Source organism: Pinus tabuliformis, chromosome 9 (genome assembly GCF_031772625.1).
Source record: "Pinus tabuliformis cultivar Carrire ecotype Pingquan chromosome 9, CPIR1, whole genome shotgun sequence".
NCBI classification, from domain to species: Eukaryota; Viridiplantae; Streptophyta; class Pinopsida; order Pinales; family Pinaceae; genus Pinus; species Pinus tabuliformis.
The window spans coordinates 1,836,059,284-1,836,186,435 of record NC_142307.1 but is presented as its reverse complement, the minus strand read 5'-3'; the positions used below and the strand labels follow the sequence as shown (position 1 = coordinate 1,836,186,435).

The following is a 127,152-nucleotide window of genomic DNA, read 5'->3' as shown; positions in this document are numbered from 1 at the left end:
TAGGCATACCATTCATCCAAATGCACAAGTTCTTACCCAATGATGAACTATTTTCTTAGTACTTGTAGCCAACTGCACCAACCAAAACTCTGCATGCACTTATTTTCTTAAACCACACATATCCAATAGGTCAGGATTAACATAACTATAATTAGATCCAAGATTAATCAAAATGGAAACAACTTGATCACAAAGCTTACCTTCCATCTCAATAATGGAGGCCTGGTGATCTGTATGCTTATTATCAAATGTTGCATAGATCTGTGAAATGCTCTGGCCAACATCCCCATCTATTTGCACCTCATGAGCACTGTAAATTTATGGTAACCCACCCTGATACAATAGAAAATTCTTTTTGCGATGATCCTTTCCACAAATCCAACACTGCAAAGGCTCTCTGCCACTACCTCTATTTTGTTGCTCTCCAGGCTGAGGTCCATGTCCCTTCCCAAATGCATTAAACTTCTTGTATGCAACCACATCCTCTTTCTCACCTGCATCATGAGGTCTTTCCTGCTTCGGTTGCCAATTTCCTTTGGTCTTTTCATTCCCTTTCCAATCACTCTTAAGCTTAGTCTTGCGATTCGATTTCTCATAACAACGCTTCAATTTCCCAATGACTTCCTCCAATGACCGATGCTCATTATACTCAATCCGATCCTTGAATGTTAATGGAAGTCCACTAATAAATCTCCGAACCTTCGTCTTCTAACCCTTGAGGTAAGGGACATACCTCAACAATTCTAGAAACTTAGTCATGTACTCCTTGTCTATCATAGATCCCATCTTTAACTCATATAACTCCTTAGCCTTACCGTCATAGTACTTCTTCTTGAAGAGTCCCTTGAATTCATGCCAACTCAACTCCTCTGTCCTGATGCTTATGATGCGCTTCACATCTTCCCACCAAATGTCTGCCATTCCCTTGAGATTGAAAATAACTATTTGGGCCTTCATGTTCTTTGCATAATCATGCAGCTTGAAGAACTTCTTCATCCCAAGCAACCATGCTTCTGCATCCTCTGGTTTCTTCAACTCTCCATCGAATGTAGGAGGCTTGGATTTCTTGAACTCAACTGGAAAGTGTCCCATGTCACTCCTCTTGTAAGGATGATAGCGATGATAACCATGATACCTGTCTAAACCAGAACTGGAATAAAACCCATAACTATTGGCTCTCCTGCCCGGTGTATCTAAGAACCTACCATTTATGACTGTGTCATCCCTGTTCGAACTATGCCCACCATGAGACTTGCTACCATATGCCCCATTAACCATTTCCTCTTGTTCGTAACTGATTTGTGGTTGTCCCTGTCTTTGCAAATCTGACAAACTCCGAAGGATCACTGCATTGACCTCTCCTTGTTTTTCCTGTGCCTTGATAAGTATTTCATTTGACTGAATGATCATGACATTATCTGCATTCTGCCTTTAAACTTCTCAAGGTGTATACCATGTTAGGAGAGTACTCATCTTTGTGCACCTCATCTAATCTATAAGGAGAGTCACGAAAACTGTAATCCACCATTCTGCTAGTCATCTTTGATCTTATTCTTCTTGCAAACATACCATGCCTGATAACCAAATATAAAAATAATCAACATACCTCAGTGAAGTTTAGGGGAGGCTATTTAATTTGCAAAATCAATCCATATTAACATGATACATATATATACATATTCATATCAACATATCAACATCATGCATGATAACACTAACTACATACAATGGCCTCGTGCACAACACCCATAACCATAACAATGCATGCATAACGACATGCATCTATCCCATCCAATCCAAGTATTTGAACCAGGCTTTGATACCAATCTATAATGCCCCCTCCCACATTTACCCGCTTTTACAATCCCTTCGGGTAAATGTGAAACAAAGTGCCACTATGACATGACCCGACCTCCTAGCTTCAGTTAAGGAAGTGGAGCCTACATCTGAGACTTACTTACCTCAAAATGACATCCTACAGGGACTATTGATCACCCAAGAGATTAAGAAACACCCTAGGTGGTCAATCCCTGAGTTGGAACTTTGTTTCAGTGACCTAGACTCTTAATTGCACCCTTGACATTGTTTCCATGCGGTTGAAGACCTCCAACCGCACTCACAAGCCTTGCTCCATGTGGTTGTGACCTAAATTGCTTAGTTCAGTGCCTGTGGTCTAGAGATATGAGCCAAAATTCCAGGCTAGCCTCCAGACCCCTACTCAGAACTGCTTGAGGCTTCTCAAAATGATAAATGACATAATGACAATCATTTCATCAAACATATAATGTGCATATAAGTTGCAGGTCATGAATGCATATCTGATCATAGGAGTCCAAAACTTATCTAAGAATCACCAAGATGGTCTGATGCCTTCTCATAATAGTTGCAATAACACTTGTTAGCCCATGCATTCATTAACCATCAAGTACTTATCAAATCCTGAACAAAGCCATAACTAGAGCACATTACAGATCCATGCTTATAACCAACACATAACTAGATTATTAACCATGGCATAACAACCATCAAATCATCATAATATCAAGTATAAGTGCTCATAGAATACAATAGGAAAATAACTCTTATTAACTGATGCAAAAGCCAACCAAGTCAGGGATTTCCACGTACCACCCGACCATAGATTGGTCTTAACCAAATCTTTCTTTAAGCCAATCACCCCCATGCCATATTCCAAGCATGAATGTGGGATCTCAAGACATAAACAACCAGGGCTTCCTAGAGATTAAACCACCTCCACCCTCAGACTACCCCGATCTCGCCAAAAACGATTAAGAGATCATGAAGCCCAAACAAGCTTGGATGCCTCGAATTTCTTCACCATTACCTTGAGGAATTTGCCTGTATCGAGCCACCTATTGAGGGCTTCCTAGAGATTAAACAACCTCCACCCCCACCCTTGGGGAATTTTCCTAAGACCACGTCACATGGTTCCAAAACCTTCCAGCAATCTAAAGCTCAACCAAATAAATGAATCCCATCACACCATGACTATCCAAAAAATGACAAGGCAAGGCCGAAACCACTGTCAAACTAGGCAAAACCCATGTCAATGAAAACAAATGAACCAAAAGAACAAATGCATGTACTATGCATTCACACCTTACCTAGGAAATCACACATGCAACCTGTTACCTGCAAAATCTTTCCTGTTGAAGTTGTTGATCTAACCTTCCTTGCTTGTCCTTTGCTTTCCTTGTCCTTCGTTTGCCTTCCTTTCTCTAATGCTAGAGTGCTCCAAGAATTCTCTATATGTGTAAGTGTATGAGAGAATATAGAGAGCTCCAAAACTAAACTGACAAAAGGCTATGAGCTGATCCTCAAAAGCCTTTTTATCATTGAGGCCTCTATTTTCTTCATTTTCCTCTATTTTCCTTCAATTTTCCTCTCGTGCAACTATGTGACCCTTCATTTCTCTTTTCTTCTGTTTTCCTTCATTTTCATAAATAAATGCCAATTATTGTCTTTTCCAATGCTTTTGCCAATTTCCTTTAGCCATAAATAAACCGAAAATGACACCCACTAGGATGTTTTGCCAAACATTCAACTTGGAATACGTGTCCCATGACCTTGGTCTTATTTTGCCTTTATTAACCAATATTACATGAACTTTTAACATGAGGCTATTACAAATGGCACATGGTTTAAACAACCATATAACAAATGTTTATATATGGTGCATGTATAATATAAGGCTTAGTTTAATATGTGGATGGCATATGGTTTAAACAAATATATAACAAATGTTTATATATGAGGTTTGGTTTATATGGTAATAACCACACACACACACATATTTTAATTCGTTGGTTTTGAAATTTGTTTTTATATAGTTATTTTTATTTTTAAGGTTGTAACCATATGTTAACCCTTCATAACTATTTTTTAATGTTTAGTTCAGTTTGGAATGTGTGCCTATGGATGGTTGGCTATCATATGCCACATTTAATTGGTCAATGAGGTGCTGCCATGTCAGTTGTGGGTCCCACTTACCCTACTGACTAGGATGCCATGTGGCAGTCTATGGGCTCCCCTTTTTTAAATGTTTTATTAAACTTCAAACTGTGATAATTTAGTCATACAAAGTTGGATCGAGACGCCGTTTGTGTCGTTGGATCCCTTGTGACGAGATCTTCAATTTGGTCCTGATTTCGCCGAGATTCAAGGACTTTGATTTTTGAGCCATTAGGGATCCTTCTGGATCAAAGGATCATGATATATGCTACCTGTATGGACCCCCTCATTAATAATGTACACCCAATTTCTATGGACAACCCATTGGGATAAGCATCATGGTGTATGCTAGCCTTATGGACACTTTAATTTGCAAACATTATGTTAGTAGGAGGATGAATATTTATGTGGACACCTAATCGACATATAAATATTATATATTGGGGCTTATATGTCATTGTAAGAACATTACTTCTAAATAATGTGGGATGATAAGGAAAATGGGCCACCCCATTGACATGTAGATCATGGTGATTATATACCACTATAAACAAATCCTCACAATGAGTGCAGGATAGCAAGATAAGGGCCATTGATTAAAGAGGAGAGGGGAAAACCAAACAAACCAACCAATACAAAAAAAATGATTTTCACAATTCCTTGTAATTATGTAAGTGTTTTGAATGTAACTTGTATTTAAATTTTAAAACATTCTTGGTTAGGCTATGTTGGTTGAAGCAGTTGTTGAGTGCATGGTCAAAGCAGCGAGCAACATGGTCGAAGCAAGGAGCAACGTGGTGCCACTGGTGTGAGCAACGAGCAACGCGAACAACAGTGTGATCAATGTGGTCAACAGTGAGAGTAGCGAGCAGTGAACAGTGAGCAGTGTGAGAGCAGGGAGCTTTTATGCAGCAGAAGTATCGAGCAGTGAGCAGGGAGCAACCTATAGTCTGAGCGGGGAGCAACGATAACCTGAATAGCGAGGAGCAATGCGAAGTAATCTTGGCATTTTATAGACCTAAATCTTTCTCGGAATAGGTTGGATGAAAAATGCATTTAAACATGACAATGGGACAAGAAATTTCAGAACATGTGGAGACAAATGATTTAGGACAAGTGAAAATTGCCTCATCCACTAAAGCTGGGAAGTGGGTTTGGGTCAATGCCAAATAATATCGGGGCATTTTAAAATGAAGACTAGCCCGTCTAAAATGGGAGCAGACAAGGAAAAAACGGTCTCAAAGGGAAAGTACTCGAGCCCTTCGCAATAAGCACTCAAACAAGTCCCCTCTACAAGCATGTGGCAACAAGAAGTCCAGAGGAAAAGTCATTGATGATTTTGCCTTCTATAGTCCCACATCCACACCTCTCACCTGGTCATCTGATCTTTATGTGAAAGAATTGTTAAATGCAAAACAAAGGTTGGAGGTTTTAGAAGCTAAAGAGTAGGAAAGAGATCATAAAATTCATATAATAACAACTGAGAACAAGGCTTTAACAGAAAGCAATAAAGTTTTGAAAGAATAAGTGGCATTGCTACAAGAAGCTCTCCTAATAGGGAAGACAAAATGCCAACGCATGACGGCGGATGTGCAAAACATAAAAAAATATGTAGTGGAAAGTACAGAGGTGGTGAATGCGAAATCATCCCAGGATAAAGGGAAAATGATTGCCCAAATAGACAACCATGAAGAGAAAGCAAGAGAAGAATGGAAAGGAGATTCCACCAAAGTTTCCAAAACTTGGGCTCAAGTTGTTAGAAATTATACTAATAAGGAGGGAGAAACAAACATTCGGGTTGACAACATGCAAGAGAGAGAAAGCAAGGAAAGACAAAATAGAGCAGCAAACATAATTATTAAAGGGGTGAAATACTATGGGAAAAATGAATGTACTCTTGACCTTGCAAGAGACTTCTTGAAATACAAGTTGTTATGACAAGGACAAATATGCCAAATATGGAGGGTGGGTAAGTTTAATGGTGAGAGAGCAAGGCCCATAAAAGTCATCATGCCTAGCTTGCGTGATAAATATATCATTCTAAGTAAGAAGCATTTCTTGAGGGGTTCTCATTTTTTCCTAGAAGAAGATTTATCTGTAAGACAATAGGAGGAAAGGAGGGAGGAAATGTTAAAGGTTAGGGAAGCAAGAGATGAAGGCAAAAGATCATGTATTTATAAAGGTAAAGTTGTGATAACGCGATTTGGACCTCCTTCCAAAACATAGCAACAAGATGGTAATAAATAAGAGGCAACAAACTCTTCAACAAGAAACAGGAAGCAAGGCCAGTAAGGAAAATTAGGGACAAAGACTCAAATGTGAGTCTTGCATGTCAAAATAAATAGCAATCAAGTCATACCCAGGTTTCTTTAAGATTAGTTTGTTGGAACTGTAAGGTTACCCATGGAGATGAGGACCTGGGTTAGGACCTATTGCGGAAGATAGAGACATAATTTGCCTCATAGAAACACATGAGCATGAAGGGTGCAAGAACCTCTGTTTGAAGGATACTGGAAGATGGCAGTGTTGAACAAGGCAGCTGGGAATGGCAAAGGGCACGGGGATCATGGTTTTAGTGAGGGAGAAAGAAGGTCGTCTCATTCAGTTAGAAAAAGAAGACTCAAATAAGCAATTCATTTGGTTTAAAACATCAGAAAATGGAAACCACACCAGAATTGCAACATGCTATTTTGTGCCGCAAGTTTCAAAAATATACAAAGGTAGAGGGCTTGACCATAAAGATCCATTTGCAGCCTTAAAAGCAGATATTGCAACATATTCTTAGCTAGGTGAAGTCCTTATAGTGGGTGATTTCAATGTTGGGACTGCAAGTGAGCAAGCTAGCATTCTTTGCTGTAAATAAGATTGCGACCCCATTTGGCTTACAAAAGAGAGTAATCATCAGCGGGAAAGAATTTCAGGGGACAAGGGCTGCAATCTCTTTGGTGAACAATTGCTTACTCTATGTGGGGCCTTTGATTTAGTCATTTACAATAGCTTGACTAGATGGGCAAAGTCCGGTAATTTCACTTGCAATACTTACAATGGAGCAAGTATAGTAGATTATGTAATTTGCTCGCATGGTTTGTGTGAGAAAATGGAGGAAGTTTTGATTGGAGATCAGCCTCTGGACTTAAAATCATATTACAAGCCAATTTATTTAAGTTTCTCTTGGACTGGAAAGAAACAATTAGAGTAAAAAATTCAGCATGTCTAACAAAATCTACCAAAGGGCAAAATTCTTTTGACTCTAGAAAATTGTAATACCTTCAAAATGATGCCAGAGAGGCTCTTCGAGAAGGAGAAAATCACAATTCACGACCTTCATAGTCATGAATTAACACATTTAATTCAATGCGCACTTGCATAATGCAAAAGAGAAAAAATTAAGAAGTCTGGAACAAATTGCTTTCCAGTTAATGCTTGGTTTGACGAGGAATGCAAAAAGGCAAGGAGAATGTGGAAATAATCAAACAAGGATAACATAAAGCTGAAAGCTTACAAGTAGCTATTAAGCAAGAAAAAGACCGATTTCATGGTTTCAAGGAGGAATAAATAATCTTCCTTGGGAAAAATAATCCCAAATTATTTTGGAAGGAGATCCAACTGAGAAAGATACAAACTAGAAATAATATTACAACTTCTAAATGGTTTGACTATGCAAGACAACTCTATGAGCATGATCCCAAGGTTGACCCTCCCCCCTTGGTCAACACTGATACTAAACTCTTCACGATGCCAAAGGTAGAGATGGGTATCAAGAAGATGGGTGTTGGAAAAAAAAAGACTTAGTTGAACTCCAAGCAGAATATCTAAAGCGAGGCTCAAAGACCCTTGCACCTCACATGACAAAAATTTTCAACAACATCATACAACAGGGGCTCCCCATAGATTGGACAACTAGTTTGGCAATACCTCTTTTCAAGAGCAGTGACGTCAATAATCCCTCCAATGGTAGGACCATCATGATAAACCCTTTGTTTGCAAAGTTATTTGGAAGCATGCTAGAAAATAAAATTAGCAAGTGGGCAGAAGAAAGAGATAAGTGTGCTAAAGGGAAAGTACTTTTTAGACCTAAACATTCCACAGTTGATCATTGTATAACTTTAAGGCACTTCATCGAAAAAGTTTGGGAGAAAAAGGAAGACATCTTTTGTTGCTTTATTGATTTTAGAAAAGCGTTTCACATGGTTATGAGGGATAAGATTTGGCACAGAATGGAGGAACTTGGGGTTCCTAAACATTTAAGAGCAGCTGTGCATATGTTGTATGAAGAGGTGAAAGTCAAAATTAGAACTTCAACAGGCATTTCTGAAAGTTTTAGAAGCGATATCGGGGTCAAGCAAGGTTGCCCACTGTCTCCTACCCTTTTTGCTTTATATATCGACAAGCTTGAGGAGTGGTTAAATTCGCAAGGGGGTGATGGTATCTATTTGGGCAAGTTTGTTATATGGCTTCTTTTGCATGAAGATGACCTTATTCTAATTGCTAAATCGTCAAGAGCACTTATTATCCCTTAAGCATTTTTGTAGAAGTGTGGGGATGCAAGTCAATATCAACAAAACGAAACTAGTGGTTTTCTCTAAAAAAAAGAAAACATAACCAGCATAAGTTCTACTTTGAAGGCAACATTCTGGAAGAAGTTGTAGATTACAAATACCTCGGAATTAACTTCAAAAAAAATCTAAGCTGGGATGGTTGTAGAAAAAAAAAAAAAACTTTGGGGGGTTGGAAATCATTTTATGATTTTCAAAATAAGTGTAGAGAGGCAGAGTTATGGGACTGGAAAACCACTCAAACTCTTTTTGGGCTTCAGTGATTCTGATGATTCTCTATGGTTGTGAACTATGGGCCTGCAATTATCTGACATGCAATGGAAACAAATTGAGAAAATTCAGAAGCGTTTGATTACAAACAAATTCAAGATTAAAAGTGCAGTGTCTTATGCTATCTTGTTAAGTGAAACATGGGCTGCTCCTATTGAAGCAAAAGCTATGGTGCGAGTCATAAGGTATTTAAAAAAATTGAGCAAATGGAAGAGGGTAGATGGCATAAGGTTGTCTCTAATGACAGATTGTGCAACATAAAAAAGAGTTGGATGCAACAAAATAACAAAAGGTTTAGTAAATGGGGTATTTACTTGAACATGTGTCCCATAACAACAAAGAGATAAAAGCTTTTGTTATGGATAAGTTCCACAAGCATACTTGGGATAAGGAGATAAGAAGAAAGAAAAAGTACTATATTGAAGTGTTTAATCCCACTCATAGTCATCAACCAAAAGCACACATAGAGGCCAGTATCTCTTGGAGAGCCAGAATTCTTATTGCTCAGTTAAAGACTAATTCTCATCAACTTCGTTGTGAAACAAGGCATTGGAAAAGGACAAAAGAAGTGTGGGAGGAAATAGTATGCATTTTTTGTTCTTCCGGAAAAGTGGAAACAAAAAAGCATTTCATTTTAGAATGTGAGGCCATCAAAGACAACAGGGAAAGTTATGCAGATATGCTGGCAGCTAGCTTTTGGCATAATCTATTTAGTGAGGGGTTTATCGAGAAGCTGGAAGCATTTATTTCGAGGCTTTACAAAAAATGGCCGAATACATCAAGTTGATGAAGAAGCAATCTGACTATTTTTAGCCTCGTGGACGTTAAAATCATATTTTTCTTTCTTTCTTTCTTTCTAATGTTTTGGTGAATACTCTCCTCACCATCATAAACTTAAAATAAAATAAACTTAAATTTCTTGTGATTTAGGTCGAAAAATCTCTCATAAATTTAATAGGGATCACAAAAGCCTCAACTCAACAATTAAAATAACTCTCTCAAAAATTAATCATAAACTTAAAAAAACTCTCATAAAAAAAGGACTTATAAACTTAAAATAACTCTCTCAAAAATTAATCATAAACTTAAAAAAACTTTCTCAAAAATTAATCATAAACTTAAAATAAATCTCAACAAAAAAAAATGACTTATATGTGATTCAATAAGAAAAAATAACTCTCATAAACTTATAACTAACCCTAATGAAGATAGTTATAGTTCTAAACTTAGGACTAATTCCTTAATGATGTCCATTGAAATGTAAACGTGGAAAGCTTATCAAAATTTAAACGTAGTCTACATCCCTAAAATTTCCATAAACCAATCCATTATTACATTGATAAGAAAATTGTTGCGTCATTTGAACTGGATCATATTTACATAGGAATAATAGGCTTTTTAGTAGAGAAGCATTTTCCAATAGTAGAAACACCAGGTATATAGAAATCAAGAGGTATTGAGTCGTGGAATGGGGTTTATAAGATTTTTCAGACGAGAATAGAGTTTAGTATAGTTTAGGTTTAACAACCAAAATGGACACAAACCCTATTATGCCGTAAACTCTGGCCCTGAACTGTCACTGATGCGAAACTTATTCATCACGGTTTGTCTTTTTATCATTTCATTTTTCTACAGTATAGAACATATTGCACTCTTCATTCCACAGATCTGCAGGGGCATTCATTGCGTTTAAGCATGGAGTCTCCTGGTCAGAGCAGCAAGAAGAGAAAGAGGAAGAGAACCCTAGTCCAGACAGAATACATTCCACCGCAGAGCGGCTTTGGATGTCCCTTCGTCGGCTACTTTCCTTCAGGATACGATCCCGTCAAAAATGGCGACGCCTCCTCCAGTTTAGAGGTAGGAGTCTACCAGAACACCAGGAAAATTAAGTCCAAGCAACTGCAACTAGTCGCAAGGCCGAAAGAGGCAAGCGTAGACTTCGTGGGCACCAATTATTCGGGAGAAAATTCACTGTGGCAGCCTTGCAACTATCTCATGGGCGTCTTCGACAAAGAAACTAGTACTCTCAAGCTCGTACCCATTTCCGGCGGAAGGGTAAATGAATACTCAAAAAAAATAAAATAAAAAAATTCAAACCCATCCCTTTCCTTCTTGAATGCTGGGAATGATTGTGTTCTGAAGTTTTTGATATAATTGAACAGATTTTCAGAATGGAAGCAAGAGTGCAAGGAATGGAATACAGCAGAGCAGATGCCGTGGAAGAAAATGCTGAAGAACTTACAGCCGAGAACAGACAGAGGAAACACCAACTCCTTACGGCTACTTTCGGAACACACAAGAGCATCTTACAGGTATGCAGCGTCACTCTTCTTTCCCTTTCCAAAAAATCAAGAGATGCCGATATATGAATATAACTTAAAACCCTGAACCCTAAGCACATAGGCCCAAGCCATGGTAAGGAATCTTGATCAAGGAGTTTATGAAACATAGGCATATCACTCATTGAAATTAAGCTTGGCACTGTTCTTCAATTTGATATGCTATGCACCATCCGAGCAAGCTTTACGATCTGTAGTCACATTCCATTTTAGATGAGAAAGTTTAATTAGTGTCCAACAAATATCCCAAAGAAAAGTCAGTGGACTAGAAAATACAATCAGCGATGCCAATCTGTACCTCGAAAGCACAAAGCAAAATGCAACAAGATCAAACAAGAAAATCAAACAAGGGAAAGAGGTGAGGGTGATGCCAATCTGTACCTCGAAAGCATACAGCAAAATACAACGAGATCAAACAAGAAAATCAAAGAAAGGGAAAGAGGAGAGAGTGCAAGAGATCAATTCGGGAGGCAACCTACTTATTTCAGAAATCTCTATTTTAAATCAGAAGGAAATGATCCTTGTGCTTTTGCAGCCAGCCTTTTTGCTAAAAAATACTGTTTGACATTTTATGAAATACTAATGGAAGCTTGAAGCATTTTCCACAAAAGAAAAGGTCATAAGGAAATGGAAGAAATCAGATATACTCTACTTTTGTCTGAACAATATGCCACATATTGTCAAATGCCTTTACTATTTTCTATCTCCACATAGTTTTGACGGCTTACCTTTGTTGCTAAGCTTCATGTTTTTGTTTATGCTAACCAAAAAGAGTGTTATGAAGCCAAGTTTTACTTTTATTGAGATGTGGTGTTGCTCAATTACGGTGCATAATTTGTGATTTATGTTGTTTTGGAGTTGCATTTTTGAATAGTGCCCTTTTCTAGCCAGGGTTTTATAACTTTAATCTCAGTCATGATCAATACTTCTGATGTAATTGTGGCATTATAAAACTAATTCCGGTACTTCATCACTTATAATTTATGGAACATTAACTTACACCTGATAATCTCAATATATGTAGCCTCTTTGAACTTAAATATATAGTAAGGGATGCTAAGTGGCTGTACTCATATTTTGGAAACACTGACACAGAGCCATACTTTTTTAATTTTCATTATATATTTGCTTGAGAGGATTTGCCGCCAGTTAATAGATAGCTGCTGCTAAAGCTGCAGTAAGAAGGCACAGTCACGTGCCTTGGTACTGTAAACTACTAGGCATACATGCTATATATAACAGTCTACTAAATATTTTTTTAACTTGTTCAAATCCCAGGCAAAACGTCGCGACAAGTCAAGATTAAAGGAAGAAGCCCTAGGAGATCAAAGTGGCATTGGAAAACTGTTCGAAGAAGTAGCAAAGAAGACAACAGTATTAACAAGTGCAGAGGCACTTGCTCTAGCCAATGCTAATATAGTTAGAAATATTCCTCCCTATGATGCATCAGCCACCAAACCAGAAAAGGTTTATCTGCTAGAGAGTATTATACTCAAAGAGGAATGGGATCAACAGCCTAATGTTGGTGAACTGATTGCAGCTGGAACAAATGCTCGAGCAACTGCAGAATTTCAGCGAAGTGATTATCCTCTTTTTGTTCGCACTCGTATACATAAATTGGGATCCGAGGTAAGTGTCCTAAATAATTTTTTGATTTTTAGAGCACACATATATCAAGATGAGATAATGCTCGCACTCAAATCACTTCATTTTGTATTACACAGAGACACAGATTTGTAGTGCAATATTTGTTTCAAATATGGTTGTTGAGCATAAATATAGAATGTTCAGCCAAAAAATCTCTCTGAATTGTTTCACTCTCACAATGCCCGAACAATCATTTTAGTTTTCTTCTACACCAGGCATTTCCCCTAACTTTTGAAACTTCTCCTTGCTCCACCTTTTTGTTAAAATGTCTACAAGCTGAAGTCTGATCTTTAGTTCTGCTGCATATGATCTTGACCGCATTCCACACCTGCTGTCTGTTGAAGGGATGGTGGATCTCAATATGCTTGTTTGTTGTATGAAACACAAGATACTTTGTGACTTAACTCTAACTATCGTAATAGAGAGAGAGAGAGAGAGAGAGAGAGAGAGAGTCATGGCTTGTCTCCATGAAGGTTCTTGTCACCTGGAACCATTCTTATTTTGCGCTGATTGCTGCTTTGTACTCTGGTTCTTCAGAGGATAATCCAGCAATTGGTCGTGTCACACTAATCCATGGAACTGTTGATCCTGCAATAAATAATAAGATTGTGGTGGATTTTATACCATTTAACTGGCCTACCCAATCAGAATCTTTGTATTCAACCTATTTGAAGTTATTTTCTTTGTTTCTTTGGGAAGAAAAAACGTAACTTTATTTCATATTAAAATCAAACTAGATACATCAGATGCTTACAGCATTTCAGAAAAAAAGAGACCTTTTTCAGATCCTACATTTTGACATAGTAAGGTCCCTTCATGCTGATCAGGAGCATATCATCCAATAACATCAACAACAAGGTATATCATCAGAGATCAGTATCTGGTGACTATTGGTCATTGTCTCTCAAAAGCAAAAGCAACGGTGTGTTGAAATTCTAAGACAACTACAATAGAATACAATTTTCTACCAGATAATTACTTCCTAATGATTTTTCACACAGTATTTTATGCCACTGCTATCATTGAATAATTATACTCAGAAAATCTCAACAGTAAATGCAGCGGAAACAGTAAAGATCATAGAAAGACAACCATGCAGAATAGAAACAATAATTTTATTCTGGGAAACCCAACCTTGGGAAATCCCAACAACTTTTCATAGGAGAAATTATTCTTTAGCAAGGTTTACAAATCAACAATTTGTCTAGAAACCTGTGCCAATAATCCAAGTCAAATATCGGTCAAACCTGGTCAAACAACAGCAAGATAACACTGGTCAAACAGTCAAACTAGCTTGGTCAACTCTGGTCAAACAGTCAAACTCTGGTCAACCTGGCCTTGCGGTCAATGGTCAACATACCTGCAATCGTATCCCTGCTGTCAAGCAGCACATGCGGCCTTCCTGTGGCCAAACTTTCGGTCAACTGTTCACACGTGCATCCTCCAAAAAGAATAGTAGATGATAAAGAGAGAGAAAGACTTGCTCGTGGTTGGTTGTCAAATGGGACATCACGTCATCTTATTTATGCATGTCAAAGGGGTGTGACAACCCAAGGAACACGTCCTTCACTGGTTGGCCGACTTGACTTAGTAAAATAAAAATTTACATAATGCATCTAGGGCCGACTTGAAGACCCTTTAGTCATGTAGGAATACCTCCCGATGCTACAAAAAATCAACACTCCCTCTTAGCGAGGGAGGTATTTTCCTTTGCTGAAAAACATATTTCTCCTTAGCTGAAATTTTTCCTCCACTAGAAAAGTTTGTGAACTTGCTATGTTAATGTAGTGTCTCTTCACACACACACACATATATATATCACTCCATCCCGGAGCAGGCAATGTGAGTATCTTGGGCGATTTACCCTTAGCCAAATCAGGATGACCCCATGGTTAAATCTATCAATCTCCCCTAGTCAAATCAACGTGACCCCATGGGAGATGTTTGCCCCTGGGCCACTCACCCCTGGCCAAATTAGCATGGCCTAACCAAATCAACATGGCTTTTTTGGATGAATGTATCATTCTTCCCTACTAGTCAAATCAGCATGACCCCGTGGGAGAATGTTTGCCCAATCCTGCAGAAACATCAATAGTCCATCTCTGATAGGGAGACATTCTACATCACGCCAAGCTTGTCTCCGAACTATACAGACTTCGCTCTAGACAAAGGTTTGGTGAGAATGTCCACAATTTGTTCGTCTGTGGATATGTATTAGAGCTTCACTGCTCCCTTCAAGATCATGTCTTGGATGAAATGATATTTGATCTCAATGTGCTTCAAGCTATTATGAAATATTGGATTCTCTGAAAGCTTAACACAACTTTGATTATCACAATGTATCAAGGTCGTCTCTAGCTCTTGATCAAATAGCCCTGCAAGTAGCTTCTAAAGCCACACTGCTTCCTGACTTGTGGCACTGGTTGCGATATACTCTGCCCTTGTTGTATTGAGTGCGATAGAAGTCTGCATCATGCTAATCAGGATATCATTGCTGATTCCAAGTTGAAGTAGCACCCCGAGGTGCTCTTTTTGTCCTCGACATTCCCAACCCAATCCGAATTAGTATATCCCTATAGCCTCTCTTCACCACCTGAGAGATATCTCAAAACATATCCAATTGTACCACGCAGGTACCTCAACACATGTTTTGCTATAACCCAATGTACATGCCTCGACTCAACCATCTATTGACTCGAGGTGTTCACTGCAAAGCAAATATCTAGCATGGTGTTTAACCAAGTACATCAAGGATCCAATCAATTGCCTATACATTGTGGGATACAACAAATCTGAATTTGAAGCGGAATCACATAGCTTCTTCAGATTTGTCATCATAGGTGTAACCATGGACTTGCGATCAATCATGTCAAATCTCCTCAAAATCTAAATATTGCACTTCCCTTGTCCGAGAAAGATCTCATTAGGTCTTTTCCACCTCCAATCCCAAGAAATAATGCATCAAGCCAAGATCTTTCATCTCGAACTCCAAGGCCAACTCCCTCTTGCACCCAACGATGAGCTTCTCTGCCTGAGTAAAGAACAAACCATCAACATACAACACTGTGTTGAAATTCTAAAACAAGTACAATAGACTACAATTTCTGCCAAATAATTACTTCCTAATGATTTTTCACACAGTATTTTATTCCACTGCTATCATTGAATAATTATACTTAGAAAATCTCAATAGTAAATGCACCGGAAATAGTAAAGATCATAGAAAAACAACCATACACAATAGAGAATAATTTTATCCTGGGAATCCAACCTTGAGAGAAAACCCAACAATTTTTTTAGGAGAAATTTTTCTTCAACAAGGTTTACAAATCAAGTCTAAAAATCTGTGCCAATTTTCCAAGTTAAATACCAGTCAAACCTTGTCAATGAATAAGAAGATAACATTGGTCAAAACTAGTCAAACCACCATGGTCAACTTTTGTCAAACTTTGCGGTCAGCTCAGCTTGGTCAACTTCGGCCCTGTGGTCAACTTAGCCCTGTGGTCAATGATCAACAAACTCGTGGTCAAATCCTTGCAGTCAACCCGCATGTGCAACCTTCATGTGGTCGAACATTCGGTCAATTGTTCACACATATGATTGGTTAGGTTGTTGGTCAAACTCGACTTTCCTTCACACATGTAGCCTCCAAAAAGAATAGTAAATGATGAAGAGAGCGAAAGACTTGTTCTTGGTTGATTGTCAAGTGAGACATCACATCATCTTATCTATACATGTCAAAGGGGTGCGACAACCCAAGGGGCACGTCCCTTCACTGGTTGGCTGACTGGACATTTCCCTGGGCTAGCTTGCCTTAGTAAAATAAAAATTTACAAAATGCATCCAGGGCCAACTTGAAGACCCTTTAGTCATGCGGGAATACCTCCCGATGCTACAAAAAGTGGACCCAGTGTCCTCCTTATACATCTAAAAGTCAAAATATGACAGTAGTTCCACGATATGAGAATAAAAAAAAAGCTTTTAAGAAAAATGCATGGGAGTAAATAGAGCTATGGCCATCCTGTTCCTCCATTATAATCCATTCTCCTCTTGCAAGCTCCAGTCCATCCTCTAATAGGCTATCAACTGTCAAAATTCACTTCCTTTAAACATGCTCAAATGTGATAAATGAAAAACTCTCTTTTAATACCCAAGCCTCATTAGATAGGGGTTAGAAAGTGAAGTTTCCTATTGCATGCTCCTTCCTCATCCATTTTATAAATAATAATAATACTAATAATCTAATTTTGAGGTCACGACCAAGCCAAACACCAAATTGGTGTATGAGATCCCATCGCTTGTGGGATAAGGAACCCCCCTCTGTGCAACGATTTGACTGCTAAAATATATGGAAGTGTACATACTCTATCCTCTTTATGGATTTGAACTCGTGACCTCTTTGGAGGAAACACATGTTCTTAACCATTAGGTCCACTCAAGCAATTAGGAGGGAATTACCAAAGACCTGTAAATGTGTAGATCCTTGTTCTAATGCTAATGTTAGAATATTTTTTGTCATATTAAGTTTTAGGGCCATAAGTTCAGAGAAGTTGTTGGAGCTAGTTCCTAGCATTGACTTAAACCTTAAACCTTATACAGTGAGTTTTTGATACGTGAAGAACCTTTCCAACACCTCTCTTAGGAGGGTCCCCTTGGAAGGCCCCATCAAAGTAGGCCCATGGTTTTTTTCAATTAGCAACTTCTTTCACAACTTGTCTAGGAGCCTTATTAGCCTTCTTCAATACATAATGGTTGTTACAACTCAAATTTTGCTTAATGATAAAAGTTGTAATTCTCAAGGTACAACTCAAGGGGCAATTGCTAGGATGGTCAGCACTGTCACATATCGTCTTCACTTTAGGTTGACTCTCCTTTGGCTCAAGGAGGGTGTCCCTTGTAGGATTACTAAAACCAAATAATGAGGCACAAGGTGGAGTTGGGAGTAGCCTTAGTAAATAGAGTTTTGGGGGTTTAGGGTTTTGAAATAGGTGATGGAAGGAAGCAGAGATGAGTGCCAAATCCAAAATATCTAATAGCTATCGCTTTTGTGTGCTTGAAGGCCATCTTTAATTCTAGGCCTTTTAGCCTTGCTTTTAAATTACATGTTTCTTGCCTTGTTTTTTCCCTCCTTTGTTTTGGTTCTATTCCCTCTCTTCTAATCAATGCAAATCACTTATTGTGTATTTCTTCTTTATGTTGAATCAAGTGTTAATTAAACTAAATAAAAAATTAAGTAATACAAACTAAGGAGCATAGCCATTTCTGTTGGTTGTAATAGCTCCAACTGCACACATGATTTGGATATGGCAAGATGTATGGTGATTACAAATATATGTTTTATGAACTTGGGCTGCATAATTGTTTAAAAAATGTAGTCCAGGTTGGTGACATTGTTTAATGAATTATTCAATGCACAAATTACACAGGGTCCAAAAGATATGTTGAAAATAGCTGCACCATGATTCCTGCAAATGACAACAATTTGTTACATTTGTTGTTAAATTTCCAAATACCAGCCCAAATTTATTTTCTCATGATAATTAATTTTATTCCCAACAATTTATTTATTTAGCAAAATAAATTTTGATTACCGAAAAAATAAAATCATTGGTATTTTTAACATCTAGAATTAGATATGTAACAAAATTTAAATCCAAGAGATCAATCACACATTGCGAAAATAATTCACCCACAACAATTTTACATCATCTATTAATTTGGAAAATCTGGGTTTTCGACCCACAAAGATACGAGGAAAAAATACAATAACTGGAATCTGTAGTGCGACCCCCACAGGATGAATTCGATCACCTGGAAATTAGCCTCCAAAGGAAATCGACCTAGAGAAATTCGGCCCAATCAATTCGCTAGCAAATCGACCCCGCGCCTTCCCTCGAGTTGCTACTGTGCCTTAGAAACTTGACCTCCAACAAATCGACTACTCCAATAAAATTGACCTCCCTCTCTTTAGCAACTCAGCCTTGCAATATTACAATCGGCCTCCTAGATTTGCCCTCAAATTATCTCGTACTTCTCCTCCTTTGTGCTTCAGTCTACTGAGCCACTCACACTATAGAAAATCGCTCTCTTGAGTTCTTGCGTGCCTTCACCTCTTTGCTAGGATTCTTTTATAATATTTATTAAGCCTAAATCCCTAACCCTAATAAAAGAATTAATGGTTGCGATTATTTCTAAGTCACTTAAATAATTAAATTATTTATCCTTAGAAAATGACTTAATAGTCACACAATAATTAATTGACTTTAATAATTGTAATTTTCCTAAGTTAGACTTAGAAAGAAGACATAAATCACTTACTCCACCAAGAAAGCACCTAAAGAGGCAATAAATCATCTTCCACATTCTAAGACACCAAGCTTATGTATAAGACTTTTCGAAGCTACCACAAGCTTCAACACTTGCTCCTAGCATGGAAGGGATTCTCCACCATCCCCAACTTATCTCTATACTTCACAAAGTTCCCTTTCACTAGAGTCTTAGTGAGAATATCCGCCACCTGCTCCTCTGTAGAAATGTAATGTAGTCTCACAACACCTCTCTGGACCTTATTTGATCTCGATGTGCTTGAACCGATCATGAAACACGAGATTCTTATAGAGCTTGATGTTACTCTGATTATCACAGTGAATCACCATTGGCCCCATCTACAGAACAAATAGTCCTGCATGCATCTTGTGAAGCCATACTGCATCACAACTTTCCATACTTGCTGCCATGTACTCTGCCTCTACTGAACTAAATGCCATTGATTGTTGCTTCCTGCTGTACCACGAGATCATAGCTGATCCCAAGCTAAAGCAACATCCAAACGCAGATTTTTTGTCCACAACACTTCCCGCCCCATCAGACACTGTGTACCCCTACAGCTCCACTCCTTTAACACTGACATATTTCAATCCAAAGTCTACCGTACCTCACAGGTACCTTAACTCCACCATGAATTGTCTCAGTGTGTTCATAGCAAAACATATATTTGGTCTAGTGTTGACCAGATACATCAAGGAACCTATCAACAACCTGTACAATGTGGGATCCACCAACCTGCCTTCAGAAGCACTTAACTTCTTCAAGTTAGTGATCATTGGCGTAGGCACAAGCCTGTAATCCTCCATCCTAAACCTCCTAAAGATCTCGACTGCATACTTGCCATGTCCAAGAAAAATCTCTCTTGGCTACTTCCGCACCTCCAATCCCAAAAAGCAGTGCATCAAGCCAATGTCCTTCATATTGAACTCCGAAGTAAGATATTCCTTACACATCTCTATGAGCTTCTTCGATCTTGTGAAGAAGAGATCATCCACATAAAGTACCAAGAGAAGCGATTCACTCTCAACAAGTACATAGTACAAGATGGAGTCCACCTCACTCTTGGCAAAGCCCAAACCAAGAAGATATCCATCATTCTTGGCGTACCATGCACGTGGAGCCTGCTTCAACCCGTAAAGGGCCTTCTTCAACCTCCATACATGAGACTCTCTCCCATGCCCCTTAAAGCCCTGAAGCTGCTCAATATACACCTCCTCAATCAACCCATTGAGGAAAGTGGTCTTCACATCCATCTGATGTATCCTCCACCCCATCTTTGAAGTGATGGACATAACTGCTCTAATGGATGCATATATGGTGACAGGTGTGAATGTCTCCTTGTAATCCACTCCCTCATTTTAGGAGAACCCTCTCGCCACAAACCTCGCTTTGTACTTCTCGACACTGCCATCAACTGCATGTTTGATCTTATAGATCCATCGAGAAGTGACGATAGACTTTCCCTCCGACCTTGGCACTATGTCCCATACATCATTGCTCATGATGGAGCTATACTCCACCATGGCATCCCTCGACCTGCGCATCTATAGCCTCCTCAAAAGTGGAAGGCTCAGACTCACTGACGCTGCTCAACAATGCCAAATAATTGGAAAATCTTGTCAATGGTTTGCTCTGCCTGAAGGTGCTGCTAGGAGTCTCCACATGCTCGTCAGCATCCCTCAAGGTCTACTCGACCCATTGACCCATCTCGACCTCCTCCTGGTAGAACTTGAAGGAATATCTAGCTCACCCACCAGATCCACAAACTGTGTCCTTGCTGCTGGTCCCTGTTTAGCCTTAGGAGCTTCTCACTCCCAATGCTCTACCACTATTGGCTCTTTCTCATGAGATCTCCTAAGGGTCCTGCCCTCATCAAATTTGACATCTTGACTCAAGATCACTTTCCTCTGTCCTGTAATGTAGACTTAGTAGGCCTTTGAGACCTCACTATAGTCCACAAATATGCCCCTTTCTAACAAGGGCTCCATTTTAGTCCTCTTCTTCGCGGGAATGTGGACATAAACTAGACTAGCGAAGATGCGCAAATGGTTCACGCTTGGTTTCACTCTTGTATACAACTCCTCAGGACATCAAGAGTCATCCTCCAATATCTTGTGAAGTCTCCTATTCTTCACATACACAACTGTATTGCAAGTCTTCGCCCACAAAAACATAGACAATTCTTGATCATAGATCACTGCCCTCGCTGCCTTCATTATGGTCCTGTTCTTCCTCTTGGCAGCCCCATTCTATGAGGGTTGTAACATACCGTGAGCTCCTTAATCCTTGCTTCCCTGCAAAAATCCCAGAACTCGTTGGAGGTATACTCGCCCCCATTATTTGATCTCAACACTTCAATCTTCTTTCTTGTCTGGTTCTCCACAAGAGCTTTAAACTCTTGAAATTGATTGAAGATCTCATCCTTGGTCTTTAGGAAGTAGATCCAAGTTTTCTGAGAAGAATCATCTGTTGAGAAAATTGGTACCAAGGAAGTGTTTCCTAGGCATTTATCCTTTTGGCCTAGGAAGACACTTTAGTAATCCTTTTGTTTATTGACATTATGTATTTTATTCATGTCAAGGAGCTAAAGTACCTTTTATGAGTTGTATACCTTGTATTTTAATTTATTAAAGTCACATGGGTTATTAAAGTGACTTTATGTGTCAAGTACAAAGTTTGCTTTATGTTATTAAAGTGACTTTTATATTTTAAAAGTCACTTTATGAGAGAAAAATTGACCATGGTACTAAAATATTAAAAGGTACTAGGAAGTGTTTTAAGTAAAAGGGGACCACATGAGGAGGGGGGTCAGGTAGGGGAATGATCTCCACCCTTGATCCAAATAGTGTTTTAAGTAAAAGGGGACCACATGAGGAGGGCGGTCAGGTAGGGCAATGATCTCCACCCTTGATCCAAATGGTTTGAGATTGAATCTCAACCATTATTTCTTAGGGATAGGGTTCCCATCTTTTCCAAAGAGACAAAAGGGAAAAATGAAGGATCATTTTATTATTCTAATCATTCTTTTCAAAGGAAAGAGGGGAACAAGAGAGGGCAACAAGAGGAGCTTGATTTGGAAGGAGTCCAAAGGAGAGGAGCTTGATACTGCTTGCAGAGAGAGGCTTACAACCTAAAGGAACGAAGGGAGGAGAAATTGTTGAGTTAAGGAAGGAGAGTTTGAATACTTAAGAGGCTACTAGTTCGAACTTCAGGCAGAGACTGCTAGCAAAAATTTCCAGGAATTTCGCACCAGCATTTAGGTCGAGTTCGCTATTGTGTTTAGGCTGTATTCTTAGCCAAAATTCTTGCCGTGCTTCATACATAATTTGGGCTGAGTTTTGTGTCAGGGTTTAGGTCGAGTTTTGGCCTAAGCTACAGGAGAAAACGAGGTTGTGTATTTCGGGCGAGCAAACCCTCAATCCTTCAGATTTGCAATGAATGAAGAGAGGGTATGTCAACGCAGAAGTTGGAAGCATCTGATCAAAGTTTAAGCTCAAATTTCCAGAGGAAATTCTGGTAATGTTAGGCAAATATTCGAGATAGTGGCTCAGTGGATACAACACACAAATTTGGAGCTAGTATCAGTCTAAGTAGAGGACTGTGCGGTGACTCCGTTATAGTTGTATTCTCTCTTTGCCTACAACAAATAAAATAAGGGAGATAATTTACTCTTTCTCTGCTGTATTAATTCCTTAAGAGGCAAAAATAAAGCTTCCTTTCAGAACTGGTTTTCCCCAACAGTGGGGTTTTTTCCATGATCAAGTTGACCAAGATATTTGTGTCAAAAGTTGTGTTTGCTTGCTCACTTGTTTTTCTCTTATCAGCTGAAAGTTAAATGTATAGGGAGCTAAAATGTGTTTCATGTGAATTGCTTATATCAGTTAACTGCTATTGGGGCTGTGGGTTAAACATTCATGCAAAGAATTTGAAACTTGTGAAGGCTAGCAACAGACTCTTATTTTTCTACATGGTATCAGAGCCTGAGGGAGTCGGAGCTGAAGTTGTTATTAGCTGATAGAAAGAGCAGCAAGCAACCTTCTGCCAAAACAGTGAGAAGACAACCTAAAACCATCTTCAGAAACCCTAAGGACTGTTGGTTGAGAGGGAGGAAGGCTCCCTAGTGACAAATTTGTGAGATCTGAAATTTTCTTGTTGGTTGGAGGGTCATGGCGACTAGTGTAAGGGGTGGAGGTCAGACTGGTAGGGGCATAAAATTTTGACCTCTGGTAGGAGAGGATGATGCTTTTGTTTGACAAGTTGGAGGTATGGAACATTGTGGAGAGTCTTGGGCAACCTCCTACAAATCTTGTTCAGTTGAGTGGGTTCAACAAGAAGAATATAAAAGCAAAGAGAATCATTCTTGATGCCATCAGAGACCACCTATTCCCTCATGTGATTGGGATGAGATTTGCCTACGAGATGTGGGAGTCTCTTGTCACATTACACCATAGTTCCAGTGAGAACAAGAAAATGGTGTTGAGGCAGAAGCTAAGAAGCACCAAGATGACCAAGACTGACAGTGTGACCTCATACCTCACCAAGATCTCACAGTTGAAGGATGAGTTGGTTGCCGTGGGAGAGGCTATTCTCGAGGATCAGTTAGTCAGGATTGCACTAGATGGTTTCTCATAGAAGTGGGATGAATTCATACATGGCATTGTGGCCAGAGAACATTTTCCAGATTGGAGGAGGCTATGGGATGATTTCATCCAGGAGGAAACTAGGAGGAGTGCCAAGGCGAGTAGGTAGAGTGGTTGGGGAGGTAAGGAGGAGAATGTCGCCCTTGCGACTGAGGGCAAGAAGAAGCAGCAGGGGTCCACCAGTAGGGCCAAGCAGTAGAAGGAGGAAGAGAAGTCCGAGAAGGACATGAGCAAAGTGAGATGGTTTGCTTGCGGGGAGATGGGTCACTATGCTTTCAAGTGTCCCAAGAAGTGGAAGAAGAAGAAGGATGTGGCAGCATCAGCCGAGGTGGAGGAGTTCGCCTTTAGGTTTGAGTTAAAGTTTGCACTAGTGGTGATCTTAGCCACTAGTCCTATATCCACAAGTGTCTGGCTTATGGGTAGTGGAGTATCTAGCCATACGACTGAAGTCAGGGAGCACTTTACAAGTCTTATAGAGGGTCTATACTTGGAGGTGGTGCTTGGAGATGATACTAGGGTCAAAGCGATAGGAGTGGGGACTGTATCCTTTCAAAGGGAGTCATTGCCACCTCTAAATGTGACGTAGGTCCGTTATGTATTGGGGCTGAGGAGGACCCTGATATCGGTTTCATGTATTGAGGACCAGGGATATGTTGTGGTGTTCCAGGGTGGACAATTGTTGATGTACCTTGTAGGATCTAGGATAACATCTGCTAGAGTGATTGGTGTTCGTGAGGGGAGACTTTACAAGTTAATGTTTCAACCTATCAGGACCGTGAGGAGGTCACATGAGTGTGATCGTGTAGAGCAGCATGCTCCTGAGAAAGGGAGCACACTACAGGGTTCAGGGTCCACTGGTATAGGTTTACAGAGTTTAGGAGGATCACTGGCTTTTGGGGTTTTGGTCCACAAAGTGCAGGATCTCAGAGTGTAGGAACTCTGAGTGCATAATCACTATAGACCACAAGGGCATCTTCATTAGGACCACAGGTGTCAGGGGATGGAGATGATGCTCCCAGACTTGTGTAGGTGACCTCTTCAGGGACGAGGAAGCCAGGAAGGCTTTATGGTTCCTTGAAGGAAGTACATGAGTCAGTGAGGGGGAGTAGACCACCAATGAGGTGGGGTGGTGATGTGGTGAGAGTAGTTGGTGACAAGATGGTACCAAGGGGTGAGCATATCCACTTCAGAGATAAAGATGGAGTGGCGGGAAACAACTTCCTTTGTAAGAGGGAGTGTTGAGAAAATTGGTACCAAGGAAGTGTTTCCTAGGCATTTATCCTTTTGACCTTGGAAGACACTTTAATAATCCTTTTGTTTATTGACATTATGTGTTTTATTAATGTCAAGGAGCTAAAGTACCTTCTATGAGTTGTGTACCTTGTATTTTAATTTATTAAAGTCACATGGGTTATTAAAGTGACTTTATGTTTAAAGTACTAAGTTTACTTTATGTTTACAAGTCTTACAGAAGGTCTATACTTGGAGGTGGTGCTTGGAGATGATACCAGGGTCAAGGCGATAGGAGTGGGGACTATATCCTTTTAGAGGGATTCATTGCCACCTCTAAATGTGACAGAGGTCCGTTATGTATCAGGGTTGAGGAGGAACTTGGTATTGGTTTCATGTATTGAGGACTGGGGATATGTTGTGGTGTTTCAAGATGGACAGTTGTTGATGTATCTTGTGGGATCTAGGATAACATCTGCTAGAGTGATTGGTGTCTGTGAGGGGAGACTTTACAAGTTAAAGTTTCAACCTACCAGGACCGTGAGGTCGCAAGAGTGTGATAGTGTAGAGCAACATGCTCCTGGGAAGGGGAGCACACTACAGGGTTCAGGGTCCACTGTTATAGGTTTATAGAGTTCAGGAGGATTACTGGATTTTGGGGTGCCAGGTCCACAGAGAGCAGGATCTCATAGTGTAGGAACTTTGAGTACATAATCACCACAGACCATAGGGGCATCGTCATTAGGACCACGGGTGTCAGGGGATGGAGATGATGCTCCTAGACTTGTGCCGGAGACCTCTTTAGGGATGAGGAAACCAAGAAGGCTTTATGGTTCCTGGAAGGAAGTACATGAGTTAGTGAGGGGGAGTACACCACCAATGAGGTGGTGTGGTGGTGTGGTGAGAGTAGTGGGTGACAAGATGGTACCAAGGGGTGAGCATATCCACTTCAGAGATAAAGATGGAGTGGTGGGAAACACCTTCCTTTGTAAGAGGGAGTGTTGAGAAAATTGGTACTAAGGAAGTGTTTCCTAGGCATCTATCCTTTTGGCCTAGGAAGACAGTTTAATAATCCTTTTGTTTATTGACATTATGTGTTTTATTAATGTCAAGGAGCTAAAGTACCTTCTATGAGTTATGTACCTTGTATTTTAATTTATTAAAGTCACATGGGTTATTAAGGTGACTTTATGTTTAAAGTATCAAGTTCACTTTATGTCATCAAAGTGACTTTTATATTTAAAAGTTACTTGATGAGAGAAAAAGTGACCATGGTAATAAAACATTAAAAGGTACTAGGAAGTGTTTTAAGTAAAAGGGGACCACATGAGGAGGGTTCAAGTAGGGGACTAATCTTCACTCTTGATTTAAATGGTTTGAGATTGAATCTCAACCATTAGATCTTAGGGATAGGGTTCCCATCTTTTCTAAAGAGACAAAAGGGAAAAGGGAAGGATTATTTTATTATTCTAATCATTCTTCTCAAAGGAAAGAGGAGAATGAGTGAGGGCAACAAGAGGAGCTTGATTTGGAAGGAGTCTAAAGGAGAGGAGCTCGAGATTGCTTGCAGAGAGAGGCTAGTAGCCTAAAGGAACGAAGGGAGGAGAAATTGCTGAGTTAAGGAAGGAGAGTTTGAATTCTTAAAAGGCTACTAGTTTGAACTTCAGGCAGATACTGCTAGCACGAATTTCTAATATTTTCGCACCAATATTTAGGTCGAGTTTGTTGTTGTGTTTAGACTGTATTCTCAACCAAAATTCTTTCAGTGTTTCAGACTTAATTTGGGCCGATTTTTGTGTCAGGGTTTAGGCAGAGTTCTAGCGTAAGCTATAGGAGAAAACGAGGCTGTTTATTTTGGGTGAGCAGACCCTCATTCCTTTAGATTTGTTGAAAAATCTATAGGGCAATAGTTAGGATGATTTCTCTTATACTTGATAACTCTTTGTGATGTCTTTTTACTTTTTCTTACTTATTATCTTCTTCTCTTATTAGTATGTTATTCTTATCATCAAACAACTACCAAAGCAAGAAGATCAACAGTACACAGGAACACAGTATATACGCTGTAAGGCAGGGCCAAAACCTCTCCAGTTGAGAGGAAAACCCGCAAATCTCTTCTCTTGTTATGGATTCTTCAATTGATGAATTCCAAGACCTCTAGACCAAGACCAAAACCCTTCCAAGACCAAGTCCAATGTTCTTGATGATGTGCTTCCTTTGTCCAAGTCAAACCCAGTCAAATCTCTTTCAGCGACACAACTTTGATTCCCAGCTACAAAATTTTGGCTTCTATTGCAGGTTTGAAATTTTCAGCCTCTCCAACATCTATTGCCTTCGCACGTGTGAGCTGATTTAGGGCTTCCAGGGCTTCTCTTGACCTTCGCTTGAGTTTCTCCTTCTTCTAGGGCTTAAGGATGACCTAGTGAACCTTCCTTCAACCTTCTTTGTGCACTTCCTTCAAATTCGATCTTGTAGCAGAAAAACCCTAGCCTTCTTTCCTTCGCACGAGTGAAAAGAGAAAGAGAAATAACCCAACCATTTGTCTTTGTCCTTATTCCTTCTTTGCTGGCCTTCTTCTTCTTCTCCTTCGCTTGAATGATGAGAGTATGAATGTTAAAATTGGAAACTAGGGCCAAACTCCATGTGGGTCATCTTAGATATGACAACTGATATTTTTCTTGGATCCCTCTCATCAAGAGGTGTAGGATTGATCTAAAGATCATCCGATTCCGATAAGTATTCATGGAGTTATCAATTTATTTGTGTTATAAGACAATTCGTCAAGGTCGGCCAACAACCAAATAAACCCCACAAGTGCTCAACGTATTAGTATAATTGGAGATGAATTGAGAGTCATTTCTTACACACTCATCTCTCTTGATCTCTCCTCTCCACTCGTTTGGGTTGTCCTCTCTCAAGGAGGACATAGTGGAAAGGTTCTTCTAAGAGAGCCCTAGACGCAGTCAAGTAAAGAGCCCTTGCCGCAGTCTTATGAGGAGATCTATTCACAGGTAAGAGGAGACCTATACGCAACTCAAAGAAACCCCTATATGCTGTCAAGAGGGAGTCATATTTGTAGCTCAATGAGGAAGCCTAGCCGTTGCCCAAATAGGGAGATCTAGCCACAGTGAAGGAGGCCTATACACAGCTGAAGGAGAAGCCCTAATGCGCTGTCCTAAAGTGCCCTAGCCGCAGGTCAAAGGTGCCTTATTCTACACTTAAAGGGAGGCTCTACTCCGCTGTAAAGAGAGCTCCAAAACACAACTAAAGGGAGTCCCTAATCCATAGTCATAAAGGAGACTAGGACGCTATCAAGGGTGGTCCTACTTGTTGTCAAGAAAACTCGGTCCTACTTGTTGTCAAGAAAGCTCCAATATGCAATAAACAGGGAGCCCTAATTCACTGTCCCAAGAGGCCCTAAATCCGCTGTCCTAAGAAGCTCTATATTCACAGTCAAAGAAGCCTAAAGCCACTGTCAATGGAGCCCTAATACTCAAATATGTAAAGACCCTAAGATGCAACACAGGTAGCCCTAGAATGCAACAAGAAAGTGTCTTAACACAACACTCTAAGATACATGAATGGACAGTGTGCTTGCTGTAGGTGACTGTATGATAAAGGAAGACTGAAGGGCTGAAGAGGAGGCCGTGTATCTTGCTAGAAGGTAGAGGATAGAGGGAGCTGTTTGAGAGCTCATAAAGGATGGAACAGTCCTCCAAAAAGGCTGCCTCATACCTATTCTAAGGGTTGTATAATGCTACTGTAATAAGAGATGGGCATAGCCGTTGTCAAGGGTTAGAAATATTGCATTGAGGATCAGTGAGCTAGCAAGGAGCAGAGTGGTGGTGTAATCACCTTGGAGAACTAGTTGAAGAATGAACACTGAGGAGCTACATATGTAGATGCAGCATGACATGAGAAGCAGCAGGATGATGAGGTATTGCAACATGCATTTGGATGCAGCATAGTGCAATGAAGAGATCAGCATGGTGCAACATGAGGTGATGGGTACAGTCATGATTAATGAAGCATGATGAAATGCAGCATAGTGATGATGGGTGCAACATGGTACAACACGGTGAAGTGCAACATGATGACGAGATGCAACACAATGATAGGTGAAAGAGTCACCTTGGAGAAGCAGTTGAAGCAACATGTCTTCAACTGATCTCATGTATCATCTTCTTAGAGATGATCTATGCTCTTATCTAGATAAGTCAAAGTGTTGACTTCTGTTGTAAATGTACTATCTCTCTCTCTCTTTCTCTGCTGAACTATTGAAGAACATATAACAAGAATTGATCAAGGGTTTCCCCACATTGGGGTTTGTCCCTGGCTAGCGCCACATCTTGTGTCCCCTTGTCTTGGCTTTTCTTCTGTGATTTATATTTACGTTCTATTTGCAGTTTACTTTAATGCTGATGTGATTGCTAATCTGGAATAGATATTGAGCTAATTGTGAAAATTGAAATAAATTGCTCTAGCGTAGAACATACCTAAAATTAACATGGTATCAGAGCTGAGGTGAAGACAATCCAAGCAAGAGTGAAAGAGCAATCACCGAAGACAGTTGGGAAAGGATCAATGGATTCCTCATCCCTCTTCAAATTCACCAAGTGTGAAATCGAAGCAGAGAATATTATCAGAATGGCACAGCGGAAGTTTCTGATGGCCTAAAGATCACTTCAATGGGAAGTCTGGATCTAAGGGTGAAAAGAAAGACAGATGCCTTGTTTGCAATAAGTTTGGCCATTATGCGAAGGAGTGTCCGAATGGTAGGAACACATCACTTGATGATGATAACAATCATTCTAGGGACATCCAATGATCAGACGAATGACGGGTAATGCAGGTCATCAAGGAAATGGTCGACTCTTCAAAGAAAGCAAGGAACCCCAGGTATGAAGAATCAAATGTTGTTTCTGATAAGATAAAGTTATCTTGTATTGGCCCTCTTCTTCAGATTCTGTGGGAATCTGACTTATTGATTATAGTGCTTCAAGGCACTTCATCGGATAGAAGGGTGCTCTCTCGAATTTGGTAAGAGATGGAAACAATCGTGGGATTATACTTGGAGAAGAATCAAATGTTGTTTCTGATAAGATAAAGTTATCTTGTATTGACCCTCTCCTTCAGATTCTGTGGGAATCTGGGTTATTGATTATAGTGCTTCAAGGCACTTCATCGGATAGAAGGGTGCTCTCTTGAATTTGGTAAGAGATGGAAATAGCCGTGGGATTATACTTGGAGCCGATGCCACCTATCTCGGAAAGGGTGTAGGAAATGTTACCCCTCAATTGAATGAGGGTAACTCGATTCATTTACAAAATCTCTTTTATGTACCTGATCGCAAGAAGAACCTGGTGTCCATTTCGCCAATGGAAGGCAAAGGTTTTAGGGTGGCATTCATCGATGGAAAGGTACATATTTGAAAATGGAATTTTCAAAGTTGCTTTTACTCATGGGTTCAGGGTTGGCAATTTGTATCAAGTTGCAGGATGGTCCATTGGGGACCATGTCAATTGACACATCTCATGTATAGCACCGGAGGTCTATTATGGGACCCTACCTGATGTGAGTCAGATGGTGACAGGGATGCCTAAATTCAAGAAAAGCATGAAGGTACATGTTTGAGACGTACCAAAGGAAAATATTACAAGAGGACCATTCCCTCATGTAACAGGTCCACAGGTTTGGAACAACTCGAGGAGTTTGAGATTCATGATCGGGAATCTCATGTATACAGGTGGAAGAAAGTCCTCTATGGCTTGAAGCAAAACACCCCGGACATAGTATGAGAGGATTGATAGCTGTCTAATGAAGCTGAGATTCACTAGGAGTGAAACCAATCCAAACCATTGCTCGAAAGTTGTGGATGATAGACCTCTCATACCGACACCTTCTAAGAACGATCTATTTCTGACAGGTGCAAACGCTCTCGTTTGCAGAAGTAAGAGGGAGTTGGATTTCAAATGTGGAATGGTAAACCGCAAGCCCATGACTACCTCGAGGATCTTAACTTTCAGAAGTTATATGGTGATGATGCCGGACTAGATTTGGGAAATGCCTCTGAGTTTCATAAACTCATTTGCATTAATGTTCTTGGTGAACTTCCGTCCGGATATATGTTTTGCAGTTAGCATGGTGAGCTCATATTTGGTTGAGTCCCACTGGATTGGTGCCAAGAATCTTTTGAGATATCTTCGGGGCAAACTCTCTCATGAATTGAGATACATTGCCGGAAATGTGAATTTGCATGATTATTTGAATGCTGACTAGGCAGGCAGTGTGGAGGACCGCAAGAGCACTTCCGAGTGCTGGTTCTTTTTGGATTCTACTTCGATATCATGTATGAGCAGGAAGCGGAAGTCGGTTGTTATAACCACCGCCGAGATCGAATACATAGCTACGAGTATGCTCTTGTGTGAAGCTGCCTGGTTGTGGAAGCTCTTCAGTGAGCTGTTTGTACACATGATGAATACCATTGTGATTCTCTGTGACAACCAAGGGGGAATTCGATTGTTGAGGAATCCCGTATTCTAAGATTGCTCCAGCTTGATGTCGACATTCCACTTTTACTTGTTGGCACTCTAGGCACTTGGCACTATGCTTTGTCACATCCTTCATGCTTAGCGAATAGTACATCTTTTCAATATATGTTATCATTTTCTGATAACCTGGATGACCAAATCTTGTTGGTACTCTAGGCACTTGGCACTATACTTCGTCACATCCTTCTTCATGCTTAGCCAATAGTACATCTTTTTCATAGCTGTTATCATTTTTTGATAACTTGGATGACCAAAATATGTTCTTTCATGAAACTCATTAGAAATGAGATTCTTCAAGTCACCTATACAAGGTAACAATCCATCCTCTATGAGGGAGTAGTTCTTGGTTAATGCCCCTTATGGCTCTTTTTGCAAGCGTTCTTTCACTTGTTGGTAGCATTCATCCTGTTGCATTGCCTTTAATGTCAATTTCACATGTACTAATAGCTACCACATGAGCTACTTGCGGCCTCCTGCTAAGTGCATTTGCCACTTTGTTCTCCTTGCGTTTGATATATTTGAATTCAAAATCAAATTCACTAATCAAGGCTAGCCATCTTGCCTGCCTTGCATTTGGCTTGGCCTAATGAAATAGATACCTTAGTCCTGCATGATCTAACATCAAGATACACCTTCTTACCAACAAGCAACGCCTCCACATTTTCAATGCATGCACTATTGCTGCAAATTCCAAGTCATGAGTGACATAGTTTTGCTCGTGCTCATTCAACTTTCACGATTCATAACAAACCAGTTGTCCTTCTTGCATTAGGACTCCACTGAGCTCTTTATTGCAGACATTTGTGCACCCCACAAAATACTCTTTTGGCTCTACTATTCTCAATATTGGTGCATGTGTGAGCAAATATTTCAATTGCTCAAAGCTGGCTTCACATTCTGGTGTCCATTGGAATTTAGTTCCTTTTCTTTGCAACGTTGTGATTGGATTCCCAATCTTTTAGAAATTGCAGATGAACCTCTCATAATAATTGACCAATCCCATAAAGGATCGACTTCTGTCACATTCTGAGGAGTAGGCCACTTCATAATGGCTTTAATTTTCGCTGGATCCACTGTTATTCCTTCTTTGGAGACAATGTGTCATAAATACTGAGCTCAAGATTGGATACTCACACCTATTGAGTTTGGCATAGAGTTTGTTCTCTCTCAGCAACTGTAATACTGTTGCTAAATGTTTTTCATGCTCTTCCTTTGTTTTTGAATAGGCCAAGATGTCTTTGACAAAACCAACACAAATTTGCCCAAATACAAACTTAAAAACATTGTTCATGAAAAACATAAACGTTGCTGGGGCATTTTTGAGTCCAAACGACACAACCACAAATTCATATTGCCCATAAATGCCGTTTTATGGATACATCTTCATCTTTGATTCGTACCTAATGGTACCTAGATCTCAAATCGTTCTTTGAGAACACCACAACTCCTCTTAGTTGGTCAAATAAATCATCAATCCTCGATAAAGGATACCATTTCTTGATCGTGGCCTTATTGAGCTGTCATTGTCAATACAAAACCTCAATGTGTCGTCCTTCTTCTTCACGAATAATATAGATGCTCCTCAGGGTGATATGTTGGTTCTGATATATCCTTTTTCCAACATTTCTTTTAATTGCAACTTCAACTCTACCAACTTTGGTGTACTCATATGATATGGAGCCTATGACACTAGCGCTAATCTTGGCAGTAATTCAATTGAAAAATCGATTTCCCTCCTTGGTGGCAGTCTTGGGATTTCTTCGGGAAGACAACACTGAATTGTTTTATTATTGGGTGTTCTTCAATTCCGCTTCTCTGAGTCTAATTTGCCGGTCACTTGGGCAACATACAGTTCACATCCCTTCTTGCCAATTGCAGCATAGTGATTTGTCAAACTGTCACGCGTTTTCTCTTTCCTTCCAACGTCATCTTTTCCCCTTCTTCATTGAGACACTCTATCGACTTGTTGTAGCGATCGACCTTGGTTTTGTGGGTTGCTAGCTAGTCCATCTTGATGAGCAAGTCACACGAGCCCAATAGTAATAGGTTTAGATCTGCAGTCGTGGGCATGCCATTTAGCACGTCTGGGCATGACTTCACCACATGTTCAACTCGTTTCTTAGTCCCCATGGCCAATTGAACCAACCATGACCTGTCATGGGCTGCGCTCTGTAACAAACACTTTTATGCAACTTTTGGACTTACATAACTGAAATTGGAGTCAAGTTCAGTCAAGATTGAAACAAATTGGTTATTGACCTACCTTCCGATTCGACTTCTGAGGATTGGTGAACGGCCTGCTTGTTGTCCAACGTTGCATATATGCATGGTATGCTCCGAGCCACATCTTTTACTGTCTCTGGTTCCTGTGCATTGTACAGTCTTGCATGGTTTGTTTACCACTGAGGGCAATCCCTTCATAAGTGGTTTTTCCCACATTTCCAACACTCTATGGGTTTTCTTCTAAATCCCTCTGTCTCCACTCTTACAGGCCTAGAGAGCTAGTCTTGATTAGTAGTAGTGGGTTTCAACTTTCTGCTGAAGCTCACCTCTTGCAAGAATGGTGAACCTCACATTCATACGTGAATGACATCCCATAGTTTTTTGCCCTTTTCCTTGAAATTTAATTAAAATTGGGATCGTCTTTTGGCTTCCAATTAGCCCTGAACTTAGACTTGTGCTTGGATTGCTCGTAGCAATACTTCATTTTCTTGATGGTATCCTCTAGAGTCTAGAGTTTCTGGTTCATCAAACTCTATTATATTTTTGAATGCTTGTGGCAACTCGCTGAGATGCCTTTGAATCTTTGCCTTCTCGCCCTTGAGGTAAGGCACATATCTCAACAACTCCAAAAATCTAGTTGTATATTCATCAACTGTCCATTGCCCTAGTTTGTGCTCATAAAATTCTTTGGCCTTGCTGTCATAGTACTTTTCGGATAGGTACCTTTCCCAGAAACATCTCTCAAATCTCTTCAAGGGAAAACTCCTCCTCTTTAATATTCTTGACGTTCTTTAGGTCTTCCCACCAGATATCAATCTTGCCTTGGACGCTAAAAGTGGCTACTCTCATCTTCATATTTTCAGAGTAATCATGCACCCTAAAATATTTCTTCATTCCTAGTAACCATGCCTCTGCTTCCTTGACCTTACAAACTTGCTCGTCTAAGTCTCTTCTTGGACCTACAACCTTCCGCACCTTCAATTCTCAATTCTTGCTTCTAAAGTCTCGATGGAATCTACATAAACTTGTAGCTAGCACCTAGTTCATGCTGCTTCTGTTTTTTCAAATCGGAAAGGCTTTGCAGTACGAATGTATTCACTCCTGCCTGCTTTTCCTGAGCTCTGACAATCTTTTCATTATCAACCTTGCAACTTCTTAGTTCAACTCTTAGATTTCTAACAACATCCATCGAGTCAGGGGAGTCTTCTTCTCTCCTCTTCTCAACAGATTCTTCCTCATGGCCATGCTGGGATCTATCCGTGCTGAACTGCTCCAGTCTGCTGCTTATTCCTTTTGTTTGTTGTTGTTCCTTGGTGTCTTATGTGCTGTCATACACACATAACTGTTAGCCACAATATATAAATAAATATGTTGCACTACCTTTGGAGACAGGGGGACAAGTTTCTGGTACGACTAGAGTGCACCCCTGAATTTTCCAGGGGGCGACAAGTTAGATATGACGATAATATATATATATATATATATATATATATTAATAAATTTTGGATTTCTTGGCTAGTTCAATGTTTATAATTTTATTGCAATGATGTATTTATGATTTATGATTTATCTTTATGCACATGGTTAATTTAAAATAATAATAATAATGATAATGTTTATTATTTTATAATATATATATATATATATATATTATAAAATAATAAACATTATCATTATTATTATTATTTTATAATAATAATGATAATAATAAACATTATCATTATTATTATTATTATTATAAACATTATAATAATAAACATTATCATTATTATTATTATTTTATTTTAAATTAACCATGTGCATAAAGATAAATCATAAATCATAAATACATCATTGCAATAAAATTATAAACATTGAACTAGCCAAGAAATCCAAAATTCATATTAATAATTACAAAACCAAATATATACATCTCAAATCTAAAATTCATGTTGAAGCTTTTAGTTGAAGAATGATGGGTCAAGAGCAGTGTTGAGCAAGTGAACTATTCTCCTAGTGTGACACAAGGTAGTTAGTTGGAGGGTATCCATCTATATGATGGTCCAAATGGCCTAGCGCTAAAACACTAACTCTTGCTAGTTTGACCTTTCAAAGACCTAATTTGTATTGATCAAAAACTTGGGTTGAATTACTAGAGCTAGCTTTCTTGCTTGCTATTTTTGGTCAAATCCAAAAGTAGATTGAGTTTTACTATTCTTGGTTGACATACTTGCATGTAAACTAATTCCCCTTATTATCCAAAATGGCGAGCATGCTACTTTTGTGAAAACCAAACCTTGGTTCAAATTCCTAATATTGCCAATCTCAACACCTAAATCAACCCTCTGTTTTGCTAGGGTTGTCAAATAAAATCCAAGTTTGACTGGTGAACCACACTAGATATTTTCCTAATCCTGTGAAAGCAAAAAGGGCCTTTTGTATAGTCATTTATACTAATATGGCCATGTTAAACAAATTCAACTTCCTGGGCATAGTTAGCAAAGTTGCAAAGTGTGTTAGAGCCTTAAACATAGTTTGGTTTCTTTACATCAATCTGACATGTATATCAATCTTCAATCTTGGTTTATTATTCTTGGACAAAGTAAATGCAAAGAACAATTTGGGAAACATCAGTCTTAAGAGGAAATGCGTTGAAATGAGTCATTGTTGGCAACCTTTACTTCACACAAGAGGTTGTATTCACAAATAAACATCTATTCAACCTTCACTGTTTGAGGGAAAAAATATGTGGCTGCTAGGACAACACACAACAAAGCAACAACCCAATAATTCCTTGCAAACAGTGCTAAACACAGTTCAACAATTTTCTTGTAGGATAGGAGTGGATTTAGAAACTTGTTAAATGTGCCACATAGGAACAATCTCAAAGATGATCTACTTCACATTCAGGACAAAACTAGAAGGTTTTCATCAACAATAATTGTGTCCCTAATTCATGCCACAGGAAGTAAAGGTTGGCAAACTTCTTAATTATTTCTAAATGGATGCCATTTTTAAGCAACAATAATTATAGGTTGAAGTCCAGCACTAAGGGTTATTGCTTTAGATAGTTAAGTGACAGAGAGAGGAGAAAATAAATGTCAACACTGAATAGGAGTATTTTTAGCATTTATCTTTGGAAATTAGCATAAACAACAACTTTTTCACACTAAAAGCTCATCCAAAACAACAAGAAAAGCCATCCAAACAACAAAGTAAACCCAATCAAAATTGGGTTAGTGATACCATTTTTCCCTTGGGGACGACAGAACGGTCCCTGAAAAGTCCCTAAAATTTGCTCGGGACAGATTGGGAACGGCTTGGAAGTCCCCAAATCCCCCAAGTCCCCAATGAAGTCCCCAAAAAAATGGGAACGTTCCCAACCTTGTAAAAGTCCCCAGTATGCTGGAATGTCAGGTATGAGGGATTTTTTGGTGGGGACGAGTCCCTTTGCAACATATGTTGAAATATGTAACTAGGTTCGATCTTCATAATGGCACATGTAAACATGATTTTATGTATTTGTTTTAAAGAGAAAAATGAATTTATTATTGTCATTCTTGAGGCATGGGTTTCATGCTTAAGGAAAATATATTTTTGTAGATCAAACACCCATTGAGTGCTTCTAGGGCTTGGCATTGAGTCTACAAGTCAATTGAGTCATTGTCATGTATGGAAGACCCTTTTGGGCATATTGTATATTGTAAAGAAAATTTTATTTGAGTCAAAATTAGAGTAAAAGACCCTCCAAGACCTTGTCAATGTGCAAGCATCAAGTCGGCCTAGGAACAATGACAAGTCTGTCTACAAGCTGTGACAGGAAGACTATATATAAACTTTAAAGGACTCGACCTCATTTGTAAAGGGCATCAATCAAGTTCGTTGAAAGCACAAGAAGCATGAGTACATCCAGCGAAAGAGAGAGAATCAAAAGAGGAAGAACACTGAATCTTTGAGGACTGTTTTTGGGCTGATTCCTTTCACACATGCGAAGAGACTAGGGCAGAATTTGTTGCAGTAGAGCCAAAGTACAGTGACCATATAGAAGCCGAATTTAAGATACAAAGAAGGTGAATTTGGTAAGCCGAATTATTAAAGAAGAAGCTCTTGTGCAAGCGAAGGAGAAAAGAAGCAATTTCACCCATATTCCTGCCACTCGTGTGATCTAGGGTTTCAGCAGAAGTAGTCAAAATTGCAGGTTCGAAGTTGAGGTCGAAGAAGAGAGTTGTAGCAGTTGTGAAGCAGGTTTGACTTGGATTGCCTTTGCTAGAAGAAAGTTCTTCAAAGGAGAAGTTTGACTTGGACTTGGAGGGGTCTTGGTCAAGGGCCATAGGTCTTGGAATTCGTCATTTGAAGTTCTATAAAAAGATAAGAGTTTTTGTGGGTTTTCCTTTCAAGAGGAGAGGTTTTGGCCCCGACTGATAGCCTATATCTTGTGTCCTCTTGTCTCATTGTTCTTTATTGTTTGGTAGCTGTTTGATGATAAGGATACTAATTATAATCAAGTGAAAGGAGAATCTAATCAAGTTAAGTGAAAATACATCACATGCAGTTATCAAAGTAAGAGAAATCACCTAATCTAGTTGCCCCTAGAATTCTCAACAACATAGATAAATAATCATGTTTGCCCATTGCCTTGGCAAATCTGCAATAAGTATATGGATATGAAGCTGTCTGAAACACTAGATTTCAAGTTAGTATGCAACTCATAATCAAAATGCTACAAGCAACACACATTTACACACAACAACAATTGCTAGAAAACGCTACATTCAGTAACAAAGTTTAAACTTTAAAGATTATCGTTCTAGGCCCACTTAGTCCGAGTGCTGAACCTAGGCGCTCTTATACCACTCTATAACACTCTCTCCCACCCCCTTGGCGTCTTCCAGATTGAATGGGATGTGTTACCTTCATTTAACCCAACCTTCATGGTCTTGTTATGGAAATGGATTTATAAAATTTCTCCTTCCCCAAAGTTAGCAGAATTAACTTTGGCTCATAACATCCCGTTATGCTCGTCAAGAGCTTTCCAACGATATAAATTTTATCATGATCTACTGCTTGGATCAAAACTTACACTCATTTTAAGCTTAGATATTTAATCCCTGCCATTTAGGCAAGAACTTGCCATGTGGCATCCATGTGGCAATCCCACCTCATCTAGATGGTTCCACATCATCTTGGGTGCCAATGTGTCCATGGCTAGGTCCCCGTGGTGACCGTCACATCACCTAGCCCATGAGCCCGTGAGTCCGGGCCTCATGCGTTAATTCTTTATTTCATGTTATATCCGCCTCCTTGGCAAATCCGGTGTTCCCATAAACTCACATTTAACGAAGGTACCAGACCTTTGGACTAACTTCTATCTGTGTGCATATCTGGGGCTGGCCCACATCTGGGCCTCCCAACCTTGCTTTTTCGAGCTCTCCTCATTTGCCTTGGACTTCTGGATGCATCTGCCTTCCATCCTGTTTTACGTCACCTTTCCTGGTTTCCACTAGAGGGGGCCCTGCCCCGGACTTTCATTGAAATCTGGCTTGCGATGGAGTCCGACCCTTAACACTATAACATGCTATCCATGGAGGGGGCCCCATGACAGATATGGCTTATCTGGGTTATTCAACGAATCAACACCAAACTCGCAGTGGTATCCGACTTATCTTTATCCGGTCCTACTATAACAAACCACTTGACATTTGTTCTGGACATCCGGACTCTTGGATATATCTGGATATCCTGAATCTGACGTAGATACAAAGGCGATTTCTGCCTTCGTGACTTAGAACAATTTTCTGGGTTTTTTTCAAGCGTTCAGGAAGTTAACCAAGGTTTTCCTGAGAGCTTGGATTTACCCAAAACATACACAACCTCAGGAATACATCCTTGCATCAACACAACGAATTCAAGTGTAGACCATTAGTGAAATACATTCATGGAGATGTGAGTTTGCCTATCACTCAGGCATTAAAACAAGCCACCCATGGCCACTACTCTGTAATTCCGCTACGGCAGTTCCAGACCCTTCTAAGATTGGATCTGAACAATTCCATTATATCCCCAGATATATCTATGCATATAATGCATCATTTCAGTCGTTGCTCCGTAAGGAGAGCAACAATCAGTCATGCACAACAAATATCCATGTTCATTCATAACAGGCCAATACAACTCTCTAAACAACAAAACTCTTAAATTCTCAAACATAAAGATCCTCCAATAGTTATAGCAATTAAACCATGGAAATTCACACATCGTAGCAGTTTAACTAGATTTTTAAACAATCATAGAAATCATGAAAGTAACTCTGCAAATCAGGAAATATATCAGCAATCACAGGTATCTACAAGTCCCTCGTATCATGAGAACAATCATACAGCACATCTCATTGCTACTATACAAGAAACATTTTCCTTCATTAACAGTGCTGATACACTCCTTGTTATAGAACAACAATATTCATAATTTAAGTGCAACAGGTATACACAGATAATACAAGTAAGCAACTTATTTGTATAGCTTAATGATTGGCAATTGAGGGAGGGAAGGACTTCAATTCTCCACCCAACAGTAGGCCAGCTACATTGCAATATTTCTCGCAGCTGACCACCCTTGAGCCAGATTTAGAGTCTGAGGAGGTAATTGCTCAGTGGTATTCTCGCTAATAATCAGTCAAAAAATGGTACAGAGTATATTTTTTAGGTGGTTTATCAACTTCCCCCAGCAGTAACACCACAATGACTCTTTGTTTGGTAGAAAACCAACCGCAGGGGTTCATCCAAGGCTCAATGAGTTACAACTCAATTCTAGGAGAATGAACACACTATTTGGGTGGTTTATCAGCTGACTTCTCTAAGCTAACACTGTAGGAGTCATGAGTCCACTTATCCAGGTAGTCTATTAGCTGATTGAGCACATAAGTGGTTTATCAGCCCCAAGGCTAACACTTAGTGATTTATCAGTGCTTTTAGCGATACCTGAGTGTCTTAGACTGTCTAGTGGTTTATCAACCCTAACTAACACCCCAATGGTTTATCAGCCCCAAGGCTAATACTGAGTATTGCAACTCCATTGAACTCTCCTTGGCCAACCTAATCACAGGCACACACACTGGCCTCAGCAAAGCACAAGGAATGCTATCCTGGAACACGGGCTAGAGAAAGGCTAATTCTCCCTGGCAGATCTATGACCACTGCCAATTTCAAGTTCTACATTCTCTTGCCTTGCGTGTTCGCTGTTCTTTCTTTTTCTTGATCTTTTTTTTGTGGAGGAGAAAGTTCAGCTGGGGAGAAATCTTTTTGCAGCCAAGGAGAATACCTCCCTCGCTAAGAGGAGTGTGTAGGAATTTACAGGGTAAGTTCCTCAGAAAGAACACCAAAAGGACACCGCTCACAACCAGATCTCAAATCAATACACCAGTATTTTTGACGTGGTTAAAACCCTCAAAGAGGGAAACAGTCCACGGCCTGAGCCAACGTGGCCACTTCAGGCAATTTATTAATCAAAGAATGAAAATTTACATAAGCTTTCTCTCATAGACGGATTACCCGAACAATGACCCTCCATGCGCTTTAAATAGAACTCATGGACCAATCGGGTGTCAAGCCACGGATCAAGTGTCGGTAATACCGAGGAGAGAGTGAACCGTCGGATCACTACATATCGTGACCGTCGGATTGTAAGTTACAAAATGTACAATGGTAAAGAAACACACTTTACCTAACTCTATACCTAACTCTATACTAGACCAAGTTGAACTTAACTATTTCCTATGTGTCGGAATATCCTAACATCCCCCTTAAGAACAACTTGGGATAGGATTGAAGGATTTACAAATATGACACAATAGGAGAAGGAAGGAGGCACTAGAGCCTATCCCCCCTTAGTGACAACTTCCTGAATTCCAAGCATATATCGAAGTTTAGTGAACTTCGCCTCTGTGAGAGCCTTTGTGAAGATGTCTGCAACCTGATCATCTGTTGAACAATATTGCGCTTCAAGAACATGGTCATGAATGAGCTTTCTGATGAAGTGCATGTGTAGTTCAATGTGTTTGCTGCGCTGATGCTGGACTGGATCTTTGCATAGCTGAATGGCACTTTGATTATCACACCAAAGTGTGGTTGGATGCTGCTGCTCAAAGCCAAACTCTGATAGGATCTGACGAAGCCACAAGGCTTCCTTACTAGCTTCCACGGCACCACGATATTCTGCTTCTGCTGACGAAAGAGAAATGGCAGCCTGTTTCTTACAAGCCCATGTAATAGGTCCTGAACCAAGAGTGAAGACATAACTGGCAGTAGACTTCCGATCATCAGGGTCACCAGCCCAATCAGAATCAGTGAAACCAACTAATAGAGGAGCTGCTTTGGCACTGTAATGAATCCCAAACTGTACTGTATCTCGAACATAACGAAGTATTCTTTTAGCTGCTTTCCAATGACTTTCACGGGGGTTTTGCATAAAACGAGCAACAAGGCCAACAGCAAAGGAAAGGTCAGGACGAGTATGGGTTAAATACAAGAGTTTTCCTACAAGTTGACGGTATAAGGTAGCATCAACTTCAGGAGAAGTACAAGAGACTGAAAGTTTGACTCCAGACTGAAAGGGAGAAGGGGCTGGCTTACAGTCTTCCATGTGAAAATGACGAAGAATATCACAAGCATACTTGGACTGGGAAAGGGAAATACCCTCCTTGGATTGCAAGACTTGAAGACCGAGAAAATAGTGTAAGTGTCCTAAGTCTGTCATTTCAAATTTCTTTTTAAGGCTGGACTTCACATGGTTTATAAGGTTGGGATCACTACCAGTAAGAATAAGATCATCAACATAAAGAACAAGGATGATAAGAGAGTTGCCCACTTTCTTGGTGTAGACAGTATTGTCAGAATGACACCTAGAAAAGCCAGATTCTAAAAGAAAGCTATCCATTTTGGCATACCAAGCCCGAGGAGCTTGCTTGAGACCATAAAGGGATTTCTTAAGTCGACATACAAGGCTGGAGTCTGTTTGGATGAAGCCAATGGGTTGTTCCATATAGATTTCTTCATGCAAGTCCCCATGCAAGAAGGCAGATTTAACATCCATCTGATGGACTTCCCATTTTAAAGAGGCAGCAAGGGAAAGAACAAGGCGGATAGAGTTCATTTTGGCAACAGGGGAGAAGGTTTCAGTGTAGTCAATGCCTTCAACCTGTGAAAAGCCCTTAGCAACAAGACGAGCTTTATGTTTATCAACTTTCCCATCTGGTCCATACTTGGTTCTGTAAACCCATTTACATCTAACAAGTTTGCGTCCCTTTGGTAGAGGAACAAGATCCCATGTATCATTTGCCAACAATGAATGATATTCTTCATTCATAGCTGCTTCCCAATGTGGATGGCCTGAAGCTTCTGCAAAAGTGTCAGGATCATGATTTACTGGAGCTTGAGCCAGTAAAGAAGAGGCTCTTTCAAACTGAGAACGTGTACGTCGCTGATCTGTAGGATCACCGGCAAGATCACCTGCTGCATCCCGAGTAGCACGGACCCATCTTGGAAGTTGAGGATCCTGAGAAGGTGGGGGAGGATTGTCATCCTCACTTTCATCATCTGAAGAAGAAATGTTTTCAAAAGTAGAAGAGATAGGAAGAGGTGGCACATCCGCCGGACTAGGCTCGCAGGCCGATTTATTTTCATCAAATTTTACATCTCTTCTAATGATAACATTTTTGGACTTAAATGGAATAAGTCTATAACCTTTTACATCTTCAGAATATCCAACAAAAGTACATTTCTCACTCTTAGGTTCTAAAGCTTTATGCTTTTCATCTGGAATATGGGCCCATGCTTCACTTCCAAAAACACGAAAGTGACTTACATCTGGTTTAATGGAACTCCAAGCTTCTTCTGGAGTGATATTCTTTAGAACCTTAGTAGGAGTGCGATTGATTATATAATTTGCACAATTAATTGCTTCGGCCCAAAAACTAAGACTGAGTCCTTTAGATTGCAGCATACAATTAGCCATTTCCTTTAAGGTGCGATTTTTCCTTTCAGCTACACCATTTTGTTGTGGAGTGTATGGAACAGTATGTTGCATTTGAATTCCATTTTCGGTGCAAAAGTTGATGAATGTGTTTTTAACATATTCTCCACCATTATCAGTTCTTAGCTTAAGAATTTGATGTCCAGATTGTTTTTCAACAAAGGCTTTGAAGGCCAAAAATGTGTTAAATACTTCGCTCTTGAGTTTTAAGAAGTATACCCAAGTGCGTCTGGAGAAATCATCAATGAAAGTTAAGAAATACTTGCAGCCAGAGAATGAAGCAACAGGAAGTGGACCACATAAATCACTGTGCACAAGCTGTAAAGGGGCTGAGGCGTGCCAAGAGGCACGTTTTCAAAACTGTCCCGATGATGTTTTCCGAGTACACATCCGGAACAAACACCATCTCTGCAAGATACCATAGGAAGACCTGTCACCATATTTTCTTTACATAGATGCTGAAGGGAGCGATAGTTTAAGTGACCAAATCGCTCATGCCAAAGTTTGCTCACTTCATCATTATGAGCAACAAATACTGAGGGAAGATTTGATGACCCAAAGTTGTGAAACTTATACAACCTTGTGGAATCATCAGCAATACCAGTAGCTAGAATCTGTTTAGGATCTCTTAGATCCTTGATTACAACATCATGAGGTGAAAATTCAACAATTTTACCTTCACCTGAATGAGTTATCTGATATACAGATAGAAGGTTGCAGGATAAGGTTGGAACACATAATACATCATTAAACTGACCATTGTCTAGATGAACAGTTCCAGTCCCTACAACATTAAGAGATCTATCATCACCAACATATATATTTTTGGTGTTACAATCATTTAAAGAAGAAAACATGGCTTTGTTTTTGGCCATGTGATAAGAGGCTCCAGAATCAATGAGCCACTCATGAGAATGAGAAGAAGAAGATACATTTAATGCATAACCAGACTGAGATGATTGACAACGACATGCAGAAAGTGCCATTCCTGAAGATGAAGTTGAAGTTGAAGTTGAGGAATGCTCCACATGGATGTTATGTTTCTTCATTGCGGCTTCCAAGGCTTCCATCTTCTTAAAGCATTTAGATTCTAAGTGGCCATCTCGATTACAAAAGTTACAATGTCTATCAGTCTTCTTCCATTTGTTTTTATTGGTCTTATCATTTTGCTGAAATGATCTTTCATTTTGAGGCTGAGTTTGCTTAGGACCCTTGTTTGGTTTAGGACCATTCTTTTTAGGATATGACTTCTTAGGATTCTTTGAATTTGGTTGCTGCTGGGCGGCTAACGCTTTCTTGGAAGAGTTTCCAAGATTAAGAAGACCAAGGTGTAAGAGTTTTTCTTGTTCTCTTATTAAAGAATCACAAAAAGAGTCAAAGGAAGGGGCCTTGTAGTCTTTTCCTTGACAAATGAAAGCTTCCCTTGTAGAATGGAAGGTGGAAACAAATACAGAGTAGGCTGGTCCCAACTTAGTAAGGATGGAATAAATAAGGTTACTATCTTCTTTCTTAACCTTAACACCTTCCAAGAGATATCTAAGGGTCTTGAATTTGGACAAGAAATCTTCAATGCAAGAAAAATTATTAGGATCCAATGTAAGCAACTCATTTTCAAGTTGATGGGCTCTAATTTCATTTTTAATCCCAAAAACTTTAGTGATTTGTTCCAATGCTTCATGAGGAGTATCAAGTTCTGCAATATGGAATCTAAGATCAGGAGAAATAGACATCCCTATCAAACCACGTGCTTGATCTTGTCTATTTTCCCATTTTGCAGCCTTGTCTTCATCTTTTGGTTTCTTCTCTTGGCCTGTGGCTATTCTGTAGAGACCTTTACTTCTAAGTAAATCTTCCATGTAGGCTATCCATTGGAAGTAGTTAGTGCTGTCAAGAATGACTTGGCATGGACTTTCCATTTTTAAAAAAAAACTGAAGCTGAAGATGCTGAAAGTAAGTGTTCCAATGGATAGATCTCGAAAAATTAGGCTGTTTTAAAAAAAACGGCTCTGAAAAAGGCTTCCGGATGAAGAAGTTATGGCTTTTTGAAAAAAAAATTGTTGAAGTTGCCGGCAAAGTGCGCGAATGTGCGGGAATGAAAAAAACGCCCCCACAAAATGGAGACTTGAACCCAAGACCTCTACTCTCTTAAAATAGCTTTGAACCAATTGAGCTATACAAAAAATTTGAGAGAGAGAGAGAGAGAGAGAGAGGGGGGGGCCTTGGGTTTCGTGCTTGCTTTGAGAAAGCTCTTTTTCCCTACAAAACAAAAACACAAAACCCAACACGAATATGCAAAGAAAAACGAACCTTACGGCTCAAAGTTAGCTTTAGCCGGAAACTAAATATTTTTCTCAATGTTTCTGATTTTCCAAGATCACACTAAGGTGCAGGGAAAAGAGCATACGCATGAGAAAAAAAACTTCCTTTCTGTTTCTGATTTGCCCAGATCGCACAGAGTCGCAGGGCAAAGAGCATACGCAGAAATGAAAGGTATAGATCCGGTAATAAAAAAAAGCTAAATAAACAGAAACCGAAATAACCAGAGAGAAAATAACAGTAAACTGCAGATAAACACTGTATACCTCCAGATCTTAAAAATGACGCAGCTAGGGCTACCAAAAACCTTTTCGCGTGAAACGAAAGGGGTTCCTCACTGGAACAGATGCTCCGAACACAACAGAGCAGTCCTCTCGGCCCGAAAGCAGTCAGAAACAGTAGATCTAGGAAACGACAGCCGCATGCAGTTCTACCGGCTTCAGATTTGGATCACCAACGGACACGGCCCTCAAATAGCTCTGATACCATGTAGGAATTTACAGGGTAAGTTCCTCAGAAAGAACACCAAAAGGACACCGCTCACAACCAGATCTCAAATCAATACACCAGTATTTTTGACGTGGTTAAAACCCTCAAAGAGGGAAACAGTCCACGGCCTGAGCCAATGTGGCCACTTCAGGCAATTTATTAATCAAAGAATGAAAATTTACATAAGCTTTCTCTCATAGACGGATTACCCGAACAATGACTCTCCATGCGCTTTAAATAGAACTCATGGACCAATCGGGTGTCAAGCCACGGATCAAGTGTTGGTAATACCGAGGAGAGAGTGAACTGTCGGATCACTACATATCGTGACCATCGGATTGTAAGTTACAAAATGTACAACGGTAAAGAAACACACTTTACCTAACTCTATACCTAACTCTATACTAGACCAAGTTGAACTTAACTATTTCCTATGTGTCGGAATATCCTAACAGAGTGTTGATATTTTGTGTAGCATGAAGAGATATTCCCCCATGCCTAAGTCGGCTTAGAAAAATTATGAAAGATTAAATTAAAAATTTGATGTTTGGAGCATCAAGTCGGCCCAGGAAGACAAGTCGGCTCAGCTCAAGAAGGGACGTGTCCCTTGGGGTATTTCACCCCATTCGACTTGTATAAATAGGCATTGTGATGCCTAATTTCTACAATATTGAAGAAATTAGGTTTGAGTAAGAAAAATCGGTTTTGGAGATCATCCTTTTCTCTCTCTTGGCCGCACGTGTGAGGGAGCAGTTGACTGAGTTATATCTCTGTTTGACCAAGTTGAATGGGCGTTGACTGAGCTGTTTGACCTAAGATTTGACTGCAGAACCATAGGGCATTGACTGCAGGCTGACTATTTGACCAGCATTGACTTGCTGAAAAATTGACCAGGTTTGACTGGTATTTGACTTGGATTATGGGCACATATTTCTAGACAAAATTGCCGATTTTGTAGACCTTGCTGAAGAATAATTACTCCTAAAGAAAACTTGCTGGGTTTTCTCCCAAGGTTGGGTTTCCCAGGGTAAAAATATTGTCTCTATTGTGCATGGCTGTCTTCTGCTGCATTTACTGTTGATATTTTATAGAGTGTAATTGCTCAATGATATCAGTAGCATAAGAATACTGTGTATAAATAACTATGAAGTAATTATCTGACAGAAAATTGTATTCTACTGTGCATCTTGTAGAAAATTCAACAAGTGCAAGAATGATCATTAAAAACCTTGACCAAGCAAGGGAAGCTTAAGTACATCTTATTCATCAAATGAGGCATTAAGTCAATTCACAATTTTGGTGGATGCAAATAATCAAACAACTTTTCAAATACACTTCAAGTAATGAAGACAGTACTGAATTAAACATCATCTGAAAGTACCAACTGCATTAAATTTAAAGTATAAGGGTTTTCAAACTTAATTGATGAGCCTTAACAAAATCTTTTAGGGGGACCCCATGTCTGTGGTTGTGCAATGCCTGTTATCGTTGTGACATGGATACTGTCGTCATCTCTTTGTTTTCTGATTCTGATTTTGTGTCACAATTACATGTTCTTTCATCTTCTTCATCCGAGTCTTTGATGGATATTTGTAACTCATGTTCCCTTTCAGCGTCACAATTATCTTATGTCTTTGTATTGCATTTGTGTCCCGATTTCAACTTTTCACTGTATTTATAACATCTATTTTTTTCTTCACGGTCTCTGGGTTTCATTGCTTATTATCCTCATGCTGATGTGGGGCAACATATTTGGTTTTTGTTAATTTGGTGAGGAATTTTTTTTGACATTGGCTTGCAAAACTTCGTTCGTTAGCCACAATGGAGACTTGTTGATTCACAAGTTTCTTTTCTGCCAATTTAAACATAGGTCTTACCTTTTCGATGGTCCTATTATTATTCATCTCAATTTCAGTGCTTTATTCTTGCTAAGACTGGTGACATATGTTTGAAATAATTGATCTGGAAAAATGAGGGAGGCACCTGGAGTGCCTAGGTATTTTACTTCTCAGAGTGTAAATATCTTGGCATCCCCCTTAAGTGTGACCCTTTTCCCTGTGAAACTTTAATTGAGTTTCACAATTTAGGGACATTCCAGAGTATTTCACAGGGCACTTGCTGTCCCATGGGTGCATCCCCAACCTTGGGGAGTGCAGAGGATGTGGGGTCCATGTCCCAAACCCTGAGGAGTGCAGGGGACATGGGGGCTGTGTCCCCAACCCAGGGGGACATGTCCCCATATAATGCTGCTCTTTACTATCATCCTTGAGAGGGTTATGATGGGGTTAACGTTCATAAGCTTGTGGTTCTGACTGTATATATTTCTGATTCTACTGTTAATCAGGGAAGTTACCTATTTGATGGTGCTTCATTTTTTTCTCTGTATAATTATGCTTGGTGGTATCATTCTTTGTTCTATATGCTTTATGCTGTATTTCTACATTGTTGCCAATATATCAAGAAGGTATTTATAACGTATGTTTTATGTTTTGCACAGAGTGATAAAGGGCGGGATAGGCTTGCTCATATATTGTCATATATAACCCATCTTTTGAACTTTAAGGATATGCCATTTCATGCCATTAAAAGGTTATTGAAGGCAAGGACTACACTAGAGCATGACACAGGTGACAAAGAAACAGCACGTCTAATGGAGTCATCGAAAATTCCTGGTGTTACTCTTGCTAAATTTTTGAAGCTATTTACAGATTCAAAAGAGAGCACACAATCAAGGGAAAAAACAGACCTGCTTATCAGTTATATCCTTGTACTAACTCTTATGGCAGATGGGTTTGAAACTCACCCATCAGATATTGCAGCAGATTTGAAAATGATCGTTCCAGATGTAAAATCTCGTTACCAAGAATTGGGCTGTAAAGCTCGTGGTTCACAAAATAATCTAAAAATTTCACTCCCTGTCCCACTCACTTTTCCGACCATGAACGAAATAGTAAGGAGGAGAAGGTAGATGTCATTTTGTGACCTTTTTCTAAGGCGTTATTCTATGGAGTTACTTTTTATAATATATACCTTCGCTTCCACTATACTAGAAATTTCTTGTCAATATAGTTAAACAACAAATATTATGGTTGTTAACAGTTAAGATTTTCGTAGTTTCAATGTTTATTGATGGAAAAATGATGTCTCTGGATGAAATGATGAAAGTAAATTTGGGGGATGTAGCCCATTGGTTTTTAGTGGTTTACTCCCCACAATATTTGTTAGTGAAAGAACAAAGAGAACATCAGGGAAAATGCATGTAAAACTGTTTCTTATCTTATGGTTGCATGTCTTTTCGATGGAGTGTCTCTGGTACCTCTTTTTTGGTTTTCTCAAAAGCAGCATGTTTAGGGACCACCACCTTTTTGTTCCAAGTTTCACATATTTGAATTGGCCTTTAAAGAACATGTTTTAGAAAATCGTTCTCTGTCATATATTGTCCTTTATTAGGATGTGGATATTATGAGTCTAAAGCACTTATATTGTTGAAGGCCCAAGTCATATGTTCTTCTGTTGTATTGTAATGCAATTTTGAGGGAGAGAATGCCGCCTACTCTACTTTACAAAAAGAGCCTGGTTTCTCATGTACTTACACACATATGCCTTGTACTAATTGTGCTAAGCAAAGTTGTATCTGTTAACTATAACATGCACATTGGTGTCTCTCATTGGGATGCATGTTTGAGTTATAAGGTCGACGACAACAAATATATTGTAGGAACTCTATCTCTAGTATTGTTTCTTAGTATTGTATCTTAACTTAGTATTGTTTCTTTCTGTACTAAATTTCTAAATTTCTTAGTATTTCATCTCAACTTAGTATTGTTTCTTCCTGTACTTAATTTCTAAATTTCTTAGTATTGTATCTCAACTTAGTATTGTTTCTTCCTTTCTTCCTGTACTAAATTTCTAAATTTCTTAGTGTTGTATCACAACTTAGTATTGTTTCTTCCTGTACTAAAGTAACCTTAACTTTAATGTTTTGCAAAAATAAGGCTTCTAATCAAACATGAATTATATTTTTTTATACTTGCCGCCTCTCCCTCCTCCCCCTCAACAAATCCTCTCTTTGTGACCTTTTTCAATTCTTACACCAGTGTTATCAGAACTGCACGAGTCATTGAACTGGTCAACTTCCAAAAATGTGAAATAAACAGGAAACGAGAAAAAAGTGGAAGAAAACAAAACAAAACAAAAATCTGGTCAATAAAAAATTATATAAAATATTCAAAATTTGAAAAAGCATATATATTAATGTGCATCGATATGAATCCAACTATTTATACACTAAGTCACGTGACATGATGACATGGGACATGATAGTCATGGAGATATGAGACACAAGGACCTTGATATATATATATATATATATATATATATCAATTTATGGTTATAATTCCTTGCGTTTATCATTTTACTATCATTGATGTAGTGATAGTATTAGTTGTATGATTGAATTTGAATCATCATCATGTAAATGTTTTAACTTCTCTCTCTCTCTCTCTATATATATATATATATATATATATTTTATAGTGAACTAAACAAACAGAGGTGAAATATAGACAAGGATTCAAGTTTTCTTAGAAGCTAAAACATCTACATGATGATGGTTCAAATTCAATCATACAACTAGTACTATCACTACATCTATGATAGTAAAATGATAAATGCAAGGAATTATAACCATAAATTGAAGTTTTCTCTCATCATAATGAAAATGTAATACATAGATGTAGAGTCATTGCTACCATAAGAGGTGGGAATTGTAACAAAAAATATAAAATAGGGTAGATACCAGAGCCATAGATGGAAGAATCTCATAGCTAATGACTATCAATAGTCCTTTGTGTCACCATTATCAAAATCAACATCATTGCAACTGCTCTCTCCTCCATCGTCCTCTATATCCAATCTAATTTTTGCATCTATTGTTGTGGGGGTGATCCCTCATGAGGATCACCATCATCAAAAGTGATAATCTATAGCATTAGTTCATTAAGATCCAAGTTGGCAAGTACAAACTCAACACTGCTGTTCATACCCATATTATGAGGAAACACATCCCACATCTTTGTTTTTTCCTTCAACCACTCCCTATGTTGATTTTGGGTAGCATCGGATGTGCTCTAGCTTCGAAATTTGGTAGAGGGGCTAGAACACATGAGACCTCAAGAACGCAGAAATCGTTTGAAGAAATTCCATCAGGATGAAGAGCTATTATAATAATTAATATTTTTAATGGGTTCCTAAGTCTAAACTTAGGAAAATAAAAATATTAATGTGTATTAATAAGAATATGGGTGAGAAAGTTCTAAGTGACGAGGATCAAGCCAGTTCTAATCTTAGTCGTTGATTAGGGACTTAAACTCGGCCGTTGATTCATCAACATGAAAAATATAAGAGGAGGCTTGAGAGTCAGTTGGAGATACACCGAAGAAATCAAAGAGTTCGAATTTTTTGGGGCGTTGTTTGCTGAGAAAATCGAGCTAGTGATCTGAGTTGCAGTGAGGGACAGTTCGACACATGGACTTTAGTCTAAGGCCAAAGAATACATAACAGAGAAGCGGAGCAACACCAGGAGAGACAATGTAGCTCCAGAGAGGGTGACGCAAAGGCCAGAGGCGCTGATGCAAGTGACTCAGAAGCTGGAGGGGCTGACACAGACACTTAGAGGTAGTGCTGGGGTTTTTCTGTGGGGCAGAGAGGGAGTAGTTCAACAAATCGACTTTCTGAGCAAGGGACGCTCACTGAGAGGGTGACGCAGCTCCTAAAGGAGGTGACACAGTTCCAATGCAGAGCTTGGAGTAGCCATCGCTGCCCAGCACTGGGGACAACATTTGTCATATGTTGGGTTTGATAATCTAGTTGCTGGATTCGCCAAAATATCTGTCCGGATAGAGGTGCTTCTGCCAAGGTTATTCTCTGTTGGGTGAGCCGCATTTGGCACCCTAGTTGTATTCAAGAATTTGCTTAATAATACAAACCCTCTATATGTTGCACCGATTTTCCCGAATTGGGTTTTTTTGGGGACGATTGTCCAAAAATAACGGTGTCCCTTGTGTGATTGTCTCAGTTTATTTCAGTTCATGATTTGTATATATGTGTAGGTTGTAATAGTGTTTTTCATCGATGTCTATGTAATTAAATAACTTGTTAAATGCAAAGAACAAGTAGGAGATGATAAACCAGTGATTGCAGTAGGGGTTTTTGATGTGTAGATTTAGAAAATTTCACATGATATCAGAGCATCGCAGATCACAAGAGATTGAAGACACCAACCAAGAAATCCAAAGAATTTGCTGTGCAAATGCAGTTGTCCTGAGTGATAGCGCTGTTTCAGAGCCAAAGATGCAGAAGGAGTGACGTAGTGCAGAAAAGGTGACATAGACGCTCACGCAATGTCTGTGTCAACGCTCTAAGCCAGGGGAGGGTGATGCAGTAGCTAAGAGAAGCCCACGCAGTAGCTGCTTCAGCTGTCCAGGCCAACGCAGAAGCAGAGAGGGGCGGACCAGGCACACATAGTGCGACGTCATCTTTCTGAGCTAGGAAGGATTGACGCAGTGGCCAAAAGGAGCTGATCAAGCTCATGCAGTGATTGCGCAAAGCTAGAAGGGCTCAGATTCTTCAATTGTCGGGGCTAAGGGAGCATAACAGATTTTGATTTGAGGAGTTGGTGGGATGTTGCTTCTGTTGGTGCAGAACATTGTCTAAAGACACTGAACCAAGGTAGAGGGAATCACTGCCTTGACAGATTTCTAGCCAGGAAATCTAGATCTGGGTTGTAGCAACAAAAGAAGATTGGAGGAGCGATTCGATAGTTGGCCGGAGAATTTTCGTGAGGGAAATCAGGACTCAGAGGGAGTTGAGAAGAGCTTGTTCCTTAGAGAGTTTCTTACACCCAAGGAATCCAAATCGAAGTCTTGCCAGATTGACGACAGGAGAGGAAGAAGAGAAGCAATCCTATTTTTTGAGTAGAGATGGCAATAAATGAGTTGAGGGATTATGACAGATTGGATGGACCTTCCAATTTTGTCATTTGGAAGGCCAGGTTCCTGGCAATCTTAGACAAACATCGCATCAAGGACTATGCCTTGAAAGTGGTTGCTGTCCGGTTGATGCTGATGTAGTAAAGAAGTATGAGGAGGCCCAGGGGAAGGCCAAGTGCACGATCCTAGACGGGGTCAAAGATCATGTAGTACCACACATCACTGAGAAGGAAACAAGAAGGGAGATGTGGGAGACCTTGACCACCTTGTACCAGGGCTCTTCTGTGCAACGAAAGATGCTACTAGAAAATCAACTAAGACAATACCAGATGCAGAAAGGAGAGGAGATAGATCCCTTCCTTCTCAGGTTGCAAGGGATTCACGATCAGTTGAGTTCTATGAGGTCTACACTAGATCCCGAGTTCATGGTCAGGACTGGCTTGAATGCAATCACTGAGGACTGAGAGACATTTGTCCAAAGTATTTTGGGTAGAGCAACTCTCCCCAGTTGGGAGGAGATGTGGGCAACTCTTTGACAAGAAGAGCTTAGTAGGTTGACCAAGGCAGGGAGTAGTGTCAAGGGAACCCAGGTCAAAAAGGAGGAGGAGGAGGATGCAACTCTTGCATCAACGACACAACAGGGGCAACATAAGAGGAAGAAGAAGGACATAACCAAAGTCAGATGCTTCAATTATGGGGAACTAGGACATTATGCCACTTAGTGCCCTAGGAAGAAAGGCAAGGGGGAGGCTTCTGACTCAAAGGCTGCTCCAACAAAGGTAGATAAGGATGTCGAGGATGACGATTGTGCCATGAGTGCTCATGCGCCTCTAGCGAAGAGGTTGGGCGACATGGAGTTGTAGTTGAGAGAACTACATGAGGGCAAGATCCTTGTGGTGCCCAAAGACTTGGATCACATACAACTACGGGAGCCCTTAACGACAGTAGCAAAATGATGGGTGTCAGTTGGAGCAAGGTGCGATGGAGCGACAATGGCATTGCTAGAGTGCCAAACTCTGAGGTAGTGTAGTGGATGTTGTAGCAATGCAAGAGGCACAAAGCAGTTTGCAACAGCGGAGTGGTAGTGGAGGGTAAACACAGATTAGCAGTAGAGGTAGCTTCAGGATCACGAAGCATCCACACTGATGTTAAAATTTGGGTACCAGAGGACAAGTGGTTCCCTAAGGCCTTGATCTTTGGCCTAGGGAAAAGTGTCCAAATTTATCTTTTTACTTTTCTCGCAAAGTGACTTCATAAGTGGTAAAGTCAATTTATTTAAAAGTGATTTTATAAGTGGTAAAGTTACATTCTAATTTAAAAGTGACTTTATAAGTGGTAAAGTCACGTTCTAATTTAAAGACGACTTTATTAAACTCAATGAAGAATTAAAAAGTGAAAAAGTGACTATGAAAATAAAAGGCTAAGTTAGTGAGTTACAAAATAGAAAGTGAGAATTAAATGCACATTTATTCTCATCCCTAGATCTAAATGAATCTCAGCGATTAGATCTTAGGGTAACCCAAAAGGTTATTTAAAGAATAAAAGGAGAAGAGAAGAGGAAAACATCATTCATTTTTTTATGAGCATTTGAGAGAAAGAGAAGAGAGAGCAAGGAGAAAGTAAAAGAGAGCAGGAAGAAAACATTTCAACAAATTTGGGCAGCAACATTTATTGGCATGCATCCCAAGGAAAATCGTACATCAGGATAGACAAAGAAATCGAGGAAGAGGGACAAGTTTTGGGCATGTTTTTCGAGGCTGGCTGTACAACATTTAACGTTGTTTTATTGCTGTAAATTTTTTTGTTCACTGTTTGCTGATTGGCATGATTTTCGAGGTGGAGTTCAAGCACAAAAATCGAGATAAGTTGTAATTTGTGGTTGTTGGAACTTTTACTGTGTATTTCAGTTTCTTTGTAAAAGAATTTTCAGAAATAAAGAAGAGCTCAAACTGGTTTTCCCTAAGAGTTGTAGGGGGTTTTTCCAGGGTCACATTGACAAAAAATCACTGTGTTATTTTTTGTGTGTGGCTGTTATAATTTTGTTGTGTTTTATTTATGCAATTTCAATAGTTGTGAAATCTCTAAATTTGTGTTTTCAGAAAATAGTTATTTCAATATTTTAGAATTTTTATCATGCTTGGATTTAAAACTAAATGCATGGAGTGATAAGGAGAATTGATAACCGGAGTGGGGGTTGAAATTTCTTCAACTGACCAGGGTGTCAGTTTTTGGGCGAAGTATCAGTTACTTCTCAGTAATTGAGTTGCAGTGCAACATTTAGTTGTGGTAGTGCTATGGGCAACATGATGCAACATTTTGAGAGGGAGTTGCAGTACAAATATAGTAGTGGCAGTGGCAGAGTCATGGGCAACAATATAGGAAGCACCAGTGCAATGGATGAAGGGCAGCAGACCAAGCATCAACAACACAAAGGACCGATGCAGTGGATCAGTGTAATGCTTCTATGGGGAAGTATTGCTAGAGCACATTTCTCGCTAAGAGGGAGTTTTGATTTTGGGTAGCATCGGATGTGCTCTAGCTTCGAAATTTGGTGGAGGGGCTAGAACACATGAGATCTCCAGAATGCATAAATCGTTTGGAGAAATTCCACTCGGATGAAGAGTTATTAAAATAATTAATATTTTTAATGGGTTCCTAAGTCTAAACTTACGAAAATAAAAATAATAATGTGTATTAATAAGAATATGGGTGAGAAAGTTCTAAGTGACGAGGATTAAGCTGGTTTTAATCTTGGCCGTTGACTAGGGACTTAATCTCGATCGTTGATTCATCAACATGAAAAGTATAAGAGGAGGCTTGAGGGTCAGTTGGTGATACACCGAAGAGATCAAAGAGTTTGATTTTTCTGGGGCGTGGTTTGCTGAGAAAATCGAATTGAGCTAGTGATTTGAGTTGCAGTGAGGGTTGGTTCGGTAGAGAGACTTGTCGAAGGTCAAAGAATACATAGCAAAGTGGCAGAGTAGCACCAGAAGAGACAATGCAGCTCTAGAGAGGGTGATGCAGAGGCCAGAGGGGCTGACGTAGGTGACGCAAAAGCTGGAGGGGCTAACACAGGCCCTTAGAGGTAACACTGGGGTTTTTTTGTGGGGCAAAGAGAGAGCAGTTCAACAAATCGACTTTCTGAGCAAGGGAGGCTCATTGAGAGGGTGACACAACTCTTAGAGAAGGTGACGCAGTTCCAACGCAGAGCTTGGAGTAGCCATCGTTGCCCAGCACTAGGGACAACATTGGTCAACTGTGGGGTTTGATCATCCAGTGGCTGGATTCACCGAAATATCAGTCTCCAGATAGAGGTACTTTTTCCAAGATTATTCTCTGTTTGGGTGCGTCGCATTTGACACCCTAGTTGTATTCAAGAATCTGCTTAATAATACAAACCCTCTATATGGTGCACTAGTTTTCCCGAATTGGGTTTTTTCGAGGATGATTGTCCAAAAATAATGGTGTCCTTTGTGTGATTGTCTCAGTTTATTTCAATTAATGATCTGTATATATGTGTAGGCTGCAATAGTGTTTTTCATCGATGTTTATGTAATTAAATAACTTGTTAAATGCAAAGAACAAGTAGGAGATGATAAACCAGTGATTGTAGTAGGGGTTTCTGATGTGTAGATTCAGAAATTTTCACACCCTCTACCTGCAAATAGGACATAAGTTTGTGTTCACATACCCTTTGAACACTTGGGTGGTGTATGTTCCTTGAGAGACAATGATGATGGTTTCTATCAGTCATTGGTGTCGCCAATGTTGTGCTATGATCTTGCGGAGAAATAGAGCTGTTAGTCAAGGCTTCGCTGTGTGACAATGTTGGTTGGTATGATGAGATGCAAAGAGAGAATCTGAAATGATAACTTATAAGATGACTTACCAATCCGACTCTTGTTATGAGATCTCTTCAGTTTGAGAATGTTCATGTACCATTATCAATACCTCCCTAGTTAAGAGGTAGTGTTGAAATGTGTAACTAGGTTCAGTGTTCATAAATGTGAAATCTATACTTGATTCTTATATATTGTAAAAAGAAAAAAATATTATTATTGTTATTTTTTGTGGCATGGGTTTCATGCTCAAGGTCATTTTATTTAGTGATCAAGCACTCATTGAGTGTTTCTAGGGTTTGTCCTAGTGTCAAGAAGTCAATAGAGTCATTGCCATATGAAGAAGACCCCATTGGGCACATTGTAACATGTCAAAATAATTATTTTTGTATTTAAAAGTGTTAAAATACCCTCCAATTCCAAGTCTCCCTGATAGCTAAGAAGTCAACCTCATTAAGGCATGTCCTCCTCTTTGGAAGCCTATATATATGGGGGAACTCGACCTCCTATGGACACTCACTCATTCCTCATCATCCAAGCGAAGAAGAGGCAAAAGAAAGGCAAGCAAAGAAGGATAGAAGGACGAAGGACGAAGTGTTTGGGTTATTTCTCTCTCTCTCTCTCTCACGTGCGAAGATAAGGCTAGGGTTTTGCAACTGCAAGGTCGAAGTTGTGAAAATTGCAAAAAGAAGGTCGAAGAAAGGACTACTAGGTCACCTACAAGCCCTAGAAGGAGAATCAACCCAAGTGAAGGTCAAAGGAAGCCTTGGAAGCCCTAAATTTGCTCACATGTGTGGAAGCAACAACTGTTGCAGGGGCCGAAAATTTCAGACCTGTAGTGGAGGCTGAAATTCTGTAGCTGGGTGTTGAAATTGTGCACCTGGAAGAGATTTCACTGGGTTTGTCTTGAATAGAAGAAGCACATCATTTGGAAGGTTTGGCTTGGTCTTGGAAGGGTATTGGTCTTGGTTTAGAGATCTTGGAATTCATCATTTGAAGAATCTATGAGAAGAGGAGATTTGTGGGTTTTGCTCCCAAGTGGAGAGGTTTTGGCCATGGCTTGTAGTGTACAACGTTGTGTTCTTGTGTGGTATTGATCTTCATGTTTTTGGTAGTTGTTTGATGATAAGAACAACATAATAAGGGAAGAAACTGATAAATGAGAAAAATTAAAAATACATCACAAATAATTATCAAGTATAAGAGAAATCATCCTAATTGCAACCCTTTAGATTTCTCAACAAAGTTGACAACAACCAATATACCGTAGGAGCTCCATCTCTCATATTGTATTGTTTCTTAGTATTGTATCTCAACTTAGTGTTGTTTCTTCCTGTACTAAATTAACCTTAACTTTAATGTTTTGCAAAATTAAGGCTTCTAATCAAACATGAATTACATTTTTGATACCCGCCCCCCTCTTAAATCCTTCCTTTGTGACCATTTTTATTTCTTAGTGTTATCAGAACTGGACCAGTCATTGAACTGGTCAACTTTCCAAAATGTGAAATAAACAAGAATCAGGAAAAAAAGGGGAAGAAAACAAAACAAAACGCTGGTCGTTAAAAAATTATATTAAATATTTAAAATTTGAAAAACATATATATTAATGTGCATCCATACGAATCCAAACTATTTATACACAGAGCCACTTGACATGATGACATGGAAATACGAGTGTCCGATGCGAGACACGGGGACCATGGAAATAGGACATGATATATATATATATTAGTGAATTAAACAAACAAAGATGAAATATAGACATGGATTCAAGTTTTCATAGAAACTAAAATATTTACATCATGATTCAAATTCAACCATACAACTAGTACTATCACTACATCAATGATAGTAAAATGATAAACACACAAGGAATTATAACAATAAATTGTAGTTTTCTCATTAAATCATCATAATGAAAATGTAATACATAGATATGTAGTCATTGTTACTATAGGAGGTGGGAATTTTAATGGAAAATATATAATAGGGTAGATACTAGAGCCATAGATGGAATAATCTCATAGTTAATGACTATCAAGTCCTTCGTGTCACCATTATCTAAATCAACATCATTGCGACTCCTCTCTCCTCCATCCTCCTCTATAGCCAATCCAATCTTTTCATCTATTGTTGTGGAGGATGACTCCCCATGAGGATCACCATAATCAAAAGTGATAATCTCTAGCACTAATTTGTTAAGATCCGAGTTAGCCAGTGCAAACTCAACACTGCTGTCCATACCCATATTATGAAGAAACACATCCCACATTTTTGTTTTTTCCTTCAATCACTCCTCCCTCTACCTGTAAATAAGAAAGAGGTTGGTGTGCACATACACCATTGTCTCTACATTGGACTGCTCAAGCTTGCTCTTGTTTAAACTATACAAATTCCCATATGTGCTCCAATTCTTCTCACATCAAGAAGATATAGTAATCTGAGAGAGGAGCCTCATGGCTAGATGATATAGAAGAAGGTATGTTGGCCCATAAGTTTCCCACCAAGCATAGGGCTTCTTGTCCCCCTATCTCTAAGCACATCATAGCCCCCAAATCTCCTAGTGCTAGTGGAAAACTCTACAGAGGCCGCCTCCACCTCATTAAGGGATGCTCTATCTTGATATATCCATATAAATGCATCCTTCCTCCTTTGTGGAATTTCTTTGTGTGAAGGCCCAATGTTGAGCCAATCGTTGTTATAGTATTTGGGATTCAATCACTGAGCTAATAAATGCGACAATGCACAATTCTTATCCCACATATTGATAAGAATATTTTGTATGGTGGTGAAAAAGTCTCTGCTGATGTACCATACTTGGGGCACTCATTCTGTAAAAAAATGGTCTTCACCAACTCAATCATTGAATCCCATCCCTTATAAACCTCTCTTGATGATTGAGCTATGATTTTTGTGAAATGAAGAAAATGGACTGCTATAGGAAAAATATTCAATTTTAGTGGACAAATTCACTTACCTCCCACTTACGAGAGAAATGAGCTTGAACGAGAGGAAAAGTGTGATTTTATGCGCTGGGGGCCACTCTTGTGCAATATATGTGTCCATATTTCGAGGCATGTTGAGGGCACACACTAGACACATGACCTATGAATAGGACATGTGCCGAACCTATGTCTAACACTTATCCTTGTGTATTTGTGTCTAACAAGGCAAACATATGACGCGTTGACCGTTTGGAAGTGTCCAATTACATGGTTTATACACATGTATGCAAAGTTTTTCATTTATATAGGAAGTAAGACTGCATATAACCCAAATAACACCAAGTGCAATAAAACAGTGCGAAACACGCATGTAAAAGAATATTGAATGAATTGATTGACCTGGAGCAAACAGCTCAATGATAATACAAAGATATTTACAATAATAGAAACATCAGGTTTCTATGTAGAATATAGAACAAACAGTTTCATCTAAGAAACTGCTAAAAGAATAAAAATAGAAACAGCTAAAAGACTGAGCATTACTAAATAGAGATATATTCTAATACCCTCCCTTAATGCTCAATCTATTTACAACACCAATAGACCCGCGAAATTTTACAAATTTATCAGGACCAAGAGGCTTGGTGAAAATATCGGCGGGCTGCTCTGTTGTGGGAACATAGTGCAACTGAACTGAGCCGTCTTCAACCAGCTGTCGAATGTAGTGGCAGTGAGTTTCCACATGCTTTGTTCGTTCATGAAACACTGGATTCTTGGCAAGTTTGAGCACTCCCTGATTATCACAAAACAAAGAAGTAGGCCTTGTCTGAAAAACATGCATATCTGCAAGCATACGACGAAGCCAAACTGCCTCACAGGCTGCCTTAACTGCTCCCCGATACTCTGCTTCTGTTGAGGAGAGAGCCACTGCCTGTTGCTTCTTACTAGTCCAAGTAACAGCACCAGATCCTAGACTAAACACATACCCAGCTGTAGATTTACGGTCATCAACCGAACCGGCCCAGTCAGAGTCAGTGTAGCCACTGAGAATAGGATTGGAGCTGCGAGTATATAAGAGGCCATAATCAGAAGTACCACGCACATATCGTAGCACCCGCTTTACTGCTATCCAATGATCAGCTTTAGGAGCTGACATAAAGCGAGAAATGTAGCTTACTGCAAAACTGATGTCAGGTCTGGTAGCAGTAAGATAGATGAGACTGCCCACTAATTGCCTGAATAAAGTTTCATCCACAAGAGGAGAGGATGACTGTGCTGAAAGTTTGAGCCCTGGTTCCATAGGAGTCGTGGCCGGTTTGCAATCCTGCATTCTGAACCTTTCCACAAGATTTTTGGCATACTTGGACTGAGAAAGAAAGATCTGATTTTCAGTCTGCCACACTTCAACCCCCAGACAGTAATGAAGAAGTCCCAAGTCTGTCATCTCAAAAGTTCTGCATAGATCTTGTTTGATCCCATGGATCAAATGTGCAGAGCTGCCAGTAATGATAAGATCATCCACATAGACAACTACAAACAAGATATCATCACCAGTATGCTTGATATACAGGTTTGCATCAGATGGACTCCGCTGAAAACCCTGATCTGTCAGGTACTGATCAATTTTCATGTACCAAGCCCGAGGAGCTTGTTTCAATCCATAGATTGCTTTAACTAACCGACACACTTTCTGTTCTTGACCAGCAACCTTGAATCCTGGAGGCTGCGTCATGTAGACTTCTTCTTGGAGATCACCATTTAGAAAAGCACTCTTTACATCCATCTGATGAACTTTCCAATTGAACTGAGCTGCTAGGGCAAGCACAAGCCTTATGGTACTCATCTTGGCTGTAGGAGCAAAAGTCTCCTCATAGTCAATACCTTCCTTCTATGAGAACCCTCGAGCCACAAGACGAGCTTTATACTTATCTATGGTTCCATCAGCTTTGTATTTCACTTTATACACCCATTTGCAGCCTATGGGTTTTTTTTCTGCAGGAAGATCAGAAAGTGTCCATGTATGATTCTTCTGAAGACTTTGGAATTCGGCTTCCATAGTCTGTTCCCACTCAGATGTACCCTTAGCCTCTGAATAGGTTTGAGGCTCAAAAATACTATGTATGTTAGCCATAAGAGCAAAATTGACTGTAGACTGTTGTCTGTTCGTATGTCTAGAAGTTCTACCTTCAAGGAGCTCATCATCCCGGAGATCACCTATGGTTTTAGCCCACCATTTAGGCCGAAGAGAAGAAGAACCAATATCAGGAGCAAAGGAACCAATATCAGAAGGAGGTGGAGAAGGCTCAAGAGCAATAGGGACAGCAAGAGGAGGGTTGGCTTCTGGAGGAAGCTCAGATAGAGTATTATCAAATACTGATGCTACATCATCCCTCCCATCAGGTGGACCGACTGGAAGAAGAACACTGTGAGGCTGATCCTCAGAACATTGCTGAAAGAATCCTCTGTCCTCATCAAAGACTACATCCCGACTGAAGCTAAAACGACCAGTGGCTATATCTATCAGCCTATAGGCTTTGTGATGATCACTGTACCCTGTCATCATGAGTTTCTGGCTTTTGGAATCCAACTTAGAGCGCTTAGCAGCTGGAATCCAAACATATGCAACTGAGCCAAATACTTTGAGATGACTGATCTTAGGCTTACGGCCAGACCAAACCTCTTCAGGAGTCTTCCATGTAACAGCCTGAGTGGGTGATCTGTTAAGAAGGTAAACAGCAGTAAATACTGCTTCAGCCCAGAATCTGTTTGGAACACTCCTGTGTTGTAACATGGAACGAGCCATTTCAACAACCGTGCGGTTGCGGCGCTCGACAACACTGTTCTGCTGAGGAGTGTAGGGTGCGGTTAACTGATGTTTGATGCCATGAATATCACAGAAATTGGCAAAAGCTGAAGAACAAAATTCCCCCCCATTGTCGGTCCTAAGAGTCATGATGTTACAGCCAGACTCTTTTTCAACTAAGGTTTTAAACTTCTGAAAGGTACTAAGTGCATCAGATTTATTTTTTAGAAAATACACCCACATCTTTCTACTGAAATCATCGACAATAAGTAAAAAATATTTGCAAGCAGTGATAGAAGCTGTATTCATAGGACCACAAATATCAGCGTGAAGTAACTGGAGTACCTTAGATGCACGCCAAGATTCTCCATTCTTGAATGAAGACCGATGTTGCTTTCCCGCTTGACAGGCGCCGCATACCCCCAACTGCTGAGTCTGAATATCAGGTAATCCTGACACAAGTCCCTCCCGGGAGAGCTGAGAGAGATACTGCATATTTAGATGCCCATATCGCTGATGCCAAAGAGTACTGATGGGAGAGACACGTGCTGCTAGAGCCACTTCTGGAGAGTCACCGGTGTCAAGTAGCCTATATAGACCATGGTCCTCTAGGCCAACAACAACTGTTATACTAGTTTCCCTGTCAATAATAGAGCACTTGTGTGCACTGAACACAACATCAAGCTGAGGAGAATTCCTCATAATCTGGCTGACAGACAGCAGATTAATTTCCATACCAGGAACATAGTATACATTCAGAAATATGAGTGTGCGCCCACTAGACTGAATTTGAATTGTACCTCTGCCAGCTACTGTGTACTTTTCACCTCCGCCAAATACCATGGAATCACTGAAAGGTGAGAAGTCAATAAACCAGTCACGCCTGTGAGAGAAATGGCGTGATGCACCAGAGTCAATATACCAAGCAGAAGACGGTACATGATCTGACGACCTTTTAGCCATAAAGGCATAAAAAACAGATTCTGTCTGCTCGGAATATTCCTGACTGCCTTCCAACATGAGATTGGTTAGCGAAGCCATCTGCACGTTTCCCAAGATATGGAAAAATACAAAAAATCCTGCACGGATTTCAAACGAGGATGCAGGCTGATCCAGACAGAAATTGACAGATGCTGATATAAGTATGAAAAGATTCCCAAAGAAGACTGATTTACTGTAAGAAACACAAACAAACACTAGATAGGAAGAATCAATAAATTGTGGAGATCTCACAAGACAGAGAAGGGTTCATTTCTGTATCGAGATAGACGACTGTAAGCTTTTATCACAGTGAGCAAAGCCGGGGCTAAGACTCAGTGAAGGCTACCTGGCTTACAGAGGGCTCGACCTTAGAAAGGAATGAAAGAACTCAAGAGATTAGGATGCAAAGAAGCTAGCTGATCAAGAACACTCCCTGAGCGCAGTTTCGAAATGAACTACTGAATACAATGCTGCCTGCTTAAAAATCTTCTTTCAAGATGACTGTAGCAAATCTTAACAAATTCTGTTTTGAAAAACAATAGACTTGCATACAAAAAAAAATTTCTCAGATCTGTATCAGTGCACCAGATAAAAAAACTAGACCAAAGGATAACTGTGATGCTGGTTTGATCACTTGTACTGATGATAAACTGCGATGCTGTTCTGATCCCACTTCAAAAAAATAACTGTGATGCTATTTCTGGTCCCACCGTTTCAAATATAATCACAATATTTTTTAATCCAAATTCTAATCAAACCCGTCACTATAAACTGGAAAATACGTGGATCTGAAAATACCTTTATGTGTTTGCCGTCACTGTAGCCGTGAATCTGGAAAACCCGTGAACCACAAATACAGCAAATACAAATATTGAAAAATGGACCCACATGTGCTGTCTCAGCTTCACGTTTCTGCTGATTGGTAACACACTGCCGGCACACACCACGGATATATACGTCTCAGGGATCAAATTGGCCCACAAAACAAATACGAAGATCTAAACAATGGCCCACGTGAGCTATCCAAGCTTCACGTTACGTCACGTCTCAGCTACAGGTCACGTCTCAGCTACAGGTGTATATGCTTGAAATATACAGGTGTATACAGGTGTATACGCTTGAAATTGGACCACGTGAGCTATCAAAGCTTCACGTCACTTCTCAGCTACGTTTATATGTGTATATAAATAAAAGCCACAGGTGAATACGCTTTGATAACACGCGAATGACTGAGATATATCGGCGTTTGCAATATACACGGGTTTGAAAAATATCAGAAGTATAACGCGTGAAATAATGAACCACGGATTTCAGATATAGATCCACGGGTTTGACATATATATCCACGGGTTTTATACCATAAAATCTGGAGGATCTCTGCAGTATATCGATTTGTTGAAATCGTGAGCAAATATACGCGAGAGAAATTTTTTTTTAACTGTATCAATGTTCTTCAACAGGATTCTGTCGTTCTTCAATGTATCACCGTCACATAAAAAAACCTTCACTAGAATCTGAACTTAAAAAAATGCCGTTGCGTGGTTCTGTAGAATACGAGAGCGAGAATACTCAAACAAATGTTGACGCGGATACCCAAAGCCGCTGGAAAGTGCCGTGGTTCTGTCGAACACGTGAGCGAAAATATTCAAACAAAAAACGTATTAACTTTGATTTCTGCTACCGCTTCCAGCTTTATGCACCAGATATCGTGACAGAAGAAGACTGCTGCCCCCGGATTCACAATAGCTTTCAGATCTCAGACCATGAACAAGCGTTCTTTGTAAATGGAGACGCTAACCCTTGGAGAGAAAAAAAATTTCGAATGTGGCCACGATAACAAAAAAAATCCAGATCCCTAAAGAGCAATTTCGAAATGAAACAAAATTTTTCAAACAGTGAAAAATTATTTCGAAAGACACCTGTGCTCTGATACCATAAAACAGTGCGAAACACGCATGTAAAAGAATATTGAATGAATTGATTAACCTGGAGCAAACAGCTCAATGATAATACAAAGATATTTACAATAATAGAAACATCAGGTTTCTATGTAGAATATAGAACAAACAGTTTCATCTAAGAAACTGCTAAAAGAATAAAAATAGAAACAGCTAAAAGACTGAGCATTACTAAATAGAGATATATTCTAATATGCAATACATCTATGAACCAAAATACATCGATAAACAGGCTCTACGTGGTCTCTAGAGTAAAAAAGTAGGCATAATACTAATAACTATAGTGACAATTTAGAGTCTACAATCTAGAACCTTATCATATGGTATTAGTGTCTAGCTGTGGTGGAATTGTTTTAAACTCCTTTGTCATGACCCTAGTAAAAATGTACCTTTCACTCTGGCGATGGAGACATTAGGGTCATGTGAGAGAGCTTGGTGCTTTTGATTAAATGCTAGTTCCATTTTGTCATACATGATAGAATCTAGTGGAAACTTTACAGTTGTACTAATCTTGAAATCCTGAAATCTTTATGTTTGCTAAATTTTGGATGAGATCTAAAATTCTACTTTCCCCACATGAAGTCCAATAAGGTTGGTACTACTCTCAAATACCTATGAACAATTAATGGTAATGTTAAAAATTTAAGTAAATGTTAATAATATATATATATATATATATATTTTCCTTAAACTTAAATTCTGAGAAAACAAATATACAAAGATAAAGAGAATGTCAACTTTTATTTTAAGATTTTAATATCATTATTAATTACCAAAGTTAGGTACAAAATTAGCGATAACTAGTCCAAAACACCGCACTGAAAAGTATGACGTTGAAACTGGTTGGACTAGTCAGTGCTGCGCATTCTGGTATAATTCCGTTAACATTGCTTGACCAAATTTTCCTTAGAGCAGGGTAGGTCTAGTTTATTGAATGCTCATGTCACTGAGGATTATTGCTAGCCATCTGCCATTTTCAACTTGACATAATAGCGCTTCTTCCTCTTTTGCAGGAAGCCTTGGGCTTGTTTCATGTTACCTTTAACATGCCCCTACTGATGAACAATTTTTATTCTCAATACTTTAGACCCCTCGTGACCATTTTTATTCTTACATCCAAAAACTTCTTTTATTAAGGGCGTGGGTCCTGTTTGTTAAATGTTCATATTATTGAGGACTAATCCTAGTCATGTGCCTTTTTCAATTGAACAAGCAAGTGCTCCTTCCTTTTTTTTGAAAAAAATCTTAGGCTTGTTTATGTGCCATTTACTTCTAAGCTTTTATGTAGGATACTCAATATTCATATTGCTTGTATCCTCGTACACTATGGGCGTATGGGTGACATTTCCAGGAATTTAGTGTTTGGAATCAATTTGCAAGTTGTCCCACCTATATACCATTTTAATAGTATTCAACTTTACTGACAACAATTTCTGCATAGTTAATGCCTTTGATGTAGAACCTTTTACCTTTCACCACTAGCCTTGTGTGTTTGTCAATTTAACCGTTTTTTTTATACTTCCTCATTACAACCACGGTCCACTTGATTACCTTCACACATTTTCCTACACTTTTTCCTTTAGGCAACTCCATAAACCCATACTCTTTTTTTAGTAGGAGAAATCATATTCCCCATTTCTATGATCCATTCCTTCTTCCACGTGCATACTTCAATGAGACAAGTTTGTCTAAAGTCAAAATCATCAAAGTTATACGTGCTTGATTTGAAGTTGGCTGTAGTAATCATCTGGACTTCATTGTTTTGAGATAATTCTTATGCTTTCGAGTGTTTCAGTGGGCAAGCACCACTTTCGAATCTTCTTGGGTTATGCTGATGTCTTATCACCAGTTGCTTTCTCTGGGTTCTGTCTTATCACTGGTCTCTTGAATCTTCCTGTCTTCGTTGGATTTTTTTATTAAATAAAGTAACCTTCTCACATGATTTGAATAAATCACCAATTATAGTTCCCGGAAAATGACATCTTTGCTGACAACATACCATTATTTTAAGCACATTGTTCGTACTGCTACATGGTTCTTTAGGTGTAATGTTTTGACTACTGTTGGGTTTCTATTCCATAGAGGAATTGTTGTATAGATTGGTTAATGCCAAAAATGATGTGTCAAATTCTTACGTTTAAGCATTCTTCTTGCTATCTCCATGATGGTATTGCTCTCTCTCTTTTATGATGCATTCTGTTTAACAGCATACGAGCAAGTGATAATTTATAGTGATAAAATTGGATATAGTTTTTCCACCTCTTATTCTGACCACTTTGATTTAATTTCCGTTTCTCCTTTCAAACACAGCCCCGAAGTCTTTGAATGTCAAGACCCTTCGATTTTTAGTTAAAGTATACACTTAGAAATCTTCAATAAATTCCATTCAATAAATGGTTTATATCTTTAATTTTCCCCAGGAAGATTTTTTATCAACTTTTCGTATATTTACTTGGTCATTTTCCAAAGCAACCTTTAGACTTTGATGTCCACTATTGTGGAAAATCACTTTTCATCATGTCATATATCTGGTGACTATCAAATCTATATATCCCGTAAAATCTTATTCTTGATCTAATGTGAAGTAGAAAATATATTATGATTTTAGTTCATCATTACCATGTTGTTCAACACAGTTATTTGAATGCATTTTCTATTAACTTTGAGAAATCAGGTTTTTTCTACACATTTTAAAGATGATTAGGATTACCATAATAGAAATGCTTTCTTTTCTAAACTAATGTAACCCTTTACTTAAATTGCTTTACAAAGTGGTTTTACTTGGTGCTTTTTCTTGCGTTCTTTTATATTTTCTCGATAGCTAAGGTTTTGCATTAATTTAATCTTTTTCTCTGCTCCAAAATATGTTTAGAGCTCCCATTCATAGTGGTTCTCTGTCTACTCATAATTCAAAATATTCCTATAATTCATCCAACATTAGATCTCAATTTTGTGACTATAAAATGGATTGTAATATACACTGAAAATAATATAGAAAGAAACTATATTTGAATGTGGTATGTTATGGAAATATGTTGTCCTTGGCACAAAAGAATAGGGATGTAGCAATGCCTCATGGTACTTGTTATTTATGATTGTACATGATGAATGTTGTGAGCATGAATGTGGATATGAGACTCATGCTACACAATGTGATCATAACCACCAAGGACTTCATTTATGATCATAATTGAGTAGAGAGCTATGTGTGAACTCTGTGAGTGAGCATGTGTGTGATACAAGTTTGCTCCTTGCCAAGCTAGTGTTTACATAGGTGCGGGACTTATGTAAAGTGTGAAAATAATGATTGATTAATGGATCGGGTGGGGTACAATGCCCAACTATGATCTTGGTGGGGAATGCTATCCTTCACTTTGGGAGAAGGTGGTCAATGACCTTATTCTTTGGTGGTTGGTAGCGGAGGAATGAATAAGCATGATTAACATGAAGATTATGGTATGGAACTAAGAATTGAATTTAAATTGTTAGTGTAATGCTAATTGGTTAAGAAAAGATACACTAAATTATGTATGTGTGTGAGGAATATAAATAGTTTAGATAGCAATTATCATAATTTTGAAAAACAAATGTGAGAAATAGAAAGAGGAACATATGACTTGACTAAAAACATCTCATAAAAAAATAACATGTCTTTTGTATGTGGTGAGGTGGGAACATGCAAGTCGGTGAATTAGAAGTGAGGAGGGGCTCCTTTCCTTTTTCTTGTTTAAAGGAGAAGAGAAATGGTTTAAAAGAGTACATAAAAAGAAGGTACAAGGTGGGAGTGTGAAAGCATCTCCTAGATTAAATAAGCTAATGCTAAGAAAGCAACTACCTACTAAAGCATGTGGAGGTGATATTGCAATGCCTTTGATTTCAAGCATAAGTGGAGGTGACATGACCACTTGAAGCTTGATGGGTTGGAGGTGACATTCTTGCTTGCAACATTCTTAGCTTAGTGAAGGTTAAATTTTCTCTTGAATCCTAAGAGTCGCTAAAAGTACAATCCTTGGTGTGTACATGTACATATTGTGGTTTGTAGTGCTTGGTTGATTGATTACACTACTCTCTTCTTTGATGTTGCATGTAGTGTGGTGGGACTCTAAAGGAAGAAGAGTACACCTAGGGTTGTTAGGTGTCCTTCCATGTACTTTGCTCCTACCGGTTCTGATCTGACAATTAGCCCCATGCCTTCTACTACGTAGAGTTCTCAACTTTCAGAATTACCCTTCCTAGTTTTATGAAATGGATTGACTGCGAATATGGTGAAAGGAACTGTGGGTTTGTATGAAATAAGTAGATGGTATGGGTTTTCGAGAAACGTGGACAAGTATGTCACGTCGTAGTCATGACCGTTAAAAACAATGCGGGAGCTAATTATGGATCGTTATGTGACAAAATATGGAGGATGTGGCGGATATGTAGTATGATAGAGATTGCAATCAAATCAAATGATGATTCGTCCAGGAAACATATGAATATCCATATTATATATGATTTATGTTCTAACCTTGATATTTAAAATAATTTTTTGCACTTTACCTTTTAGAACTTAACCTTTCCATTTGTTGTTTTCTTTGATGTTGATCCGCAGATACCCTTTTTAGCATATTGGTTTTCACAAACAAGATTCTTCAATTCATTGCAATCATCATTTGTTTGGAACAGAGCTGCTGAATGAGATATGGCTGCAGAATAAAATTAGCTGCAGAATGGAATTAGCTACAAAACATGATAAAAATGAAGTATGGCTATGGAAATGAAGTATGGCTATGGAAATGAATGTGAAATGAAATGGAAATGGAATATGACAGTGAAAGGGAATGAAAGTGAAGTGAGATGGAATGAAACTGAAATGAATTTTCAGATTAGGAACTGCAAATGAATGTAGCTTTATGTCACTACTTATTACAGAAAGAAAATGGAAAATATAGGATGTCAAAAATATCTGATTTTCACCCTTTATTTCCTGTATAAGTATGCCAATGAACAATTAGTTTTAACACTTATTATTAATTTTTTTTTTAGATATATATATATACAGGAAAACCTAAGTTAGTGGAGAAGAAGAATTCTTCTTCACCAACTTCATTTCAGTGTTATCTTGGAAAATTTTGACAAAATCCTCTCTTGAAATTGGCTTATGATATATCTTTAACCGATGACCATTCACAAGAAGAGGTACCTTTCTTTCATCTATTGTCCTTATTCTCACTACTCCATTATTAAAGACTTCTTCAATCTCATATGGTCCAAGCCAATGAGTTTGAAAGTTTCCTTTAAAGTCTTTGAATTTTGAATCAAACGAAAGTGCCCAATCCCCTGCTTGAAACTTCTTCTCATTGATATATTTATGCCATTTAGCCCTTTGCTGCTAGACTAAACTGGTTCTTTGAACTGCATCTTGCCTGATTTCATCAAGCTCATTGAGTTGCTCCAATCTATGTTTCTGTGCTTCTGATAAATCTAGTCCCAATTGGACTGCCATCTTGAAGGTTCTGATTTGAAACTCTATAGGGAACAAGACTTGCTTCCCATAAACAAGCTCATAGGGAGTATGTCCTGTTGTGTTCCTCCATGTAGTTCTGTAGGCCCATAAGGCTTTAGGAAGCCTTTCTGCCCAATCTCTTCTGTGTAGATGTACAGTCTTAGTGAGAATTCCTTCAATCACCTTATTGGTAGATTCAACTTGACCGTTTTCTTATGGATGGTAAGGAGTAGACTTCCTATGTTTGATCTTGTATTCTTTCACAAGTCTTTCCACCATTTTAGATGTAAATTGAGATCCTTGATCTGTCACAATTTCTCTTGGAACACCAAAACGAGTGAAGATGTCCTCAAAAAGAAAATTAACTACAGATTTTTCATTAGCAAAAGGTAATGCTTTAGCCTCTACCCATTTGGTGACATAATTAGTGCATACCAAAATATACTTCTTTTGTTTAGATGGAGGATTAATTGGTCCAACAAAATCCAAGGCCCATTTTTCAAAAGGTTCAATGAGTATCTGAGTTTGTAGTGGCATTTCATCTTAAGGAGCAAATTTTCCTACCCTTTGGAAGCTATCACACCTTTTGACATATTCTTTGGCATCTCTGAAGATGGAGGGCCAATAATATCCTAAATGAAGGATTTTATAGGCTGTCCTCTTGTCAGTAAAGTGTCCACCACAAGGTTCATCATGACATGCCTTAAGAATTCCAGGCATTTCATCTTTTCGAACACATCTTCTGATCATGATATCTAGACCCGTTTTATACAATTCATTAGTAATCCATGAGTAACTTGCACTTGTTTAAATGATTTTTCTTTTCTCCTTAGGAAACAAATGTGAAGGTAATTTTCCTGTGACTAAGTAGTTGGAAATATCTGCAAACCAAGGGGTTAGAGTAGTTACTGCAAAAAGATATTCATCAGGAAATTTATCTTCAACTGGAGTGTCATCTTTGATATTTTGAACTCTAAACAAGAAATCAGCAATTGTGTTTTGTTTTCCAGGTCTATCTAGAAAAGTGATGTTGAATTCTTGCAAGAGTAATAACCATCTTGTAACTCTGCCATTAGTAATAGGTTTATTCATTAAGTACCTAATTGGAGAGCTTGTTATGTAATGTCTAAACTTGTTGATAGCATGAACAACAACTAAGAATTCCTTTTCAGTTACAATGTAATTTAATTCAGTGGGAGTCAAATTCTTGTTTGTGTAATAGATGGCATAGGGGATCAAATCTTTTTGTCCTAATACAACTCCCAGAGTTGTATCTGAAGAATCTGTTGAAATGTGAAAAGGTAGTTTCCAATTTGGACCTATTAAGATGGGTGCTTCAAATTTTTTTGCTTTTAAAGTCTCGAATGCCAACTAGCAATCAAGATTCCAATTGAATTCACAATCTTTGCTGAGTAATTTGAAGAGTGGGGATGCTAGTTTAGTGAAATTTTCTTTAAACATTCTATAGTATCCTGTGAATCCTAGAAAACTTCTAACATCCTTTTGACAACTTGGAATTGATAATTTAGAGATGACTTCATTTTTAGATTTATCAACTTTAATTCCATCTCCTTAAATGTGATGTCCTAAAACAATCCCTTCTGTAGACATCATGACACATTTTTCATAGCTTAGTGAAAGGCTTGCTTCCTTACATCTTTTAAGAACTTTTTCCAAATTTTCTAAAGCTTCTTCAAATGCATTCCCATAAACTATAAAGTCATCCATATACACCTCTACACAATCGTGTATTAGATCAGAAAAAATTCCTAGTACTGCTCTTTAGAATGTTGCAGGTGCATTGCACAATCCGAAAGGGAGTACTTGGTAGGCATAAGTTCCCCATGGGTAGGTGAATGTGGTTTTATCTTGATCTTTAGGTGCCACTTGAATTTGATTCTAACCAATAAAACCATCAAAAAGTGAGAAATACTTCTCACCTGCTAATGTATCTAACATTTGATCTATAAAGGGCAAAGGAAAGTGACCTTTTAGGGTAGCTTTATTCAATTCTCGATAATCAATACATACCCTCCATTTACCATTCTTTTTAGGCACAATCACTAGAGAAGAAACCCACTGGCTGTCTGAAATTGGATAAATGAAGTTTACATTCAACAATTTTTGCAACTCCTCTTTCACAATTTTCGTAAGATTTGGATTCATCCTTCTTTGAGGTTCTCTAATAGGTTTACAATTTTCCTCAATGTAGATGTGATGTATGCAAGTCTTAGGACTAATTCCTTTCATGTCATTGTATTCCCATGCATACGCAGAAGAATGTTGTTGTAATGTTTTGATTAGCTTTTCTTGTTGTAATTTTTCCAAGTTATTGTTTATGTTTAATGTTTTTCTTGGAAAGATTTCAACTGTTGAGCTACCAAATTCTTCCACAGAATAAAGAAACATCTGCCTAGATGACAAATATTCAATATTGGATTTTTCTTGAAATTGATCATGTTCATATTTTGGAGATGACTCAAAATTTTCCATTATATTCAAGATTTGACTATCTTCACTTATGGTTGAAATAGTAAAGAGAGACTGAATATCATTTTCATCATCAATCCATTATTTGTCATCTATCTCTGTGATTGTTCTTGATGGAGGGTATAGAGTGAATTTCTTAGATGAATTATCATCAGAGTTATACATATCACCAGATCTATAGCTAATGAAAGCATCAACGGTAGCCAACCAAGGTCTTCCTAATATGAGTGGATGTCCTCCTAGATTGTTCTTTGGGGTTAAGACCATAAAATCAACAGGGTACTCCCAAGAGTCTAAGGACACTGAAATATCTTCTAACACACCATCTGGTTTGATTACAGATCTATCTTCCAATTGTAGTAATGTATGTGTATAAAGAAGATTAGTAAGTTTGAGCTGTTCCATGGTTTGTTTGCTCATGATGTTTATTGTTGCTCCTAAATCAATCAATGTATTCGAAATTTCAACTCCATTGATATATGTTTTTACAACTGGACTTCCTGGATCTACATATTTTTGTATAAATTTTTTTCCCATCATTATGTCTGCTATTTTCCCTGCCAGCTGAATTATTTTTACTTCTTTTGTTTTTCTTCCTAGTTTCTTCATACTCAATTCCTTTATTGTTTTAGCTAGAATTGGAATCTCCTTAATGGCTTGTAACAAAGGGATTTTGATACAGACATTTTTCAATACATCTAGAAAATCATAATTAGGCAACATAATATGCTTTTCTACCCCTCTATCAACTTGTAATCTTTTAGGAAAAGGAGGTGTAGAAGTAGATACTAATGGTTTTTCTATGATAGGAGTTGAGTTTATTGGTTCTTTCTGTTTTTCATTTTTAGTATTCTGGTTTTGAAGAGATGTTCCTTCAAAACTTTTATTTGGTTGTAGAGAATCTTCCTTAGAATTGTCTTGTTCTTGAATAACTACAGAAGGTTTTTTCTTTTCTAATATCCTACCAGATCTCAGTTGGACATCATGGAGTGATCATATAAGTTGGAAATTGTTGTCCTTCCACCATATAGGTATTCTGAGGATTTTTATTGTTGGGGTTTGGTAATGGTTGGGCAGGTAACTGATTTGGTCTCTGTGGGAATGGCAGTGAAAGTTGAGGGTTTTGGTTTTGAAGTTGAGGTTGTTGAGGAATTTGTTGGGGAGGATAGTTTGGATATGATGGGGGATATTGATAGTATGGAGAGAATCTTCCATAGGGATTTTTCATTCCTTGAGACCAAGTTTGATATTGAGATTGAGATTGAGGCCAAGGTTGCTGCCAAGAATTCCAATTTGGTGGGGGTTGAATATACATTTGGTTGTTAAAACCCTGATTTTGTTGCCCCTGCCAAGGTCTTCTAGAGACAAAGCAAAGAGACTCTGTTGGATTTGAAATTGTTTCCTCTTGAAAAATAGCCTTAAGACCAGGAATTGAAGGACAATTTTTGGTCTCATGTTTTTCTGAACAAATCACACAAGTCTCTATGATTTTTGCATTCAAAGGGCATTCTCTTAAAGCGTGCTTCTTTCTGCATTTGGGACAAAAAATAGCTAAAGCATCAGTCTTGGCTTTCTGCTTGTTTTGTAACTTAAGGGTGTCTATCTGTTCACTAAGGCTCCCTAGAATATCTGTTTTAAATTCATCAAGCATGTTTCCAATTTCTGCCCTACTCACTGATCCAGTTGCAAATTTATTCACTCTAACAAGAGAAGGATCTCTTGGACCTTTCCCAGTTTTGGACTTTCCACATGAGAGATGAGCACATAATTCTCCAATGTCACTTAATGAGAGTTGAGATATATCTCCCTTCCCCATCATGTTAAGGATGTCTATCCACTCATCTCTAATGGCTTTTAATAAAAGAGATTTTAAAGTATCTTGATCTAAGTTATCCATTTTTGCTCTTTTTAGGTTATAGTTTAATCTTTCAATTAAATCCTTCAAATTTTCATCCTCTCTTTGCATCATTTTGAACACTTCATATTTGTGATTGATAGGCATGCAATAATCCAAATACTTGTCCAAAAACACTTTCTTCATGTCATTCCATGTTCTAATAGACAGAGTGACCAATCCCATGAACCATTTTAAAGCAGCTCCTTTCAGTTTTGAAGGAAACAATTTTATTTTTTGAGAGTCTCGTAAATAATCATAAGTTGTGCACAAGACTTCAAATTCAAATAAAAAGGTTTCAGGATCTTCACTTTTTAATCCATGAAAATTTGGGAGGACAGAAGGTGAGATATTTTTCATTGTGGCATCTGTTTCTTCATCAACTATAGGGAATCCAAAAGAATTGTCAACTTCCCTATTTCCTCTACCTCCTCCATTATTTCCTCTACCTTCTCCATTATTTCCTCTACCTCTTCCTCTACCTCCTCCTCCTCCAAATAGTGAAAATTATCCATCCTCTCCTTCTTCTTCTCTTCTTGCCATTATAGTTTCTTCAGAGTTAATATAAGATTCAACCTGCAAGGTTAATTTCTCTTCCTCTAGTTCCTCTATCAATGGTATGTGGAAGAAAGGTTCTACTTCTTCCTCTCCACTAGGCATTCTTAATTATTCAACTAAAATATGTTCCCCTGTAGAGGTGAAAAAGGCTACTCCTTCTATTGGAGATCCAAGGTTTTCTTCCTTTAGGACTGCCTCAGTAGATGAAGTAGGAGATCCTCTTGATTGGATTTCTGACCTTAGAACTTCAGGAGGTCTATGGCTAGGAATATGAGTTTGAAATGGAGGTGTATCTCTTCTCAGTCTTGGTGGAGTAAGTGGTGTTGTAGGAATTGAACTCCTGCCTCTAGCTATGAATCTACCCATAGAGTCTCTTTCTCTACGCATATCATTTTTTTATTTATGTAAGAGATGAAGTTACCCAATTACACTTCCCCGGAAATGGTGCCAAAATGTCTAGTAAATTTAGTGTCCTAAATTGATTGCATAAATTATCAACCGAGGTTTGTAAACTGATGAAGTGTTATGCACTATATGTGCTTAGTTAACCTTTCTCTTACTTCGTTGTTTCATATTTTATGTTTGTTTTGGGGGTTTCTGTTCTTTGATGTCTAAGAATGTACAACCTATGAGAAAATTTAAATGGATGTAAATAATTTTAAAAGGAAAGAAAGGTTCCTAAGTTAATCTAATTTCCTAAAAATGGACCAAGAACTGTTGACTAGTTAGATCCTAATAAGAAAACAGAGTATCTATCTTATCTTATCATTAGTCCTAATCCATGGATCTAATTCTTAAAACCAAGAGTGATATTGATGCAGAAGGTAACTCAATAATTGAATTCATTAAACATTCAACCATTAAATTTTGGAATATGATTAAATCAACCTCCTTGAAACGATTTTTTGGAATATCAATGATGCAACTAAGTGAGGATCTAAAAGCAGAAAAACAAAAGTAAAAGCATGTAAAACTAACAATGTACTGAGTAAATTCAATCACTGTATGAATTAGATATTTAACCATTTAAGTTAGGGTCATCATCATTTTGAAATGGTTTTTGAAAACATACATTGATACAGTTAATTGACAATTCTGTCCTAAGAAAATGAATAACAAAATAGTAAGAAAACTAAGCAACTGTGTATTCTTATTACTTCAATCTTAATTCAGTTTGGAAACAAAGTCATTTTTCCATGAAATACCTTAAAAGAACAAGGTTTCACAGTTGTGATTTTATCCTTACACTATTGGTTAAAAAATAAAATGAAATATCATTCTAAATTAGAAAATAGACTTGTTGAAAACAGAGTAATAGAAATTAAACTGAAAAAAACAAATGAAAAAACTCCTTTAGTGCAGGGACCCTTTGCAATTGATGTGGCTGGAATGCTAACTAGTTAAGGATGCACTTTAAACCATCATTGACAACATGAAGTTTGTATTATGAACAAAACGAAGTCTGAGTACAGAGTATCAACAAAAAGCCTGAACGTAATTTCTTCTAACTTCTAACTACTCAGTTCCATGCAACGAAGATTTATAGGAAAATAACATAGCTCTTATGAGAAAAACTTGCTACAGATGGCTAATTCGAATTAAATCTAATATGATTGATTATGAGAAAAACTTGCTACAAGTGGCTTAATTCCAATTGTAATAGGACAGTTTAACTTCTGATCAGCTACATGTGGCTAATTCGAATTAAATCTTTAAAAGAACTGTTCGACTCTTGATTAGCTACGAAAGAGAATATCGAGAGTCCTACTGCTTCTAGATAATGTATTTTGACTCCATCTTTGACCATGACCTTAGGCTTGCTTTTTCATTGATTTGGACCGAGTGAATAGGATAGAATCCATGTGCAGAAGATTCTGGAAATTCCCATGTGGCCCAGTTTTTCATTTGACACCTGCAACCTGCCAAACCATGAGAGTAGCTACGGAATCCACGATTACCTGCAGAATAAGCTGCATTCTATAGCTAATTTGCAAAAATCTATAAAAATAGCAAGAACATGAAAATATAATATGGTGATCATTTTAATGCTTTCCCTAAGACAAAACCTAGCATTTATCATTGATTGGGTCTATAGTCTTATGAGAAAATGATAGAAAAAGGTGAGAACAAATGTCAAGGAGAGGGTAATTCCGAGGTTCAACAATACCTTCAACAATAATTTTGATGTACATCTGGAGGTCCTTCTCCTCCAAGTCATTTAAGAATTCTTTGTTGTCGATCATATGGAATGAGGCTCCACTATCCAGATACCACACACTACCCATCACCAATGTCACCATGCAAGCAATGAGGGTGAAATCCAACTCGAATTGTGAAGCAAGAGCTTTTCCTACCGCCTCCTGAGGGCTTCTTGTCGGACTTCTTGTGCAGACACTTTGTGGCATAGTGTCCCAGCTCGTGACAGTGAAAACATTTAATCTTTGACAAGTCCTTCTTCTTGCCACCTTAACTAGAATCTAATTTGGAATGGGATGAATTCCCTTTGCCTTTCTTCACCTTTCCATCTAAGGCACAATTCTCCTCCTCATCAAGCTTGGATAAGGATCCATCTCTAGTGTTCTGCCGAATCTCTTCTTGCACCAAGTCGGACCACAAATGCTCCCACCCTGTTTGCTTCTCCCTCCCATTTACTGGGTCACGAAAGTTGTGCCAGCTCTTGGGAAGGCCTAGAAGTGCTATGCTAACCAGGTCATCTTCAACAACTGTAACACTGACACTTCCAAGCTCATCTCAACATTGGGTGAACTTGGTCAAGTACTTTGGTATTATGGCACACTTCTCCATCTTGATTTTTATGAGCTTGTCCTTCAGTGCCAACTTCTTGTGGTCATTTTCATTTTGAAAAGGGTCTATCAAGGCCTTCCACATTGCATATGGAGTCTCCTTAATGTGGAGGTTCTAGATAATATGATATTGAACTCCCTATAGGATAATCCTTCTCGCCTTTGCAACACATTTTCTCCACTCTGCCAGATATTGAGCATCATCTTCTGGACGCTTAATAATATCTTTATCTATGAACTCCTTAAGCCCGTTGTCTTCGAACATTGCCTCCATCTTGTCCTTTCAAGAAATATGGTTCGAACTATCGTCAAGGGCATGTTTGAGTCTCAATCTAGAGAACGACATCCTGCTGGACTAAAGTATTATATTGCAAAATAGATTTCACCTGCAAAAGACAAACTCATATTCTCCTCTTCTAGAGTGATTTATGCTTTGATACGATGTAGAAATTTCTTGTAGATTCAAACTACTAATTGTAATTTACTAAAATAATAGACTTGAATCTACTCTTCTCATCAGCGGAAACAAATAAATGATCACGAAATCATGAAGCATACAAGAGAAAGAATTCAATCAACGCATTACACAATGATTTCCTGGGGAAATCCACATCTAAAAACCCCTACTATCTATATATTTCATTAGTCTTAAAATATGAGAAGATTACAATGCTCTGCTCAAGCACGAGCAACCTATGCACTATATCTATCTATCTCATAGCTTCCTAGACAAACATGGGCCAATACTTAACCAATTTTATACTTGCCAAAGTCCCTATTTCCTTGCATTGCTTCCTTGGGAATTAGCCCCTATTAATTCATCAGTGGAAACAAATAAATGATCACAAAATCATGAAGCATACAAGAGAAAGAATTCAATCAACGCATTACACAATGATTTCCTAGGGAAATCCAGAGCTAAAAACCCCTACTATCTGTATATTTCGTTAGTCATAAAATATGAGAAGATTACAATGCTTTGCTCAAGCACGAGCAACCTATGGACTATCTCTATCTATCTCATAGCTTCCTAGACAAACACGGGCCAATACTTAACCAATTTTATACTTGCCAAAGTCCCTATTTCCTTGCATTGCTTCCTTCGGAATTAGCCCCTATTAATTAGAGAAATTCCTAAGTCGGAATTGTGCAATCCTCATAGGCCTTCCTCTGATTGCAAGCACCACCTGTACAATTCAGATGATTATACAACTGATAGTACATTGTCCCTGAACTCCAATCGCAACTTAGTAACTCTCAGATTTGACATGCATGAGTTATTTATGAGTGAATCATCAGTATAATGGTTGATCACTGCAGGAAACACCACACTACTAGACCTCCCACTAGTTCCTCCAACAGTTGGAACTAGTTTAGCTGAATTTAATTCAGTTAACCTGAATTAATTAATTACAAATAAAAATAATCTCAACTAGGGCTCCTATAAAGTAGGAGACAATATACATGACTCAAGTTAGACCCAAAACTCGAATTAATTGAGCCAACTAAGTCAAAATAACTTAGTAGTTAACTGATACAAGTTGTCATGAGATGTGGAACTATAATTTTATTCGTAATAATTCAAGGACAAAATTAAATTAGGATTTTATTGTTGCATTTTCAACATAGACAACCTTTTATTTCTAAGGATAAAATTGTAAAACATAGTCTATGTAATCTGAAGTTGCTAAATTTGTATTATTGGTTCGGATTCCCATATATATGGTCAATAGCACAAAGTCATACTCTATGTATTATTTTTCCCCAGTAACACAAAGTCGAGCATTACAAAAAAAACATGCCTTGTGTAAATAATCCAAAATATGAATGAAAACATGAAACCAACTAATACTAGTTGCAACTCAGTGTATAACAAGTTTACATGTAGCTAAGGTGTGAGCAATAATCCTTCATGTTTTTTTGTAAACATATCATGAACAAAGTAGATATCTCAGTCAATTAAGTTTAAGAGGAATGGATTATAATGTTGTAATCCATAATTGAGTTTGCAAGGATATATTTGGTATTACCTTGCCATGTGTAACACAAATACCATTGGAAATAATGCAAAAAGTAATTCTTCTAGACCTAAGCTGAATTAGTAGAATTTACTTATTGATGCACATCTATTTGCACACAATTTATTCTATTTTAAATTGTGACAACAATACATATAGAAGTTATCACGATCCTAATAACTCAATCAAGAACTATTTGGCAACTGATAGGGTTAATATATTTAAACTAAACAAGATGGTTCTTGGGTTTGCTGAGACAGAAAATTCTAAGGTAATCACGTCCCTTAATGAATATATGGAACAGGAAGTTGTGTAGGAGAAATCTATATATACTCATATATTCCCTTGTAGCCCAGGGTTTTCCATGGTAACTACAGTCAATCTCTCAATGACCACGTGGCACCCTATGATACATAGGGTAAGTTAATTCAAGATTTTGACTACGACATGTAGGAATTCATATTTGTATATATATATATATATATATGTAGTAAAATTACCAACTATTTGTTGTAGAATTAGGAAATGATCCAATCATGCAAGCATCTACAATTTTATCAATATTTTAAGTATAATCATAACATGAACAATTCTAATTCCAAGAGAAGGCACATTTCACACAATGAATTTAGCATATAAACCATTCCATCAATATAAACATGACACTCATTGCTAACGTCAATTATGTTAGATACTTATCTCAAAATAAGACAAGGAAACTGAGTCAAACACTGCAACTCTCTGCCCAACTGTAGATTGGGCTGCATTGTGATTTTTCTTGCAACCCAATCACCCCTGAGCTAGATTGTAGAGTTGATGAGGTATGCTTAAGAGATGAGACCAACACAGCCAGCCAAATATATTGCAGTAAATCTTTAGTTAGGGAATCCAAATATCTGCCACCTCGATTGATCCAAACTTAAATAAGAATGCAACAACTTACATATATAATGATCATAAACATAGAGGTGTGGCAGAAAAACAATTCATATCATTAATAGAAAATTACTGAACTATGCTTACAAATAGAATGGTAATAAGATAGCTCGAGCGATGGTAGATTATCTCTGAGAAGAGATGTGGCAGCTACATGCCTCTGAACTGAGTTACAATGAGGCTCTAGGTCCTTTTTATTATTGAACAATAAGAGAAAACCCTAAACAACTAAAACCCTAACCCAAGGAGATGTAACACCAAGAGTTTATGGGCCTCGTTGGGGTTAGTTGGGCAGCCAACTTCCCGGGGTCGTAACTTGGTCATATTATCTCTGTTTGACTTGTATGATACCTCGTTGGAAATATCTCTCCGAGAACTATATCAGCCTATGTGACTACTTTAGCAATTGCTAAGAAATTTTACCAAAACAAAAGGTTGTTTAGGGCCTGAAAACGGATTCGAAAGTTTAAAATCTAAAAAACTGCCAAAAATAGTAAATTGTGCTACAATTAAGGAAACTAAAAAATTGAAAGAAACAATGGTGAGGGTCCAAGTGAAATAGGAGGGTAGCCACCAATATCCACCTGGATCAGCCCTCCCCCCTAAGGAATCGATGTTCCCCATTGCGTTGAATTCCTCCATGAGATGAGGAAACTTCTATTGAACTTGGTCCCTGGTGATCCATTTGCCTTGGTGAAGGAGTTGGCCTGATTTGACAACTCGATATAGTTGTATCCTCTGTTGCTAAGGGTTATTGATCTGTGTGTCCATGATCTAATCAGTTGTGGCCTGTTCCATGCAGTCCAGGTTGAACTCTGTTGGTGTGAGTTGTTTTGCAATGTCAGAGGTCTCCAACAATGGTGGACAGCATGGCCGAAGGCGATCTACATTGAACACTAGGTGCAGACCAAGGAACGATGGGATACTGAGCTTAAAGGAATTGTCACCAACGATCTTGGTGATGGTGTATGGCCCATATTGGAGAGGGAAAAGCTTGCTATGGTGTCCAGCAAGGCACTCCTTCTGCAAATGTAGCCAAACTTTGTCACCCACCTGAAACTTGTGTGACACTCGATGTTGATCATGGCATTGCTTGTACTTAGAATTAGCTTTGTCCAATATATCATGGACTTGTTGGTAGCTGTGTTGAATGTGATCAATGAAGCTGTTAGCCCTTTCAGCTTCGGACTGCATGTGAGACGAATCTACCTGAGTGGCTGCAAATGGTATGGCCACATCAATGGGGCATAATGGCTGAAATACTAGCCCTACCTGAAAGGGGTTGTGGCTTTTTGAGCTGTGGAGAGCTTTGTTGTAGTTGTGTTGGACATAGGGTATAATGTCATCCCATTTGTGTGGATGCTTCAAGTTCTACATGTGCAGAATGTGTACGATCATCTTGTTGACAACCTCTGTTTGGCCATCAATTTGAGAATGGAAAGCCGTGGATTTAGTAAGTTTTGTATCCAACATCAACCAAAGACTTGAACAAAATGCACTCAAGAATATTTTGTCTCGATATGAGATAATGGATTGTGGGATCCCAAAGTGTACCCTCACTCGCTCAAAGAAGAGCTTAGCAGTGGCCTCTATTGTGATACTCTTCTTGCAAGTTGCCATGATGACCATCTTAGAGAATCTATTGATGACCACGAAAATGAAATCGTTGCCATGCTTAGTAGAAGGATGGCCTGACATATAATCCATGGAGATAGATTCCCAAGGCCGACTAGGAGTAGGTAGAGGAGTATACAGGCCTTGCTTCTTGAAGGTTGGTTTGGAAATGGTGGAGGCGATGCAGGATCTAATGTATTTCCCACATCCTGACAAAGTTTTGTCCAATAGAAATACTTTTTCAATACCACCACTATTTTCTCTACTCTAAAATGTCCAGTGACCCAATTGTAGCGCGCCTCCCAAATAATCTTGGCACGCTCACTTGAAGGAACACGATGTGTCCCAAGTGGCATAAAAATGCATACTGAATGTGAAAATTTGGAACTTTCTTCCCTTCTAGGAGTGTCTAGTATATGCTGCTGAATTCTGGATCAGCCACCCCGATGTCTCATGCCCACAGGAGCGAGCACAGTGGTTAGCACTATGACTGATGGTCGGCTAAGGCAATCAACGACATTATTGGTGCTGCCCTTCTTTTACTTTAATGTTAAAATGTTCAAATGGAACTGTTGTAGATAGGTGGACCATTTTGAATGGCGATCGTTTAGCCACTTCCCTTGTGTCTACATGAACTGTAGAGCCTGGTGATCTGTGTGGATGACCATTTGCTTCCGCAGAATGTAATGCTTCCATTGACATCAGGCTTGCACAACAAAATACATTTCTTTGTCGTAAGTGGGGTACTTTCAGACTGTGTCTGAAAGTGTCTCACTGTGGTAAGCCACTGGATGCCCATGTTGAGTAAGAACACACCAATAGCATAGTCGGAAGCATCTCTCTCAATCTCAAATGGTTTTTATAGGTCTGGTAACGTGAGCACTGGTGTAGAGCAAAGGCGATTCTTCAACTCGGAGAATACTTGTTTTTGGGTTTCCAACTAAAGGAACTTTTCTTTTGCCCCACCCTTGGTGACTTGACTTAAATTCCAAGTGATATGAGAGAACCCCAACACGAACCTACTGTAGAAATTGGAAAGACCCAAAAAGTTGCGAAGCTTTGTTAGAGTGGTTGGGGCTGGGAAATCCTGAATGACTTGTATCTTGGATGGGTCCACATGCACACCCTCCTCATCAATGACGTACCCCAGATATTGAACCTAGGTTAGGCCAATGGTGCATTTCTCCAAGTTAACACACAATTTGTATTGTCGAAGGGTTTGAAGGCCCTGTCGAATATAATGGAGGTGCTCTTCCCAACTTTGGCTGAAGATCAAGATGTCATCTAAATACACCACCATGAATGCATTGGTGAAGGGTCACAAGATGTTGTCCATCAGTCTCATGAAGGTTGCAGGGGTGTTCGTCAATCCAAATAGCATGACCAACCATTCGAAAAGGCCCTCCTTGTATTTGAAGGTAGTCTTCCACACATCAAAGGGTTCAATAGGAACCTGGTTATAACATGACTTCAAGTCAATCTAGAAGGTCATCAATTCATGGGATTGGGTACCAATTCTAGACAGTGATGTTTTTCAGCACTCAATAGCCAATACAAAGCCTCTAGGTCCCATCCTTCTTCTATACCAATACAATCAGGCTCCCACAAGGTGATGAGCTTGGCCTTATGTGCCCTTTATGTAGTAGTTCTTGACTCTGCCTCTTGATACCGCCGTTCTACAGAACATAACATCGATAGATCAGTCCATTGGGCAGTGGCGTGCCTAGGGTCAGATCGATGGAGTGCTTGACCTGACAGTACAGAGGTACCCCTGTGAGTGAGGAAAACATATCCCTGTACTCCTCCACAACCTTGTCCATCTACTGTTATTGTGTAGAGGAGCCCTTCCTGGAAGCCATGGCTACAAATTTCTTCTTGCCTTGGGGGCGAATCGTAAGAAAAACAAATTTCCTAGTCTGGGATATGATCTTACTACATTGCTTTGCAGTGATCAAAGAGATGGCAGTAGGCTAGGCTACCTCTAGTATCTTGTACAACTTATTAGCTAAAGTAATAATCAAAGAACGAGGTCTAGACTCATATACAACATTTCTCTTCCACAAGTATGGTTGTCCTAGTAGTACATCAGAAACTTCAAGAGGAGAAACGTCACACAGTACCTCATCCATGAAAGGCTTGATGTTGTATGGAAGGTGACACTGTTGGCTAACGTGAAGATCTTGTTCTTGGTGAAGCCACTTGATGGTGTACAATTGTGGATGTGTTATAGTCTTTCGGCCCAACCACTTCATGATCTCTACTAAAATGAGGTTATTTTGGCTCCCGTTGTCGACAATGAACTGCAATGGAGAATCCTTCACCCACATCTATGAGTGGAAGAGTTGTTCCCCCTCTTATGGATATTTAGGCTCAATTTTTTGGATCCTTGTGGTGGCCATGGTGGCACTGGGCTCCGCATCAATGACCTTATTCCCTTTGTCAGTTCCCTTATTGGGTTCTGATTTAGAGTCAAAACCTACATCTGATTCAAAAGCCTTCAGCGTGGCCACCTGTGACTACTTGGCTCGACACTCACTTGTATTGTGAGTGGAGCTCTTATGGAACTCACACCATTTTCCTATTTCCTTCTTCATCTTCATGGTATTGTTATTTTTTTGTGGCTTCGGTGGGCTTTCCTAGGTAGCCCCCACCTTGGCTTGGTCATTTGTTCTGTGGTTTGGGGGCGCCTTTTCTTCGCTTTGGATTCATAGATCCAAAGTCTCACTTCTTTTGTTTAAACTTATGTTCAATCTTTACAACGTACCGATACGTCGTGTCGAGCAAGGAGATGTCCAGGTACTCCATATCATCCTGGATGTACATGTGTAGACATCTGCAGTACTTGAGCACTGAATTTCGCTCAGTATCCTTGATACCCAGTTTCGCGCGAAGGGTATGGAAAGTATTTGTGAACTCTGGCACATCTTGGTCTCTTCCCTGCCGTAGTGTGGTCCACTTTATGTATTTATCTTCATAGCTCCCAATGGGGTAATATTGTTCCTTGATGGCATCTCGAAAAGAATTCCAAGTGGGTGCAGCTGACAACAACGAGGGTTCACTCTCATCCTTTTGTTCACAGTAGGTTTCCCACCAATCCTTGACATGTGGGGCGACTTTGAGAAGTGCAAAAGTAATCATTTCCTGATTGGGAAAGTCATGAACTGAAAAATATCCTTCCAATAGATTTAAGCATTTATCTACGACATCTACATCTATTAGGCCTTCAAATATGGAAATATCAAAGTTAACTTGTACCTTAAAAGGAGTGGTGGCTCCAAAGTGGCTGCTGGATGAAGATGCATCACCTGTGGTTAGCCGTTGAAGGATCTCAGCAAAGTTATCCATCATTTCGTTCCTCTATCACTTGAGGGCTTCCTCGAGAAACATTTTGAAAGGATCTTCGGCCCCCTCATCTTTCCTTTCTTCTGCCATGGGAGGTTGTCAGGTTTTGCGAGGCTGATCCTGTAATGGTTCAACCAAATCGAGCCCTAACTCCTTATAACTTGACCTCCTTGGGGACATGCAAAGAAAAAAGAGAAAGAGCAGATTGCTCTGATACCACTTATTTGAACTTAAACAGGAACAAAAAAACTTATATATATAATCATAAACACAGAGATGCAATAGAAAAACACTTCATTTCATTAAGAGAAAAATATTGAACTATGCTTACAAACAGAATGGAAATAATATAGCTTGGGCAATGGTAGCTTATCTATGAGAAGAGATGTGGCAGCTACATGCCTATAAATTGAGTTACAATGAGACTCAAGGGCATTTTTATTATTGAACAATAAGAGAAAACCCTAAACAAGCAAAACCCTAACCCGAGGAGATGTAACACCAAGAGTTTATGGGCCCCGTTGGGGTTAGTTGGGTATCCAACTTCCCACGGTCGTAACTTGGTCATATTATTTCCATTTGACGCATATGATACCTTGTTGGAAAGGTCTCTTCGAGGACTACAATGACCGATGTGATTTCCATAGCAATCGTTGAGGCAATCAATGAAATTATTGGTGCTGCCCTTTTGATACTTAATGTTCAAATGGAATTGTTGTAGATAGGTGGACCTATTCTGTTGGCAATTGTTCTGCAACTTCCCTTGTGTCTGTATGAACTATAGAAGTCAGTGGTCTCTGTGGATGACCATTTGCTTCCCTATAATGTAATGCTTCCATTGATGGCAGGCCTGCACAATGGAATATGTTTCTTTTTTGGAAGTGGGGTACTTTCGGACTATGTCTGAAAGTGTCTCACTGTGGTAAGCCACTGGATGCCCATGTTGAGTAAGAACCACACCAATAACATAGTCGGAGGCATTTGTCTCAATCTCAATGCAGGTCTGGTAATGTGAGCACTAGTGCAGAATAGAGGCAATTCTTTAACTCATAGAATAATTATTGTTGGGTTTCCAACCAAAAGAAATTTTCTTTTGCTCCACCCTTGGTGACTTGACTTAAAGGCTAAGTGATATGAAAGAAACCCAACACGAACCTACGATAGAAATTGGAAAGACCCAAAAAGTTGTTGAGCTCTGTTAGAGTGGTTGGGGCTGGCCAATCCTGAATTACTTGTATCTTGGATGGGTCCACATGCACACCCTGCTCATTAATGATGTACCCCAGATATTCAACCTCGATCAGGCCAAAGGTGCATTTCTCCAATTTAACACACAAATTGTGTTGTCAAAGGGCTTGAACAACCTGCCGAATATGGTGGAGGTGCTCTTCCCATCTCTGGCTGAAGATCAAGATGTCATCTAAAAACACCACCATGAATGCATTGGTGAAGGGTCGCAAGATATCTTCCATCATTCTCATGAAGGTTGTAGGGTAATTTGTCAATCCGAATGGCATGACCAACCATTCTAAAAGGCCCTCTTTAGATTTGAATTCAGTCTTCTGTTAGGTTCCTATACTAATAGGAGTCATAATTTTGAATGACTAAGGTTAAGTCTTGTAATATTGTACATACCTTTGCTTTCTGCAAATATTTTCCATATTAAAAAATTAAAAAATGTAAAGAGTGTGTGTCCTAAAAGGAAAATCAAAGGACAAAAAGAATAAGAGAAGGTCTAAAAAATGAAAATATATGAGCCCCAAAAAACAAAAAAGAGACCATGAAAGTGTGCAACTTTAAATGCCACTACTATTTACTTTTATGCATAATAATGATTGTGTGCAACTTGTTATTCATGCTACAATCCATGGTAATCAAACTGTTCAATCTTCTTTATTTCATGCTTTGAACTTTATGTTTATAGTTAGAGAACAAAATCTGACCAAACAGTTTAATCTTGGCAGATCATTAGATAGGTAGAGAAATAAAAGGAGCTCGTAAGCTTAATCTGAACCCTTGGATGATATAAGGTTAGAATTAGATAGATTACTTTTCAAAATAAAAATAGATATGATAAGGGTTTGCTTGATCCGGACTTAAACATGAACACAACAAATTACAGAGATAACCATAAACACAGATATGCAGCGGAAATAATACTTCATTTCATTAATGTAAAATACTGAAATATGCTTATAAACAGTAATGGAAATGAACCAGCTAGGGCGATGGTAGCTTATCTTTGAGAAGAGATGTGGTGGCTACATGCCTCTGAACTCTGTTACAATGAGGCTCGAAGGCCTATTTATTGTTGAGAAACAATGGAAAACCCTTAACATTCCAAAACCTAACTCTAAAAGATGAAACGCCAAATTGTGGGCCCCGTTTGGGTAAATTGGTACATCAACTTCCCGGGGTCGTAACTTTGGCATGCGATCTCCATTTGACGCGTACAATAGCTCGTTAGAAAGATATATCCGAGCACTACCACTTTGGAAAGGGAAATGTTGGTCCATGGACCCATGTTGCCCCCATATTTCCCAAAAAACGTCATTTAGGGCCTCAAAACGGCTCTGGAAGTTCAGGACCCGAAAAACTGCTAAAAATAGTAGGTTGTGCTACAATTAAGGAAGTTGAAAATGCTGAGAGAAACAATGGTGGGGTCCTAGGTGGACTTGGCAGGCGGCCACCAAGATCCACCTGGATCATTGCTAGTTTAAATGAACCCAAAGAAATGAAGAAAACATGTTAGGGTAAGAAATGGGTAAATAGAAGAAAGGTTGTTGAACTACAAAATTGATTGGATCAAAACACATGCATCATGCTTAGACACATATTTCAATATGTATGATCAACTATGGAAACAAAAAGCAAAGGTTTGCAAGTTAATGTGATTAACTCCCCCTCATTCATTTTTTCACCTATACTTACTAATTTCCTATCCACAAGCATATTTTAGTACTTTTAATCCTACAAGTCAAAGAGGCTCAGAGCATTTCTCTAACTATTGGTGGGACCAGACCCTCAACTTAATGACTTATGGACACAAGTGCTAGAATCTTCTTCATAAATTCATTCCCCCTCATCACCCTAAGAAAACCCCTTTTCATAAGGATAAACTTCATTTGCCTAGGAAAAGTGAAAACCCCCATGTTAACGCCCTTTTAACCCAAAAACCCACAAAAAACACTTTATCCTAAGTATAAAGTGAAGTGCACAAATATTACATTTTACCTTTTTACTTAAGGATATACCCACTCCAGCACATTTCATATCAATTATTAACTTTATTATATAACTCCCTGATAAAACCCTTTCCCGTATATTAGTTAAATCCCTATGTAAATACCCCCAACCCTTAGTTTTAATAGAAACTATACGTTTACCCCTTATCCCGACAAAACAAGCAAATCCCCTCATTAACCTTAAATAATCACAAATCACTTGTGATTAAAGCATCGGGCCACCCTAAGCCTCAGTTCATTTCATCCGTGCTATTTCATCACCCGACCACTGTTCAATCATTTGTGCCCAAATCCTACGATGCGCAGCCATATCGGGGTCACCCAATGCTCGTCCTTTACCCACAGATTTAAACCTAGTCATTACGCCCCTCTTGATCATTTAAAACCCAAAATTAAGTCTTAAATAAACCCATACCACCAAGGATTAAAGCTTTGCACCCCCCCCCCCCCCCCCCCACCCCCCAAGCCTAAGCTTTTGTCACCCACGCGCTTCCCTTGCCTGACTACCGTCTGATTAACATCCCACTCATCCAATGGTCCACAGCCATATTGGCCGTGCCCGATGGCCGATCATTACCCGCTCGATAAAGCAGTTTTCCTCGTCCCACCGATGGCTACGTGTCAAGTGCTGGAGTATATCGAATGACCCCTCCTAAATACCGCCTTTGCCTCATAAGTAGTGCGATGACCTCTAATATTTCCTCCCCGCCAACCCAAAAAACCACCTATTATCCATAAATATGAAATTCCGTGCTAAGTTTAAAAAGTTTCCCATTAAAGCTTAAAAACCCGAAAACCCTCATTTTCGTTCCTTTTGTTCATTTCACATTATAAACCCATTAAACCTTTTGATGCCACCTTGAACCTCTGCAATGTAATTACGTTCAAAACACTACCACGACTCCTTCCCCAGACATCCTTGTGCTAGAAAGCCATCAATCGCCTTCCCTGCGAACCTGTGTTTTCTTAATAATTGTTGAATTTTGCAAGTAATCTGTAGAAGACTAGACCTTGGATAAAAAACTCTGATACTAGTCACAGAACTTGTTTACTCCAATACTCGATAGGAAACCTATTCAAAAACCTATATTAAGAAGAAGAACACAATTATACAAGGAACATAGGAGAAGACAATTACACACAGAGCTGAGAAGAAAACATTCACACAAAATCTTGACTGTTAAAATAGAGGAACCAGACAGATTATGCAGTTAGAAGACAAACAGATAAAACATACAGAAACTTGACCAATATCCACTACCCAATGCTGATACACATAAAAACAAAAGAATTTACTATTGAAACACACAGTAAAAGGTTAAAATGTGCAGTAAAAGTAAAAACTCAGTAAAGGATATTGACAAGTCATCAAGGTGAAAAAGTATCAGTGTTAAAGAGTATCAGATGAAACCCTGAAGTGAATGAAGCTTCCAACGTGAAAGATTCAAACAACAAAGATCATAAAGAGCTAAAACCAAACCATAAAGGCCAGCAGTACCACAATAAATGGGACAGCATGAAAACACTTCAATACTTGTCATTATCTTCTTGCAAGAAGATATTTGTATTTCCTAGATTTAATCTCAAGTTAGTTTGAGATATTTTGTAATAAATCTTTAGTATAAATATTTCACAATTCGAAGTATGTAGGGTGGATTCTTAGACATTTCTATAGACTTCTTAATCAAAAGACTATAAATCCATTTGAAAATTGAATGAGCCAGCAAGCTGGATTGATGAAAAAAGATTAGATATTTCAAAGGATACATGTGTTGAGTGAAGTGCAGACAAGTATTTTCTCACGTTGTTGTTATATTTCTTAAAGTTTTTCCACAATGTATTTCTAAATTTGAATGCTATAACTGGAGTATTATCTCATAATTTGTTTAATTACACTCTATTTTAACAGTTAGGCAAATAAATGTTTTCTACTGATATCTAAGTTAAGTAATTCTTAATTTCTCCTTAGTTTAGGTTGTCTCTTTATAATCTATAGCAAAGAATTCTTAATTTCCCTTTGTTTCCTATTACCCTTTGTTCCTTGTTTCAATCCCGGTCTGACAATTTTTAATTTCTCTCTCACCCTGGTTAAAACCTTTTCACCCCTCTGGCCCAAAGACTTGCACTCTACTCTACTATCTTGCCCTTTGAACATTCCCTTTAGTGAGTTGCTCCAGTTCTGCTACCCTTCTGATGACTCCATAGCCCAATGGTCTAGAGACATCATTCTATCCATGTGTTTAAAGAATCCCACCACCCAATCTTAAATACAAATCAAAACCCCCATAAACATTAAGAACTAGCCTAATATCCCAACAAACAAATCTAAATCATATAGAGAGATCCCTCTCTGAGCTTAGGTTGGCTAGAGCCTATGCCCAAAAGTTGGTTTGTGGTTACTTCGGTCATTTCTTTCTTTTAATAAATTCTAGGGAAAATTCCGAGTGATAACATCTTCCACACATCGGAGGGTTCGATAGGAACCTGGTGATAACCTGACTTCAAGTAATCTTGCTAAAATATTTTTCCCCCTTGAGGTGGTCCAAAAGGTCATCAATTCACGGGATTTGGTACCTATTCTGAGTAGTGATCTTTTTTAGTGCTCGATAGTCAATACAGAGCCTCCATGTCCCATCCTTCTTTTGTACCAATACAATCGAGCTCCAACAAGGTGATGAGATTGGCTTGATGTGCCCTTTTTGTAGTAGTTCCTGAATCTGCCTCTTGATCTCATCGTTCTCCAAAACATAACGTCGATAGATTGGTCCATTGGGTAGCAGCATGCCTCGGGTTAGATCGATGGAGTGCTTGACCTGACAATGCAGAGGTACCCCTGTGGTGACGAAAAAATATCCCTGTACTCCTCCATGACCTTGTCCATCTACTGCTACTGTGTAGAGGAGCCCTGCCTGGAAGCCGTGGCCACAAACTTCTTCTTGCCTTAGGGACGAATCATAAGAAAAACAAATTTCGTGGTTTGGGAAATGATCTTGCTACATTGATTTGCAATGATCAAAGATATGGCAGTAGGTGGGGCTACCTCCAATATCCTGTACAACCTATTAGCCAAATTAATAATCACAAAACGAGTTATAGACTCATATACAACATGTCGCTTCCACAAGTATGGTTTTCCTAACTATTAGAACATTATATATTACCTAGCAACGGAACACATAAAATATATTGCAGAAATAAAACGCAAAAAACAAATAAAACAAGAGAGACATAGATATACGTGGTTCACCTAATTTGGGCTATGTCCACGGAGAAACAGCCAGTCCTTCCTTTCATATTATCTAGCAAAATGAAGAGATACAACCTACACTAGAACTGCTGTAATTCCCTCTTCGCTCTCACACAATCTCCTCTCTCTTTTTCACTCAGAATACAAATTTACATAGACGCAAAACAATTCCCTCATATATAGCGAGGGGTTTCCTTCTAGAGAAAAAACCCCTAAATTAAACATAATTTTTACTGTTAGATCTCCGCCTAATGTGTTATCTCAAAATCAAGCCCTCGAAGGCTGCAAACCAGGAAGACTTCAAGTAACTGTTTCAAACCAATCTTTTGACTAAGGCTTAGCCTCCTTAGCCTGAGAGGGCTCTCTCAAAAGGGTTATTGATTTTGACTATTAATAAGATGGCTAACTCTTGTGGAATAACATTGACAAATATGAAGGCTGGACAAACATTACATAAGTTTCCATTGGGCCTATGGAGTCAATCATACTTCAGTAAACAATGATACTGCCTTTACATAGAAGTCAGGGCATTTAGCATTTAGATGCTCAGAACACAATTCATATAAAACCAAAGTTTACAAATGCATATAGGAAATCAGAGCACAATCAGTGAATTCTGAGTGATTATGCATTTATACAACTGTAAAAGACATGAAGGAAAGAATAAAATCACCATTCTGAACATGGAAATCCTTTATGAATCCTGAGAAGAAAAGCAGCCAACTTATATTACTGAACTCTGTTTTTTACATAAGCCAAAACAGTACTCTGTTTTATAAAATATCCAACCCTCATTACATCGCTGTCTCAGCTATATATAGAATCCTTATTCTAACTAATTCGAACTTCCTCCTCCAGCATGAGGGGAATTCGATAACTGCCTCTAATGACACCTATCAGCTATTTAACTAACTATTAAATACAATAAAGTGCTGACTGGAGTTTTAAAGAGTTCTAAATTAACTATGACTCTAACTCTATCTTCCATGCATAATGACTTCTCCTTGTTCTTTGACATCTGGTCCCCTTTTTGATGTGGCTGAGCTGGATGTTTAATACTCCATATCGACCTTGAACGCTAAATCCTTTAACTGCTCAGTAGTGTTGGGAGATGTCCCTTGCTTCTCGGTTCCAGTTTTCCTCAAATTTCTCAAATGTACAGCAGCATGTCTTCTAGCTTTTAATAACCCAAAATATGGAACACTGCCACGTTCCTGATCTGTTGGAGGCTGCATCGATGGATATGTGTGCAGGCAAAATTTCTTTGTATGCAACTCATTTAATACTCTTTGAACGGTGATAAAGTGGCTTTATAACAGAAATTTAACTTGGGTTAAAATATTCCACCCTTTTTAAGGTACACCTGTCTTGATATGAACGGCTATTGTAGCTCCATCTTATATCTTGCATATCCTTTAGGTGTCTCCCTTTCAAAATTCCCGCTCATAATACCAAACTGCCTGTCTGCGTTAAAATCATCACCTACAGCAGTTTCGTAGCGCGCTACGAAACTGCTGTATTATTTGAAACAGCTTGCCTTTGACCCGAGACCTTTATCACCGAAACATTTGATTGCCAAAAACTTCCTTCGACTTTTCATATATATAGCAGGGATTTACATGTCTTCAAAAACAATAAGACTAAGCAGATTTGACAAAAATTTGGAACAAAACCTTTCTTGAAGAGAAAATTCATTTAGTAGATAACTGGTCCAGCTGTACCTTCAGGTCTTCAATCTTATTCTTCAGAGCTTTATTCTCAGCTCTTAATTGCATATTTATTTTTCTAATGAATTGGTCCTCTTTGATGGCTGGTACTGTCCATGTGTGAAATTGTGCATGGCCATCAACTACTGAATTCAACTGATTTTGAAAGGTTTCAGTCCCTTTCCACAGAGCTTTACGATAATTTGTATACACATCTGCATGTTTTCTAACTGCTTGCTTCAATTTGGCAATCTCATATTTAGCTGCTTCTAATTGGCTCTTTATGACTGCTATATTATCTCCTTGAGATGTGATGACTGTTCTGCTTGTACCCTTTTGCCTAACCTTCTCGGTCTCCTCTGTTCTGGGCAACGCTTCCTTTACTTGCCTCCTTGTAATAGGTCTTCTGGGTTTAAAAATAAATTCTTCACCTGGCTCATCGAATTTAAGCCTTTTTGAGGCTTTAGACTTCTTGGCACCTTCTGGTGATGACTGTGTTAAATCAATATGGACTGGTTCAGATTGCTCGAATTCAATGGCCTGTAATAGATCTTTCAAGCTTGCCTTAGACACTGGGCTCTCTTCAACAGCTATGGCTTTACCTTTTTCCTTATTTATTTGGCTTCTTGTCCTTACCCTTGAGACTGCTTCAGATCTGCTTGTTTCAGGTACAGTCTTCTTATCCTGAGATTTTTCCTTTGTTGATTGCTGAGGTTGTTCTTGAATGATTAGTGGCTTCACTGGTTTTCTTGGCTGTGACTTGTTTTGCTTTTTAGCTCTTGCTTCTTTTTGAAGTTCAGCTATTGTGAGTTCTCTGACTGGTTGTGGAGTAAGGCCAGTCTTGCTTTGGAATCCAGCCATGAAAATAAACGAATTCCAGTCTCTGCCTATCTTTTGGAGGCCATCTAAAACTAGCAACTTAATCAAACCATGATGAAATAAAGAGGTTTCACAGTCCTCTTTCCTTAGCTGCACCTTATCACACATCTTACTCAAACTTCCTTCACAGGTCAAGTATTTCTGAATACAGGTGAGAAGAAGAGCATAATGTTCCTTGACATAATTTCTGGGCACTGCTTTTGTTAAGTCTTCGTTTACATATGCCTCCTTTAAAAACTCTTTACAAGGGTTCATATCAAACTTAAAATTTTTAAACCATTCTTCCCGTCCTCTTGGGATCTCTGTCACAGCAGCTATGGCTTCTGGAGAAACTTGGACTTCTAGCATAGCTATCTTTGAATTTAAACCAGTGAAGTTTAGCGCAAATTCTTTGGTTACCTGCGCATGTCCTCCTTGAAGCTTTTTGCAAAAGTTCCAGCACCCGGCATCTTTGAACGCTTTCTTCACGCCTTCATCCCTCAACGCTATATCCAGGCCCTCAGGTTCAGTCCTCTGGCATTTACCGGATCTGTGCTCTTTTCTCTCCATTTTCCTTTCAAAATCTTCACACACATAGAGTCTAACAGCTTCAGTTGCAATGGTGGTTCAGTTCTTTTTAATTCAGCCTCGCTTGTAATCAGGCTCGCTTGAAATCAGCCTCGCTTGAAATTCAAATTTTTCATTGAAACACTTCCATACATAATCAAACAGACAGGTCACTCATGCAACACTTACGACTATCATAAAGGTCTATGCACGGTAGAATCTATTGGGAATGATATTTCTGTGCATATCAACAGATCTATTGGTGGGGTAGTGGCAAATGAGCGCTCAAACGTGATACGAGAGGTACATAAACTGACATGAGTGGACACAACTGATGACTCACCTACGGACTTGACATTTCGGGAAGGGTTCGCTGCGAAATGCACGAATCCACGATTTCGCAGCGCTGTTAGTTTTAAATTCTAATGATGCGCTGCGAAACGGCCTAATCATAACGCGCTGCGAAATTGCTAAACCATGATTGCGCTGTGAAACTGGCCAATAGGATTACGCTGCGAAATCCCTAAAAGACTCGGTGACTCGGATGAGACAAGACATGACTATGGAACAATGATGGTGGAGGAGAACCAATAGGATTCGAGTATAGTTTAAATCAAAAACTTTAAAACTCCAAATCCTAAGTAAGACATATAAAACGAAATCAACTTGACACAGACCTTTGTAATTGGACTAGGACAAACAACTATATGCATAATTTTTTTTTTTAAGTTCTAAGTGATAACATAATGAACAACCTAGATTGACTAGGAAATTACAACATTTTACAACCACCCCCCTTGGACCCCCCTTGCAGCACAAACATTATGGGCGATGTTGCGGCCACATTACGAACTGGGGTCCAATGCGGTGATACCTCTAAATAAAGAAGATAATCAGGCTCCACACCCAACAATCTCCCACTTGGAGACTAATTATAGCAACTCCATCGCTGCTTCATTTGCTGGACAATGACTCCACTTTGGACCTGGTTGTTTCTCATCTTCTTCATCATATTGGAAGACGAATTGAAACTGAGTAGAATCTCAATTTCTCCCTGGTTACAACTTTTTTTAACATATCTGCAGGATTTTGGCTAGTGTGTATCTTTTCCAGCTTCAACTGTCCATCTTCCAACACTGACTGTATGAAATGGTACTTGAGCTGTATATGTTTAGTCTTGGAATGAAATGCAGAGTTCTTTTGCAAGATGTATGGCACTCTGGCTGTCACTGTATAACCTGCCCAACTCATGCTTCTTACCCAATTCATCGAGAAACCTTTGTAACCAAATCGTTTCTTTACTAGCCTCTATAGTAGCAACATACTCTGCTTCCGTTGTTGAGAGTGCAACAACACTTTGCAGTTTTGAAACCCAACTGACAGTTGTTTCACCTATAGTAAACACATACCCTGTGGTGCTCTTCCTGTTATCTGTATCACCAACCATATCTGCATCAACATATCCTTGTAGAGCAATGTTTGAACCACTAAAGCATAATGCTTGATTTGTGGTACCTCTCAAATACCTGAGAATCCACTTCACCACCATCCAATATTCTTTTCTTGGATTGTTCATGTACCTTTTTACAACTCCCACTGCATGCGCAATATCAAGCCTTGTGGATACCATTGCATACATTAAGCTTCCAACTGCTGATGCATATGAAAATTTAGACATATAAGCCATTTCTTCCTGAGTTTTGGGACACACCTCCTTAATTAGTTTGAAATGGCTAGCCAAAGGTATACTAACTGGTTTTGCATTTTGCATATTAGATATTTTCAACACCTTTTTCTATGTACTCACTTTGAGACAATGTTAATTTTCAATTCTTCCTATCTCTAGTTATTCTCATACCAAGGACTTGTTTTGCAGCGCCAAAATCCTTCATTGCAAATGAGTTTTCCAATTTTCTTTTGAGGACATTTATTTCCTGCATGTTAGAACCTGCAACAAGCATGTCATCTACATACAATAAAAATATAATATAGTTACCATCATTTTTCATTTTGAGATAAACACAATGATCAGAGTGACATCTAGTATAACCTTGTTCAAACTTAAACCTGTCAAATTTTAGATACCACTGCCTTGGATCTTGTTTTAAGCCATACAATCTCTTCTTCAACCTGCACACTAGTTTCTCTTTCCCTTTTACCTCATATCATTATGGCTGCTGCATATATATCTCTTCCTCCAAATCGCCATGGAGAAAATTTGTCTTTACATCTAACTGCTCAAGATGGAAATCTTCAGCTGCTACTAGACTTAAAATAGTTCTGATTGAAGTCATTTTAACAACAGGAGAAAATATCTCATCAAAGTCTATACCCTTTTTCTATGCGAACCCCTTCACCACAAGTCTAGCTTTATACCTTTTTCTACCTCCATCTTCTTCCTTTAACCTGTAAACCATTTATTCTCCAATGTTGTTTCACCTATATGAAACCTGACTAAGTCCCAAGTCTAGTTATGTGCTAAGGATTCCATCTCTTCTTTCATGGCTTGCTCCCACTTCTTCCTGGTTTCTACCTACACTGCTTCTTCATAACATTCTAGTTCACCAAAATCAGTCAAAAATACATAATATAATGAAGGAGAGTATCGTTTAGGGGGTCTACATATCCTGGTAGATGTTCTAACACCACTTTCAAGTGTTTGAGGTGGTTGTTGTTGTTGTGGTTGTTGTATTTTTTCTTACTATTGATCATTATGATTTTCAAGCACCTTCACTTTATCTGTGATCTCATCAAGCACTCTATATTCTCTGTTTTCTTTTTCGTGTTTCTTTTCTTGCAACTGATAAAGGTACATAAAATCGATAACCAAAATCATTAACACCATATCTAATAAAGGCACATTTCTTTGATTTTTCCTCAAGCTTTGTTCTATTTTCTTTATTAATGTGGACAAAGGCTTCACAACCAAAAGTCTTTAAAAATGAGTAGTTTACATTTTAACCTATCCATGCCTCCTCTGGAATACCACCATCCAAGGAACTTGAAGGCCCTCTATTTATTAGATAAACAACAGTATATACAACATCTACCCAAAATTGTAAAGGCAATCCTGCATGCAATCTCATGCACCTTGCACGCTCCATGATTGTCCTATTCATCCTTTCTGACACACCATTTTCTTGTGGTGTTCCTAGAACTGTCTTCTCTCTGCGAATTCCATTTTCTGAACAGTACCTATCAAACTCTTTGCTGCAATATTTACCTCCATTGTCTGATTAGAGACACTTCAACCTTTTTCCTGTCTCATTTTCAACCAAATCTTTCCACTTCTTGAAAGTATCAAATACATCAGATTTATTTCAAATATAATAAATCTAGGTTTTTCTAGTTGCATCATCAATAAAAGTAACATAATAGCGAGAGCCATCGAGAGATGATACCTAAGCAGGTCCCCAGATATCTGTAGGCACAAGTTCTAATTTTTTGCTCTTATTTTCTTTCCCAACTCTGAGGAATTTGACTCTCTTCTGTTTTCCATAAACACAATTCTCACATAATTTTAAATCAACATGCTTCAAACCTGGCAACAAATTTCTTGAGTGAAGAATCTGCATCCCCTTCTCAGTCATGTGCCCAAGCTTATGATGCAACAATGTCATATCTTCTCCTGTAGAGGTTAAAGCATTAACAAAATTAGAAATACCATTACACAAATACAATGTACCAACCTTTTTTCCTTTTTTTATTACCAGGGTCCTTTAGTGACCTTCCAGGTTTTATCTGTAAAAGTAGTCACACAACCTTCACCTCCCAACTACCCTATTGAAATTATATTTTTCTTTAGATCTGGAACATGCCTTACCTCCTTCAATAGCCATTGATTTCCATTCCGCTATTTTATAAAAATCGTACCCATTCCAATGATTTTACATGGTTTATCATCACCCAATGGAACCTGTCCAAAATATCCTTGGACATAATCATGAAAATGTTTCCTATGATGTGTGGCATAGAATGTGGCCCCTGAATCTACCACTCAATCATAAATAATATTTTCTAATGAAAGAATAAAATCATCTTGCAACACATCACCTGTCACATTCACTTCATGATTGTTTTCTTGATACGTGTTTCCTTCTTTTCCTTTCTGAGACTTGCAGTCTTTCTTCAGGTGTCCTTTCTTCCCTTATTTCCAGCACACTATCCTTGATCTGGACTTGGATATGCCTTTCCTTGACTTACTTGATATCCTGGGCTCTTTCCTCTTTCCATTTTTCTTCCCCTAGTCTCTGCACTCAAAGCATTACCTGATGTCTCATCGGAGCTCTTCTGTCATATTTCCTCGCTAAGGATTGCATTGACAACATCATCAAACTTTAAAGTACTAGATCTAGAGACAGAGTTACTAATGGCCATAACTAAACCATTCCAATTTTTTGGCAATGAGCATAGAAATAGCAGAGCCCTAACTTCATCATCAAAAGTCACCCCTACAGAACTTAACTAAGTGGTAACTGTATTAAATTCATTTAAATGATCAGCAACAGATCCACCTTTTGACATCTTCATATTAAATAAATGCTTCATAAGAAATACCTTATTTGAGGCCAAGGTTTTTTCATATAGTTTGGCCAATGCCAACATTAAACCCTTTGTTGTCATTTCCTTTGAAATATTAAAGGCTACCGACACCGCTAGGCACAACCGTATTATTCCAAGTGCCTTTCTGTCGAGAATATCCCATTTTGTGTCTGTCATACTCGTCAGCTTCTTTGTCTTTCCGCTCAATGGTTGGTACAGATCTTTTTGGTACAAATAATATTCCATCTACATCTTCCATTATTAGCTGGTAGTTTTGGCCGTTAAACTTTTCGATCCTAAACCTACCATCTTCCGCCACTGCTCCCACTCGAACCAGGAACCCTTCTCTCCTGCGAGTTTATCAGCCAAATATACCTTCGGCTCTGATACTAGTTGTTAGAAAATTATATATTACAAAGTAATGGAACACATAAATATATTGCAAAAATATAAACACAGAAAACACATAAAACAAGGGAGACACAGATATGCGTGGTTCATCCAATCTGGGCTACGTCCACAGAGAAACAGCCAGTCCTTCCTTTTATATTATCCAACAAAATTAAGAGATACAACCTACAACAGATCCGTTGTAATTCCCTCTTGTCTCTCACACAATCTCTTCTCTCCTTCTCACTCAGAATACAAATCTACATAGACGCAATACAATTCCCTCATATATAGTGCGGGGTTGCCTTCTACAGAAAAACCCCTAACTTAAACATAACTTCTACCGTCAGATCTCCACCTAATGAACGACCCAGATTGACTATAAAATTACAACATTTTACCAGGAAATTTTACATCTATTTTTATCTTTGGGGGCGCTACCCCCAATCCCCTGCTAGGAGGGGATCCCAAAGATCACAGTCGCCCCCCGGACCCCCCTTGCAGTGCAAATATTACAAGCGGCATTGCTTCCACATTACAAACTGGGGCATAATGCGGTGATACCTCTGAATGAAGAAGATAATTAGGCTCCACAACCAACACTAACAATACATCAGAAAATTCAAGAGGAGCAACCTCACATAGTACCTCATCCTTGAAGGGCTTGATGTTGTAGGGAAGGTGACACTGTTGGATGACGTGAAGATCTCGTCCTTGGTGAAGCCATCCGATGGTGTACGACAATGGATGTACTATAATCTTTAGGCCCAACCACTTCATGACCTCTGTTGAAATGAGGTTATTTTGGCTCTCGTTGTCGACAATGAATTGCAGTGGAGAACCCTTCACCCACATTTGTGAGTGGAAGATTAATTCCCCCTCCTTTGGATATTCAGGCTCAATTTTCTAGATCTTTGTGGTGGCCATGGTGCCACTGGGCTCCACATCAATGATTTACTTCCATTTGTAAATTCCTTTATCGGGTTCTCATTCATAGTTGGAACCTACATTTGATTTGGAAGCCTTCAGCTTGGCCACCTGTGACTACATGGCCCGACACTCACTTGTATTATGAGTGGACCTCTTATGGAACTCACACCATTTTCCCGTGTCCTTATTCATCTATGTGGTTTTTTTCTTTGCTTGCGGCTTCGGTGGGTTGTCTTAGGTAGCCCCGCCTTGGCTTGGTCGTTTGTTTTGTGGTTTGGGGGTGCCTTTCCCTCGCTTTGGATTCGCAGATCCAAAATCAGACTTCTTCTATTTAAATGTATGCTCAATATTTATAGCGTACCAATACGTCGTGTCATGCGAGGAGATGTCCAAGAACTCCATCTCGTCATAGGTGCACTTATGTAGACAGTCACAGTACTTGAGCACCAAATTCCGCTCAATATCTTTGATACCCAACATCGTGCGAAGGGTATGGAATGTATTTGTGAACTCTGGGACATCTTGGTCCCTTCCATGTTGTAGCGTGGTCCACTTTATGTAGTTATCTTCACAGCTCCCAACGGGGTAATATTGTTCCTTGATGGCATCTCAGAAATAATTCCAAGGTGGTGCGGCTGAAAACAACGAGGGTTCACTCTCATCCTTTTATACGCATTAGGTTTCCCACTAGTCCTTGACATGTGGGGCAATTTTGAGAAGTGAAAAATTTATCTTTTCCCAATTCGAAAATTCATGAACTGAAAAATATCCTTCCAACATATTTAACCATTTACCTATGGTGCCTGCATCTATTAAGCCTTAAAATATGGAAATATCAAAGTTAACATGTACCTTAAAAGGAGTGGTGGCTCCAGAGTGGCTGTTGGATGAAGATGCATCGCCTGTGGGTAGTCGTCGAAGGATCTCGACAAAGTTATCCATCCTTGAGTCCCTCTATCTCTCAAGAGCTTCCTTGAGCAAAATTTTGAAAAGATCTCCTACCCCCTCGTCTTTCTTTTCTTCCACCATGGGAGGTCTTCGGGTTTTGCAAGGCTGATCCTGCAATGGTTCAACCAGATCAAGTCATAACTCCTTGTTGGGAACAGGTCCCTTAGGGTCATGGGGTTAAAAGCCCAAGTTTTGGGGCTAAAGGTCCAAGTTTTTTATAATGAATGTAAAGTCTTCGCATTTTGTGGTCACGGAGTGTGAATATGTAAAGAGTCATCAAGGGTTTCCACCCTTAGTTTAGGTAACTTGTGTCAGGTTTATGAGATCCACCCTTGGTCCGCAGACTATGGGAATGTATAAAAAGGAGAGTCTTAGAAGAGTCTAAGGAAGTCTTAGTTCTTAGTAGATTTTGGCAATTGATGGATGTGATGGGTCTGTGAGGGCTAAGAGCGAAGAGTCTTAGCGTAGGAAAGAGGCTTTGCAGTTGAGTGCGCAAAGGCCTAGGGTAGAAGTCTGCAACTGAGTGTGCGGACACCAACAGCTGTGTGTGCAGGGAAGTTAGAGTCTATAAGAGAGATCTGGATATCAATAAAGAGAATTATTCTAGAATTACATGTGTATGAGCTATTTTATTTTTGTTATGAATGCATGCATTTATGTTATGTTAACTACTAGGTTTATGATTTAATTTTATATTGATGTGCGAATCTATGTGTTTTATGTTATTATATGAACGCAAGTAAGAATATTTTGTTACGTGAAGATAATCACAATGCATGTTAAATTTATCCACCACTTAAGCTAATCTGGGTAACACCGCAGTAAGAGTAATTACAGAGATGTGTAAGTGTCTGGATCGCCTATTTAGGGTATGTGAAGGACAGTCGTAGACCTTCACGGAGGTCTAAAGGAGAATTAAGGGAAGTATATCGATAAGCCCTAAAAGTATTATCGATCTGCATGAAGGAAGGGTAATGGTATAAAATGACATCACTGCCATCTCAGTGTGTGGAAAATTGGTTCCTGCATCCCCCCATACCGCTTCAGGTGAGACTTCAGACCATGCTCCGTGGGTTGATACCAAAAGGGCTAGTAGTGTAGGGATTTGCTTGGCTAATTAACGTTTAACCTGGGTCAAGGCCCATCAAGCCAACAAATGGTTCTGATGCCGGGACCGGGATCTGCATAAAGAGATGTGTGATGTTGCATCACTAGAATCCAACTAAGAAAGAGATTGAAGACTGGTTGGATAAAAAGATCCACGAATTTGCAACACAAGAGAACAGGAATCCGTGATTGACGAAAGAAAAGTGGTTGGACAGATACTTGTACATAGAGATACATGAGATTTCTTTTGTTCTTTCTTGGACGAGTTGTATGAGTGGATCGTGAAATTGGCCGACGACCAAGGAATGTGGAGGCTTGAAGGTCCAATAGTCTGGACCCCAGAGTTAGTGCAAAGATTAGAATCCTATGAACATAAGATCGCACACGTTGTCGATAATTGGCTCAATCATATCATAGGAGGGGTCATGACAGAGTTCGCGGTCAATACCTCAATCAGTTACAGTGAAGCAGAACACCGCTTCTTCAAGGGGCCGCGAGGTAAGTATTTAAAGTCTTTAAATACCTGTATCAAGATGCCCTTGGGTGAAAAGTAGGTTATGCAACTACCTTGATGTTTGGGGCTACGCGAAGTGGAAAGACCTTCAAAAACAGAGGGAAATTAGGCCTTGAATATAGCCTGCTAATTGAACCTCCTCTGAGTGATGACGAGGAAGTAGCACAGGCTTCTCCATAGAGTGTTGTTTAGTTTATAAAGCAAGGGTTCCCATGAATACCCCATCCACCCATACCGCCTCCATATTCACCTCCACCGCATACACCTTCTCCTACACCACAGCCACCTTCGCCATCGTACAGTATGGCGAACTTCGTAAAGATACTTGTATTCAAAGGCTTGGGAAATGAGGATCCAGACTAGTTTTGGTTCATCGTGAAGGATGTATGGGAAGCTCAAGGTATCTAAGATGATCAAATGAAGAAAGAAACGTTGGTTAGTGGTTGCAGAATCGCGCACTGACGTGGAAAATTAAGTACTGCATTGATAACTCGACATCCGCGTTGGTAGACATTCAGGCTGCACTAAATAAGGAATTCAGTAGACCTAAGTCTGAAGCGCAATCAATTGTGGGGTTCAAAGAGATCATAATGAAGCATGGCGAGACACCCTGGGATCTGGATCAAATGTTGAAGTGTACAATCCGCGAAGCTAACATGAATCTGATAGATGAGCAACACTGCAAATGGTTTGTGGCTTCGCTCCTACCTCATCTAAGGGTTGCGCTATCACAACAAAAGATTGGGACCCAAGCGGAAGACCTGGAAATTGTGATGAGATTCCATGAGACACCGATGCAAGATGATAATCTGGGGTTCATCAGATTCATACATAGTTGTAGAAACTTTGCCTAGAAATCCAGAGTCTGAAGAAAGATTAAAAAACTCGGCCAGAGGTACGCGAAGAAGTTTGGTGCCTGAAATGCAAGGGTCAAGGGCATGACAAATATCACTGCCCAATCTTCACGAATTATGTTGCAGCAGGAGGACCAATGCCTCTGAGGCCAGAGGCTAAAGCAAGGCCAAGTGCAAGGCCCGTACTATGGTGTGCTATCTGTTAGGTAGCTAGAAAACACATGACAGGCAATTTCCATGTGCTGCAGAAATTTGTACAGACACCGGAAGAGATCTCCTGCAACTTCTGTCAATCGGTGGGTCATGATGAGTGCAATTTTTGTAGTTACAAGTTAATCATGGATATAATGCCCGCATATAGGGTGCAGGCAGAAACCTGGCCTCCTAACCAAGGCGCTGGGGGAGCGTGAGGAAAATATTAGGGGCACGAACTAGGCCGAGGTGGAGGAGGACCTAATAGAGGTCGGGGGTAGGTCATTTGTTACAACTGTGGAGAACCAGGAAACTATGTCCAAGACTGCTCAAATTCGACGCGTCTGTCATCCCGATATTGTACTCAGTTTGACCACACAATTGAAGATTGTCCGATATTGCTAGCTAAGATACGTGAAAAGGGGGCATTGGCTGACTTCGAAGTGATAGAGATTGTGGATGATAGAAATCCCTACCCTGTGCTCCTTGGGATGGACTAGGACACTGACATGAATGGGGTAATCAATTTGAAGAACTGGAAGATGATATTTGAGAAAAAATCGCTTCCCGTAGTAGTTCCCCTGGACTCTATAGAAGGACCGCGCTATACTGAACCGGTCCGTGATTATGAAAGTGACGATGACTTGGACAAGATTTATAAGATAACGACATGAGATCAAGATTGGGTGAATCTGAGAGAGGATGTACGTATTGCACGGGACCATGAAAGCTCTTGCACTTCAGATTTAGATGAGGAGTTGGAACACTGGCAGAACCGATTGCATGAAGTATCTACGTTACGTTGTAATATGATGACCAAGTCGTTGCACTGTGTATCGTCAGAGGTAAGAAATCTGCCTTACTATGATGGTTTAACTGATGTTGATAACTTTTTGGATGCATTCGAGAGAGAAGTGCCAGAGAAGCATTGCTTCTAGGCCTTGGATTGGGCACTGCGCGCTACGCCTGTGAGATGGTGGGGCACGCACAAGGACAATTTTGATGATTGGCGCGTGTACAGAAAGATGATGAGAGTGCGGTTTGGTCACCCACAAGTGTGGCTAACAAAGAAATATGATGGGAGGAATGACCTGCACGATCACCTATCCAAATGAACTAAGGTTTATGGAGTGGAGCCTCAGCCTGAATGGGTGCACATGTTTTTTCATACTTTGTATGTAATACCAATGAACTGGTACTTAGAAACAGAGCTCTGCCATGGCACTGAAGAATGGGACATTTTGCGATAGGGATTCTTGCTGATGTTTAACTTTGAGGATGGGTTTGAGAGTATTAATGAAGCATTGCAGGAAGTTAAGGCAACAATCTTTAGAGTACCACATGATCCCTTGGACTTGATTCAACCGAATTGGACCACCCAGCTCAGGCACGCGCTGGAGTGCTACAATGTGACTATCGAAGAAGAGGACGAGAACCTAAGGAACATTAACATCCCAGAGACTAAAGGCCACCGTGAAGTTGAAGGACCGCAAATTGAGAATCCAGATATCACCACGCTGCTGAAAACGAGACAAGTGAACATTAGAACAGAAGTGGAGCCGAAATTTGCAAAAATAGGGGACTACTGGGATGATGCAACAGTAGATAAGGTTTCTAAATTTCTCTGCGAATATCAAGACTTGTTCCCTATGAAGTTTTCATATTTGAAAGGGATAATAGAAGATCTAGGAGTCATGAAGATCACATTGAAACCAGACACGAAGCCGATTAAGCAAAGGCCTTATCACCTCAACCCCAAGTATAAAGAGAAGGTCTACTTAGAGTTAGATAAAATGTTGGCTGTAGGGATTATTGAGTCGGTCAATAAGCCTGTGTTGGGGGGGGGGATATGCAGGTGGATGTTGTTGTTCCAGGACTGTGATTTTGAAGTTATCATGAAGCCAAGATAATTGAATGCAAGTCTAGATCATGTGTTGTGCATTGAAACAGGAGAGGAGCCTACTAATTTGGAGGAAGGATTGCCTAACGCGCAACTCTTTGTGGTGTGCATCGAAAAGAAACACTTTGAAGATATTATACACTTCCTGATGACGGGAAGGGCTCTAGAGGGGTATACTAGCCAACAAAAGAAAGAGTTGGTGGTGCATGCAACCGACTTTTCTGTCATTGTAGGGCATTTATATAAAATGGGCTCAGATGAAATTCTGCGATGTTATGTACCTGAATTTGAATGGAATAGCATCCTTGATGAAGCTCATGGAGGAGCCCCGAGAGGACATTATGTAGGAAAAGCTACAACACAAAAGATTTTACGCGCTGGGCTATGGTCGTCGACGCTTCATAAGGATTCCAAGGCTTATTGTAAGGCATGCGATGCATGTCAAAGGACGAGCATGCCATCATGGAGGCATGAGTTACCTTTGAATCCACATATGTCATTACAACCATTTGAAAAGTGGGAAATTAACTTTGTAGGACCAATTCAGCCTCCAGGAAAGAAGATGGGTGCATGGTATATCATCACCGTGACTGAATATTTGACCAGATGGGTGGAGGTGCATCCTGTGAAGGATTGTACAGGGGCAAGAGCAGCAAAGTTCATCTTTGAGTAAGTACTAACTAGATTTGGATGCCCGAAGATTTTGATGAGCAATCATGGTACACATTTTCTTAATGAAATGATCAGCGCGTTGATGGAGTTCCAGGTTTATCATCAGAAGAGTACGCCATATGACCCACAGGCTAATGGGACGGTGGAAGCTTTTAACAAGATATTGGAGAACGCGCTGGCGAAGGTCTACAATGCACAAAGGAATGACTGGGATGTGCGCGTACCTGCGGTGCGATGGGCTTACAGGATGACGTGGCAAAAGCTAACTGGACAGACACCTTTCAGGTTGGTTTATGGTGTAGAAGCTATGATGTCAATGGAGTACATTGTACCTAGTCTGCACATAGTGGCATGTATAGGAATGGTGGATCGTGGAGCCCTAGAAGAAAGGCTTGCACAACTAACAAAGCTGGAAGAGGATATATTTTTGGCTGGATTCTGTTATCACTTAGAACTAAAAAATTTGATGTATATAATCGTCTGCCCTAGTCCAATAGCAAAAGTCTGTGTTAGGTTGATTTCATTTTTTTTCTTACTTAGGATTTGAGTGTTAAAGTTCTTAACTTAAACCATACTCGACTCCCATTGGTTCTAATTCATCCATCATTGTTCCATAGTCATGTCTTATCCATGTCCGAGTCATCGTGTCTTTTAGTGATTTCGCAGCATAAATCCCATTGGCCAGTTTCACAGCGCAATTATGGTTTAGCAATTTCGCAGTGCGTCATGATTAGGCCGTTTCGCAGCGCATTATTAGAATTTCAAACTAACAGCGCTGCGAAACCATGGATTCGTGCTTTTTGCAGCGAATCTTTCCTGAAAGGTCAAGTCTGTTATCCGAGTCATCAGTTGTGTCCACTCATGTCAGTTTTTGTACCTCTCGTATCACGTTTGAACACTCATTTGCCACTATCCCACCACTAGCTCTATTAATATGCACAGAAATATCATTCCCAAGGGATTTTACCGTGCATGTACTTAATGATAGTCGTAAGTGCTGCATGAGTGACAAAGAATTTGAATTTCAAGCGAGCCTGATTACAAGCGAGGCTGAATTAAAAAGAACTGAATTACCATTGAAACTGAAGCTGTTAGACTCTGTGCGTGTGAAGATTTTGAAAGGAAAATGGAGAGAAAAGAGCACAGATCCGGTAAATGCCAGAGGACTGAACCTGAGGGCTTGGATATAGCGTTGAGGGATGAAGGTGTGAAGAAAGCGTTCAAAGATGCCGGCTGCTGGAACTTTTGCAAGAAGCTACAAGGAGGACATGCGCAGGTAACCAAAGAATTTGCGCTTAATTTCACTGGGTTAAATTCAAAGATTGCTATGCTAGAAGTCCAAGTTTCTCCAGAAGCCATAGCTGCTGTGACAGAGATCCCAAGAGGACGGGAAGAATGGTTTAAAAATTTTAAATTTGATATGAACCCTTGTAAAGAGTTTTTGAAGGAGGCATATGTAAATGAAGACTTAACAAAAGCAGTGCCCAGAAATTATGTCAAGGAACATTATGCTCTTCTTCTCACCTGCATTCAAAAATACTTGACCTGTGAAGGAAGGTACAATAAGGTCTATTCTTACCATTTCAAATTGCTTTTACATTTCACTGGGAAAGTCTCCATAGACATTCCTTTTTACCTATTTCGCAGTTTGAGTAAGATGTGTGACAAGGTGCAGTTAAGGAAAGAGGACTGTGAAACCTCTTTATTTCATCATGGTTTGATTAAGTTGTTAGTGTTAGATGGCCTCCAAAAGATAGGCAGAGACTGGAATTCGTTTATTTTCATGGCTGGATTTCAAAGCAAGACTGGCCTTACACCACAACCAGCCAGAGAATTAACAATAGCTGAGCTCCAAAAGGAAGCAAGAGCTAAAAAGCAAACCAAGACACAGCTAAGCAAACCAGTGAAGCCACTAATCATTCAAGAACAACCTCAGAAATCAACAAAGGAAAAAACTCATGATAAGAAGACTGTTCCTGAAACAAGTAGAGCTGAAGCAGTTTCAAGAGTAAGGACAAGAAGTCAGATAAAAAAGGAAAAGGGTAAAGCCATAGCTGTTGAAGAGAGCCCAACATCCAAGGCAAGCTTGAATGATTTATTACAGGCCATTGAATTCGAGCAGTTTGAACCAGTTCATATTGATTTGACACAGTCATCACCAGAAACTGCCAAGAAGTCTAAAGCCTCAAAAAAGCTCAAGTTCGATGAGCCAGGTGAAGAATTCATTTTAAAACCTAGAAGACCTATTACAAGGAAGCAAGTAAAAGAAGCACTGTCAAAAATAGAGGCAATCGAGAAAGTTAGGCAAAATAATGCAAGCAGAACAATCATCACATCTCAAGAAGATAATATAGCAGTCATGAAGAGCAAATTAGAAGCAGCCCAATATGAGATTGCCAAACTGAAGCAAGCAGTTAGAAAGCATGCAGATGTGTATACAAAATATCGTAAAGCTCTGTGGGGTGGAACTGAAACCTTTCAAAACCAGTTGAATTCAGTAGTTGATGGCCATGCACAATTTCACACATGGACAGTACCAGCCATCAAAGAGGCCCAGTTCGTTAGAAAAATAAATATGCAATTAAGAGCTGAGAATAAAGCTCTGAAGAAGAAGATTGAAGACCTGAAGGTACAGCTGGACCAGTTATCTACTAAATGAATTTTTTCTTCAAGAGGGGTTTTGTTCCAAATTTTTGTCAAATTTGTTTAGTCTTATTGCTTTTGAAGGCATGTAAATCCCTGCTATACATATGAAAAGTCGAAGGAAATTTTTGGCAGTCAGATGTTTTGGTGATAAAAATCTCGGGCTAAAGGCAAGCTGTTTAAATAATTCAGCAGTTTCGTAGCGCGCTACGAAACTGCTGAAGGTGATGATTTTAACACAGAACAGGCAGTTTTGTATTTTGAGCGGAAATTTTGAAAAGGAAACGCCAAAAGGGTATACAAGATATCAGCGGGAACGACAATAGCCAATCAAAACAAGACAGGTGGAGGATTTAAAAAGGTGGAATATTTCAACCCATTTTTAAAGTTCTGTGATATCCCCGTTGTCACCATTCAAGAGGTAGCAAATCTTTTTGCATACAAGGACCTTTTGCTTGCACACATGTCAATCGATGCAGCTCACAACACATCTAGAACGTGGCAGTGTTCCATATTATGGGTTATTAAAGGCTAGAAATATGCTTGGTACATTCGAGCATTTTGAGGAAAACTGGAGCCGAGAAGTAAGGGAAATCTCCTAATACTTCTGAGCAGTTGAAAGGTTCAGCGTTCAAGATCACTATGGAGTATTAAACATCCAGCTCAGCCAAGTCGAAAGAGGACCAGGTGTCAGAGAATAAGAAGAAGTCATTATGCATGTAAAATGGAGTTAGAGTTATAGTTAATTTAGAACTCTTAAACACTACAGTCAGTTCCTTATTGTATTTATTAGTTAGTTCAATAGCTAATAGGTGTCATTAGAGGCAGTTATCGAGTTCCCCTCATGTTGGAGGAGGAAGCTCGAAATAGTTAGCATAAGGATTCTATATATAGCTGGAACATCTATGTAATGAGGGTTGGAGATTTTATAAAACAGAGTACTGTTTTGGCTTATGTAGAAAGACAGAGTTCAGTAATATAATAAAACTGCTTTTCTTCTCAGGATTCATAAAGTGTTTTTATGTTCAAGATGTGTGGTTTTACTTTATCCTTGATTTATTTTACAGTTGCATAGATGTGTAATCACTCAGAATTCACTTATGCTGCTCTGATTTCCTGTACACATTCATGAACTGTGGTTTTATAAGAGCTGTGTTTTGAACATTTAAATGCCACATGCCCTGACTTCTATGTAAAGGCTGTATCATTATTTGCTGAGGTTTTATTGACTCCATAGGCCCAATGGAAACTTATGTAATGTTTGTCCAACCTTCATATTTATCAATGTTATTTCACAAGAGTTAGCCATCTTATTATTAGTCAAAATCAATAACCCTTGAGAGAGAGCCCTCTCAGGCTAAGGAGGCTAAGCCTTAGTCTAAAGATTGGTTTGAAATAGTTACTTGAAGTCCTCCTGGTTTGCAGCCTTCCAGGGCTTGATTTTGAGATAACATTTTCAGCAAGTTCAAAAGGAGATCAACACATCAAACTGTGCACCTTCAAGGTAAATGATTTGGTTTTGTTATATGATAGTAAGTTTGATAAAATTCTAGGAAAATTTTGAATGCATTGGCTGGGGACCTATGTCATCAAAGAGATTACCGATGGTGGAGCAGTTTAGCTGGTGAAGTTGAATGGGGAGCTATTTCCAGGGAAGGTAAATGGCAGTCGATTGAAGCCATACACTGGGGATCCAGCCAGATGACTATATGGAGAAAGCACAGTCTTAGCACTCCAGGTAGCTAAAATGAGGTGCGCGACTATAAACTACACTGCCCGGGGTATAGATCTTTGCGACTGTGGGACTGCGCGAAAGGGAGGAATGTCACAGTATCATAAGAAGAACGAAGGGAGTTGCGCTATCAGAGGAGAGACCGCGTAGGGTCGCTAGGAAGTGACCGTGATGGTCAGTGTTCATGATTTGACAGTGAGAAAATGGCTAAATGGAGCAGGGGGTGGCATTTAAGTCGGAATTTAAGAGCAAGATCTTTGAAAATCTGCTGCCAATCTAGCATTTATGAACATATTTTATGGGGAACGGTCGGATTCAAATTCAAAATTGCCTATAAATTACAGATGGCCGCCCAACAAAAAAAACTTGTCGTTTTGAGAATTGAGGTGTTGAGCTATCAGGCGCGCATGACCCTTGACTATTTTGAGGCTTTAGTAGTGAGTTCAATGTTTGAGAAGTTGCCTAAGGAAACTTAGGAATTTTTTACTAGCATCATGTCGGTACCCATGGAAACCACAACTGCTGAGGGATCGATGGCATCAGAGGGAGATGCCCCTAAGATTGCAAGTGTAGAGGTGCTTGTAGGGGTACCAAAATTGCTGAGGTCTCTCAGGCCGAGGCCTACGCTGACTATAGAGGGGCCTAAAGCGAAGAAGGACAAGCAAAAAGTGGCACAGGCGGTGCGCATGTCGCCTAGGAAACATCCACAGAAAGAAAAGCCCACCGCAAAGGAGAAAGGAAAAGTGGTCGACCTAGAATCTGAGGAGGGTATCGAAGATGTGGATATGGGGGCTGTAGACATTGACATTGAGGGTGTAAACCCTATTTCCAAGTTTCCTGAGTACATTCCCCCCACCAAGGCAAGGTGAAGGTCTCTGAAGGACCCAGATGAGGGAAAATTTATGTTGAATACCCCATTGCTGCTAGACCAAATTACCTTTGAAGGCCCGCGTTTGGCGCACATCCCCTCTCTCAAGCTGGAGGATTGGGATTTGGCAGACACAAAGTAATTCCACCACTTGGTGACTGACACCTTTATTACCCAAGTGTGCTACAAATATATGGGTGTCACCGCACTGGAGCCGAAGAAGTGGATCAGAAGGGTGGAAAAAGCAGGACTGCTAAACTTGTTATGGGTGCCGCATTACCACCGTGCACCCATAAACTTTATGGTTATCAAGCAATTGTTGTGCTTAGTGAATAATATATTGGGAGAACCGATACCAATCACAGACATGTTTATCCATAGGATCACTTTGCTCCCGCATTCAGGATTGAATCCGACCATGGCATTTGGTGGAAAGATGGGTGAGCGCGACCTTGCCGTGCGAATGAAGGAAATATTCAAGCTCACCAAGAAGCTGCGAGGATATTCAATCTCCAGTATAACTAACCCTACGGTTAAGGTCGCCACCCAAATTTTGGTTGGGAAAATCATGTGAAAGTGTTGCGGAGATGAGTTGTTGGCTCCCGTTGTGTCATTAGCGGCCTAGTGCATGAAGGGCGTACAATTTAATTGGGTGTGCTATCTCTGTGGTGAGTTCCTCACGAGCTGCAGAGAGGCACAAGATGAGATTAAGACCTTCCATTACACCTGGCACTTACTCTCAATTTTGCTGGTTGCATCAGAGCTACCGGAGGATAGCCAATTTCCTCCGGTCGAGTCACATCTACAAGAAGTAGCAATGTTCGCTTCACTCTAGGCCACCAAGGATGCCACAAAGGTCAAACACAGTAAGATCTTTTGGGTGCTGATGGAGGCAAGCATCCGCACCGCAATCAACTATAAGCCAAGGCTCTCACCAACTGTCTTTGAACAGTTGTCAAAATATGTGGAGTTCAAGGTGACCTTCCACTACATTTCCATCAGAGCGCGGAAGGACCCTGAGCAAAATTGGTATCATCTTCCATACCTGGTGACAAATGATACAATTGCTGTGGTCCTTGAGAGTTGGCCAGCAGAGTGGAGCATGACCTTAGACTTATCAACTGGGTCCAGTAAGTCTGCAACGAAGTGGAAGAAGGAAGGGGTCAGGTTAAAGATGGAACAGTTGGCCGAAAGGAGGAAGAAGGAGGCTAAGGAAAAAGCTAAAGCAGAGCACACTACTAAAAATCAAGCAAAGGAGGAAGAACAAGAGGAAGAGCGTGAATCTGACAGAAGTCAGAGGTCTTGTTCACCGTAGACAGAGGAAGAAGAGCAGCAATCAAGGTAGAGAGGTGCAAACCCGAAGACTACTCCATTCCAGGTTAAGCGCACTTGGGAGCAGGAAAAGGTAGGGCCGCGGAAGAAGTCCAAGGCCATTAAATCATCACTTGACCGAATCACTTTGACTGAAGGTGATATGAATGATATCGGGGACACAGTGAGGGATACAACCACAAAACTGCTGCAACAGTTCGAGCAGCAGTAGAAACAAGCCTTGGTCACCATACAGATAGGTCTACGTGAGCTGTAGATCCAAGCCACTCAAGTACAGACCAGTGTGGGATAACGAAGTGCAGCACCAACTAGCTTGGTGCCTAGGACCTTAGACGCAACGGAACTAGTATGCTCCTTGGATCCCCGGGCCATCGTGCTGTTGGACGGAGCATTGACTACAGAAGTGGAAGCTGACAAGGCCATTGTCAACGCTCTCAAGAAGATTGGGTTGAACTTGGTCGCACTGCCAAGTGAAGCGCTCTACACCCTGCAAGACGATGTGCTTGCAGAACTTCGGGCCAAAAAGCAGCACACGCTGAATGTGATCAGCGAGCAGAAGGTCAACAATTCCCAAATATTTATTGAGAAGATGTCTGCGCTTGATCCCCTAAAGAATATCACAGAGAAGAATGAGCGCACCACAGCTGTAGTAGCCGAGGCATGCCAAACTGTTCCAGAGTTGAATATCCCAGAAGATGCACCAGTCGATGAAAGAATTTGGAAGCTCGTTGCATGTGTGCATGACACACAGATAGAGATGGCTAAGGTTTAGTTTGCACTGAACCTTAAGATCATGGACCTCGAGTTGAGGGCCCAGCTTTCGACTCCACCAGAATTCAGAGGGAAGCACGATGCAGTTGTCACAGTGAAGGAGTGCACTTCGCTAATTGAGCAGTCACTTGATGTAGTTACTAGCCTGCAGGAATATCCAAACGTGCAGCGGCTAGAAACAGAGGCAATGGAACTACAGCAGAGATATGACGAGGTCAAAGTGATGGAACACACTATCGCCATCACACAGAGGCTGGAAAAGCTACATGAAGCGAAGGCACTAAAGGAACAGGTGGACGTAGCACAACGCAAGGATGCAGTACTGAAGGCCATGTTGTACCTCTCAGATAGTAGTAGGTCAGCTACCAATGCCAGAGCATCTAAAATAATTATTTTGGGGTTTTTGGTTTTAGTTTTGGAAGACAAATGAATGAAGACAGATGTAGAATTGAAATACTTAATCCTTTGGATAATATTAATATATTAGCAAAGGGCTGCTATAAAGCTTTACACAGTGATATAGATGAAATAGTGGTGAGAAGAAGACAAAAAATAATATGATTATCACAGTTTCCAGACTGTAAAACAGAATAATCATAAGTATGAAAGCCTTCTAAACAACGTTCCAAAGATTCAAGGCAATATTCTTAAGCTTACAAAAGATACTAATGATTTATTGATTAGAGGGGATTAACTAAATAGATAGTAAATTAATCCATTCTCTTAATAGGTGATCACTTCAGGAGTTTATAGGAATAAATTGAGACACAATTATTCCTACCTAGATATCTCTATAAGTCATAAGCATATGAAGGAAAACATAATGATTGATAACTGGAAAGAATTATAGGATAACACAAACTGTGTAAAACCAAATTCAGAATCCTCTACTTTGTATTAAGGTTCCAGAAAGACTGAGTACATCAAGTGTCTAGAAAATCTTCCTTCAAAGGTGCAACCAGGTTCAAAGTAGAATGAACAGTCACGACTTAACAAGCAATGAACAATGAACCTTGAACCCTTAACAACTCGAGATGAGATTTATTTATACAATAATGAAACTAAGAAAATATCCTAAAACTAATTAAGATTTATTCTAGGAAAGAAAAGATCTTCATGCAAGAAGATAGGGGCAACTATTGAACTGCTTCTTGCTATCCCTTTTATTCAGGTCGTGCCGGCTTTGTTGTTTGATATTTTGCCCTTTAAGCTGCTTGATTTTTTGTATCCTTTACGCTGGTTGATTCCTTCATTTGATCTTTCATCTGATACTCTTTAAACAATGTGAATATCCTTTGATCCTGTTGAGTAGCCTTTACTATCTTCTTTTTACCTTTACTGTGCATTTCAGGTTTTTACTGTCTTTCAACTGTAAATCTTTTTAGATTTTATGTTATAGGGTAAAGTGATTTGATATTATCTTCGTATTTGTCTTCTAATTGTATGCAAGCTTTTTTCTTTGTAAGCCTGGAAAAGGAGTTTTTACCTGCAAAACACAGAAATTGTTAAGAAAACATAGGTGATAGAGAAGGTCATCAATGGCTTTATTGAGCTCGAAAGGATATTGGAAGGAGTCCAGAGCGTATCGGAAGGTAAAACAATGGTTTTATTGGTCACAAAGGTTTATGGAGGTTTCACTGTGTAAACGGGCGAAACAAAGAAAAATGGTGATTTTTACGTTTAAATGGAAAAATAGTTTACTTTTTGAATTATGGTGCAAAGTGAACAATGGCCATTTTGTCGTTATGCGGGAGGTGGTTTTGGTTTTCATCACACCGCTTATGAGGCGTGGGCGGTTTTTGGGAGGGGTCACCCGATATAGTCTAGAGCCTGACACGTAGCAAGGGGAGGTCGGTGGAATACTGCTTTTTCGGGCGAGTAATGCTCGGACAGAGAGCCAACCCGAAATCGCTAAGGGTTGTTGGATTTGAATTCATTTGATCGGATAGTGGTGGAGTGAAAGAGCAGCGCAGAGGTAAGAGCAACGGAGGGCCCCAAAAATTAATCATGGCGGTATGGGCTTTATTATTGGTTAAAAACTGATATTAGCGGGGTTTTATGGTTAAATAGAGGTTTAGGTTGGTTCCTCGTTTAAATCGTAAAAACATTTTAACAAAGAAATCCTTTGAAAACCAAGGTATGGCGGACTTGAAATAGTATGAATTCGGGTGGATAAATGACATTGGATCTGGGTTCACCGCATATCGGAGATTGCAATTTAGCGAAGGAAGGCCCATCGCAAAGGAATGCGATAGGGGCCAGACACAATGTGGAAAATAAATCATAGATAATACTGCGATCAGGTCTGGGTTCCCATCGCATATCGGAGATCACAACGGCGAAGGGTGTATGTTTCAGCCAAGACTTGCGATGAGGGGCAGATGTGAAATGGGCAATGAATTATGAAATATATTTGCGTTGGGTCTAGGTCCATCGTGCATCGCATATCGCAATGCGGAGGAGAGTGCATGCACGTTGAAAGTTTGCAATCTGCCGATATGCGATGTGTTATGGAATACATAGTTTTATAATAAAACTTATGGTTTCGGGATATTTAGTAAAGGGAGTTAATAATATACGGGAAAGGGACTTTTTAGGGGTTTAATACTCTAAGTTAGCGTTAATATGAAACATGAGCGGAAAGGGGAAATACACTAAGTATAATGCCTTTTCATGAGTTATTTGCTTTTCACATATATACATCAATACTTAGGCTAAACATATTTTTGTGGGTTTTTTGGGTAAAAGGGGATTTAACATGGGGTTTTCACTTTTCCTAGGCAAAAAGGATTTTAACCTTAGGAAAAGGGGTTTTTTATGGAAAATGAATGAATATGAACTGTATGAAGGTGGGAAGGGGAAATTAGTAAATATAGGGATGAATGGGGATGAGGGAAGTTAATTAATTGATCTTGTAGACCTTCATTTTCTTTGTGTAATTGCCTCATGGACATAGAAACATATGGTAAAACATGATAAATGTACATTTTGTCCAATCAATCATCATACTTTTGCAACCTTTCTTCTACTTACCCTTTGCTTATCCTATCATTTTTTCTTCACTTAATGGGTGCATTTAAGCTAGCAAATCCTTTTCCTTTCTTTTATTAAAAAAAAAAAAAAAAACTATCTAATTCTAACCTTATAACATCCAAGGGCTCAGATTAAACTGATGAGCACCTTATTATTCTCTACCTAACTATTGACCTACCAAGATTAAACAGTTTGGCAAGATCTTTATTCTCTAATTATAACATCAAATTTAAAGCATGAAGCAGTTAAGATTAAACTATTTGACTGTCATGGGTTGTGGCATTTATAACAAGCTGCACACAACCATTATTTTGTGGAAAAAATAGTAGTGGCATTTAGATTTGCTCACTTTCAGAGTTTATTTGCTTTCTTCTTTCTAACCTAACATTTTCTTTTTGTCTTGATTTTTTAAGACATTTAACCTAACATTTTCTTTGATATGGACATCATCATCAAGATATTTTCAAAAACATTTTATTCAATATTGTTATGTCCATATCCTAACTTAACATTTTATTATTATTATTATTATTATTATTATTTTTTGACTAATTTATTCTATCTTATCAAAACCAAAAAATGCTACAACATTAGCTCCATCCATGTGCATTCTCTTCGGGCTATGGAGTTCTTGCTGTAAAAAAAATCACACTGACATCTTCTTAGTACTGAATGTAATGTTTGAGAAACCTTCCATTTACAGGATAAGTGGAATATAGCCCCTCAAGATTCTGCAGCACAAAAGTGTTGTTACCCTTCACTTTAGCAATTTCTAAAGGTCCAAACCATAGATTGTCAAATTTGCCATGCTTTCCTTTCTCTTCTCTCCTGGCATCCCATCTTAGAACTAAATCACCTACCTTAAAGTCCCTTTCCTTGGCTCTTCTGTCAAACAAAGCCTTCATCTTATGCTGATATTTATTCAATTTGTGTTGAACTTCATCTCTGTTTTCATTAAGCTCAATAATCTGATTTATTCTTCTTGAAAAATCATCAGGTTCATCTGTTGAATCCTGCAGGAATTTTAAAACATGGAAGGCCAAATTGGTAGGGAAGATTGCATCTTTCCCATAGACTAATTGAAATGATATTTTCCAGTTGATCTCTTTGGAGTAATTCTATTTACCCATACTGCATAAATCAAATGTGAATCCCAACTCTTCTTATGATCAACTAGAGTCTTTTTTATTACCTTTACCAGACTTTTGTTTGATGACTCTGCAAGGCCATTACCTTGAGGGTAGTATGGAGTTGAATGATGTAACAAAATCTGATATTTCTGGAAAAAGTCAATCATTTTAACACTAGAAAAATTTGTTGCATTATCAGTGACAATTTGAGTTGAGCAACCAAATCTAGATAAGATATTATCCTCAATAAACTTAATTGCTACTGAATCAGTAGCATTTCTAACTGGAATTGCTTCCACCCATTTAGTAAAGTAGTCTGTTGCAGTGAGGATCCATCTATGCTGATTACTTGAAGTGGGGTGAATCTCTCCAACAAAATCTAATCCCCATTGAGAAAAAGGTGCTGAAACTATTGATGGAATGAGTGGAAGAACCGCTAATTTTTGTTTACTAGCAAACATTTGACAAGGAACAAAACCTCTGACCTTTTCCCCTACTTGTAAGAACAATGTGGGCCAATAAAATCCTCCCCTCAGAATCTTGTATGTTGTTGCTCTCCAAGCATAATGTCCCCTACAAAATCCTGTATGAAACTGATCAATGATTCCTTTAGTTTCTGATTCTGTTAAACATAATAAAAAAATATTCAGTGGATCCTTCCAGTATAAATTTTCATTTATAATGCAGTACTTGACTGATTTTAGCTTAAGGGTTTCACACTGGGTTTTGGAAAATGATGCTGGACACTCAAAATGGATCAAGAAATTTAGTTTGACAAGAAGAATTTTTCTTCAATGTGTATAGGACTGTTCTGCTCTAAAGGTAGACGTTCTTGTGGGTTCTTTTCTTTAGGATGAAGGGAAGGTTCTTGTGGATTTTCCCCTTTTGCAAGGACAAAAGGTTCTTGTGTATTATTCCCTTGTATTTCTAAAACATAATTGATTCCAAGTACTTTGCAGTTGGATTCAGCTAGATGCTTGGCTAATCTTTGACCTTTTACTAGCTTGGTAGTCTTGATAGTTAGATCAAACTCTAGAATTTGAGTGATCCATCTAGCTCTTTTCCCATCAGTGTCTAGTTGGGTTAGGACAATTTTCACAACACTATTAGGGACATAAGCAATATTAGGTGAATGTAAGACATACATTCTGAATGATTTTAGGGCTTGAATGAGGGCATATGATTTCTTTTCAATGATGTCATACTTAAGCTCATAATCTCTCATAACCTTGCTGAAAAAGGCTATGGGTTGGTCATGGGAATCTTCATTTTTCTGTAATAGAATGGAAGCAAGGGTTGTTTTAGAGGCAAAAGAGAAAATACTAAATGGCTTAGTATAATCAGGGCTGGCTAAGGTGTGAGCTTCATACATAGCCATTTTTTTTGTTCAAATGCATGCCTAGAAGAGGCAGTCCATTTGACTTCATGGTCCTTTCAGAGCATGTCAGTTATATATTTTACAATCTCTGCATAATTTGGAATAAATCTCCTTAGAAAATTAATTTTTCCTAGAAAAGCTTGAATCTCCTTCTTGTTTCTAGGTAAGGTCAATGTTTCAATGGCAGATACTCGTTTGGGGTCAATTACTACTACCTCCTTTGAAATTATATGGCCCAAGAATTTTCCTTCTTTGACAACAAACAAGGACTTCTTAGGGTTCAATGATATTCCAAATTTTCTACACCTATCAAAAACCTTCATTAGGTGCCTTAGATTTTTTTGATCAGATTTAGAAAAAACAGCTACGTCATCAAGATAAATAACCACAAATTTATTTACCTGACCATTAAAATCTATGTCCATAGCTCTCTGATGTTGCTCCAGCATTGGTTAAGCCAAATGGCATCCTAGCGTACATGAATGTACCCCAGGGTGTAGTAAAGGTTGTCTTCTCTCTGTCTGCTGTATCAACATTCACCTTATTATAACCTGAAAAACCATAAAGCATAGAAAGTATTTGTGCTCTTGAAACCATTTGAAGTAACTAATCCATTTTGGGCAAAGGATAATTATCTTTTAATGATGCCTTGTTCAAATTTCTAAAATCCACACAGAGTCTTATTTCTCCACTTTTCTTTCTAACAGGAACTAGATTTACGACCCAATTGGAATATCTAAGAGTGAGGATGATCTGAGCATCTAGCATTTTATCAATATCGCTTTCTATAGTTGGTAGAAGGGCTAGATTTATCCTTCTAAGTTTCTGTCGATAAGGTTTTGCTTCTAGCTTCAAAGGAATCTTATGTTGTATTAATGAAGTATCATAGGTCTTTAGATCAACATAAGTCCAAGCAAAAACATCCTTATAATTTTGTAGTAACTTAAGATATTGAGCTTTGATCTCAGGGTCTAGAGATGCACATATTTTGATGTTTTTGATATCTTCATCAGTTCCAATGTTAATCTCTTCTATGTCATCTTCTGAAGAAATGGACTGAGGGTTTTGGAGGACATCATTTTGATCAAACAATTTTTCTAAAGGAATGAGTCCTTTTGGAATAAAATTATTAGATAATTGAATAATGTCATGATTAGCAATTTGGGTTTTAAAATCTGAAGTATCATTTCCATCTGCATTTTCATTTATTTCAGTTCTATCTTCATCAATTTGTAGAAATGAAAAATCATCTATTACTTGCAGAAATGATTTCAAATGTTCATCATCTTTGAATATTTTGCCAATGTTTCAGATTATCTGGGATAGATGGCCTATATTTGACTTGTATTTGATAGATTACATCAGTATGATCAGGAATTTTAAAAGCTAGCAAAGACATCTAAGGCATCTGCATGAATATTATGATCTATCGGAATATGAGTCAAATTAAAAGCATCAAAGAAGTTTTCAACTGAATCCCATACTTCATTTCAGTAGGACCTAAGTCTAGGGTGCTTGGTCTGGAAAACATTTCTTACTTGCTTAACAATAAGTTCTGAATCAGTAAAAACACTTAAGTTTTGAACTTTTAAGCTTTTGGCTAATTGCAATCCTAAAAGGAAAGCTTCATATTCAGCCACATTATTTGTAACTTCGAAGTCTAATTTACATGATTGGGTTATATTTTCTTTTTTAGGTGAAATTAAAACTACTCTAGCTCCTGCCCCATCTTTCGTGCAAGAGCCATCAAAGAATAGTTTCCAAATATTAGTTTACTTAAGCTTAAAAGATTCAAGGCAGTATACTTACGCTTACAAAAGATATTGATGATTTATTGATTAGAGGGGATTAGCTAAACAAACAGTTCATTAATCCATTCTCTTAATAGGTGATCACTTTAGGAGTTTATAGGAATAAATTGAGACACAATTATTCCTACCTAGATATCTCTATAAGTCATAAGCATAAGAAGAAAAACATAATGATTGATAGTTGGAAAAACTTACAAGATAACACAAACTGTGTAAAACTAAATTCAGAATCCTCTGCTTTGTATTAATGTTCTAGAAAGATTGAGTACATCAAGTGTCTAGAAAAGCCTCCTTCAAAGTTACAACCAAGTTCAAAGTAGAATGAATAGTCACGACTTAACAAGCAATGAACAATGAACCTTGAACCCTTAACAACTCGAGAAGAGAGTTATTTATACAATAATGAAACTAAGAAAATATCCGAAAACTGATTAAGGTTTATTCTAGGAAAGGAAAGATCTTCATGCAAGAAGATAGGGGCAGTTATTGAACTGCTTCTTGCTATCCTTTTTATTCAGGTTTTGTTGTCTTTGTTGTTTGATATTTTGCCCTTTAAGCTGCTTGATTGTTTGTATCCTTTACACTAGTTGATTCCTTCATTTGATCTTTCATCTAATACTCATTAAACTTTTTGAATATCCTTTGACCCTGCTGAGTAGCCTTTATTGTGTTCTTTTTACCTTTACTGTGCATTTTAGGTTTTTACTGTGTCTTTCAACAGTAAATTGTTTTAGATTTTATGTTACAGGGTAAAGTGATTTGATATGATTTTCGTATTTGTCTTCTAACTGTATGCAGGCTTTTTTCTTTGTGAGTCTGGAAAAGGAGTTTTTACCTGCAAAACACAGAAATTGTTAAGAAAACATAGGTGACAGAGAAGGTCGTCAATGGCTTTATTGAGATCGAAAGGATATTGGAAGGAGTCTAAAGCATATCGGAAGGTAAAACAATGGTTTTATTGGTCGCAGAGGTTTATGGAGGTTTCATTGTGCAAATGAGCGAAACAAAGCAAAATGGTGATTTTTACGTTTAACTGGAAAAATAGTTTATTTTTTGAATTATGGCACAAAGTGAATAGTGGCCATTTTGTAGCTATGCGGGAGGTGGTTTGGTTTTCATCGCATCGCTTATCAGGAATGGGTGGTTTTTTGGAGGGGTCACCCGATATAGTCTAGAGCCTGACACGTAGCAAGGGGAGGTCAGTGGAATACTACTTTTTCAGGCAGGTAATGCTCAGACAGAGAGCCAACCCGAAATTGTTGAGGGTCGTTGGATTTGAATGCATTTGATCAAACAGTGGTGGAGCGAAAGAGCAGCGTGGAGGTAAGAGGAAAGAGCAACGAAGGGGCCCAACAATTAATCATGGTGGTATGGGATTTATTATGGGTTAAAAATTGAGATTAGCGGGGTTTTATGGTTAAATAGAGGTTTAGGTTGGTTCCTCGTTTAAATCATAAAAACATTTTAACAAAGAAATCCTTTGCAAAACAAGGTATGGCTGACTTGAAATAGTATGAATGCGAGCGGATAAATGACGTCAGGTCTGGGTTCATTGCATATCGGAGATCGCAATTTAGCGAAGGAAGGCCCATCGCAAAGGAATGCGATAGGGGTCGGACGCGATGTGGAAAATAAATCATAAATAATACTGCAATCGGGTTTGAGTTCCCATTGCATATCGGAGATCGCAATGGCAGAGGGTGTATGTTTTAGCTGGGACTTGCTATGAGGGGTGGATGCAAAATGGGCAATGAATTATGAAATATATTTGTGTTGGGTCTGAGTACATCGCTCATCGGATATCACAATGCGGAGGAGAGTGCATGCACATTGAAAGTTTGTGATCTTTCGATATGCGATGTGTTATGGAATACATAGTTTTATAATAAAACTTATGGTTTCGGGATATTTAGTAAAGGGAGTTAATAATATAAGGGTAAAGAGACTTTTTATGGGTTTAATACTCTAAGTTAGCATTAATATGAAACATGAGCGGAAAGGGGAAACACACTAAGTATAATGCTTTTTCATGAGTTATTTGCTTTTCACATATATACATCAATACTTAGGCTAAACATCGTTTTGTGGGTTTTTGGGTAAAAGGGGATTTAACATGGGGTTTTCACTTTTCCTAGTTAAAGAGGATTTTAACCGTAGGAAAATGGGTTTTTTTATTATGGAAAATGAATTAATATGAACTGTATGAAGGTGGGAAGGGGAAATTAGTAAATATAGGGATGAATGGGGTGAGGGAAGTTAATTAATTGATCTTGTAGATCTTCATTTGCTTTGTGTAATTGCCTCATAGACATAGAAATATATGGTAAAACATGATAAATGTACATTTTGTCCAATCAGTCATCATACTTCTGCAACCTTTATTCTACTTACCATTTGCTTATCCTATCATTTTTTCTTCACTTAATGGGTGCATTTAAGCTAGCAAACCCTTTTCCTTTCTTTTATTTAAAAAAAAAAAAACAAACTATCTAATTCTATCCTTATAACATCCAAGGGCTCAGATTAAATTGATGAGCACCTTATTATTCTCTATTTAACTACTGATCTGCCAAGATTAAACAGTTTGGCCAGATCTTTATTCTCTAATTATAACATCAAATTTAAAGCATGAAGCAGTCAAGATTAAACTATTTGATTGTCATGGGTTGTGGCATTTATGATAAGCTACACACAACCATTATTTTTCGGAAAAAATAGTAGTGGCATTTAGACTTTCTCACTTTCAAAGTTTATTTGTTTTCTTTTCTTTCTAACCTAACATTTTCTTTTTCTTGATTTTTTTAGGACATCTAACCTAACATTTTCTTTGATATGGACATCATCATCAAGATATTTAAAAAAAAAAATGATTCAATATTGTTATGTCCATATCCTAACTTAAGATTTTTTTAAAATATTTTTTTGACTAATTTATTCCATCTTATCAAAACCAAAAAATGCTACTACAGGCCAGATTGGGGACTTGGCTAGATGAAGGTTATGTTCTCACAACCTCCATTGAAGAAAAATTGGCTAGTCTGCAGGCAACACAACACAAAATACAGGCAGATAGCGCAGGACCAGGGACGGAGTTGCTGGTCAAGCAGGTTAACCAGGCGGTGGCGCAGTGTACCTCTGAGGTTGTAGTAGTACAAGTGGATTTGGTAGGTCTTCACGACAAGATCTCTGCCCCACCAGAGTGAATCGAGGGTGAGTCACCAGATTTGTGTTGGGGGCCTATTGGGAATGGGTCCCCTAGGGTCACTTTTGGGGTTAAAAGCCCAAGTTTTGGGGCTAAAGGCCCAAATTTTGTATAAAGAATCTAAAGTCTCTAAATTTTGTGGTTGTGGAGTGTGAAGATGTAAAGAGTCATCAAGGGTTTCCTCCCTTAGTTTAGGTAACTTGTGTCGGCTTTATGAAATCCACCCTTGGTTTGTGGACCATGGGAATGTATAAAAGGAGAGTCTTAGAAGAGTCTAAAGCAGTCTTAGGTCTTAGTAGATTTTGGCAATTGATGGACGTGATGGGTCTGTGAGGGATAAGATCAAAGAGTAT

General features: G+C 38.9%; 1 protein-coding gene across 1 annotated transcript; it reads left to right on the top strand.

The window, feature by feature from the left end:
• Positions 1-10,209: 10,209 nt before the first annotated feature.
• On the top strand, positions 10,210-49,864 carry LOC149156134 (DNA-directed RNA polymerase I subunit rpa49-like). Its single transcript, XM_089437926.1, has 4 exons — positions 10,210-10,853; positions 10,961-11,110; positions 12,416-12,766; positions 49,063-49,864. Exons 1-4 carry the CDS (start codon positions 10,494-10,496, stop codon positions 49,531-49,533), a joined length of 1,332 nt encoding a protein of 443 aa, XP_089294052.1. The 5' UTR covers positions 10,210-10,493; the 3' UTR covers positions 49,534-49,864.
• Positions 49,865-127,152: the final 77,288 nt, after the last annotated feature.

Bases quoted from the DNA above. Each gene is read 5' to 3' on its own strand.
- LOC149156134 (XM_089437926.1), top strand. From the start codon at position 10,494: ATGGAGTCTCCTGGTCAGAGCAGCAAGAAGAGAAAGAGGAAGAGAACC. The intron at 11,111-12,415 runs GTATGCAGCGTC...TTCAAATCCCAG, and splicing joins CACACAAGAGCATCTTACAG to GCAAAACGTCGCGACAAGTC. The intron at 12,767-49,062 runs GTAAGTGTCCTA...TGTTTTGCACAG, and splicing joins TACATAAATTGGGATCCGAG to AGTGATAAAGGGCGGGATAG.